The sequence below is a fragment of the Barbus barbus genome, assembly GCF_936440315.1.
Source record: "Barbus barbus genome assembly, chromosome: 48".
Classification (NCBI taxonomy): Eukaryota; Metazoa; Chordata; class Actinopteri; order Cypriniformes; family Cyprinidae; genus Barbus; species Barbus barbus.
In genome coordinates this window covers 6,087,194-6,225,769 of record NC_136726.1, presented here as the reverse complement: position 1 = coordinate 6,225,769, position 138,576 = coordinate 6,087,194, and the positions used below count along the sequence as shown (strand labels likewise).

The window sequence follows — 138,576 nt, the reverse complement described above, 5'->3', positions numbered from 1 at the left end:
CTTAGACCCATGAAAATATTATATTTATGCAATTGGTAACTTCTTAGCTGCTAAAACATCTGTGTGTTGAATCACCCAATAATGAAATGTGACATTCTGTAGTTTTGTCTCATATTCATCTTTTAATCATGTTTGTAAATGTCTTGACTCCACAGCCAACACAGCAATTTTGTCTTTACTGTTCCAATACTTTTGGAGGACAATGTATATTATACCTAAACTTCAACAAAAATTAAAATGGAAAATATACAAATAATTCAAACGAATAAAAACTATTAATATCTCAACGATAGTAAAATAACACTGGTCATATATAAAATAAAAGCATGCAATCTGATTATCTAATTTTGCAATAGAGGCCTATTCAGGGTCAATGTGCCGTACTGAAAGAGATGTCAAAGGGCCTCAGAAGAAGCTGTGGAGGACTTGAAAGGGCTTCTTAGCACTTGGTCCTTGATAAATTGACAGGATGATTTACAAATGGTCGAAATTCAATACTGTCACTACTCTTGTGGGTATTCTACATATGTAGACCAGTTCAAGGACATGCCACAGAGTCTTCAACTCCCTAGGGGGACATCTTAAGGTCTGCTGGCATCTCTTGCACTCTAATGCTCACATTCTTGAATCTACCACAAAAAGGAGTTTATCACAGTATGTATCTGTAATTATAGTCCTGCCTATGCCAGGATTGCTTACAGTTTTTTTTTTTCAACTGCTTACACACATTTCCAAAACTTAGCCACTTTTTTTCAAAACTTTACCCACAAATCCAAGAATTGCACACACAAAATTCAAAATGCCTCACATGCCTCACAAGAAATGGCATTCAAAATATCACAAACACAGCTCAAAAGCAAGTATTTGTCTTATGCAAACACCTTTGCCATAATATTATATGTTTGGATAAATCATATACACACACAGTTATTGAAAACCTAAAGCTCTTCTTTCATGAGCTCCTATGTACATTTCTGTACAAAATTGAAAGTAATTGGCATAGAGAGGTTGAAAAATTCAAAGTAAACACGAAAGCATGATTGAAACCAAAGTTTTTTTTTTTTTTTTTACTGTAAGCATTTGTGGTTGTGTATTACACGGTGCGAACGAAAAGAAATACAGCAACCATGTGTAGTTGTGTAGATGTGTATTTATTGGCTTATTCTACAGCCATGAGTGTTTGCACATGTAAGAAGTTAGTGTGAGGCACTGATGAATTAGTGTGGCATTTTGATCGTTTGTGTTTGAAAAAGGAAATCAAGATAATTCCTGTTAGATTTTTGTGTGTTATATAGAGAAATGTGGGTTGTGTTTTGCTAAAAGTGTTTTATGACATTGAAAACTAAGCCAAATTAGTGTAAGGTTTTGCAGATTTGGTGTGTGGTTTTGGTGTTTGAGTGTCAAGTTTCAGAAATTGTGTGATTTTGTGTGTAAGCAGTTGAAAAAAAACTTCTGGATGGAATCCATTCAGCATGCTCCTATAGCTCAAATAGTAGTGCATGCACATTAAGTCTGTGGGTTTGATTGACAGGTAGTCCATGAATAGATTACATAGATCTATTGTAAACAATGCATGTTGTTTAGGTTAGAAACGTGCTCTAAGAATTGCATATCAACAGCAAAACCACCCTAATCCCAGTTGTAATGAGATATAATGTGGAGGAACTTCTGCCCAAAGCATCTTACAGTGCACTTATTTTAGGGACAATCCAACTGGAGTAACCTGAGTGCCTTATTCAAGGGAACAGTGCAGATAGCTCAAGGATTGCATCTTGCAGGAATCTTCAACCCTTTGTTGACAGCCCAGAACTGAACTCAATACACCAGGAAGTATTATGTTGTGGGACTGTGGGACTGAGGTCTGTAGGACACACAGATTCCCTGGGTGTATCCAAATACAGCATGTCAGGACAGGCCCGTGAACTCAACATGCAAGTGAAATTAAGTTATGCAACATAAGACTTAATAACATAATAACATGGTGATCTAATCAACAAATGGCATTATTGTTGGTACAGATCTGTTGGGACTGAGTCTGTGCACTGTAAAAATTAGCAATTAGCAATTAGCAATTGCAATTAGCAATTTGCAATTAGCTAAACAGCGCTGCCATTATTAGCTCCACAGGGATTAGTCACATATTTATGGCTCACCATTGACTGTAGTTCTGCGTCCAAATTCACATATTGTCAGGGTATGTATTGTACTTGATGAAGAACTTGCTTTGTGGACATACTGCATCTTCCATGTTGACATTGTCATGTGATCTATAAAATCCGTCATCTGTCACTGTTCCATGGTATTTATGAATATGACAACCATGGCTTCATGTCTGGATACACACTTCAGAATATTGGGAGATGTAGTATGAAGGTATTTTTTTATTTTTTAATGCTACCACTAACTATGTTTCCATCACCCGATTTTAATGCGCATTTTGAAGTATTGAGTGTTTGGAATTGCCCTTTTACGCTCACTGGAGGTGTTTTTTGTCTTGTACGAAAAAGTGTTTCAGGCGACTGCATAACCTGACCAACCAGTGGGCCGATCTCATTGCACAGCATCTGAAATGTTGTTATGGTCATTCTGAAATGCCGGGGCAAAGTCTGTCATCAAAGTATTTCTGTATAATTGCCTCCCAGAACTGTTACATGACTGTGTTCCCAAACAGCAGGCATCCACCTCCGAAAGCAATGACCGCATTTATTGTGTTTCGTCTGCTCGCTCTGAGGCACAAGTCATTTTTTTATATATTAAAATTATTATAGTCAGTGGCTTCTCCTACTTTTCTTTGTGATATTTAGTGTCAGTTGATCAGGAAGTGACAATTTTGTTATCTTTGACTCGTCGAATGGAAATGGTGCTTAATCAAAAATGTTTTATGCAACATTCTAACTTTGCGCACAAGTTACATTCGCAACTTTGGATTAAAACCTGGCAACTGACACGAATGGAAATTGTAACCTCTGGCTTTCTGTCCACCATCTCAGACTCTCTTTTGTTGGCGCTGGCTGCACACTGACACATAGCATGGACGTGCTTTGAGAAACCCAAGTCCTGGTTAGTGCTACGTTCTGATCCTCTGACAATGGCTGTTTTGTGATCTAATACATGGTAAGGACGTTGAATTTGTCAAAACCATAAGTGAGAATAAAGGAACTAGTTTTCACTCTTTCATCTTGCTTCCGTCACATTTCGTCCTTCTTGCTACTTCTTGTCTTCTGTTTAATCCTCCGCTTGCAGTTGCCGTCATGGACAGCTGCATTGGGTACGATAAACAAGACCCTGCCGCCTCGGGCACAGCTGTGGGGGTGTAGTATGTACAAAAATGTATGTGCTGGGGGTGGGGATGGTGGACTGAGCTTGTATGTGTTTGTAATTCAATCTTATGCTTTTTCCAAGACCTGAGACATGAGCGGATGGCAGCAGAGAGGTGTTAGAAAGGCAAGACTGACCCTGACATTGCCCAGCCTGTTGAAGTTGATCCCCAACCCTCTCCTGGATCCTCTCAGAGCTCCTCTTGGCTCATTAACACTGTCTTTCGAATGAGGATGAAGATTTGACTTGATCAGCTTGAGTCAACGTGCCAGCAAGTAGATGTCTACCCATCTTGCATACCACTGGTGAAATAAATAATGTAGACTCCAGATAGTGTACACTCATCTAGAACTGACATTGGCTATCAACATATATGAGGATGAAAGTGCGCCTTGATGTAATTCTTAATGTATATTCAATAGAGGCCAGCTAGTAAGTGTTATGCAGGTAAACCTCAAGAGACATACCAGGGACTAATGCTAGAGACTCCCATCTTTTGCATTCTTGTTAGCGCCCACCTCCCATGCTGGCTTTCACTAGTTTGACTAGAACAGGTTGCATTGGTGCCATGACCCAGATGGGGTGAGTGTATTGGAGGCGGACTTGTATTGTTATGAGTTGCTGCGGAAGGAATACATGACGACGAGGGATGAAGAATAAACAGGTTTTTTTAATCATGCAGATTAATTAACAACAGAAATAGCAGCTTAAACATAACTTTACTTTGTAGACTCAACGAAGGCTAGAACCAAACTGAATGCTTATAAAGGAACAGGAACAAAGGAGTAAACGAGATAATTAACACAAAACAGGTGAATAGGGTGAATGTTTAACTAAACTAGGACAGGAACTACCAAATAAGGGCAAAACAGAACTGAAAGGAAACAGACATGTATGAGCTGTGCAGAAAAATATCATTCCCCTGGCCTCTAGAGGTTCATTAGCAACTGTTGCTAGAGGCTGCTGTCTTTAGCATCCTTGTTAGTGCCCATCTCCCATGCTCGCTGTCACTGGTTCGAGTGTAACCTGTTGCACTGGTGCCAAGACCCAGATGGGGTTAAATGGGGTGTAAACGGGGTATACACTGTGCGGTTTCTGTTAAATTTCTGTGTAATTTCAGCAAGGTACTGAGTCACACTGTGCGAGTAGATTGCATGCGATATAAAGCCAAAGCTCACGATGTATGTGCTCGCACTATACTCACAGATGATGACACCGTGTATATGGACCCAGAGATATCTTTAAAAAAAATAACTTGTCCATTCTGCATCGCGAATTGGAGATAAGTAGCAGTTTGCTAAATTGCTACTATTTGATAGCAACTAAAATGATAAAGATCTCTCTTTTTCATTTTCTTGCTTGCTGCATTAAGGATGAAATGGTTTAATTTCTGTTTTTGCTCAGGTACAGTGAGAGAAAAAGCACTGAGTTTAGGGTTATCAGTTCACAGCTCTGCTTCAACTATGCGATACCCCCACGACAGGCAACCAACATTTCTGACATGTTGGTTGGGAGAGGCTAATCGCTTCTGCCCCTGTGCACTGCACAACAAACGACGCACGACAAAAGCTGAAATTCACCCTGACTCAAAAACGAGTTGCACGAGTCAAAATTGGACGAAAATCGCTGTTGCTGTTTTAATATTATTGTTAGTGGAGCAGTGTGACTAGGACCAGATATATATACCTAACCTTTAATGTTCCTTCAGGATCCATGGCACTTTCTTTTCTTGAAAGGACAGAAGAAAGAAAAGACAGGAAATCAAGATACTCAAACCTATAGTATCTCTCTCGGCCCACTAGCGCTGTGGTCTAGTAACCTTAGATTTGTGGTGGGATGGGGTTTGAAAGTAGTGCATGAGAAGTGTAGCTTTCCCATATGTAGCAGTAAAACCTAATTCTAATGCTAACACACCACATGCGTTTGAAACAATATTTACTTCAAATATAGGAAAAAAATGTTAAATGCTACATTTGAGACAACACTACCCTCCAAAATGAATCCACTAGGCTAGGGTTTATTTGGGTTACTTTGACCCTCGAGGTCCACAATCCTGCAGGGTTTAGGTTACACCTGTAGTTAATCAAGATATTCAGGATTACTAGAAAGTTACAGGCCAGGTGAAATTGATCAGGGCTGGAGCTAAACTCTGCAGGACAGTGGAGCTCAAGTTGCACTAGACATAGTACACATACTGTATAAGGAAAGCAAACAGTAGATTTAGAATGCAAGTATTATTACAGGTATTTGCATTTCAAGTTCAAGTTTATTTGTATGTTAATCCCGTGGCAGAAACAGAGAAACAAATAGAGACATAATTAGTGTAGCTGCTGTTCCATCTAAGCAAAACTGATTTGTTCAACCCAAGCTAAATAATAATAATAATGTACATTTGATCAGATATAACTGCAGTACAAGATTATAAGATGCATTATGTGAATGCTTGGCTAAAGAGATGTGTCTTTAATCTAGATTTAAACAGAGATAGTGTGTCTGAACCCCGAACGTTATCAGGAAGGCTATTCCAGAGTCTGGGAGCCAAATGTGAAAAAGCTCTACCTCCTTTAGTGGACTTTGCTATCCTAGGTACTACCAAAAGTCCAGAGTTTTGCGACCTTAGGGAGCGGGTTGGATTGTAGCGTGGTAGAAGACAAGTTAGGTATGCAGGAGCTAAACCATTTAGGGCCTTATAGGCAAGTAATAATATTTTGTAAATGATACGGAACTGAATAGGTAGCCAATGCACAGACTGTAAAATTGGGGTAATATGATCATATTTTCTTGACCTGGTAAGAACTCTAGCCACTGCATTTTGGACTATCTGTAGCTTGTTTATTGAAGATGCAGGACAACCAGCTAGCAGTGCATTACAATAGTCCAGTCTAGAGGTCATGAATGCATGAACTAGCTTTTCTGCATCAGAAACAGGTAGCATGTTTTGAAGCTTGGCAATGTTTCTAAGATGGAAGAATGCTGTTTTTGTAACACGGGAAATATGATTTTCAAAGGACAATTTCAGTTATAATAGTACCTGTTTTGCACAGAAAGACTCACATTTTTAAGTTAAGAGTTGTCAGAGCCTGTCTGTCTCATTTTACTTGTTTGGAGAGCAAATAAGTAAGCAGTTTAGTGTTCGATCTTAAAATTTTGACAGTATCGGTCACGGTGGTGTGTACTCTCAACAAGCTTTTTAGCTTTTCCTCCATTCCTTAAGGTTCACCAGAAAATGTATCCAAGTTGTGTTGGTGTATGTCCTGGATTCCATTGAATCTGGGTGAAATATGAACTTTTAAAAAGCTTGATTTTTCCTGGTTTGATTTTACTATTGACCATGGGAATGATACCATTTCTGTTTCCCATGAAGACTCTTATATCAAATAACAGTCTGTTCTTCAAAACTCTCCCATAAGAGGAATTTCATTGTCTGCAAACTACAGCGATTGCAGCAACAGAACTGCACCAAACATCCCATTACAGTCTCTTTGGGGAGCTTCAAGTGGAAAGGAGACATCGTATAATCCCGAACTTCCATCTGAACTGCATTTAATAACTCTTGAGGTCATATGTATTGATTTACAGATCCAGGATCACTTGGCATTTCAATTTAACAACCTGCCCAGACCTTCATTCATTTTCATTCACATTCATCCCGCCAAAGAATAGAGATAAACAGACAGGCTATTGTATCTCGGATACAATGGAGCACATCCTCTATGGCCGGACCCCTAATGTGCAAATTCCTCCTACGCTTTCACTGTTACAGCCCAGCCGAGCCCAAGTTAAACAGTGGCAACATAAATCATGAATTCATAAGAAAAGGCACAGCTGCTCCTAGCACAGGTGCATGACATTCCCGACCACAGAACAGGACAAAGTGTCGGAAGAGGAAATGAGGTAGCTGCTTGCTTGCTGATTGTGTGTGGGTGCGAGCACATGTGCATTCATCTGCGAAATAGACAATTACTGCCCCAGGTAATAATACATCACCAACATCTGTGCATGACCGACTCTATTTCCTGCAATATCATGGCGTTTTCTCTGGGGGAACAAGACTAGAGACATCAGTCATCAAAATCATGATTATTTGAGTCTTTGTGTCCCATACAATTGATCAGGGGTTTTCCGTGACTAGGTAACACCCAAAGACGCCCCGTTTAAGGTTTGCATTACTTAATTCATGGAAATCAGGACACCGAACTACTGAGTAATGAGAGGGCGATCATATTGAAAAAAGCTTGTGCCAGGGACTTTCCACCCAGAATCATAATACATTTCTCAAAGAACCTGAGCTAGGCTGTAAAAGTGCAAATGTATGTCATTTTACCTAAGAGAGATTTTGTTTTACTTTCTCATTCTCATGTTCTCTCTCTGGCTTTCTAGACAGCTGCAGAATATGATACATTTATGCAAAGTTTTATAACAGATGTTATTAAAATTGAAATTTTTGGAAACAGGTTAGAGTCGCCCAACATATTTGGACACTTAAGCTATATGTACATGGATTGAAATTCAATATAAAATATTGAATCTACTTGGGCCTCCAAGTATTGAGTGAACGGAGGCAATCAGCCTGTGGCACTGCTCAGGTGTAATGGAGGCCCAGGTTGCTTTGATATCAGCCTTCAGGTCATCTGCATTGTTGGGTCTGGTGTCTCTCATCTTCCTCTTGACAATACCCCATAGATTATCTATGGGGTTCAGGTCAGGCGAGTTTGCTGGCCAATCAAGCACAGTAACACCATGGTCATTGAACCAGCTTTTGGTACCTTTGGCAGTGTGGGCAGGTGACAAGTCCTGCTGGAAAATGAAATCAGCATCTCCATAAAGCTTGTCAGCAGAAGGAAGCATGAAGTGCTCTAAAATTTCCTGGTAGATGGCTGCGTTGACTGTGGACTTCAGAAAACACAGTGGACCAACACCAGCAGATGACATGGCAGCCCAAATCATCACTGACTGTGGAAACTTCACACTGGACTTCAAGCAACATGGATTCTGTGCCTCTCCACTCTAGACTGTGGGACCTTGATTTCCAAATGAAATGCAAAATTTACTTTCATCTGAAAAGAGGACTTTGGACCACTGAGCAACAGTCCAGTTATTTTTCTCCACAGCCCAGGTAAGACGCTTCTGACGTTGTCTCTGTTTCAGAAGTGGCTTGGTAGCCCTTTTCCTGAAGACTTCTGAGCGTGGTGATGCACTCTTGATGCACTGACTCCAGCTTCAGTTCAGTCCTTGTGAAGCTCTCCCAAGTGTTTGAATCAGCTTTGCTTGACAGTATTCTCAAGCTTGCGGTCATCCCTGTTGCTTGTGCACCTTTTCCTACCCAATTTCTTCCTTCCAGTCAACTTTGCATTTAATATGCTTTGATACAGCACTCTGTGAACAGCCACAGCTTTCAGTAATGCCCCTCTGTGACTTACCCTCTTTGTGGAGGGCGTCAATGTTCATCTTCTTGCCAAGTCAGCAGTCTTCTCCATTATTGTGGTTTCAAAGAACAAGAGATACCCAGAATTTATACTGTAGGGATGGTCATTAATTGAAACTCAAATGTAAATATTCTAATATTTTGAGATACAAATTTTTGACTTTCATGAGCTGTAAGCTCTAATCATCAAAATTAAAACAAAAAAAAACTTTTGAAATGTTTTACTTTATATGTAATGAATCTGAAATATATGAATGTTTCACTTTTTGAAATAAGTTACAAGAAAAACTAAACTTTGTCACGATATTCAAATTTTTTGAGATGTACCTGTATATTAAACACAATAAAATCCTTAATAATAATAATGATAATAATAATAACAATAAAACATTTAAATGGATTTGAAATGTATTTGAAATTTGTTTTCTCAATATTGTTTACTAAATACATTTCATTAAATTATTAATAAAACAAATATGTCCTAATATTCCTAAATATACTAAACAAAATGATTCATAGAAAAATAATAGTAAAAAGGTGTTCACTTTTTTATTAAATAAGATAAATAAAATGAATAATAAATAAATAAAACATGTATGAAAGAAATATGTGTTCCAAGTTTCCTAACTATACTAAATAAAATGATCCATAGAAAAAAATAACAGAAAAAAGATGTCCACTTTTTATTAAATAAACTAAATAAAATGCATAATATATAAGTAAAACAACATTTAATTATCATGTAATAATCCCAATAAAATTCTTGATTAAAAAAATTATACTTTGAAAAATTATCCAAATTGGTATTGTTTATTAAATACACAAAAACATTGCAATAGTACCTCGTGCCTAAATATCTTTTAATAACCAAATGCTTCATAAAAAATATCTTAATTTCCTTGAAAGTTGATCTCACAGTAAGGAACCTGTCAAGTCTTTGTCAACCGATTTTAATTACCAGGCGGCATCTGAATGTGGCTTTAAATGTTTCAGATGCCTGAAGCCAAACATTCGGGTTATTTATGCACAGACTTGAACGCCCACAAAGAACTGAAGCGCTGCTAAAAAAAAAAACGGACAGGGCGCATTACAACTAAAAGGACACAATACCTCTATACACACAAACATTTCACTTCTATAATAGACGACTGACTCCTTTTGCGAGCGCATTTGAATGCCACTCTAGAGGTCACATTCTTTCACCGGGTCTCTGATTGGCTGTTTATAACTCATACGGTCACAGGTAAAGAATGAGAGGTATGACTCAAGTGAGGGCTCACCTGACTGCGAGGGCAAATCCCCTCCCAAAATACTTTTACCATATACACCTGAAAGAACAAAAACTGATCAAATATGGTAAATATTGACAGTAGCATACAAGTGGGCTCCTAAATGAAAAGCTGTATTTATTTTAATATAGCTGAAGAATGAATCGAGTCATGCTGTGATGACAGTTGTAAAGATAACAGAATAATAATGCCATCATTTTGTAAAAAAATAAAGGGACACACAAACAAGATTGTGCACTTAAAACATTAATACGTTCTAGTGACCGTCTCTGATTAATTTCATAGGGAAAATATTGGTTTGGTCCAAACTAAAGGTAGGTAAGGTTTTCTCAAGAATCCGCGATTCATTATATGATTGAGCACAATGACTTTGGACTGCAGTAACGATTCAGAAGGGTATGTTCATTTTAAGATCAAACAAGTGACTGATGGGTGCACTTATCTTTTAGATATGGGACGGAAGATACATTTCCGCTGTAAACCCAACCCCAAGTTTACAACACTCTCCGGTTCCACCTGCATGACTGCAAAGTTTGATGTTCAAAAGTGTTTGTTTGAGACACGGATCATTGTGTCTCTGTATAATGCCAATAGTGACAATAATTATTTGTATAATGTCATATCATATATATATATATGTGTGTGTGTGTGTATATATATATATATATAAATATAAACTAAATTAAATAAATGTAAAAAAAGTACAAGAAAATGTATGTGTTACAGAGCTGATGAGACGAGAGGGGAGCAGATCCATTTGCAAGGCTTCTATTCAGGGACGTGGTCACAAAACAAGCAAGGTTCATGCAATGGCAAACAGGTACAACACAGGCAAGACAAAGAGTAATCCTAGGGCAAGCGTGGGTCTACGATCGGCGAACAATATCCAACAGGGCAAGGCAAAGAGATAATCCAGGTACACGGGCAATAGTCCAAGCGAGATGCAAACAGAGTCCGAACGGCAAGGCAAAGGATTCATCGAGGAAACACGGGCAAGAATCAAAACACGAGAAAACACACAAGACAAGGCAAGGCAAGGCAAGGCAAGGCTAAGTGGGTCGCTATCGCTAGGAGAGTAATATACGCTATACAATACTCGGCGATCTGACTAAGGGAGTCCATGGTTTAAGTAAAGCCTATGATGGGAATCAGCTGTGTGATCAGTGCAATCAGCTGTGTGTGTGTCGTCAGTGCAATGGATGATGGTAATTGTAGTCCGGGGGTGACGTGCAACAGTTAGTGTAGTGCAAGAGTCAATGTGGTAAGCGAGGGATCTCTGGTGGTGAGTATATTATATGTGGATATTAAAATATAAATATGTACATAATATATAAATAATATAAATTATCTTCATATTTTAATTAAAAAATTAATTTGAAAAATTCTACAAAATTCACTTCATTAAATACTTCATAAAATAAATATGTGTTCCAAGCTTCCTAAAGATACTAAATAATAGAAAAATAACAGAAAAAATGTGTCCACTTTTTATTAAATAAACTAAATAAAATGCATACTAAATAAGTAAAACGACATGTAATTTGTGCCCTGAATATTTTTAAATTAAATAATCCCAATAAAATTATTGTTAATAATAATAATATGAAAAATTGTCCAAATTAGTATATTTTTTATTAAATACACAAAAACACACAAAAATTGTGCCCTAAATATATTTTAATAAATACACAACTAAATACTTCATAAAAATCTTACTTTTCCTAAATATGAAAAATTAAAAGAAAATGTCTAATTTTATTTTAATGTCTCATTTTAATTCAAATTTGTCCCATAAATAGTAAAAGCAATAAAGTACTCAAGTCCAAGCTGTATTTTGAATGTAATTGTAGTTTTATGCTGTTTAGATGTGATTATATTCATAATATGAGCTTTGTGCACCGTTTTGCTTAATTAAGCCATAAAAAAATATATAGGCCTAGTTTAGAAGTGATCTATCCGCTGTATCTGTATTCATCCTCTTTTTTTCAAAAATGAGTCATAACAATAAAACTCAATAAAATGATAGAGGACCTTAAATAGCGATGACATATGCTGGGTTTATGGTCCCGGGTTATAAACGTCTCCATCCAGATATCCGCACACATCCAGACCTCCAGGCCCCAAGAGAGAATACAAAGTGAACCTGAGCCTGGAGTCTGTCAGGAGCCCAGAGCTGAGGGGGCAAATTAGCCAGACATATTTCTTGACTGGACGCTGCTCCTTAGATCAGCGTGTCCCTTTGATCCGTATAGTAGCTGGATACGACTTCAAAGCCGAGCCTCCATAATCTGTAAAGCTGCGTAACTCCACCAAGACCTCTGGCTTTCTCACTTACTCCACTGACACTTCAACAATACAACATATACTGCTAGATCTGCATAACCAAAGACAGTATTTTCAGTTATTATGACCCTTCAATGCATTATATCAAATAAGAAACATCATTTAGATATAGAAAATTAGGAGTTTTAATGCTGTTGGAGCAAATGACACATGATGAGCGGTTTCCTGTAATGACATGACTTATTGGATCTCAGCTTGATAAAACGGCGGCGTTTATTGTAGTTTGGGTGGATCACACATTTTATAATCTTATCTATGCCTACACCTGTTCATAAGGGCAAGTGTGAAGATTACAGCCACAATAAAGCATCAAAAGGACCCGAAGGACCATCGTCCAGCATACTTTTTAAGGATTTTTGGTGGAAATGTTAGTGTGTAATAAACGTTGTCAGTGGGTGGGGCTCACAACACTAGGCTATACAACAGGTCCATTAAGTTATTTATCTGACGCACAATGACGCCACATTTCTGAATGAACAAGTCACTTCCACTACAAGGGACTTTCCACTCCCTTAAAAAAACGGCTGATTGTCTTTCAGAAATAACTGAGGGTGTTGCAACAAAACCGCAAAATATCATGATAAAGGCAAGTAAATCTTCTAGAAACGGAAACGCTGAAATGCTATAATATTTTTTTGGTTTTTAGATATAACTATTGCATAAGGACTACAAGACTATAGTGCAGTCACATTCTGACATTAAATTATTTGTAAAAAAAATATATATATTATAAATTATGATTATTAATAAAAAAAAATTTATAAAAATAATAAAAAATTAATAAAAATTGTCACTTCCACCACAAGAGACTTCTCATTTTCTCAAGAAATGGTTGTGTTTCAGAAACAGCTGAGGATGTTCTGACAAAAGCATTATAACACTTTTGTAAAAAGTACATAGGTAAAATATATAAATGCTAAAATTACATTTAATTGCGATGGTGTAACCAACTGTTTAAGGAATGTGCACAAACGAATTATCACATGAACATATTACAAATGAATTAAATTAAAAACTGTTATTTAATAAACTGGTTGCTCATAAATGAAGTCCAAATACAAACTCAGTTTTATGCAAATTTATTTAAATAAATACATACATCATGAAATAACTTAACACAACTTTGGTATTTGCAGCATTCCTTTGTAAAAAATAAATAGATGCATTTACATGTGCATATCCGCAGCCTTATGGAGGCACTTCAGAACGTTCAAGGATTCAGTCTTGAGGGTTTTTGAGGGTTTTGCTTGTTGAAATCATTGCAGGTTTATTCCAAAGACCTTCAGCTCAACGACAGTCCAGACTCTGAGCACATGGGCTCCTTTCAGACATGCCGACATGCTTCGCTTTGGTCCAAGCTTCAAGATTCAGGTCGTTGTATTTCTAAACGAATCAAAAAAAGGAGAATTTAGTAATTCAGGTTTTCCTCTGTAAAACTACTCATCTGGAACTAGCATCTATTGGATTGCTATCTTGAATATAGGACTAAACCATACCAATTATGTCAAACAAGTACTTCTTTGTTCAATAAATATCCATTTCAATGGTACACTCTTAAAAACAAAGGTTCTAACAGGGGGTTTCACCAGTTTTGGTTCCCCAAAGAACCTTTCAATGAGTTCAGAACATTTGAATAATCTAAAGAACGTTTTGTTGAATGAAAACGTTCCACTGATGGTAAAGGTTCTTTGTGGAACCATTGATGCCAATAAAGAACCTTGATATTTAAGAGTGTATGCAGTTGATTTATTCTCACCATGTTCGGCGTGGATTGGAAACATCTCAAGGTGCTCTAGCCTGGCATCTCTCCTGCTGTCCCAAAGAAGTGTTCTCCGATTCCTGTCGCGTTTTAAAGTCCTGAATGGCTTTTCTGTTCTGAAAATCAATCAGAGCCATTGTAATGACGGCATTCCAGCAGTTCTCCTCGCCTGAGCACCTGAAGTCAATCTCCTTATTGTCTGTGGTCACGATAGTGAAGTACACGAACTTCCCAGTGCGCTCCACACAGTCCACCTTCTTAATGGACTGCAACTTGAGCTCTTTGCTCTTGTTCTTCTTCTGGTTGTCCGTGTAGATGTTTAGGCTGTCCGTGGTGAGGACGCAGGTCTTCCTCTTCCAGAACTGGAGGAGGTTGTCGCTCCTCTTCTCCAGCTCGCCTTCCTTCAGGATGTGGGAGATCTCGGAGCCCGTCATGGTCGCGGCGCTTTTGGTAATGCTCGGGTTATGAGCGAGGAGACAGGAGTACGAATGTCCCAGAGCTGCGTATAATCTCCGCTGAAGCCGCCGACCGACGCTGTTCTTCTTCATGCGTGCGTAAAATCCAGGCAGACGAGAGTGAGCTTCGGCGCAGACCGGCTCCGGATTTAAAGACCGCATGCGCCCGTCCCTCGTGACGTCATGGCAGCTGTTGCGCGTGGGCGACCGAGACCCGGAGAATACTTTATAGCTCTAACATGTTCTAACTTAGATTCTCATGCGATTGAAGTGATTTATGTAGAATCTGAATCGATCACAAAAACTTCATTATTCTAGAATAATATAATACAGCATAATATAATAGCATATGGTCATGCATTTGCGTATTTTCAAACATAATAAATAATATATATTTTTTAATTATTTATTATTTAGTAATAAAATTATACATATATTTAAATATAGAATACTTAAATTTTATTTAATTTTATTAAAAAGCAAGCGTCTAGCAAACACAGGAACTTCAGTCCTGTTTAAAATGCATCCCAGGATGCAGCTAATGAAGTTTGTCCAGTCTGTGCAGAGAATATAAACAAAAAAGCTCAAATATAGCAATATACGTTTTTGTTTTGTTTTTTACACAAGAACTACAACACTAGTGTACAACCATGACATGAAAATACAGATACAAATATTATCAATTACTTCTGAATTAATTATTTTAAATAAAATAAATATCATATAAATAATAAATACATTTACAAAGTAACTTAGTATAAAAGGGATTTTACACTCCTTCAAGAAATATCTGGTTTTATTTCAGAAATTACAAAACCACAAAATATCATTATAACACTTTTGTAAACATTTAAATGGTGAAATGCGATTTTAATTTTAAATTATAACCAGCTTTTTAAGGAAAGTGCACAAGCAAACTGTGATATAAAGAACATGTTTTTTGCTACATTTTTGTTATTTGTAAATAGTAAAGAGTAATTAGTCATTTTTCCTGATTTAAAAAAAAAAAAAAAAGCAGATATACTATAAAATAGACATCATCAAATTAAATATGTAAAGATTTGTATATAATAAATGTGACGGACAAAAACAAGAAAACAGATTTTCTATAATACAAATATTCATATCAAAATTGGCCATGGCTTTTGTTAGCGAAAATGACCTAAGAAGTGTTACTTACAGATAGATAGATAGATAGATAGATAGATAGATAGATAGATAGATAGATAGATAGATAGATAGATAGATAGATAGATAGATAGATAGATAGATAGATAGATAGATAGATAGATATCCCCCGTTCTGTCTCTCATAGTTGAAGTATACCTATGATGAAAATTACAGGCCTCTCTCATCTTTTTAAGTGGGAGAACTTGCACAATCGGTGGCTGACTAAATACTTTTTTGCCCAACTGTAGATAGATATAGATAGATAGTATCATGACCTGATTTCAGTAATGACTCACTTTCTCAAAGTCAGAATATTTCAGTTTTGCTTTTATTCACGTCTCATGTACAGTATGTGGGTGTAAAGTCAGTATTGCTTCATATCAGGATGGTTATAACGATGTATAATATGAGCTTACAAGTGTATGGAGAGGATTTATGGGTGTGATACATTATAAGCTTTTACAACTATTCCTCAAACACAGACTTGAGTAACTTAGTAATGAAGCAATATGACTGTGTATATGTTATATGAAGTCATTTCCTTCGCATACATTTGGTCTTTGAAAGCAGCAGTTCCACAATCCAGACCGGTGTAATGAACTGAGAGTATCATAAATGCTATCAAACATCCTTTGATGAACCATCTTACCCTTTCCTTTCATTTCATTTCCACTCCTCGTCAGTGGGCTGTATTATGGTTACAGCCGGGTGTGTGTGTGTGTGTGTGTGTGTGTAGCGTAATGAAGAGACGAGGCATGTCTGCCGGATGACTCACATCAGTCCCGTTGATTCCTGAGGGAGGAGTCCCGCCAAACAAGACATGCTGGGATTTTGCCACCTCATTCTAGGTCTGGCCAGCGGTCACTTCTGATCCTATCTCAGCCATATCCTAGTATGATCAATCATAACTCATTTAGCATCAGAGGAAAGCGTATTCTTTAGAGGGAGAACTTGTGGCTGTGTTTCTTTTGGTTTGTTGTCTAACCTCACATTCCCATAAAGGTGTTTTGTCTCTATAGCCCAATATGGGTGCCGGTGGGCGTATTTTGATTCCAGGCAGTGACCTCATTATCTGTGGGAAGTTTTATGAAGGTTGTGGGACATCGGTGGGATGAGGGTTGGGATCTGAGAAAGGAAGTTTAGACTGGTTTGGGAGAAATAAGTTTCAGCAAGTTGGATTTTTTGGGTAATTTCCAAACAAATGTGCGAGGGACTTTTGTTTTGTGGCCTTGTAGAATTATTTGGACTTTATACAGAATCTGGTTGAACTAATCAAGTCTGTTCAAGCCCAGTTCATGGCTGCCCTGTTTATGAATAACTACAATGGTGTGATTCATACTGTAATCAGTCTCCACCTTCACTTCACAAAAGCGTCTTAAGTTTAATAGATCAAGCCAATGTTGCATAACTGTGTCACTGCATGTAGTGTGAAAAAAGAATCTATTTTAGTACAGAATATGAAATGTTAGAAATTAGTTATAAAATTAATTTCCTTTTATTAACATTGAGTATTTCATGGAAATAGAGTTTGATTAAAAAAAAAAATATGGAAAAAAATATTGTTTTTGTAATATGGAAAAACGTCATGTTATATATGTAAAATAATGTACATGAATTTTGTTGTTTGATTACCTATATGTAGACATTTCTCTCACGTTGACTGAAACTGATTGAATCGAAAACTGAACTCAATACGGAGGACAGTCCCGGGAGAGAAGTCTGATCATGTGGGAACGATGCACACCATAAAATTAAGTTTGAGTTTTTTTCAGTGTAAGTATATAAAATATTTTACATATAGCCTATTTAAATATAAAATATATAAAATTATAAATATTTAAATTATTTAATATATGCAATATTTAAAATGATAAATATATAATTAAATATTTATATATTTATATATACAAACATATTACAATATTTTCTATCAGATAAATAATCATCACATTTTTTAGGTCCAGCACAGCAATAACACCACTAGACTATACTATTCAAACTGTTTCCGCTGATTGAAATAAAGATACAAGTTCCTTGTTTTATTTTTATTTTTTTCAAATATTTCTATTTAGCTTTATTTTTAGTATTAGTGTATATATATATATATATATATATATATACAGTCATGGCCAAAATATTGGCACCCTTAGTAAATATGAACAAAGGCGGCTGTGAAAATTAATCTGCATTGTTAATCCTTTTGATCTTTTATTTTTAAAAATCACAAAAAATATAACCTTTCATTGGATGATAAGAATTTAAAATGTGGGGAAATATCGTTATGAAATAAATGTTTTTCTCAAATACACGGTGGACACAATTATTGGCGCCCCTAGAAATTCTTATGAGTAAAATATCTCTGAAGTATATTTCCATTCATATTCACAATTTTGAGCACTCCAGGGTGATTATGAACATGAAATTATCCAGCCATGGCTTCCTGTTTCACAGAAATATAAATAGGAGGGAAAACAAAGCCCAAATTCCCTTAATCATCCATCACAATGAGAAAAAACAAAGAATATATTTCTGATGTGAAGCAAAAGATAATTGAGCTTCACAAATTAGTGAAGTGGCTTTAAGAAAAGAGCTAGAGCAGTGAGAATTCCCATTTCCACCATCAGGGCAATAATTAAGAATTTCCAATCAACAGAAAATGTTACAAAACTGCCTGGAAGAGGACGTGTGTCTATATCAGGGATGGGCAACTTCGGTCCTGGAGGGCCGGTGTCCAGCAGAGTTTAGCTCCAACCCTAATCAAACAGACATGCCGGTAGCTTTCTAGTGATCTTAAAGACATTGATTAGCTTCTTCAGGTGTGTTTGATTAGGGTTGGAGCTAAACTCTGCAGGATCAAAAGGATTAACAATGCAAATACATTTTCAAAGCCTTCTTTCTTCATATTTACCAAGGGTGCCAATATTTTTGGCCATGACTGTATATATATATATATATATATATAGATAGAGAGAGAGAGAGAGAGAGAGAGAGAGAGAGAGAGTTCTAGTATCTTGCTATGCAACTGACTAAAATGAATAAGTTGAATGGAAGTAAAATAAGTAAAGAAAAATTATTAAAAATGACAAATTACAACTGTATTATTTATTATTTTATTATTTATATACTATATAACAGTATATAAATAATAAAAAGCAATTACAAGCTAATTTAAAGCAAAATAAAAAAAATATATAAAATCCAAAACCAGAATTATTAAAAATTATTGCATTTACTACATGAGCAAAACATCACTTCAAGAAAATGCCAATTAAATATTTTGGCAAAGGTGATGATTGAAAAAAAAAAAAAAAAGTTTTTACTGATATTTTCCGAAAGTTTAGCAGAAGTTGCAAAAGTTATAAAAAAAAATAAAAATTTAAATAAAAAGCAATGGTATGAAAATGAACTGTGGTTTATATCAGAATGTCATGATATTTATCATGATATTACCATTTGATTCATCACTGTACTACAGTGTCATTGCCATACATTTTTGTAAGAGAACCTATTTGACATCTCCTTTGGAAACGATCTTGCCAAGGTGAATAGGTTGAACCCAATTCTGAGATGCATTATTTCTGATGAAAGCAGGCTGCAGTAAAAGAAAGGCCTGAGCACCACAGTGGCACAACAACACTGCAGCTGTTACCTGACGCTTCTCAAGCAGGATTCCTCGCCTGTCAAAGCCCTATCTCTGTCAAGAGCTCTCCTCTCCAATTGTTTGGGACAACTATTTTTGGCATCTTGATCTCCAAGCTTGATCTCTCACAAAAAGCTTCAGCTCTTTCCTCACACTCATAAACGTATGCAGCCCTCTTGGGCAGAACATACAGCATTGAGTCCCATAGATATTTGAAGCATTGTTCAGATAAGCCAGGTCTGACGAAGCCAGAGCAAGTGCAACCGTATCGTGGGAAAAAGAACAAATGGCACAAACGTCCAAGAGAGGCATGAGAAACTATTGTGAAACAATGCACAGGGATGAGAAGTGCTGACACATACGAGTCAAGAAGCCAAGTGCCATAACAAAGCCTGACAGCTCTTAATATAAACCTAATTCCATACAGGACTCCATAAACAAGTCACTGGGTGACCAAAAAAATCCAGAAAAATGCCTGAATAAATGATAATGGCATTTTTGACAAAGCTATACATTGTTAAGGAGTATTTCATTGCTTGGACCTACTGAACGAATAAGCCCTTTATTGAACATAATAGCTAAATTGTGAATGAATTCGAATAAATGAGGCATCTCGTCGTGGATTTAACGAGAGTGGACGTGTTGTTTGTTTAGCTCAGAGGTGTAAAAAGTACTCAAAAATTTTACTCAAGTGAAAGTACAAGTATCTGGGCAAAAACATACTTGAGTAAAAGTAAAAAAGTACTACTTTAAATTGTACTCAAGTATTAAAAAAGTAGAAGTGCTTGACAGAAGTTTGGTTAAAGGGAGAAAACGACGGCAGCCACAGTACAACGATGTGACGCTCACCACACACCAGCCTTATATATATATTATTTTTATTTATCAGATGAACACAATCTAAATCATCTAAACTAAATCATCTATCTTCTTATAAGACAAGTATTGGACATCCAAAAATGACACTTCAAAAACTACACAAAGTGAATATGACAGTAACTCATACAACCCCTGTTAATGAATCAATATTTTAAACTTGACCATCGTGTTCACTTTGTGTGGTTTCTGAAGTGGTCCTGTCCCCTTGCATTACACGGACTAAAAATCTTTAATTGTGTTCATCTGAAGAAAGAAAGTCATAAACATCTGGGACGACATGAGAATCTTAATTTGTGGGTGAACTATCACTTTTAATAAAAATGTGATGCAGAGGTTGGAAACATATTCCAGACAGAATGCAAAAATGGGTTGAATTAATATGGAGAGTCATAGAACTAAAGCATACAACATTAATGTTTTGAAAGGCCACTTTTTTGTGTTTTCTACGTCACTGTCTAAAAGGATAATTCATCTTTTAACTGTTTATTTGGGGCATTTTTATTTGGGCTTTTTCTCAGAAAATATTGCTACATAATTATTAGTGACTAATTATATGAATTAATGAGCAAATCATGTAATTATTAAGAATAAAACAATATTCATTGAGAGTCCAAATTCCTACTCAATGTGTCATATAATGGCATTATTAAAACAACTTATCCACTACCTGGTAAGAACATCACAACATGAATTACAATTAAGTAAACATACAATGTTCATTTAAACACTTTTTTGGAGATTTGTAACATTTAATAAAAAAATAATAATAATTCCCACAAAAATATTCATTATATTTAACTGTTCTTCACTGATTTTATTTGCACTCAATCTTGTGCATTCAGCCAATATATTGCACAGCTAATGGCTCTATCAAAACAGAAAGAATAATGAATAAACTGTTTTGGGGGAAAACACAACTTTGCTACCTCAACATGCTTCCCAGATTTGATGGTGAACTTCTGAACCCAGATATTTACCTGATGAAAGTCCTAACTGAAGTAGAACTGTGTGCTTGATGCGTGAAAACAATGATCATTGGTTCTCACGTCAAGCATGCACGTTTGAACTGCCGTTTACCATATTTAACGTGCATAAGATAAAATAAAAATCTAATGTACTTTTTAAGTTGAAATAAAATTGTAAGGAGTAAAAAGTACTGTTTTTTCTTCAGAAATGTAACCAAGTAAAAGTACAAGTAGTCAGTTTAAACTGTACTTGAATAAAGTAAAAAATCCCCCAAAATAATACTTAAGTACAGTAATCAAGTAAAATTACTCAAGTATTTTACACCTCTGGTTTAGCTCAGCATGCGAGTCAGTCTCACTATTCAAATTATGTAAGAACATTTAGTAAAATGTTTAATGATATATTTTTTGGTTGATGAACTCATTCTGAGTGGTATATCTGCTTTGTAAGGAAAACATTTATGACGTTAAACACTAGTATTGACATTTTTTAGACTTGTTAAGGTTGTGAATGACACATTGCGAACGAATCAGTTGAGTCACTCTAAAAGACTCACTTGTCACCACAAATCTTTTTGGCGAATGGTTCAGTGATTCAGTGACTCACTTGTCGCCACCTACTGGTCAACTATGATTTAACCTGCACTGGATGAATCTGTGAACAAATCTTTTTGATGAATGGCTTAGTGATTCAATGACTCATTCAACAAAGACTCACTTGTCACCACCAGACCTGAGTAAGTTACTCAAAAAAGTAATCCACTACAAATTACTAATTATTTCTTTAAAATTGTAATTTGATTACATTACAGATTACTGCATTTAAAAAGTAATCAGATTACTCATTACTTTTCTTTCAAGTTACTTTCAAGTTTACGTTACTTTTCAAGTTTTCAAACCTAAAAGATACACTACAAAGTGAAACTCATAGTTCTTTAATTAATTTAATATTGACTGAAAATCTACATAAGTATTAAAACATTAAAACAAATTCCTGATAACAGTGAAAAGAATAAAACATGTTTCATAATTTTTTTATCGTACAGATAAGAGTAATACATGAAAACTGTAATATATTTGAAACGGTAAAGGTCTACTTTTATTTGTATAGTCGCAATATCAACAAAACATTGTGTTTTTGTAAAATAAAGAAAACAAACAGGGTGTGCTTTCTGCATTCTCAGTCTCCGCGAATATATTTCTGAAACGTGTCACTAAAATGAATGAAAACTCAGCGAATACTTGACACACAGACATGAGAATTATATCTAAAGAAAGCTTGAAGTGTCTAATTTTAAATGTCAGAACAAATATTCTCTGATAAAATAATCTGTATGAAACCAACACGAGGTACAGTCTTTCCCATCTGAGCTTACGCCCACACACATCACGCTCTATACGATAATCATCCACGTGAAACCAGGCTTGAGACAATGTAGTCCCTCCGGTCTTCTATCTCCAAGACGAGGCGGAAGTGCAGGGGTGATCGTGTAGTAAATAGTGTTATATAAATAAAATTGCCATTGCCATCTGCATTTTAGCTCACATTCTCCTGTGATTTATTAAAGGGCATACTGATGCACAAAACAAGATTTTTACTTCATATTTTTAACACTGCATTTGTAACTTAAGTAACATATTTTTAATGACATTGTAACTGTAATCAAATTACATAAATGTAAAATGTAACATTACATTACTGCGTAATCAGGAAAAGTTACTGTATAACATGTTATACCCAACTCTGGTCGCCACCTACTGGCCAGTTACAATTAACCTGCACTGAATAAATCCCTGAACAAATGGATTCACAAGATGTAAGTTACTGTAAAACCTGTAAAATCCCAATAAAATGTATGCTGAGAAGTTGACAAAATGGAGAAAGTGAATGCTTTGTGAAGAAAATGTTTATGATGTTGAACACTAGTATGTTTTTAATAAGGAATAATACGTGTTTAGGTTGTGAACGAGTTCAGTTGACTCGCTCAAAAAGACTCACTTGTCGCCACCTACTGGCCAGTTATAATTTAACCTGCATAAAGGTTAAACTTAGAGGGGGCGCTGCACTGTGGCGACCTGTAGAAGCAGTAACGTCGAAGTAGCAACACTGTTGTTTGTTGTTTGTATGTATGAGTTTGCATGAGTATAAGTTCCTGAAGTGTCTATTAAGTTCTTCACTTCGTTGCCCTTATTGAACCGTCATGATGATATATCACACGATTGTGAACTACTTGATTATTTAGCTACTCTTTGGATACCTCGTGAGAGGACAGCGTGGGAATGGAGAGCGGCTTCGTTATAGTCGTGACTTTCTTATGGAGTGTTGGGTCTCTGATTACACTGTGTTGGATCAATCCCATGACTGGCCTTCGGAGATCTTAAGGACTGATCTTTCTCGCACCCACACAGAGATGAACACCAGTAAGAAGGTGAGGAAAAGGGGAAAGAGGGGGGACTGCGTCAGAGACTGCGAAAACAGCAACTACATCGCATTCCACTCCCTTCAATAATTCTAGCTAATGCCCAGTCTCTCCGGAATAAACTGGACGATTTACAAGCAAACGTTCGGTTTCTCTCAGATTACAGGAATGCTTGTGTTATTTCCCTGACGGAGACCTGGCTTAAAGAACATGACCTAGACTCTGATTTGGAAATAGAGGGCTTTGGTGTCCCGTTGAGATTGGACAGGGATGCTGCTGTGACTGGGAAAACCCTGGGTGGAGGTGTATGCATCTACGTTAACCAGCGTTGGTGCAAGTCCGCGATTTTGCGGGAATCTGTATGCAGTCCTGATATTGAACTGTTGTCGATATCACTTCGCCCTTTTTACTTGCCGAGGGAGTTTCCACAAATATTCATTACTGTTGTATATATTCACCCAAAGGCTAATGTGAAAAATGCATCCGACATTTTATGTAAAACGGTGCATCGGTGGCAAAATATTTCTCCTGACGCACCCGATATTGTGATGGGAGACTTTAATCACTGTAAAATGGAGAAATCACTGAGCCATTTTGATCAATATGTGGATTGTCCTACCAGATGTGGGAAATATTTGGATCTCTGTTATGGGTCTATTAAAGGGGCTTATAAGTCATTTTTGAGGGCTCCTTTGGGCCTGTCTGACCATCATGTAGTTTATCTGGCCCCTGCTTATAAACCTGTCCTGAAAAGGGAAAAAACAGAGAAAAGACTAGTTCCTGTGTGGTCGGAAGACTCAATTCAAGAGCTGAGGGGATGCTTTGAATGTACCGATTGGGAACTCTTTAAATCTGTATGTACTGATTTAGATGATCTCACAGAGACTGTGACTAATTATATAGTATTCTGTAAAGATCTGGTTATTAAAAATAAACTTTGTTTAGTATTTCCGAATAACAAACCATGGATTACTAGACAAGTTAAAAATGCGGTTAATCTGAGAAACATTTATTATAAACAAGGTGATAGCATTCGGTACAGAGAGGCCCATAAACTGGTGAGAAATGAGGTGAGATTAGCCAAATTGCAGTATAAGGATAAGGTTGAAACCATGTTTATAAGTGGGGAATCTCATTTAGCTTGGGATGGAGTGAAGTCGATAATTGGAACTAAACAGAAGACAAAAAGTATTACTCTAGGTGGGAAATCTGATCATGAATTAGCAGATGATTTTAATTTATTTTATACACGTTTTGATATTCATGATTTTACATCCGAATTGTTGAAGTATGGTGGGAATATTGTGACTTTGGACACCGCTGTTAAATTTCAAATTAGTGAAGCTGATGTACGTAGCTGCTTTGGTCAGGTTAAAGTAAGGAAAAGTCCAGGTCCTGATCATATTAGTGGAAGATTGTTGAGGAATTGTGCAGAGCAGCTTTCAGGGATTTGTACATTTATTTTTAATAAATCAATGCAACTTTCTAAAGTCCCTCGTTCTTGGAAAGACTCCATAGTAGTGCCAATTGCAAAAAAAACTAATCCTATTTCTCTTAACGATTATAGGCCTGTTGCACTCACTTCCCTGGTTATGAAATCTTTTGAAAAAATAGTTAGGAAGGGGATTTTAGCCTTAACACAGTCAGCACTTGATCCTATGCAGTTTGCGTACAGATCAGGTAGAGGAGTGGAAGATGCCACTTGTACGTTATTAAATATGATTCTAAAACATTTGGAAGGTAAAAATAATTATGTACGTTTGCTTTTTATTGATTTTTCTTCCGCTTTTAATTGTGTTCAACCCCATATTCTGGCGAAGAAACTTGTTGAAAATTTTAATTTAGACTTAAATATTGTGCGTTGGTTGGTAGATTTTTTAACTAGTAGATCCCAAAGAGTACGTGTTAATGGGGTGTTCTCTAATGCATTGTTGTCTTCTACTGGTACCCCACAGGGTTGTGTTCTGTCCCCTCTCTTGTTTTCTTTATATACTGATGACTGTCGGAGTGTTTTTGAGGGGAGACACATTATTAAATTTGCAGATGATTCTGTAATTGTGTCTCTCCTTACTGGGTCAGATGGGAGTTATGGTCCAGTGGTAGACCATTTTATTCAATGGTGTGATGCTTCATTTCTAAACATTAATGCTTCTAAAACAAAAGAGATGTACATTGACTTCCGTAAGAAGAATATTGTACCTGTGTTGCCTGCTGTCATTAAGGGGCATCAGGTAGAACTGGTCAAGGAGTATAAATACTTAGGCACTGTGTTTGATGATAAACTAAAATTTGAGGCAAACACTGATATGATTAGAGGGAAAGCTCTTCAACGTATGTATTTTTTGAGGAAACTTCGAACTTTTTATGTGGATGTCTCTTTTATGAAGATGTTTTATACTTGTTTTATTGAATCTATTGTAAGTTTTTCTGTGATTTGTTGGTATGGAAATTTGAATGTAAAGAGTAGGGGAAAGTTGAACAGTATAGTTAAAATATGCAGTAAGATAGTGGGAACTGAGTTAAGGACTATCGCACAAATTTATGAATATAAGGTGACTAAGAAGGGCCAGTTAGTCTTGTCTGATATCACCCATCCATTGTGTGATGAATTTCAATTGCTTCCTTCTGGTCGGAGACTTAAACTCCCTTTGTGTAAATCAAATAGATATAAGAATTCTTTTGTACCGGCAGCAATAGCGTTCTTAAATAATTTATTATAATTATTATTTTTTTTATTTTTTTTTTTTCTTGTTGGATATTGTGTGTTGTGTGGGTGTTGCATGTTCACTGATGTTTACTGCTGTCTACATAAAGAATTGCCTTTTTAAGGACAATAAAGTTAACCTACCTACCTAAAGAGTCACTGAATGAATAATGTTTTTAGTGAATGGATTCAGAATTTGCTGGATTTAATAAAAAATCTCCACAAATATAACAAATAGCATAGCCTATATTAGCAATTATTGTCAATATTGTAGCAATGTCTGAAGCATAGCTCTAAATCAAAATTGAAATCTTGTAGATTTCAGATGCTAAAGATAAAGGTGCATTAACTGGTTATTAAAGTGTTAACATACCTAACCTGCTTAAAGACTCATGCATGAATCAGATAAAGTCTGCTACACCCTCCACACAAACCTCATTCATTTCATTCACACTCACTGTAACCTTCAGAAAGATTTAAGTGGGTGTGTCTCAGTGTCCTGAGCATAATATGACTATAATATACCTTGCAAAGTCTGTAAAATCACTAACATCGATTAGAGAACTTATCGTTAGCATTAAAAGAGATAATTTGATTAAATTGTGTGCAGCAGTATTAACAGAGTTCACACTAACAACATACAATGTTTAGGTGCATGTTCCTTTTTATCTCTCTCAATCTCAGTTTTACTTTTTCACAATGCAAACAAGCTTTGCATACTTCGCATCTCACAGAGATGAGAAGAGCAGTGACATTGCAGAATGGCTAAATAAACATGAATTGGTGAAAGAGGATCTGAACTGGTGGCCATTTTCATTTTATTCCCAGATGAGAGTGATTTATGAAGTAGATTGTGGAAGACACTTAATCACTGGTTAAGCCTAGAAGGCCTGTTCCTCGAGTTTTATTGTAAGCTGCTTTTTATAGAGCATGTCAAGCAAGTAATACTTCACTATTGTTTTAATATGAGCACATAAGAAGCCCTGACATGAATTAATTAACATTACCAACTGACTGATTTATTTCTGAGATTATTGCTGTGAAAGTCATTCTAGCTTCAGTGGTCATCAATGAAGCGTGTGCAGATATTATGTAAGGCTAATTAATTATATTTGTCCTTTTAATCCATTTAGGGTAAAACAAAAAAATTAACTAAAGAGATGATTCACCCAAGAATGAAAGTTTGGTTATCATTTACTCACCTTCATGTCATTCAAAACCTGCTTGATTTTTTGCAGAACACAAAAGAAGATAATTTGAGGTCACTATGGACCAAAAAAAAAAACAGGACTTGTCAAGTCAAATCAAATCCCCTTTGTTTATATATTATATATATTTTTTTCACAGTAAATAACCTTTTGTACAATGGAAAGATTCTGTGGATGTTAAAGAGTCTACATCAAACAACGAGTTGACAATAAAGAGCCTTCATTAAGATTGCATGGACAAAAAAGCCTAAATTGGCCTCTGTAGCCAATACGCTGTAAACTGTGGTAATCAATCTCAATATGCCATACAGCAGTGGGGACCTTCTTTAGCCTTTGGGCCCTGGGCTTAATCCCAGGTAAGCCTCTGCGTTAATGTAGCCCTGGATGGAGACCAAAAAGCCCTAGAAATAATCAGACAGAGTTGTGCTGTGTTTAAATCTGTGAGAACATACTGTACACAGTAGTAATGTATTTGTATACCCAGTGATGGTAACTGTCAGCAGAGATAAAACAGCATCATCCATGGCAGCTGTGCACGGTAATATGGTGGGATGTGGATTTACGTACCAGAACTACCAGATGGAGACAATATGAATAACTGGTATATCATTTTCCATAACAAAGATCTTAATAACACTTCTTCATTGCTTTCTGTCTTACAGTGAAGTCATTTAGTGCAGTTGGAGATACGGCGCCTCCTTGCATTATCAGACATCTACATGTTACAATAAAGCATTTATTTTAAGGCCGCCCATCCGAGACAGAACACAAATCTCTCTGTTGAGCTCTAAGTGGTGGTTATTTCCGCTGCGGGACATTAAAGGACCTCACACTAGAGTTTCTGTGGTTCCAGTGAGGGCTGGTCAAGCAAACCGGGCAGCCATAAAAGGCAAAGGCAGTAAGACTGCAAGGGCAGCTGGGGAAGAACGTAAGGTCGCCGTCAAGTGTGAGGGAAGGATTTAGGACTTGAAGACTTGAAGCTCTTGAGTTTTGGTGTGAAGTGGTGTTAATCCACTGAGGACAAACACATAAAATTCAAAGACAAACAGAAGGCTTTCTGGGTCTTGATAATGTAAAGGATTCAACTTTTCATGAATAGGGCACACATTGGAGATCCATTACTTTAAAGCAATACAAAAACACAGATCAGTGCAATTTAAAATTAGATGTAAAATAATACTTTAATCACACATTATGAACAAAATAACACATTCCCCGGGTTTCACAGACAAGGCTTAAGCCTAGTCCTATACAAAAATGTAAGTCTGAGCTATTTCAACTGAAAGAAACTTGCACTGATTGATCTTAAAATATATCAGTGCCTTTGTTTTGTCTCAAGATGCACCCCAGTAATGCACGTTTATAAAAATTGCTTAAATGTCTTAATGGAACTATGATCTAATCCTGGCTTAGTCCAAGCCCTGTCTGTGAAACCAGGCCATTATGTGACTTTACATGACTTTCTCCCTTAACAAAAAATAAATAATTCCATAAAATGTATAAACATATTCCATAAAATTACTAGAAGTAACAATTTGGATACACAGTTTAAAAAGTGGCAACATTAATATAGTATTAAACAGTATCAAACCGGTTACCATACCCCATATTTACATAGCATCTAAATGTGGAAACAATATAACTGTTTAAATCAACCCTGTTACCCTGTGACCCCCCTATTTTTTGCGCCCTATTTGTGGAAAGTGCCAGTACAGTGAAAGTGCCATTATAATTTGAGAGAAATTGAGAGGGTGAGAAAGAAAGAGTGTTTACATGTATGCGACGGGAGGGAGCCGAGACCACAATGGACATGACATTTGAAACTGTGGGGGTGTTAGACCTTTCTCCAAGACCGCAGAACACACTGGATAACAGATTCTTTGTTCTGTCGTCATATAAAGTTGTTCGGTCTGTTATAATTTGTAACTATAAAAATTGATGGTACACTGTGTAGTGCAAAGTACTACTTCATTTAGTTTTTGCTGTTGTGTGCTAAAAGCGTCTACCCATAAAATATGATTTCGTATACAACCAGTCACAAAAACAATTCAACATTATTAACCCATAAAAGTGTAATATGCAAATTCGTTTTGGACTCTATACTGACACCTCTTGGTGTGGAGGAAGTAGCCTATCACAAAAGCTAATGTCGTCATAAACATTGCATTACTATAGAGTATTTAATTTGTAACCAACATTTTCTAAAAAAAAATAGTGCGTCACAGGGATAAAAATAAATAGTATTAGGCTGATCATGAGGACCACCCTTATGTAAAATACAGCTTGTATCCTTCTGAAAGGACTTAAATCTTCATCAAATGTGGGTTTATATAATTGAAATACATTTGTAAAATTATTCATTTTTTTAGATGTAATGCATCTTTAAATCAGAGACATTCTGACGTTTGCATATCACACCGTGAGAAGTTTTTCTAATCTCTTTCATGCCTTTAAGCATCACAACATTAGAATGCCGATAACGTCATTCCAACCGTGCCATGATGATAAAAAAAGCAGGAGACAAATTCTCCTCATTCTACTCTGAAGTATAGCAAGATTTCGAGATCATTTTGAACAACATCCCCGAACTCGCGAAAGAAACCAGAGCGGGAGGTGCGAAAGTGGGATTGATCCCACACAGAACCGATCCGGCTTTCTGGAATCTAAACCAGCGGATTACACACTTGAGAAAGTACTAAGAGAATGCCAGCAAGTATTTCACACAAAGCAGCCTCACATTGGTGAAGTAGTCTCAGTGTTGAGATTCCTCACATAGCTGACGCTTTCTGGAATCTGGTTCGGTGGGGATCGGTTTCCCGCTCTAATTTCCGCCTAATTACGCGCACAGAATAATTATAGATTTCCACGGTCATTTCAAGCATTATATTTCTCTTAAACAGGACAAAATAAGGCGTAAAACTAGTTTAACGAGGTGTGGAGAAAAGAAAGGTCACGTTCAACAGATCTTCTAAATGTTTTTACATGTTCTCAATGTGAACTGTGTTTACCTGAGCAAAATCCGACGCCATTATGCTGAAGTGTTTTAGGTGGTCGTCAAAGCATTGATATTTGGATGCTAGGGTGTTCTCGGTGATTGCTTACTGACAGCCTACCTGTGATATTCAGTTCCTTATAAATGGCTCAATTCTTCCAGCTTTATCCACCAGGTGAGAACTGTCAGATTTCACAGTTATGCAACATTATGTTCATGTTCTGCAACAACAACAACAAAAAAGAGCAAGACTTTGCGGCATCATGTCGCACAACATTTAATAGAATCTTTTTGTCTATTTTGTACAAAATGGAAACAATGCTGCATTACAAACCAAAGCAGTTCCAGATAAGGCTACGGCTCGCACACGGTTCAAACGGAGAGTAAACCTGCAATGGCTTTAGGATCTGCTCGTTAACATTTCCAATACTGATGCAATTCTGTGCATGAATGAAAGCAACTTGACACATAACCACATTGTGAAATAAAATACAATTGAAATCCCATGTCAACGTGTATGGCATAAATATGCATTACGTCACGCAGGAATGGGGAATTCGATGACACCCAACCCTGGAGATGAATCAGAACTATTCTATAACCACAATCCACATCGTTCGGCTACCACTGAGCTGGACGATCCACATCAAAACACTTTCGTAACTACAATGTAACAGCTATATCGGAAATTTAAGTTATGTCAGATTCGTGAAGACAGCAGGTTCATTTTGTTGGCAAACAAACCCTGAGTAATGCTACACTAGACGACGCCTGGGAGCTCATATCATCTGGGGAGTGTCCAAAAACCTGCTATGTGGCAAAAATGGCCATGGTTGCATTCGGACATTAAGAATTCAAAACACATGCACCCTCTTGCATACCAGATCTAACGTTTCGAATATAGAAAATAAAAGAAATCATTCGTCTTTATACATTATCCATTTTGAGGGTTAAATTTTGGAGTGCGAAATCACACAACTTATGAGAACAATGAGGTCATCGCTGTAAAAGTAAACAGTAGAGAAATAAACAAAAGAACAAACATGCATTTCCTAAACAGCGTTTGGTTTCCTATTGCATTAGTGTGGCGAGTCCAAGAGGAAATGAGGCCTGCGTCCACATCGTCTAATTGTCTGACAGACAGCTGAGTTGTGCCGTGGCTGTCTGTTCACCAGTCTTACTGCTGTTTGCACTCAGCAGGAGGAGGGTCTTTCTGCAGAAACAACAAGACAGAGATAAAAGATAGGAGTTATGAATATTTCAGGCACTGCCCAACAGAAAGTAATGATTTGGTTTATAAATACATGCTTTGTTTGATAAAAGTGAAGTGTGTAATTTCTGCACCAGTAGTTGCATAATCCGTAATAGCAATACTAATGTTTTCGAACAGGTTTTGGCTCCGCCCCCATCTGCCATTGGTTGCAAATTGGCCTCGCCCCAAAACCACACTATAGTGTATAAGTGCCTGCCCACTTTTTTAGTGGCGCTAGTTCCGGAAGTATTTTTGTTCATTTTTCCCCATATGGATTTAAAAATAATGCTTGAAAAAGCATTATGAGCCATGAAAACCAACCAGCTACTTCAAACTTTTATTTGAAGCAAAAAAGTATTTGAAAATCCGACAAAAAGTATAAGATCTGCTCATTGGGAGTCTCTGATTGGTGGAATTTTCTGCACAGCAGTAGTGTATTTTTCACCAAGGACTCCACTGTTAAACACTTATTTAAAACAGGAGTTGAAATAATGTAAACCAATGGATTAAACAAAATTGGAAAAATCGGTAAAAATTTTTAATAAAAACGTTATCTGCAAAAATAAATTTTCCCATGGAGAAAATTAATGGCATTTTTACTTCCAGAACCAGACTTCTGCACACTATTAAGCCAGAAATTGATATGTCTGACCACTTAATATGTATTTTGACATTAAAATAATTACACACTTCACCTGTAAGATTAATTTAGTGAGTGGGAGTTGAGAAGTTTAGTCTTAAATGTCATTTTCACACTTTCATTCGTTTCTTCAATTCCAAATTCGAATGTTGCATCCTCCTGGCTGATCTGCTTTCACACTTTTTAGGTCGTTTCAAACTGCAGTTCACCATAGTAAACACTCTCTAGTAGTATTGAGCTGAACTATGTTCAGTTGGCAGGTATTGTTGATGTTCGGCAATGGTAAATACTTTGTATTTATCATTGAAGAAAGTATTTCACTTCAATTACATTTATTTGTATTACTATTTTCAATTAGCATCTATTTGCGAACAAAAATGCAAATTATACATTATAGTTGCGTGCTCCTGGCTGATCGATTTTCACTTTTTCAAGTTGTTTCAAACCACGGTATGTTTGCAAAATACTTTTACCATCAAAGTGTTTAGCACCTATATGTGAACAAAACATGCAAATCATACGTAATTAATAGTAGTTACATAGTTTCGCCGTGTTCACACGAAACAAAATCCGCCATTTTCAAGCCAAACTTAATGTGCACACAAACCTTTCATGTGAAAGTGACATAAGAGTAAAAGCAGAGGAGAAAGACTATATCAATTAAGGGAAGACGGATCAAAAGATAGATTGGAAATAGCGCCACGTCCCTTCAGGTGTCTCTTACCTAGAAATGCATGAAGTGAGAAATGAATTATGCCTGTAAAGGGGAAGTGGAGGGACAAACACACAGGTTTACACATCAGGCATGCAGCTGATCATGAAGCACTATACAAGTTAATGCTTTCAATCCAGACCACCTCAATCAAACCCAGATCAGCAATAAGGATGTATTCAATGCAGTGATTCAGAGACGACTATGTTTGGAATACAATACTACAACTGTGAAGTATGCAGTATGTACACGGTGCACAGCACACAACATGTGCAGTATACAACCGAGCACACAGCGGGAATATTGTATCCCAGAATGCAACGTACTGGAATATCTGCCAAATGTGGAAACCTATTTACATAAAATTGTACATAATATACACAGTAACCAGTAAGTTGTGTGTGGCATACTAATTTGTTGCTGCATATTTTATACAGTTTCATATAAGTATATAGAAAAAAATAGCAAGCAGCACACAGTATCTACTAGCATGCCGGTATTTTATTTCAAAAACAATCTACAATCCCAGCAGAACTTCTCAAATTTGTGATGAATTTGAATGTATAACCCCAGCTAATTACATGCTGCTTTTTGATAATGATAGTCGAACATTATTTGAAGCTCACCGTGGGATCAAAATCTCCCTCATCCTCTTCTTCACCTTCGTCATCCAGATCCTGAATGACACATAATAATCTGCTGTTACACTGCAATTGCCCATAAATTTGGACTATTATTAAATAATAAATGTGTCTATAAAAGGATTCTCACCTCCTCCTCTCGCTCTTCAAGATCCTCCTCTTCATACTGCAAATCAGCATAGAATTACATTTATTTTATAATGTATATGTAATATTTTATTTTACAGAGGGTCTGGGCGATACATTAAACATTTTCAATATTATTTCGGTGCCAATATAAAATTAAACGACATCACACATAGATGTTAATGCTCTTTTTGTCCATTATTTTTTATTTAAAATTGTGAAAATCTATTAAAAAGTGACCAGTTCCAGGAGTCTTAGCACAAAATTAAATCCAATAAAATAACTCTTTTATTATAATTTAAGCCAATGTAAAGCATACATACATCAAAATATATATTAAATATTTTCAGATTTATTTATTTTTGTTGTTGAATCAATAGTCAGTCACAGATTTCCTTGTGATAGTAATAATAAAAAGAGCAGACGTACACTCTCGTCGTCCTCTAAGGCCTCTCCAGTGAAATAAAGCACCGCTTTGGGAATGACCCTCTCTCGGAAAAAGTGTCCGATCTCAAAATCTGTACCTAGAGTGAAGTCCAAGTCTTCATCCTGGACACAAACAGACACAATGAGCATCCGATGGAAGTTTTTCCAGTAAATTATTGAATTAAAAACTTACTGACTGAAAATAGCATCTACTAATGCCATACTTTCAATATTGTGACCTAGAGATGTTATTGAGCACTAACTGAGAAGTCACTGTGCAATGATTGTGCTTGTGTTTTTTTAAGCTGCCATGTTACTATACGACGAGTTAACCGTTACTGACGCAGGAACTCTTTAGATGTTTCTTGTTGGTGGCGTGTTTTCTAAACTCGCAGAGGAGGATTGAGCTGTATGTGTTTGTGTAGGCAGCTAAAAGACGTGTGCTGCATACGGCCCTGATTCAGATGTTAACAAACATGACAAAACACAGAGCGCAGAACGTCACTCACCATTCCATCAGGCAAATCTAGAAAAGAAAAGAAAAAATTATTCATTTTGCCACAAATTCCACCATAAAAAGAAAATATAATTAACTACATTTTCAATTGAATTCACATTGCAATATATCATGATGGTTTTTTGTAATTATGTAATACGTTGGTTTTTTTATATATTAAAATAATATACATTTTACATATGCAAACATAGCATGCATGCATATAGTAGTCAACATTTGAAGTGGATCAAAAACGTTAATCAAAGTTGTCCTAAGACAAGAACGGGCATCGTTTTGGTTTTAGGACAACTTTTATGAAAGGTTTTGATCCACTTCAAATATATATACATATACACATACACACGTATTTATGTATGTGTACACACACACACACACACACACACACACACACATAGTCCTAAAACAGGCTTCATTTTCTTTCCATTTAAGGTGAAATATGACCCAGACTTGTCCCTGACAGGTTTTGTGAGATTCAGACATGCAAATGAAAGTCTTTTTTTTTTTAAAGGAGCTGATCAAAGTCTGGCCTGAAGGAGACGTCTTTTCGGAAATCCATCAAGCCCTGAAAGCATTACATCAGTTACAGCCAGACTGCTGCCATTTCAGTGTAAGTGCCGCACCTCAGACGGGAATGTTGTGGAAATCACCTCAGTAACAGATAAATTACACACATCCGGTGACACGGTGAGACGGTGAGAGCGTCTCTTTCCCACAGTCTGTGTGCAGGACGGGCGGCATTCTTTACCTGTCGCTCCATCAGAGGGAGCTGATGGGAAAAATCCCGCTTAAAATGCAAAGCATTCAATTCTTAGCATTTTTGGAAAGGGTGATTGAGCTGAAGGAGAAGCAACAATGTCATGGTGGTTGAAGATACAAATTCAACTGGCATTCCTTTGCTGGGAGACAGGAGGAGGGAGGAAAAAAAAAACAGGTGGGCGGGATAAGTTTATATGACACGGTGTTTGGTTATTAAACTGAAGAAGCTATTACAGGAAGAAGCAAAATCCCTGCTTTTCTGGTGACCTGCATGAATGAGACACTCTCAAAAAAAAATTAAAAAAGGCGGCTTAAAGTGAATTGCATATCTAATTTTTTAGCATTGATTAATAAACTTAATGTAATGCATATTTGCCAGTCATGCATAAATGAAACGATTTCTGCACATTTAAAAAATCGTGGTAAAGTAACTTATGTACTACTATGTTAACAATTTGCATTTATTTGATTTGATTTCAATAATTATATTTTCAAAATGCATGTATTCAAACTGCTTAGAATTAGCCTTTAAATATTTAGTGTGTATTAAAAACACCTTTAGTTTATTAGTGCTATTTCAGAAATCTTAGCTTTTTCCTTTATGTACACTACTGTTCAAAAGTTTGGGATCAGTAAGATTTTAAATGTTCTTGAAAGAAGTCTCTTATGGTCATTTATTTGATCTAAAATACAGTAAAATCGTGAAATATTGCAATTTCATTTTTTTTTTCTTTTAATATAATTTAAAATGTAATTTATTCCTGTGATGCAGAGCTGAAATTTCAGCATCATTACTCTTCAGTCTTCAGTGTCACATGATCCTTCAGAAATCATGCTAATATGCTGTATTATTATTACTAATGTTGAAAACAATTGTGCTGCTTAATATTTTTTGGAACCTGTGATACTTTTTTTTTTTTTTAGGAGTCTTTGATGAATAAAATGTTAAGAACAGCATTTATTCAAAATAGTAGTGACTAAAATAGTTACACAAATTTTTACTTTTTATCAATTTAACATATCTTTGCTGAAAATACTAATTTCTTTCAAAAAAGAAAAAAGAAATACTGACCCCAAACATTTGAACAGTAGTGTATAAATGTTACAAAAGACTATTCTGATTTTTCCTGAACCACACTCCTTCTAAAATCAGCCAATCACAACGCACTGAACCTTATTTGTTCTCCTCTGTCACTTCCTGAGTTTCCTATTTTCATTCTTTGTTTAAGACATATGCAAACCTACACCTTGTTGACAGTTCAACAAGCAAACATTGTCTTCACTAAAATACATCAGTTTAAATCAACATTAAATTATGAAGAAAGAATAATTTGACAACCAATTAAATGTTTGAGAAAATTACTGTGACACTATACGGTTTGTCCTTAATTGGTCAAATAATAGATGCTTCAATGCAATAACTATTAAAAATGTCATATCCAGATGCATCGCAGCTGAAGATGCACAGAGATGCTGTAGTAACATTGTACCTGATACTTTTCTCAGGACATTGATTTTTAAAAATCAGTGTATAAAAACTGCTCAGATGGATTTCCATTTGTTTGCCGATTAAAATCTGTCAAATTAATCGATTCAAATGATCATGCATTTCACGGTCTCCAATAAGTCAGATTTGAATGGAGCTCAATGGGAGATTCAGTTATCAAGCGGCCCCTGGAGGAAGACCGTTCGCATTACAAACAAAACAGTTCTGAGGAAGAAAGATTTGCCACCAAGTGGATGCTTGTCCCATCTATTCAGACAAAATACCTATCACATACTTGTGATGCCCCCTGCTGTCCAGAAGACACTAAAAAAGTACATTTGCACACAAATATACTACAATTAAACACTTATCCCACAAAAAAAAGAATTCCAAAGGAATTTAAGTGTTTGATATTGTTGATATTTCTCATGCCAGATAGTTCTCACACTTCAAGTCAGGAAACGCGCTCAATTATATTAATCCCAAGATTTCAGTCTAACTGATTCATACAAAGAGGATGGCATAACTCAGTCTGTGTCACACTTGCATAATAGTAAACGATTAGGTTTATTTGACAAACTGGATGAGGCTTAGTCTTTTGTTGCGCTGTTAATGGTGATTCTCTGTTCTTCTGTCTGGGAAACCGCATTTTCTCTTACCTTTAACCGGATTGAAGAAGTTGAAGAATGAATCCTGTGGCACCTCTTTGGTGACCGTCCGAACCGTCCCTCTGCCTTTGTGTTTCTGCTTCTTCTTAATAATTTTGATGGTCACGTCTTTGCCTTTGTGCCAGTCAATCTTACAACTAAAAAAAAAAAAACAATGAAAAATGCAGCAATTAGAAACACTGGTAATCCAGATTTATGTAAAGAACTGAATCAAGGTGCCATTTATGCAAAATCCGAGTAGGACATATTTTTGGAAAAATGACACTGCTGGTCTAAGGTTTGCAATAATTTTTCATGTTTTTGAAGGACGTCTCTTTATATTCACCAAGGCTGCATTTATTTGAACAAAAATGCAATAAAAACCCTTTTCTATTGGAATAGATTTTAAAATGTAGGCTAATTTATTCCTGTGATCAAAGCTGCTTTTTCAGTCTTCAGTGTCACATGATCCTTCAGAAATCATTCTAATATGCTGATTTGCTACTTAATTATCAATTATTATGGTGCTCAATTATTAATAATAGTTATTGTTGATGAAAACAGATTTTGCTGCTTAATATATTTGATTTTCAGGATTCTTTGTTGAATAGAAAGTTTAAAAGAATAGCATTTATTTGAAATATAAATATTATAAATTATACATTTCTTTACTGATTTAATGCATTCTTGCTGAATAAAAGTATTAATTATAATTCTTATTTATTTTTTAAGTACCCTAAACTTTTACATGGTAGTATATCATGATTTAAAATAAAATATTAAGCAGCACAAGATGTTTCTTGAGCAGCAATTCAGCATATCAGAATGATTTCTGAAGGATCATGTGACACTGAAGACAGAAAATTCAGCTTTGCATCACAGGAATAAATTCCATTTTAACATACATCCCAATAATAAAAAAATTAAAAATTTGAAACCCTAATAATATTTCACAAAGAGTTTTTTTGCTTAATAAATGCAGCCTTTTCACCTCTTGTATGCATGTATATATACAGGTCATTTCTCCATCTTACCCTTCACAGTCTATGATCTCCGGCCCCTCGAATGAGAATGGATCTGCTGCGTCCGGCTCGGATTTCATCTTGTAGACTTTAGTGAGGATCGTGTTACTGAAGTAGCTGTTGGGCTCGAAGTGGAACTCTAACGTGAAACTCTGTTTTGACAAACAATTGAACCGTATTAAAAACCTGTATCTATTTGTTAAAAAACGTCAGTAGTAAACAGAAGCTTGTTTAGCTGTTTGACAAACCATCGGCTGTCCAGGCTCAGAAAACTTCACAGTGATGTCCTGCAAGTGTTTCAGGATTGGCTCATCATGTTCCTACAGGAAACAAAAAGATCCCAGAATGGTTAAACCAAGGCAGCATGGATTCAGCACTGGGGAAGGTGCTGAATCACAGGGAGAGAGAGAGAGGGAGAGAGAGAGAGAGAGCGAGAGAGAGAGAGAGAGAGAGGGAAAAGTCTGTGAGCCGGGACTCGAATTCGCGATGCCCGAAGCGCAATGGCGCTACATGTCAACGGGCTGCCCACTAGGCTACCAGCGCCAACAGGAAAATTATTTTTTCTTTCTAATAAATTTGATAAATTTTTATTTTATGAAAATTCTAATTAAAACCCAAATTTGAGATTGTTATTATTATTATTATAAAATGTATAATAATAATAATTTATAATTATTGGTCAATGGTTCATATTTGAGCATAATAACAGCCATAAACCATGGCAAATTCACTATAATGCAAGGTTACGGTTTTATTACTTATATAATTAAACACCAAATTCTGGAAATGTTGGGATGTTTTTTTACATTTGAATAAAAAGGAAAGCTAAAAGACTTTCAAATCACATGAGCCAATATTTTATTCACAATAGAACATAGATAACAAATGTTTAAACTGAGAAATTTTAAAATTTTATGCACAAAATGAGCTCATTTCAAATTTGATGCCTGCTACAGGTCTCAAAATAGCTGGGACGGGGGCATGTTTACCATGGTATAGCATCTTCTCTTCTTTTCAAAAGAGTTTGAAGACGTCTGGACATCGAGGTTATGGGTTTCTGGAGTTTTGGTGAATTTGGTCCCATTCTTGCCTGATATAGGTTTCCACCTGCTGAAGAGTTTGTGGTTGTCTTTGACGTATTTTTCATTTAATTATGCGCCAAATGTTCTCTATAGGTGAAAGATCTGGACTGCAGGCAGGCCAATTCAGCACCCGGACTCTTCTACTACGAAGCCATGTTGTTGTATTAGCTGCAGTATGTGGTTTTGCATTGTCCTGCTGAAATACACAAGGCCTTCCCTGAAATAGACGTCGTCTGGAGGGGAGCATATGTTGCTCTAAAACCTTTATATACCTTTCAGCATTCATAGTGCCTTCCAAAACATGCAAGCTGCCCATACCGTATGCACTTATGCACTCTCATACCATCAGAGATGCTGGCTTTTGAACTGAATGCTGATAATACACTGGAAGGTCTCCCTCCTCTTTAGCCCGGAGGACACGGTGTCCGTGATTTCCAACAAGAATGTTCGATGGCCAGACGAGTCCAATGATGGTGCTGATGGACCATTTTCACATATGACTTCCTTTTTGCATGATAGAGCTTTAGTTGGCATCTGCAGATGGCATGGTGGATTGTGTTTACCGACAGTGGTTTCTGGAAGTATTCCTGGGCCCATTTAGACAGAATCATGCCGATGAGTGATGCGGTGTCGTCTGAGGGCCCGAAGACCATGGGCATCCAACATAGGTCTTCGGCCTTGTCCCTTACACAAAGAGGTTTCTCCGGTTTCTCTGAATCTTTTGATGATGCACTGTAGATGATGAGCTTTGCCAAGCCTTTGCAATTTGACGTTGAGGAACGTGGTTTTTAAAGTATTCCAAAATCTTTTTACGCACTCTTTCACAGATTGGAGAGCCTCTGCCCATCTTTACTTCTGAGAGACTCTCCCTCTCTAAGACATCCCTTTTATAGCTAATCATGTTACAGACCTGATGTCAATTAACTTAATTAGTTGCTAGATGTTCTCCCAACTGAATCTTTTCAAAATGTCTTGCTTTTTCAGCCCTTTGTTGCCCCCGTGCCAACTTTTTTGAGACCTGTACCAGGCATCAAATTGTAAATGAGCTCATTTAGTATATAAAAGTGTAAAGTTTGTCCGTTTAAACATTTGTTATGTTCTCTATGTTCTATTGTGAATTAAATATTGGCTCATGTGATTTGAAAGTCTTTTAGTTTTAATTTTATTCAAATTTAAAAACGTCCCAACATTTCCGGAATTGTAGAAAAATGACCCCAAATCTAAAAACAGGTCCAAAACGTTAATATGACTGCAATATAAACGTATTACTTGCAAACGTTACTTTGTGAAGATATTAAAGAGAAGTAATGCGACCTGCAGCATTTCTCCCAGCATATCCACACGTTTGAAGATGGTGAGCCAGAACTCCGGGACTCCTTTCGGATCATCGGCCCCGGCTGAATCTACCTGCTTCTCCTCCAGAGCAGCTTTTTTCAGCAAATCTTCCTGTGGGTGAAAATAATTTTGTTAAATAGACCATTATCACTTCATCCTCAAATTGGACTTTCAATAGCTCAGGGCTTCCAGCAAAATAAGCCTTGCCAAGAAAGCAGATATGATATATTTTTTCAGTATTCTCACAAATATCCACTTACAGCAAGATCCTCTTCCTCCTTGTCACTTTGCCATTCGCATTCCTCATCTATGGGTTCAACGGCGCCAGCCACAATGTCCCGTCTCTGAATAAAGGAGCATTGTGCTGCGTAACATCATCATTTCATATGCATGACATAATTTCAAGGGCAAAACACTTGTAGCATTCATTTCGTACACAAGTGTGTAACACAAAACCAAAGCAATTAATTCTGTTGGTTTTGAAACTCTCTCTTTGAACAGGCCTGTAACAAGAAGGCTGGTTTCCCTTTATATGCAGTGTGGGTAAAAGTTGAACTACCAGCTTGTCTCCAGACAAGGAAATGGCCAGGCTTGAATGAGAGCAGTTGGACATTCGTTCTATTGGACTGACTTTAGCACTCATGTGACCCTGGACCACAAAACCAGTCTTAAGTCGCTGGGGTATATTTGTAGCAATAGCCAACAATACATTGTATGGGTCAAAATTATTGATTTTTATTGAGGGTAACAGTTGCAATAGAATTCGGTATTTATAGCATATACCATTTAACTGTAAATTGTTTTATTTAGACTGTCAATTCACAAAATTCACAAATTACCTCAAACTCCATGGCATTTCCTTTACACAGTGTCTACACAGGACGCAAGAGGCGCTGCGCGGCACGACAAGATACAATAGTCAATAGAACACAATACATTATAATCAGTGATGCGGTCTACACTGGATGGGGTGCGGCACAACAAATCCCGACAGTAAACTGATGCCTCGTTTTATTCATGACGTACTGACACGAAGTTAAAATGATTTTTAACGGTCGCTTTGTCACATCCAGTGTAGACAGACTTTAGCTGTTGCGGTGCGTTAAGTGTTAAATGGGCGAGCACTTAAAATCTCAAGAGCCGTTTCCAGGTGCTATTTGCGAGAGGACCCACTTGCTTGGTGGTGGAATATTGAGGCAAGATACCTGGCCACGGTTGCTTAAAATGCATTTGCGCAACAAGCACACCATCTGAACGCATGTTCAGTGCAGCTGGAAGCATTGTAACACCAATGAGGTCCTCCCTTAAACCGGATAATATCAACATGTTTGTTTTTCTGTCAAGGAATTTTAACACAGCATCACCACCAGTATTTGGTCCATTACCACCGCGGTGGTAAAAATCTGCCACCGTCACAGCCCTAATATGCATTGATAAGAACTTCATTTCATCATGCGATTTTCACAATATTTCGATTTTTTTTTTACACCCTCAGATTTTCAAATAGTTGTATCTCAGCCAAATATTGTCCTATCCTAACAAAGCTATTTATTCAGCTTTCAGATGATGTATAAATCTCAATTTCAAAACATTGACCCTTATGACTGGCTTTGTGGTCCAGGGTCACACATTGGTATTGTACAGGCAAACAGCAAGGCCAGAAGGTCAACGTTCATGCTGGAGAAAGTGTTCCAGGTTTGTGAGGGGTTAAATACTTCAATGAACCAGCTCCGACCAAACACAGAGCGTGTTTAAACAGAATGCTTGCTATTACAGAGAGTCATTTGCATACCTTGTCAAAGATAGGCTGGTAGAGGCCAGCATACTTCCTCTCGAGCTCATGGACTTCTTCATAGAACTTGGCCTCTATGTTGGCGCTCTGGAGCTGGAGCCTCTTCAAGGCATAAACTCTTCTCTTTACAGTCTTGGGCAGAAGGTGGAAATTCAGTGTTCTAGATAGTCAAAAGTCAGATAACTCAGTTTTACACAACATTACTACAAGTTAAAAAAAACTTAACAGTTGTTTATGAAACACATTATAGAAATCTTACAGATGTTTACAGAGCTTAACAGATTAAACTCTTTACAGATGAAAAATTTACAGACGTTTACAAAACAAATGTTTGTTAAATTTGACATTCATGAAACTTTACGGAAGTTTCCTAAAACAACAAGCTACAGAACTTTACAGATGAAACTCGTGTTTTGAAAACATCTGTAAAGTGTCATAAACTTGTTTCATCTGTTAAATGTTATAATTTTAATAATTTAATAATTCTTGTTTCATCTGTTAAATGTTGTACATTTTTTAGTAAACTTCACATTTAGCTTACTTAAGTTTATGACACTTTACAGATGTTTACAAAATGCAAGTTTGTTAAATTTACAAATATTTCGTAAAACAATTTTCAGAACTTAACAGATGAAACTCACCTGTAAAGTGTCATAAACTTGATGTCCATCAGTCATTAGTAAATGACTGTAGTTTCATAATCATCGATCAATTTTAGCAAACTTAAGTTTCTGACACTTTACAGATGCTTGTTAAATTTGACATGTTTATGAAACTTGGCAGACATTTACTAAAAAACAAAGTTACAGAACTTAACAGAAGAAACGCAAGTTTATAAAACAATGACATTTTTTAGATGTTCACAAAACATAACTACATTTTACAGGTGTTTACGAATCAAATTGATTAAATATATGCTTATTAAAACAAGTTATAGAGCTTAACGGCTGAAAGGCAAGTTTATGACACTTCATAGATGTTTACAAAACAAGACTTTAACAGCATTATGACACTTTACAGATGTTTGCAAAACAAGACTTTAACAGCATTATGACACTTTACAGATGTTTGCAAAACACAAGTTTAGTAAACTTCACAAATGTTTACAAATAACACGATTTGAAACTTCAAAGCAATTGTACAAAACTTTACAGATATGAAGTTTGTGACTTTCTTTATCATCTTGGTTTTCTAAAGTCATGCATATAAATTTGTGTCGTACCTTTCTACTTGTAAAAAGCCCTCTGGTTTGTCGGATTGAAAAGGTTTATTTCCTCCTTTGCCTTGGGGAAAAATGAAAGCAATTACTTTTGAAAGTCCCAATGTTATTTTTAGCATATATGTCACCAAGTGGGTTTACATCTCTCAGAGACAGATGTATAATTTCTTGACATTACTGTTTAAATCCCTATTAAATTGCAATTTTTTTTTTGTAAATAAACTATAATGAAATATATATTTCTTTTTTAAAAGATAAAATAACGGAGCTCTTTATAACAATCACATAATTCTATTCAATGTATATCATATGCAAATAAATGACACAAAAACATACCTTTGGCTTCACTCTTTTCATCTTTTTTATCCATTTCCACACCTCAGCTATTTTGCAAAGAAACAAAAACAGGACAAGTTAATGTCATGCTCAAATTAAAAAGCGTCATACTTTATCCTGATTAAAAATTTCATTTTTAACAGGTATTTTCTGTATTTATAAGCTGACAAAGTAGGACTAACACCAGTGTAGCTTTAATTATTAAATAAGTGATGAGGATGATACTGAAATGAGTAGTTTGTAAAACAAATGGACCTGTCAGTCCTAGCTATTAATCATCTGACACAGTGTGCATCACAGCAAAACACAGCTTATGAATTATTGATTAATTTAATAATCACTTACATGTCTCTTTTCCATTTCTCATTAAAACGTGAATATTATATTATGACATTACATTATTATATTAAATTGTGCCCTTTTTTTTGTTCATTGATGTGTTTTTTTTTCAGTGAAACTCTGATAATAGAAGCCTGGTCAGCAGTAAGACACTAGACTGCATGTCTTATTGCTGTCATGCATGTGTCCATGGCTGTTAAATGTCCCATCATGCACATGTGCAGCATATGTCTCTGTCAACACATTAACTATTACAGCTCGAAATCTCACAAAACATTGCGATTAAGTCATTAAAGCCTTATAAACCATATATATCATTTCCAAACCACGACATAAAAGCCCCCCGCTTTTATCTCAACAAAAGAAATATGTTTTTCTTTGACTTACCCCCACGTTACGCTCCAGACCGTCCTCACGCTTCTATCAGACGGAGACGTGCGATTTCATGTCGCATCATCCTCAACTCTCATTGGACGACTGGCTGTCACGGGTCACGTGGACTGACCAATCAGAGTCGCGCCTCTGTATTGTGAAACTTCATTGGTTGCGACACTCTCGTTCGTGAAGCGTACTAGTATCGCATTAGAGTACATTATAACTACTGAGAATTTTTTTTAATTTTTATTATTTTTTTTATACTAAGTCTATGGCTTAAATGGGATTTTATAAACTCTTTAGCTTTAAATTAATGATTTATGCATTAAAAAAATGCTAATACAATGATTATGCAGTTAGTGGAGGCCTACTGATGCCATGTAAAGCGGTGCACTAATTCTTTACTAATGAGAACGGCATGGTTCTCTAGAACTGCGGCATCTTGAATCCTGTTCTTTGGCGTCTGTAGGGACAGGCTGCTTGCTTTCCCCCGAAGTAAAAACACTCCATAGCGACCTTCATGTTTTCAGAACGCATTTTATATTGTAAGATATATATATATATATAGAGAGAGAGAGAGAGAGAGAGAGAGCTTGCAATATGCTATATATATATATATATATACACACACACACACACACACATATATACACATATACATATATCTTACAATGAATAGCGTAATTGTACGTAAAAAAAGAAAGTTATATTTACAATAGAAGAAATCTAGAAGTTCTAGGAGTCACAAATCTAAAATCCCAAGTTATACTCACTGGCCACTTTATTAGGTACACCTTGCTAGTACCGGGTTGGACCCCCTTTTGCCTTCAGAACTGCCTTAATTCTTCGTGGCATAGATTCAACAATTTGCTAGAAACATTCCTCAGAGATTTTGGTCCATATTGACATGATAGCATCACGCAGTTGCTGCAGATTTGTCGGCTACACATCCATGATGCGAATCTCCCGTTCCACCACATCCCAAAGGTGCTCTGTTGGATTGAGATCTGGTGACTGTGGAGGCCATTTGAGTAAAGTGAACTCATTGTCATGTTCAAGAAACCAGTCTGAGATGATTTGAGCTTTGTGACATGGTGCATTATCCTGCTGGAGGTAGCCATCAGAAGTACACTGTAGTCATAAAGGGATGGACATGGTCAGCAACAATACTCAGGTAGGCTGTGGCGTTTAAATGATGCTCAATTGGTAGTAAGGGGCCCAAAGTGTGCCAAGAAAATATCCCCCACACCATTACACCACCACCACCAGCCTGAACCGTTGAGACAAGGAGAGATGGATCCATGCTTTCATGTTCTTTACGCCAAATTCTGACCATCTACCATCTGAAGGTCACAGCAGAAATCGACACTCATCAGACCAGGCAACATTTTTCCAATCTTCTATTGTCCAATTTTGGTGAGCCTGTGCGAATTGTAGCCTCCGTTTCCTGTTCTTAGCTGACAGGAGCGCCACCCGGTGTGGTCTTTTGCTTCTGTAGCCCATCTGCTTCAGGGTTCGACGTATTGTGCGTTCAGAGATGGTATTCTGCATACCTTGGTTGTAACGAGTGGTTATTTGAGTTACTGTTGCCTTTCTATCATCTCTAACCAGTCTGCCCAGTCTCCTCTGACCTTTGAACTTCATCAAGTCGTCTTCACCACATCTAGATGCCTAAATGCACTGAGTTGCTGCCATGTGATTGGCTGATTAGCAATTTGTGTTACCAAGCAATTGAACAAGTGTACCTAATAAAGTGCCCAGTGAGTGTATATGCAAGAGAGAGAGAAAAAAAGACAAAATTTGATTTCACATTTATAATTATATTTACACTAGCTATAAATTCTAAACTATAAATAGAGATATAAATATACTAAAAATTATTAATTAAAAATGCATCTATCTATCTATCTATCTATCTATCTATCTATCTATCTATCTATCTATCTATCTATCTATCTATCTATCTATCTATCTATCTATCTATCTATTGATATACATAAGCTGTAAGTATACTGTAATATTTATATCTATCTCTCTCTCTCTCTCTATATATATATATATATTATATATTTGATGTCACATACACAGTCCTACAAGGCGCCGCTATCTCTGCGGCGTGACGTCACGGCGAGGGGCGGGGTCTCGTGAATTATTCTTATTACATTCATTCATATCTTACACTAAAAAGAGCAGGCGGCGGCAGAGCGGTGCGTCTCCTGAAGTCAAGCAGTAATCCACACCGTCCATATCTCAGGAAGAGACGTAGAGGTAAGAATCCAGATTGAATCAACTGTGTTTGAAGCAGCTGAAGTAGGTGAAAGTGCACGAGCCTGGTATATTCTTGTCCTTATGGTGTGACAGAAAACACAAGGTGATCCCGGACGGCAACGCAGTTTTTCTCTGAATAAAACTCTAATGGATGTCATTTATGTTTTTTATGAATATAAATGCATGCATGTGTGCTTACATTGTGACATGTTGTTCAGCGAGGTCAATGAAAGCACTTCACTTATAGTTTCTGTTGATTTTAGTTTTAGTATTTGTAGTTATTGATTGCAGTATTATCAGGCAAAGTGTGGCAAAGTGTTTTCCTCTTGCTGCATAATTTCGATTTGTTTCGGTGCCAAGTAAGATTGACGCAATGCAACAAATCAAATAGCTTCGCTCACGTCCTAATTGGTTACATTTAGAGATATTAATAACGCATATGTGTATGTTATAAATCAGGAATAGGTACAATTCTATTATTATTTACTAACCCTCATGTTAAAGGAGATAGTATGCAGTCACTTTCACTGTAAGAGGGAAATAAATGCAGTAAAAGTTAAAGTAATTCCCTAAATTCTGGCTAACGTCTCATTTTGTGTTCTACAGAATAAAAATAGTCGTACAGGCTTAATATGAGCAAATGATGAATTTTCATATTTGGTGAGCTGTCCCTTTAATTTAATAGAAACTATGCAAATAGATATACAAACGTGTTCCTTTTTTTGTATTGCATGATCAAATAACTCGCTACACGTTGCGGAATATTTAATTCCAGCTTATTAAAACACATTGAGCCATAATGGCGATGAGCAGCGTGTAACATCAACACAGTCCCGTGACCTTTCGCCTAGTTTCCATCTGCACCGGCGCGTGACGTCATCGCCGCTGGGGGGCTTGCTAATGCATAACATAACCTTTCACAAAACATGACCTTCATAGTAATTTCACAGTTATATGCATATTTTACAACCACAAAAGTTATAACTTGTTTATACATTTTTTTTTATAATATTGGATGTTTTTAAGGCCTTTTTATTAGAGATTCTTTGAAGTGATGAGTAAATCAGAGGAGAAAACTTTACAATTAGGTTTAAAGTTAAGGCATCGCGCTTTGTGAATGTGGAATTTTCCCATCATACAAATAAAATCATCCTCTTGGCAAAAAGAGCAGAGTGGAGAAAGATTTACTGCAGGGGTAATAATGATGGATAATTTTAAAATTAACTTCTTTTAAACAAAAATTAGTTTGGCACTGTCCATACTTTCTGAAAATTAACATTTGGATGAAGTGCCAACCACTTTCTATAAGCTTTAAAAGATGAAGCATTATTAGCAGTAACAAAGTTTCTCAAAAAATAGTTTGTACACTTATTATCCATAATATTAACCCCTTGAATAAATAATCGAGGGATAGTTAAACAAAGATTACAATATATTTTATAAGACTTAATTAAAAATAACATGGTATACTAGTATGGTAGTGTTTGTAGTAAATCAGTGGTTTGTAGCTTAAGCATTGTTCGTGTAATTCAGCGAATGAATGAAGTTGTCTAGCTGGTTCAGAGACGAGTTTGGTCTGTCTGTTTCTTGTACAAACCAGTTTATCATCTTTTATCATAAGAGAGGTGAATACACCTTTGTTTTGAAAAAGTGACAAGGACATTGTAGCGGGCTGAAGAATCACACGAGGGGTTGAGGGTTAACAGAAACCCCGGAGGGTGTATTTTATTGGTGTTTCCTTGTGTGGGGAAGTGCCAACGTGTCTTTAGTGCTGCAGTCGGTGCTCTGTGATCGTTCCTCTCCCCGGTGTGGGTGCTCCGTGCGTCGTGCTCGTGCTCCAATCCCGGGGCTGGTCGGTCAGGCGCTGGTGTCTGCTTGGCACAGGAAAAAGAGACAAAGGTTAGTTGGCTTCGCTCAGGAGTCATGGCTCCACTGTCCTTCGGCGTGGCGGCTTTTGTATCCCTCGCCGAAGTGGCGTCAGCTGTGCCCGACCAGCCCGCGGTGATTGGGAACAGGTGTTTCTCCTCTGTTTCCAGGGCGACGCTGATAGGTGCTGGGGACTCATGTCACAACATGAACCCTAAATACACACTTTATAATACCATTTAAGCATTATATCTGAAGTTGTCAATGATCTCAGACCTGTTATATTTATTATATAAATATATTACATTGTTTGAACTTTCATGTTATGATTGCTTCAAGCCAGACTTGTGACCCATCAAACACTCATGCGGCTTTATTTATATCAGAGCGATGTTTACAATACAAGCGCTCATGTGAAAGGTCACCGAGGTCATGAATAAAGCACATTCTGTAATCCGCTCTGTTATGTCATGTAGTTAAATGATTGAGGACATAATGAACAGCAGAACAAATGTGATTAGATTACAGCTAATGTTTTATTACAACAATATATTGTGAAATTCACATTGAGTGGCTTTGTGTTACGTATTACAATGTTTGTTCATGTACTTTTTTAAAGGAATAGTTCACCCAATCCAATTTTTTCCCAAAAAAAAAAAAGTTGAGCCAACTTAAAATTTTAAGGCAACCAGCTTCAGCAGATTTTTGAGTTCTCTCAACTTATTTTTGTAGGAGATTCTCACTTTTTTGTTGTATAACTCAAATATCTGCTGAAGCTGGTTGCATTAAAATTTTAAGTTGGCTCAACTTTTTTTTTTTTTACAGTGTGGGAACAGATTTGGAGAAATTTGGCATTGCATCACTTGTTCACCAATGCATCCTCTGCAGTGAATGGGTGCCGTCAGAATGAGAGTCCAAACAGCTGATAAAAACATCACAATAATCCACAAGTAATCCACACCAGTCCAGTCCATCAATGAACAGGAAGCTGCATATTTGTAAGAAACAAATATGTCATTAAGAGGCTTTTAACTTCAAACCAGTAAAATATTATTAATACGATATGTACCGCAATATTGTTTCTCCAGTGAAAAAGTTATTTGGTCTAAATCAGAAGAGGAATGTGCACAGATCAAGAAAAAAAAAAACACCCTAAAGATGGATTTGTTTCTTACAAACATGCATCTTTTCTATTTACAAGGTGTTAACTGATGGACTGGAGTGGTGTGGATTACTTGTAGACTATTGTGATGTTTTTATCAGCTGTTTGGACTCTCATTCTGACGGCACCCATTCACTGCAGAGCATCCATTGGTGATCAAGTGATGTAATGCTACATTTCTCCAAACATTTCTCCAAATGTGTTCTGATGAAGAAACAAACTCATCTATAACTTGGATGGCCTGAGGGCGAGTAGATTTTCTGCAAAATTGTTGGTGATTTATTCCTTTATTTCATTTGACTTCTTCCATTCAAATTGTGAAAAACGTATATGCTGATATAATTTGTAATGAAAATGTTGTATTAAATAAATAGCTAGTGGTCTCGAATATTACTACATGATACCATCACTGTATCACGGAGCAGATACAGTTTTTTTTTCACTATCATAGTAACCATTTAGAAAGTTCCGGCACAGTCCTCCGAACTGTGAGTTATGTATCTGTGTACTTTGTACCTATGTTGATTATGACTCTTGTCTAACTGCTGTTTTACTCTTCTATGTCACAGTGTGAGTGTGCAGTCAGCATGGCAGAAGCACATCAGGCCGTGGCTTTCCAGTTCACCGTCACTCCTGATGGGATTGACCTGCACCTGTGTCATGAGGCCCTGCGCCAGATCTACCTGTCGGGCCTCCACTCCTGGAAGAAGAGGTTCATCAGGTTCAAGGTGACCTCACAACTGACTTCCTTATCCAACTGATTACAGAGTTATAGTACACGAGTAACATTATCTAATCAGCTCTGAGTGTCACTTTGAAAAATCAATGTTTTATTGATATTTTTTTCAGGATAATTTATGCTTTGAAAAATGATTGCAAGGTCCATTTGAATAGAACTAAGTTTCATTCTATTAATATTTGTTTAATATTACATTGTTTTGTGTTGACGTAGAATGGTGTCATGACTGGAGTCTATCCAGGAAGTCCCTCGGGGCTCCTGGTTGTATTGGTGGGTTACATGTCCACCACCAAATATGCCAAAATTGACCCTTCCCTTGGGATGTTCACTAAACTGTCAAAACACCTACCAATCAGGTAAACCACTGAACAACAGTCACCTTTTTGTCATTAGTTATTAGCAATTTATTATGATACATTTGGAAGATAAATAAGTCAATAACATGAAGATAACCAGAAGTTGTTAATAGGAAAAAGTATAGCTGTCTGAAATTCAGTCAAATGCAAACATGAAGGTCTGATTCTTTGCTTTGTAGTTTTATCTTGTTTTGTTTTGCTTTTTGTTTTGTTAAAAAAAGTATAGCTTTTCAAAGTACAAAAACATATACAAAGTTCTGATTCTTTGCTTTGTAGTTTAGTACTTTTGTTGATTTGTTTTGCCATTGTTTGTTTTCGGAACTTTGTTTTGTAACTTTAGCAGGAGACTTTATAGAAACCCGTTGCTAATGAAAAGTTCAAGCATCGGATGTTTCCGTTTGTAATTCTTTTAATCTAGTATCTTCAAAACAGATTGCAATGTTATACAAGAAATGTGTTTTATTACCACTGTATTTCACACGCAGTTCACCAGCTTATATTATGAGTAGTCATAACAAACAATCCCATGTCTCTGATCTTATTACACCTTTTAATCATGTACTCAGTACTTACAGTGTAGCTACAGTGCTGATAATAACAAATCATTACTTAGTATTCATTACAAATCATGAATACTTAGCATTCATAGTGTTGACGTAGTGATCTATGCTGATTGAATATTTTATAATTTTAATGTTTAAAAAAATTATAATAATTAGTAAACTAAAAGTAAATAATAATTACAGTGTTTTTGAAAGGGCACTGCAGTTAATTTCTAACCTAACAGCTGTGTTTCCCTGCAGTAAGTACGTAACAGAAGAAGGGCAGCGTGTTGTTGGTGGTGTGCTGATTGGGACCGGATTGTGGATTGCTGTGATTTTCGTAATGAGGAATGTCCTCAAGTACTTGCTGTCCTGGCATGGCTGGATGTTCAATCGCCATGGATCTTTGAACTTAAAAACAAAAATTTGGTTGGTGAGTGTGGCCTAGATGGAGAATCGATCACTTAAAAGAACAATTATCCCAAATAATATGCTATATTATGCAAATATTGGCCATTTTTGTAGTCCACATGACCCAGAGTTTTGGTTTTTATGTAAACTATACCTTTAACACCCAGCTTTGTAAATATTTCCCTAGAGTATATTAAGAGAGAGTCCAAAGTCTAATAAGTTTGTTTTATAACATCATTTAATCACTGTTCTGGTAATTGCATGTTTCTTTAGAAGTTTTCTTTGCGTCATTGTGTCAGCTTTTGATATATAGCTGTTCACTAGAACTTGTCTAGTTTTATTATTGGAAGAGTCATGCTTGTCTCATGTTTGACTCTTGACCCAGTATTAACGCTATTCACACAGGTGTTGGTGAAGTTATTTTCGGGGCCAAAGCCAATGCTGTACAGCTTCCAGAGTTCACTACCACGGTTACCAGTGCCTCCTGTAAAAGACACCGTTAGAAGAGTAAGCAAAGCATTTTTATTGCATTTTAAAAAGATCTAATTTATTAATAGGTCAATGACAGAATTTTTTGTAACCCTCACTTCTTCACATCTTTATTGTTTTTTTTTTTTTTGTTTTTTCAGTATCTTGAGTCAGCTCGTCCTCTGATGGATGATGAACAGTACAAACGTATGGAGGGGTTGGCAAAGGACTTTGAGAAAAACTTGGGCCCTAGACTGCAATGGTACCTGAAGCTCAAATCCTGGTGGACCTCCAATTATGCAAGTTTGCTCTTTTTCTACTATTCAGAATCACTCTCAACAGCTTTTCTTGAGGGTTTTTGGGAACTTTTTTTTAAGTCTTATTATATCTCATTATAAAAATGCCTCAACCTTTTTCAAGTCTGTCTTTCTCTCAAAATAGCTTCTTAAATAATGAATGAACCTTAAGTTACCTTTATTTGAGATTTTTGTCATACCTTGTATTATGACTATTTGAATTTGTTGTACTGTAATCCTCTCAGGTCAGCGACTGGTGGGAGGAGTATATTTACCTCAGAGGTCGAGGACCAATCATGGTCAACAGCAACTACTATGCAATGGTAAGACTGAAATGCAATGGCTAATCTGGATTTTGTTAAAAAGAAAGTCAAATTGTCAAAAAAATAAAAATCAAGACAGTGAAATTTAAAAAGGAATTCATCAAAATATGAAATGAACTAATTTACATTACGTAACAGGTAATTATTCATTAACACTTAACTCACACTACTAAGGAAGACACACTACCTGTGTCTGAAGCATGCATAGTTAACTACTAAGGAAGATGTGTTAACTAATCAGTATGTAATACAATTTTATGATTGTGTTAAGTAACAGTTAGCTAATCAATAACTAATGTATTCTGTCATACCTCCTGAAGAACTACTATTAATTATCTACTAGTTAAGGTTCAAGATATGTAACTATGAAATAACTACTACTGAACAGTTATACGCAAATAATCACTATAATAATCAGGTTGTGGCCCACAAATCAAGTACTTGAGTAAAAGTACAGATACCCCAGTAAAATTATAAGTAGACCTATTCATTTTCAAAATTACTTGAGTAAAAGGACAAGTACAAATTACTACTATAGCAAATTTGTTACAGTCCATTACAACTATTATTAGCCTATAATAGAGCCAGCAGCCATATCACCCTGTAGCCCAAGACCGGTTGCCCACTGAAGCTAAGCAGGGTTGAGCCTGGTCAGTACCTGGATGGGAGACCTCCTGGGAAAAACTAGGTTGCTGCTGGAAGAGGTGTTAGTGAGCCCAGCAGGGGGTGCTCACCATGTGGTCTGTGTGGGTTCTAACGCCCCAGTATAGTGACGGGGACACTATACTGTAAAAAGCACCGTCCTTCGGATGAGACATTAAACCAAGGTCCTGACTCTCTGTGGTCATTAAAAACACCAGGATGTGGGGTTGACCATCATGGCCTCCTAATCATCCCCATACACTGATTGGCTTCATCACTCTGGATGCTGCACACTGGTGGTGGTTGAGGAGATTCCCCCCTTGTATATAAAGCGCTTTGAGTGCCTAGAAAAGTGCTATATAAATGTAACAAATTATTATTATTATAATGGAAATGAAATATGCATTCCCTTTCGAGGGAACTTTGAACTGCGTCCTCTAGGGGTCGCTATGGGGAACTCCGTCAGCGTGACCTGTGTCTGAAGCATGCATACAAAAACACCACGGCTGTGTCCAAATTCAGGGTCTGCATCCTTCGGAGTACTCATTTGAAGGATGTTACGTCACAGCGCCGCGACGAAGGCTGTCCAAATTCGTAGGATCCTTCAAATGCGGCCCACAAATACGTCCTCCTTTTCCCCGAATTGGAAGGATGGGTGTGGTGGATCCTTTCCCGTCCTACCTATCCCATAATTCTTTTCGGCAGAGCGTAATGGCGGACGAAGCGAGCGGTAGCGGAGTGGGAGAGGAGTTTCTCTGACAAAACAAGCTAAAGTTTATGCTTCGGCTCAATGAATTTGTAGGAGAAATTAGTAGAATACTTAAAAACAAATACAAATAGGCTATAATGGCTTACCTGGATGTGACTGTCTTGTAGTCTGATATAAAAACTCTCCGACAACGAGCAAAGAAAGTATTTAATTTATTTAATTGCTTTATTTCTTCCAAAAGAATTAAAATGAGGAGAATAACTCTTTGTTTGTCCATTTTCCCGCTTCTTGCTTGGCGCTGTCACGGTTGCTAGGCGACAGGATATGAGCAACGGGTAAGGGAGGGAACTGAAAGAAGGGTAGGCTGTCCAAATTCACAAACACCGACTTCCGGGTTTTGCGGACGTCGGAGGATCCCTCCTCCTTCAACCGGGTAGGAAGGATCCTAAGGAGGATGCAGACCCTGAATTTGGACACAGCCCACGTGTTGGCCGGCGACAGCCTATGACATCACTACAGGCGCGACCACAGTATAAGGGGCACCGGGAAAATACGTCATTCTCTTGTTTTGTTTGAAGTGTGCATTCCACTGGTAAGAACGATTTTCTGCTACTACTATGGCGAGCACTAGCAAGGCACTTAAGAGATGTGTGCATCCGTGTCCTCGTTATTTGACACCTGATGACAGACACGATCTTTGCGTTTTTTGTTTGGGCGAGGAGCACGCACGCAATGTCCTCGAGGGGGCAATCTGTGTGCACTGTGAGCTTTTTTCTATGAGAAAGCTTCGCTCTCGTCTGTCTCTCTTTTCGAGGAAGGAGGGACAACCGTCTGCTTCCCGCAGTTCAAGACCCACTGATGCCGAGGCACGGAGGAGAATGAACTTGTGGGGTTAGCAGGCGGATCTGGCTGATGAGTTAGAGAAGAGGCTTTCCTTCTCGTGCTCGTCAGCCGCGAGCCGCGGGATGATGATGACGCGATCTCGCTGACATCATCTGATCCAGCGGCTAGTGCTCTGCTGGGTTATGTTAGGAAGAGCAGGAGATGTCTGAGGGCGAAGAAGTTGAGACTGAGCCTTCTCAATCCTCCTGCCCTGCGTATGACGAACTGTTGGAGGTTATGGAACGCGCCATGGTGAGGCTTGACTTGCCGTGGAAGCGGGCCAGGATGGTGGTGCCGCGGGGTCGTCTCGATGAGCGTTATCTTTCTGGTCATAACCCCCTAGCTCGAATGGGCCTCCCATTTCTTCCTGATCTCCATGCGGAGGTTGAGAGGGAATGGAAAAAGCCGTTTTCCTCTTGCATTCATAGGTTTCAGCATACCAGTTATGCTAACATCGAGGGGATGCGTGAAAACGGCTATGAGAGGATGCCCCCTGTGGAAGAGACGCTAGCCAGCTATCTCTCTGAGGGTGAGACATCCTCTCTCAAGGCTCCCTCCTTGCCATCTAGGCCCCTTCAGGAAACATCTCGCTTAAATGGCAGGGCATACGAAGCAGCAGGTCAGGCTGTCGCTTCGTTGCACACGATGGCGTTGCTTCAGGCATACCAGGCTGATCTGCTGAAAGACCTGGATAAAGGTCAGGGCTTGTCACCTGACGAAGTAGCTGAGCTGCGCTGCACCATGGATTTGGCTCTCCGTGCCACTAAGCAGTCCGCCACTGCTATGGGCAGGTCTATGGCGGCCATGGTGGTAACGGAGAGACATCTGTGGGTGAATCTGGCAGATATTGGGAAGAAAGAGAAGGGCTTTATTCTTGATGCTCCACTGTCGCATTCCAAGCTTTTCGGTACCTCCGTCGAGACGGTGGTCGAGAAGTTTAGGGAGGTGAGGGCGTGCTCAGCGGCCTTCAAAACCTTTATTCCAAGAAGGTCTGAGCCCGAACAACGCAGGGGTCCTGGCCCATCTCCGTCTGGGCATCAGAGATGGGCACAGAAGGCTAGTGTCGCGACTCGTGCCCCTCCCCCACCTGCGGGTAGGGCTAGAGGGAGGCGCGGGTCAAAGAGAGGTAGGCAAGACCTGAGGGAGGTGACCCAGACGAGGAGTTCTCAATGCTCTCGTCCGGACCAGGGTAAGACTTGAACATCTACTCCCTTTCCTCGGGGTGCCTGTCATCTGCCCTCATCTTCCCCTCTTTACTTCCCCTGCAACCACCATTAATTCCACCTGACCGAGGTTAGGTGGGAACCTAGGAACCTGCATTTAAAAACATTGCAGTCTCTATGCTGGACTTATGATGTTTTGGTTAAGTTCTATGTTTCATAGAAACTACCTAACTGATGGTCCGGACCCGACTCTTCGGATTTCGCCTCGGTGACTGATCACATGCGCAGGAACCATGGATGGGTGAGTATGATCCAGTTCTACGGTTCACTGGTATTGTGTAGCCTTTCTTTGCAGTATTTCTGGACCTGTCGTTTTGTGTGTTTTCACCTTGACTTTGACTCAGTGCAGTGATGACCTCACTCATCGTTACTAGATCCAGGCTAGGATGAGAGCCCCGTTCCCGGCCTAAATACCCCTGGATCATGTGGCCCAGTCGTAGGTTTCTGTGGGAGCCTCTTTGGTCTTCAGGTCTCCAGCACTGCAATGCCTGGACCTGCGGGTCTTTTTACCATCAGTTCTTGGAATAGGGACGCCTTCTTTGAGAAAGGTGCATGGCTATCTGAGGATATCTATGTGCTAGCTCAGGGACTGCTCCCCTTCCGGGGGTTTTTAAGTAGCAATCTCCCTGAGCCCCTGTGCTAGGGTGGAAGTAAACACTATTGTGGCAGCTTCTCTGGAGTTTTCAGGCAAGTGGTCGAGCTAGCTTTGCTCCCCTCACCATAGAGGGTCACCTTTGAGCATGCCGCTCCCTTCTGAGTGTCCGAGTTCCCTCTCATGCTGAGAGTTAAGTTCTCCGCTCTCCAGAGTCTGTCATGGTAGAGCTAGCATTGCTCCCCTCACTATAGAGGGTCAGCTATGAGCATGCTGCTCCCTCCCGAGCATCTGGAAAGAATTCAGCTCTGTGAGTCAGCAACTTCAGGTTGTTAGGCATCTCTCTGCCTCCCTGTTAAGTTGGTCGAGCTAGCATTGCTCCCCTCACAATAGAGAGTCACCTATGAGCATGCCTCTCCCTTCTGAGCGTCTGAGTTCCCTCTCATGCTGAGAGTTAAGTTATCCGCTCTCTAGAGCTCTGTCATTCAGCAGCCTCAGGTTGTTAGGCCTCTCTATGCCTCCCTGTTAGGTTGCTCTCCTTGTGGTAGGGCTAGCTTTGCTCTAGTCTCTGTGCACTTTCTGAAAGCCACGTTGTGGTAAGATCGCGCACCAAGTGTTTTGCGGTCTTTCTAAAATCCTGTACGTATGGGTTACGCGCAGCAGCTTCATGCCCATTCTTTGAGTTGGTCAGGTCCCGGTTTCACCTTGGGCCCCACCCTACCTATGTAGCCATGGCAGATGGTCTTTGGGGCCTTGGCCTCGGACCCCTCGGCCCGGCCCCTACAGCCGGATCCCTTTTACCCCCCCCCCAAAAAAAAAACATTCCCTGGGGAAGTTAAGGGGGAATCACACAAAACAGTACATGACAGGACAGGAACAGGACAACCCACAGGAACAGGTAGCCCTCCTGGGCTAGCTCGGAAGCTGAGGCTTCTCCTGGGCATGACAAGGAGTCAGGGGCCCTCAGCAACCGCCTCCACTTCCACGACAAGGGGGCAGGCGGCTGGAAATGGCCTCCGTGGCCACTACAAGAAGAGCAGCCCCAGACGAGTCTCCGTGGACAAGACCGACCGACATGACATGATTAAAACTGTTCCTGTGGACACAACACAAAACCGGCACTCCTGGCCGGAACTAGGAACCCGGCGGGCTTGACTCAGCGGCGATCTGGCGGGCATTGACTCAGCGGCGATCCGGCGGGCATTGACTCAGCGGAGATCCGGCGGGCTTGACTCAGCGGCGATCCGGTGGGCTTGACTTGGGGGAGCCACCGACGGTGGGTTGGCTTTCCCCACGGACGGCAGCGTCGATCTCCCGCGAACGGCGGGCTGGAGTGAGCTGCAGGCTTGGGATAGCCGCGGGCAGCGGCGTGATCTCCCACGATCGGCGGGCTGGAGGGCTCGCGGCCAGTCGGACGGACAGACACAGGAACAAAAATAAAAACTAGAAAAAACGAACAAAACAAAACAAGGTGAAGGGGCGCCGCTTACTGTTATGTTCTGGTCTTCTGTCACGGTGCACACACGAGGGAGGACACATGAACACGCAGACGAGGATGTAAACTCAAATATGTCTTTAATGAAGACATCAGGGCAGGACAGGGCAGGACAAGGCAAGGCAGACATCAAACACCGGGGAGTAACGAGTAGACCAGACGAAGTCAAGCTGAACAGACTATAAATACACAGGTTAATCATAGATAATGAGACATACACGGCTGGACAAGAATTAACTAATGATTACATATAACAAGGACAGGAAACAAACCAAATATGGACACAAGAGGCAGGAACACAGAGGACTGACAACTACTACTACTGCTAATAACATGTATATGAGAGGGTCACAACTCAATGTAATTGTGTATAACTGTTCATTAGTAGTTACTTCATAGTTATTTTTCTTGAACCTTAACTAGTAGATAATTAATAGTAGTTCTTCAGGAGGTATGATGATTAGCTAACTGTAACTTAACACAATCATAAAATTGTATTACATACTGATTAGTTAACACATTTTCCTTAGTAGTTAACAGTAGTGAGTTAAGTGTTAATGAATAATTACCTGTTAGTTCCAATAGTTTCAATAGATCCTTATTAGTTATGCAGTATTAAGAAACATTATTCTAAAGTGTTACCCAATTTTTTAATAAATCTTCCACCTGGGCCATGGCACCAATTTTGTAGTGTAGAAATGAACAGATTTACATTAAGTTTTGCTTGTAGCACAAACTATTGTTATAAATTTACCATCTGAGTCATGACACCAATTTGTGTGGTGTAGAAATGAACAAATTTATATTAAATTTTGCTTGTAGCACAAACTTTTATATCTCTAAGTCCTTTTATAATCCAAGTCACTGCACCAATTAACATGACATTTTTTTTCTTGTAGCACAAGTTTTACTTGTAGAGCAAACTGTATTGTGATAGCACCAATATTGTGATGTAGAAATGAACTAATTTACATTATATTTTGCTTGTTTAAAAACTATTTTCATAAATCTTTCACCTAGGTCATGGCACCAGTTTTTTGGAGGTAAAAAGTAACAAATTTACATTACGTTTTGCTTGTTTAACTGTTAATTTTAAATTTAAAATTAAATAAATTTACCATCTGGGTCTCAACACCAATTTCTGTGGTGTAGAAATTAACAAATGTACATTACATTTTGCTTATGGCACAAACTATGTTTAGAAATCTACCATCCAGGTCATGGCACCAGTTTTTGTGGGGTAGAAATAAACTAATTTACATTATATTTTGTTTGTAGCACAAACTATTTATATAAAATTACCATCTGGTCTACAACACCAATTTGTGTGGCGTAGAAATGAACAAATTTACATTAAGTTTTGCTTGTAGCACAAACTATTTTTTTTTATAATTCTGCCACCTGGGTCACGGCACCAAAATTTTGGAAAGTTGTTTTTACTCCAGGTTGCTCGTTGGAGATTGTTTGTATGATAAGTTCATAGCACTGTTCAATAGCAGTATCTCAGGAGAGTGACAGTCACTTTCTTTGTCTTTATCAGGACTTCCTCTATGTGATCCCCACTACACGTCAAGCCGCCCGTGCTGGTAATTCCATCCACGCCATCATGATGTACAGAAGAAAACTGGACCGAGCGCAGATCAAACCAGTGAGTGTAGATTCCACAACAAACATATTCATCAATATTCCCTTAATTGAATGCGATTAATGATTTTTATACCTTCGTTCTATGCAAGGATAATGTATTCGTTTTACCACTGATGAAGAAAATCAAACACTTTAAAGTGTCTTCTTGAAATTAAGCCTACATAATATATCTTAGGCTCAAAGGAATAAGTTGCCCTAAATGTAAAATGTTTTGTTTTCATGTCACCTGCATGGTTTGCTCTTTTTTAGGGAAGATATTTTGCAGGATGTCAAGCAGCTCCTTTCCATACAACAAATTGGCAAGATTCTAAAACAACCAAAACAAATAACATAATAGTAGCCAGTATAGCTTATGACTTGTATGTATACAAAGTCTTCTGAAATAATACGATAGCTTTCTGTGAGGAACAATGCCAACAAATGCTTTCAGATGGCATTAAATAACCTTATTTCTATATAAGCAGCATCATGCAAAATATCTCCTTCTGTGTTACACAAGATAATGTCACAGAGGTTTGAAAATGACACAAAGGTAAGTAAAAGGTAATGAAATGCACTTTTGGGTGAACTATTCCCTTAAGTGTAATTATTAATGTTTCATAGGTCTAGGTAATGTATGGGTCAGTGGCGGTAAGAACTACTCAGAAATTCAGATGAAACATTAACTACTTCTGAAAACTGAGCTTTAACTATCACAAGGTGTTTATTATATATTATATGACTATGTACATAAACATATACATAGTATATATATATATATATATATATATATATATATATATATATATATATATATATATATATATATATATATATATATATATACAGTCATGGCCAAAAATATCAGCACCCTTGGTAAATATGATCAAAGAAGGCTGTGAAAATTAATCTGCATTGTTAATCCTTTTGATCTTTTATTTAAAAACAAATAAAAAAATCTAACCTTTCATTGTATAATAAGAATTAAAAATGGGGGGAAATATCATTATGAAATAAATGTTTTTCTCAAATACACGGTGGACACAATTATTGGCACCCCTAGAAATTCTTATGAGTAAAATATCTCTGAAGTATATTCCCATTCATATTCACAATTTTGAGCACTCCAGGGTGATCATGAACATGAAATTATCCAGCCATGGCTTCTTGTTTCACAGAAATATAAATAGGAGGGAAAACAAAGCCCAATTTCCCTTAATCATCCATCACAATGAGAAAAACCAAATAATATATTTCTGATGTGCAGCTGGAGGTCCTGGACATCTTGTTTAGACGCATGGCATCATGGATTCTATCAAATACCAACAGAAAAAAATCAATAAGTGACTGACTCTTATAAATCTTATAATGGGCCATGTTTGGATCTTCCAACCATACAATAATCCAAACACAAACCTCAAAAACAACACAAAAATGGGTCACTGAGCACAAAACCAAGCTTCTGCTGGCCATTCCAGTCCTCTGACCTGAACTCTGTAGAAAATGAGTGAGGTGAACTGAAGAGAAGAAGCACCGTCATGGAGCTGTGAATCTAAAGGATCTGGAGTGATTCTGGATGAAGGAATGGTCTCTGATCTCTTGTCAGGTGTTCTCTAACCTCATCAGGCATTATAGGAGAAAATTTAGAGCTGTTAAACTGGCAAATGGAGGTTTCAAAAAGTATTGAATAAAAGGGTGCCGTTAATTGTGGCCAATGTGTATTAGAGAAAAACATTTATTTCATAATGATATTTCCCCCCATTTTAAATTCTTATTTTTCAATAAAAGGTTAGATTTTTGTGAATTTTTAAAATAAAAGATCAAAAGGATTAACAATGCATATTAATTTTCCACAGCCTTCTTTGTTCATATTTACCAAGGGTGCCGATATTTTTGGCCATGACTATATATATATATGTGTGTGTGTGTGTTTGTTCTCTTCTGGTCTCTCTTACCTCCTACTTCATATCAAATGTCTTTTAGTGCATGTTTGTGTCTGGTTTTTTTTGTTAGATTTTTAAAAAAAAATATTAAATCATTAGACACATGTTGAAAATGGCTGTTTGTCATGTCATACTCTCTCTCTAACCCCCCAAACTCTGTGTGCATGACTGTGAAAGCATACCCCTCATAAACAATCTTGTGTTTTGTTCCTCACTCCCGGACGTATCTGTGTTTGCAATGTGCGCTCACACACCACACGCACAGTTATACTTGCTGGAGAAGCGAGTGCCACTGTGCTCGGCGCAATGGGAGCGGATGTTTAACACGTCTCGTATTCCCGGGCTGGAGACAGGTAAGAGGAGGGGCTCATCTGTCCTGACCCGCACCTGACCCACACCCTTCATCAGCTCCAGCAGCAGCCGCCTCAGTCTCAGCCTCAGGACAACAGCACAGCGGACAGGAGAATACAGAGCTAATTGACTCAGTGGTCGACTGATAAGGGCTTTTTATTGGCTGATTTCTAGAGAGCAGGGTGGGTGATGGTGGATATAATTATAATTTATATGATATTATACAATTGAATGATAGCAGGCGACACTAAATCTCTCTTGGACACAACTAGCAGTAGCATATAACTATAATATCCAATACCGATAATAGTGATACACCAATATATCAGTCAATTATAGAAACAGGTAAATAGTTGACAAAAATCCTGATAATTAATTATATATTATTATAATAAATAATATAATATTTTATATGTTATTATTATTATTATTAGAATTTATAATTCATATTATTGTTGTTTTTTATATTAATCATAATAATATTTTAGAATATTTATAATAACATTATTTATGTGTATGAAGTCATATAATTTATATATAATTTTTAAATAATATAATTACAATTTTATTATAATTTCATTTTAGTCACCCTAATGCCATTAACAAACCTGCATGACTTCCTTTATTTGAAAGTTGGTTTGAATGAAGATTTTCTATATATATATATATATCTCATAACTGTTTTTCATACTATAAGAACACTTCTGGATTCCTTCTCCTTATCCACTTATATATATTTATATACAGATTTCAATAGTATTCAATAGTGATACAACAATATATTGGCCAAATATAGAAATAGTTAAATAGTTAAAAAATAATACATAGTTAAAAATAAAATACATAATATTTTAGCTGTCAGTTGATAAAAAATTATAATTAATTATATTTTTTTATAATATAATTAATTATAATTAATTACATTACATGATGTGTCGATTAATTAATCAAATTAATTGCAAATTAGATTTGGTTGTGAAATTACCCACAAAGATCATTTAAAGCCATTATTGTGTTAAATGAGAAAGTATCAAGTAGATATAACAAATAGTAGCTTTAGAAAGAAATATTTTTTATTTGATTTAACATCAAATTTATTACACATGATCGTTTAGGCTACAACGGCCAAACACAAACTATGGAACATAAACGAAGATCATTTGAGAAACATCTCAGTATTTTTTGTTCATGCAATGACAGTCACTGGTAACTAAAACAGTCTAGTTACCAACAGTCTTCAAAATACTTTCTTTTATGTTGTGCAAAAGAAAGTCATACAGGTTTGAAACGACATAAGGGTAACTGATGACAGAATTACATTTTTTTGGTGATCTATCTCTTTAATGTTTTGTAATCAAATGATAAGAAATAAGAAACTAAAACTGCCAGCAGGTTGCGGTAAATGTCTTTATGAGTCATTCATTCATCATTCAGAAATAAATCACTGCTGTGTTGCTCGAAGACGCACAATTCTGCTGTGGCTTTAAAGGTAATTTCTCAGCAAAACAGACAACATTGTGTTTCAAATATAACATAATATCAACTTCTTATTTACTGAACATTTAAATTTGTGATATTCAGGACGAAAACAGCACTCGTGTGATATAGCTCTCTCTGCCCGTGTAATAAAAAAAGACAAAAACTCATACAGGGGCAGTTTCTTGTCCTAATATCTTGAAGTTTAGGGCATAATTGCATTTATGGAGTTGTTGCCCTGCATTTTCAGCCCGGGCCCGACGGGTCCTAACTTTTTTTACGCCCCTAGGGCCGGGCTTCGGGCCAATTTTCACATCATAGTTCAGACGCGGGCCGGGCCTCGGGCCTGTTCTAGGATTCTCCGTATTTTTATATTTTAGAAATCCATCAATTAGTGATAAAAAAAAAAAATCGCCGCGCTGGTTGAAACAACACGAGACCATGCTACCACGACTGAGAGCGGCTCGACGGTGTTTAGTGTCCAGCAGCAGCAACGTGTGCCGTCAGCGCAGATGAAGAGTTCTGCGTTCAAACGCACGCAATAGACTAAAGCTTGCCGCAAAGCCCCAGCAAAAGTAATTACCATGAATGTGTCAGGGGGAAATAGTAAGGAGATATTTCAATTATTTACTAATAAACTAGTATTTTCTGAGTCCGTTTCGCAAGGATGAAGTTGCCGATCCTGACTCGTCGCCTCCTCATTAGAAGCGCCTTTAGAGAGTCTTTATGGATTATGATTATTTGTTTTATTTTATTTCGTTAAGTAGTTATTTAAAGCTTTCTATAAATATATTTATCATGTCTGTGAGGCATGTATTCACTGAGTTTCGGTTCATTTTTGTGAAGTGCCCCTGTTCAAGACGAGACGGCAGAAAGTGCATCATGTTTGTTTTCTTTATTTTATAAAAGCACGATTTGTTGATATTGGGCCGGTAATTCTGATAAACTGTCGGTCACGGCCCAGAGCGTCTCGGGCCAGGGCTAGAGCCTAAATTTGACGTCCGTGTAAGGCTCTTATCATATTTGTCAACTGTATGAAATGTAAGATGACGTACAGGTCTGGGGGCGGGGCTAGTGCATTAATTGCGTTAAAATATTTTAATCGCTTTATTTTTTCATAACTAATTTATCTTTTCATAACTTTTTTTTTTTTAAACTGACAGCCCTAATAATAATTCATTATAATAATAATAATAATCATCATAATATTAATATAATACAATGTTATAATAATATTTTAGTATTATTATATATTATTTATATCTTATTTTAATTGTATATTATTCATATAATAAATGTTATTTATAATCACTTTCATGCCATTTACAGCACGAGGGCATTTTTTTTCTGTATGTTGTTCATCAGTTACCCCACACTGTACAAATTTGCCTGAACCATTGGAAAACGCATATCAGACGACCACTATCAGATAATCCTAAAATATCAAATATCATATATTGAATCTGCCTGGCTGTTATATCGTTATATAATTGTTTTTAGAAGGTATTAATGTAGGCTGTTTTGTCATTTGGCAGCTGTGCTGTTATCCGCGGCTGGTCATCATGTCGAATTCATCTCTCCTGATGATCCTTCACTCCTTCCACTTTTTCCTTTTTAGTTTCTGGTTTTCCATGACTGTTTTCCTCTACAGGTATTTTGGGTTTCTTCCTTGTTTTCGTGTTTGACCTTCCGTTCTGCTTCACAGCTCATGGTGTTAAACACAATCCCCATGTGCTCCTCTCAGTACGAGCATATGTTCAACACCAGTCGAGTTCCCGGTGTAGAGACAGGTAGAGCTTCCCTCTCGCCTGCTTCACTTCGCAAACCAATCCACTTTTAGATGCTAGCGAGCGACCGCTGTGGGCCTGAACTGCATGAGGGTTTGTGATTTGGATTTGCGCTCTATACGGCTGGCGTTTCTGGAGGAAGCAGATGGCGAGGAATTAGTTCTGTTTGCTTAACTGATTCTTAACTTGATAACCTGTTTGTGTGATTTAATGTTTGACCTGTTATCTGGAACAGGATGAATGGAGAACAGGAAATAGCATGTTTTTACACCCGTCTGGTCGTATAGTGGTGCCAGTCAAAGATGACTGTTGTTTTTATTGCTACTAATTTATAACCTACTGTAATAAATTCAAGAGGTTATAAACACTGAATTAATTCCAGTTTAGTAGCTGATAAATATACTTTATATATTTAATCTACAGCAATACCATTTAGAAGATTTATATAACATGATAATGTAATAATGATAATGTGCTGTCACGGCAAAGTGCAAGTTTAGTTTCTAATTCTTACTAAATTATAGTAAAATAAATTATTACTGAATAAAAATATAGATAAAAATAATTTAGAATAACTTAACTCGTTTAGAGTGTGTAAATATTAATGAAAAAAAAAACAATTATAGTCATCAATCTAATAATAATAATGATGATGATGATGATGATGATGATGATTAAGATTAAACTGTAATTTAGAGTGCATGTATACTATTAATGCAGAAAACCAAAAACAATAAAATACATTCAATATTCAATGATGTGTTATAATATGTAATCAACACACTTAATCATTAATAATAACAACAACAACAATAATATTTGTATTAATGATGATCATTATTATCATTACAACTAGAACTAATCATATTATTATTATTAATAATAGTAATAATATTAAACTATACTTGTATTATTATTAATACCAATAATAACAACAACAATAATATTTTTATTAATGATGATTTATTATTTTATAATACCAATAATATTAATAATAATAAACTATAATTTAGAATGCATGTATACTATTAATGCAAAAAAAGAATAACAAAATAATAATAATAAGAAGAAAGTTGATAAATGATGATGATGATAAAATCATCAATAAAACAATAAAAAATAAAATAATAATAATCAATAATATATAATTAACAGGCTTAATCAGTAGTAATAATAATTATAATAATTATATCTACATTATGATGATCATTAAAATAATAAAAAACAATAATATAATAATCAATAATAATATAATCAATGCACTTAATTAATAATAATAATAATAATAGTAATATATATGGTTATACATGTGTTATATATATTATAGTATATTTGAATCATGTTGCAGGCAGACAATTTCCTACATAAATACATAAATCTATTGGTTAATAGTAATAAGTGTATTTAATTGTAATGTGTTTATGCAAATCCAGTGCAGGAAAACAAGCATTTCTTCTCATCATCTACTTTGCCTTTCTCAACTCACCTTTTGCTTTACTCATCATTGTCCACTGACCACCATTAATCATTTAACCCTTAACAAACACAGCCTGAATATGACACATTTTGCCTAATTTAAACTGTACAAATAATTGTTCAATTATTTTAAGCTATTGTTTTCATGCACATTGACACACCTCCATCCTCACGTCCATATTCTTCATCAGACGTCCTCCAGCACATGAACGAGAGCAGACACATCGCCGTGTTTCACAAGGGACGCTTTTACAAACTGTGGATGTTTTATGACGGACGGCTGCTGTTGCCTCGAGAAATTGAGCAGCAGATGGAAAGGATCTTGGAAGACAAGTCTGAGCCTCAGCCAGGAGAGGAGCTGCTGGCCGCATTAACAGCGGGCGACAGGTGAGTTATTTTTTTTATTATTATGTTTAACACTTATTTTTAATTAAATTAATTTTTTATTAATTTGAAAAAATATTTGCTAGTTAATAATACAAAATGATATTGTAAAATAGTAATAAAAATATACATAGTCAATGAGATTGCAGTAATAAATGATATAAGGTTTCTTTTAACTGTGGACTTGAGCTGGAAAAATTCTGTGCCTGCGAAATCTACAAATTGCAGCTTTCATTCATAAAACAAGACGTTGTTTCTTCTCTTTCTGTTCACTAAAATGTGATCAAAGCCCATTGAGCCAAGTGATTTTATCTCTGCTTTTGTTCCTCGTTACCCAGAGTTCCCTGGGCCAAAGCCCGCTCACAGTTCTTCAGTCGAGGGAAGAACAAGCAGTCTCTGGATGCCGTGGAGAAGGCTGCTTTCTTTGTTACTCTGGATGACACCGAACAGCGTTATGATCCAGAGAATCCGGTGCAGTCGCTGGACAGCTACGGAAAATCTCTACTCCACGGAAAATGCTATGACAGGTGACTACGACCTCGCTTGATTATAATTAAATCGGATTATTGTGTAACTTATTGTGAAACATAATATATTTCTGTTCATTTAATGTCATTTTCAAAAGTTTGGGGTCGGTAAGATTTCTTTAAAGAAATGACTACAAACATATTCTTTAATACAAACAATTCAATTCATTTATTTGATTTAGACTTAATATTTTTTCTTTAATAAACAGAATAAATATAAAGTCGCAAAAACAGTTTTCAACATTGACAATAATAAGAAATGTTTCTAAGAAATGATGCTGAAGACTGGAGTAATGATGCTGAAAATTCAGCTTTGCATCACAGGAATAAATCATATTTTACAATATATTTGAATAGAAAATAGCTATTTTAGATTGTAATAATATTTCACATTTGTACAGTTTTTACTGTAGTTTTCAAATAAATACAGCCTTGATAAGCAGAAGAGATGTCTTTATTAAAACCTTACAGACCCCAACATTTTGAAAGGCAGTTTATGTTTTAATTTTTTTTTTTGTCTCCAGGTGGTTTGATAAGTCTTTCAATCTGATTGTGTTCAAGAACGGCACTATGGGATTGAATGCAGAACACTCCTGGGCCGATGCGCCCGTCGTTGGCCATTTGTGGGAGGTGAATAAACCAATTTATTGAGATGTATGAACTGTTTTGGCAAGAAAGAAAATTCACATCATGTACACACCCTCAGGTTGTTCCAAACCTGTACGAGTTTCTTTCTTCTGTTAACACTAAAGAAGATATTTTAAAGAAAGTTGGTAACAAATCCGTAACCATTTACTTACATAGCATTCTTTTTTCTTCCATATTATGGAAGTCAATGGCTACCGTCAGCTATTTTGTTACCAACTTTCTTCAAAATATTTAGAGCTGTAATCGCAATACTGTGAATCCGTGATATTTTTATCTAAGGTTATCATACCGTGAGAATCTCATACCGGCCCATGCCTACTATATATCATGTGGTGTTTATGAATGTTTCTGTTTGTATTGTGGCAGAATGTCTTGTCGTCAGATCCAGTGAGACTGGGCTATACTGAGGACGGACACTGCAAAGGAAACCCCCATCCCAACCTGCCGGGACCCCAGAGACTACAGTGGGACATCCCAGAGGAGGTCACTTAAAATCTTTTGTCCATTTGAAACATGCTTTGCTTTCATCTGATTCATAATTTAACAAGGAGTGGCCTCTTTCCTTCACAGTGCCAGGAAGTGATCAGCAGCTCTCTGAAAGTGGCCAACGCTCTGGCGGACGACGTGGACATGCACATCATCCCCTTCAATAACTTTGGCAAAGGCCTGATCAAGAAATGCAAGACGAGTCCCGATGGCTTCATTCAGCTCGCTCTCCAGCTGGCGCACTTCAGGGTACGAGTGATTATTTGGCGATTCTTTGGATTTTTCTTCAGGTTTCTGTGTTATATGTTCAGATTTTCCTCCCACAGGATAAAGGCAAGTTCTGCCTGACGTACGAAGCCTCCATGACGCGTCTGTTCAGAGAGGGCCGCACTGAGACCGTGCGCTCCTGCACCACTCAAACCTGTGATTTTGTCCATGCCATGATGAATGACAAAGCAACGGTGGGACTTAGATTAATAACTAGCTCATTTCAGTGTGTTTGCTTATTCCTGATAATTCCACCATGTTTTTTTTTCTTAGAGAGAAGAGAAGTTGAAGCTGTTGAAGGTGGCGGCAGAAAAGCATCAGGATTTATACAGACTGGCCATGACGGGAAATGGCATCGACCGCCATCTTTTCTGCCTCTACCTGGTGTCAAAATACCTCGGGGAAGATTCGGCTTTCCTCAAAGAGGTGTGAGATGGAACATGAGCTAAAATGCAATCCATTTCATAGATTTCGCTGGCTAAAAACATTGGGTTTGTTGCAGGTGTTGTCCGAGCCCTGGAGATTGTCCACCAGTCAGACTCCTCTCCAACAGGCCGAACTGTTTGATTTAAAGAGGCATCCAGAATTCGTCACCAGCGGAGGTGGATTTGGACCGGTAAGTTCAACATTCAGTGAAAACTCAACTCTTGGTTTACAGTGCTGTAAAACTTTAAAGGGGGGGGTAAGATTCTGTTAATGTTTTTCAAAGAAGTCTCTTCTGCTCACCAAGGCTGCATTTGTTTAATCAAAAATACAGTAAAAACAGTAATATTTTAAAATATTATTACAATCTAAAGGAACTGTTTTCTATTGAAATATATTTTAAAATATAATTTATTCCTGTGATGTAAAGCTGAATTTTCAGCATCATTCCTCCAGTCTTCAGCGTCACATAATCCTTCAGAAATCATTCTAATACGCTGATATGCTGCTCAAGAAACATTTCTGATTATATGTTAAAAACAGTAAATTTTTTGGAATAAAAAATATTAATTTCTTTCTTACTTTCCTCAAACTTTTGAATAGTGGGACATATATACATATATATATATATTAGTGCTGTCAAACGATTAATCGCATCCAAAATAAAAGTTTTTGTTTACATAATAAATGAGTGTGTACTGTGCATATTTATTATATATATATATATATGAATACACACACATACTGTATATATTTTGAAAATGTTTACATATACATTGATATATTATAGAATTATATATATAGCATAGCACATTTTTCTTAAATATATACATGCATGTGTATTTATATATATATATATTTTTTGGCCAATATATAACCAATATGTGTGTTGTTTAGGTTGCTGATGACGGTTATGGGGTATCATATATTATTCTTGGAGAAGATTTCATCAACTTCCACATATCCAGCAAACACTCCAGCCCAGAGACCGTGAGTGCACTTTATTACATTTAAAATGTCATATAAAATATGATACATAATTATAGTTGTTATTATTTTTTATACAATTAATAATTGTATATAAAGTAGTTTTAAGATGTTTTTAAGAAACTAATATAATATGTTAAATTATTACACGGCTCTCTGGAATGCTTGATTCTGATTGGTCAGTTGAGACATTTGCAGGTTCGTTCTTTTCAAATAATAACCGCTCCAAAGTAATAACGCATAGCCGGTACTACTTGTATGTTTAAAATCCCTCCGCGCCAACAAAGATTACCGTTTGGCGCCATCTTGTGACAAACAGATGTTAGTCACGTGGTACTATATCGTTTCGCGGAAGGATACAAATGTTAATTGTGAGTGAGTGAGTGAGTGAGTGAGTGAGTGAAGTGACATTCAGCCAAGTATGGTGACCCATACTCGGAATTCGTGCTCTGCATTTAACCCATCACGCGTGCACACACACAGCAGTGAACACACACACCGTGAACATACACCCGGAGCAGTGGGCAGCCATTTTTATGCTGCAGCGCCCGGGGAGCAGTTGGGGGTTCGGTGCCTTGCTCGTGGTATTGAGGGTGGAGAGAGCGCTGGACATTCACTCCCCCCACCTACAATTCCTGCCGGCCGGAGACTCGAACCCGCAACCTTTGGATCACGAGTCCAACTCTCTAACCATTAGGCCACGACTTCCCCGTGGCCTAATGGTTAGAGGCCATATTTGTTAAAACAAATATGCCAATAAAATGTTTCAAATTCATATTCATGTCCAGTTTTTTTCCTTATGTGGCAAGTAGCCGTGTAATAAGCGGGATAATGTACAGGCAGCCTGTAGTTATCGCGAAATAAGCCCCTTCAGTGTGATACAAGACGGGTCCTGATCACACTGTCGGGGCTTATTATGCGATAACTACCGGCTGCCTGTACATTATCCCTTACTTAATATTATTAATATAATATAAAAATGATGTAATAATTCTGTACATAGGTAAAATAAAAATGTTCCCTTGTTCTTGTGATTTATAGGACTCTCACCGCTTTGGAAGTAATATTAAACAGGCAATGCTGGATATCCTGGATCTTTTCCACCTTGACAACAAAACTAACAACAAGTGATCTTTCTCTTCTTGTTTTCTCATTTCTCAAAAGGGAAATCATTTGAAAATATTTTAAACAGAGGGCTGATCTTCCTTAGGCATGTACAGAGTATTTGTTGGTTTTAATTACAATTAATATTCAAAGAATGGTCATCTAAACAGGACGGAGCATGCTATCTGTGCATCTGATTAAATTGCATTGTTCAGAGAAGATATTCTTTTTTGGGTTGGTAATATATCACATATTGTATATCACAGAGATTTGTTTTTGATTGTGTTGGGATGTATTCATGCACTGTTGCCTTAATCTTCGGAACGGATGTGAATGGGCTAGAAATGTTCTTCAGAAGATCCAGGAAAACCTGTTGCCTTTTTGTGCTGCTGTACATTGACTTTCACTTTTTCTGCTTTTGATTTGTTTTTTAGATTAATATCTCAGACTCAGGTTTTCAACATATATTCACTTTATTGTGACTTGAATTGTTTCTGAAGTAATACTGTGGTAGATTACAGGGAAGCTATACAGGGAAGACAAGATAAATATTTCAAACACATAGAGCAATGATACATATTTTTCTTTCACTTGTGTTTTAGTATTTAAGCATGATCAAAGATTTGCAGCAGTGTGTCAACATTATCATATAAATGGTTATTTTAATTTATTTAATAACTCACCAACACTCAGAATAATGTAATAATTTAGCTGTATGTTCATACTAGGACCTTTCGTCATGCTGAGTGCACTAACAACAAAACCAAAAATAGAAGAAACTGGGATATCATTCACAGTTATAATGGACAAAAAGATTTATTTCTGTATATGTTGTTTCTCAGTGACATAAAAGTGTGCTATTTAATAATCAGTTCTTCGTCCAACATTTCTGAAAGTGTGCTTATGGATTTAATGAATAATAATTATTCTTGATTGTAAACATGAATGCAAATTAATATAATTTAAAGGTGTTGTGTGTTGTGCAATGTATCAAATATATTTGTATCATTTTCCACAGTAGACCTCATTTTTGCAGCAAAGGTGTGATATAGGAACTATTTGGCATTGTTACTGTAAACACATTTCAACACAATAAAAGTTCACTTTTAAAATTGATCTGATCTGTATACTTAACATTTTCTGTTTATGTCAAATGGGCACTGAAAGTACATTATTTTACTATATTTCAAGTTTTTTTTTTTTTTTGGGGGGGGTTTACATTGTTTCACTGAAATTTAATTTTTCACATTGTGGCGTGTGTTTATGGAGTATAGTCATGAAATAAAGCAAGTTCATATGAATATATCACTATCCAAGTAATATTACAAATACTCAATCAGCTCCTGGACGGCCACTATCCTGCAGAGTTTACTTCCAAACCTAATTAAACAAACCTTATGCAGCTAATCAAGGATTTCTGGGGCCTGTTTCATAAAACAAGTTTACCAAATAAGCCAGTTTTATTTAAGTTAGTCTGACTTATGGTCAGCTGATTTAGTTCAAAACAAGTCAGACTTACTAAAATAAGCCCGGCTTATTTGGTAAACTTGTTTAATGAAACAGGTCCCTGGATTATTGTAAACTTCCAGAAAAGTGTTTGGAGCTGTCTGAAGCTAAACTCTCCTCTAACACTAGACACTCCTTTACTAACTTGTTAAGCTTAATCTTATGCCACCAGTAGATGGCGATATATATTACTGATATTAAATAACAGTCTGAAAATTATAAAGACACTAATATGACACATCTTTGAAGTATATTTTTTTTTATTGAGGAATTGTCTTAAAACAAAGGTATAGTGTAAGTTCAGCCCATGAACAAGAACTGTGGCAGAAATCACTGGGGTAACTGTGACAGGGAGTAGCCTACTGGCATCGATGCAGCTGAGACAGAGCTCTGAGCAGCCATGACAAGAACCTTTGGGCTGGCAGTGGCAGGAATCTCTTCGGAGTTCAAGACAGGATCAACTGGGACTGAGCTGACATTGCAAGAAGCTTGGAGTTGGGAGCAACCATGACAGCACCCCTTGTAGCGCCAGGATGACCAAGATCTGGCTTTTGAATGAATGGATGCAGATGCAGAGTTTGGGACAGCAATACCTCAGCTTCTTTAACAACTGTGACTAGCACCGAGGTGACCAAAGAAGAGAGCTCCTGACATTAGGGAGGCAGAAAGCTCTGGCATTCAGAGGGCTGTGGCAGGAACCCCTTGGACTCAGGATTGAGTAAACCAAAACCCAAACGTGGCAACCAAAAGAGCTATGTACAAATACAATAATGTAGAAATCCCTCCAGAAGCAGTTTCTCCATGTGCAAATACTGCTCCCACAAGCCAAGTCCCAAGACACTGCACAAGGCTTGCTCGCCCCGCAAAAGCAAGAGAAGGGATGGAAGTGTCTCCTATTGCAGCCTACAAGATGCTAAGCTGCATTAGAGAGCAACTAGTGTGGTCTTATGTGATGATCTGAAACAAAACAGAAACAAAATGAGAACAGATTTGATTTGGGGATTTCCATGCAATCTTTGATCTTAGGTAGAGAACCTGCAACCAGTTGTGGTACAGGATATGCCCCAGACCAAGCCACTGGTTTGACTTTTCCTGCAGGAGATGCCAAGGCACACAAGGTGCTTCAAAAGGCTTGCTCGCCAAATGCAAAGATGCAAGATGCAAGACGCAAAGGCGAGAGTAGGAATGGAAGCGTCTCCAATTGCAGCCCGCAAGACGCTAAGCTGCATGAGAGATGGCAACTGGTGTGGTCTTATGCAAGCCAGTTCTGCGACAGGATTTGCCCCAGACCAAGCTGCTGACTTGGGTTTTCCTGCAGGAGAGCCCTGAGCAAATGGCAGCATTCTGTAAAGAAAGATGCGAGGAACATCTGATTTTCACCTTAAACCAGGGTTCTTCAATTCTGGTCCTCAACGTCTACTTTCCTGCAGAGTTTTGCTCCTGCTCTGAAACTCATCTGCCTGTAATATTCTAGTAATCATGAAGACCTTGATCAGTTGTTCAGGTGTGTCTGATTAGAGTTGGCTCTATACCAGGGCTGTCCAAACTCGGTCCTGGAGGGCTGGTGTCCTGCAGAGTTTAGCTCCAACCCTAATTTGTGACTGCGTGTTCTGAGTTTGAGCTCCATCAAGTTGATTCTTTATCATCTATTTTCTATCTTAAAAACAATCTTATACGCTATCATTTTCGTTTCTATAACGTGTGAATATATCCCCTATAGCATTCTAAAACAAAACCAATCAGAGTGCCTTGTTATCAGTAGTTTTATCAAGATCTCAGTATTGCATCAGTAGTTTTGCAAGATCTCGCCTCGTGGAGTATCAATGATCCTGAGAAAGGTGAGGGATCAGCCTAGAACTACACGGGAGGACCTGGTCAATGACCTGAAGAGAGCTGGGACCACAGTCTCAACGGTTACCATTAGTAACACACTACACCGTCATGGATTAAAATCCTGCAGCACGCGCAAGGTCCCCCCGCTCAAGCCAGCACATGTCCAGGCCCGTCTGAAGTTTGCCAAAGACCACCTGGATGATCCAGAGGAGGCATGGGAGAAGGTCATGTGGTCAGATGAGACCAAAATAGAACTTTTTGGTATATAAACTCCACTCGCCATGTTTGGAGGAAGAAGGATGAGTACAATCCCAAGAACACCATCCCAACCGTGAAGCATGGGGGTGGAAACATCATGCTTTGGGGGTGCTTTTCTGCAAAAGGGACAGGACGAGTGCACCGTATTGAAGGGAGGATGGATGGGGCCATATATCGTGAGATTTTGGGCAACAACCTCCTTCCCTCAGTAAGAGCATTGAAGATGGGTCGTGGCTGGGTCTTCCAGCATGACAATGACCCCAAACACACAGCAAGGGCAACTAAGGAGTGGCTCCGTAAGAAGCATTTCAAGGTCCTGGAGTGGCCTAGCCAGTCTCCAGACCTGAACCCAATAGAAAATCTATGGAGGGAGCTGAAACTCCATGTTGCCCAGCGACAGCCCCAAAACCTGAAAGATCTGGAGAAGACCTGTATGGAGGAGTGGGCCAAAATCCCTGCTGCAGTGTGTGCAAACCTGGTCAAGAACTACAGGAAACGTCTGACCTCTGTTATTGTAAACAAAGTTTTCTGTACCAAATATTAAGCTCTATTTTTCTATTGTATCAAATACTTATTTCATGCAATAAAATGGAAATTAATTATTAAAAAATCATACAATGTGATTTTCTGGATTTAAACAAATATTCTGTCTCTCACAGTTGAGGTGTACCTACGAGGACAATTACAGATCTCTCCATTCTTTGTAAGTGGGAAAACTTGAAAAATCGGCAGTGTATCAAATACTTATTTGCCCCATTGTATATATATATATATATATATATATATAAAGGGGAAAAGCATTACAGACTTGAGAATCATAAGTTCTCTATTATTATGTATTAATTAATATGTATTAATCTAACTGATTAATACATTTTCCCAGAAGTGGAAACTTAAAGAATCAGAATGAGCTTTATTGGCCAGGTATGTTTACACATACGAGGAATTTGTTATAGTGACAGAAGCTCCACAGTGCAACAGAAAGACAGCAACAGGACACAGATAATAAAGAATAATATACAAATATCCAAAAAGGCAATGTACAAAACAGCAAAAACACAATATATAATATAGACAATTATGTGTGTACAGGTCTGATATGTGCAAATTGTATTATTACACATTTTATTTTTAACAGGAGTTGATGGTTTTGTCTATATTAAAATGAAAAAAAAAAAATCTAATTTGAATTGAGTGGTGCCCACTCAAAGTGTAGATACAAAATGTATTTAAGCACATAGTGTATTTCTCCAGTAGAGGGCGTCTATTTAGCATGTAATATGTTCATATTTGATTGCAGTCTGTGGTTTTTGTGGAAAGTGTGTTGGTGTCAGTCTCTTCTCTATCATACAAAATGTATGATAAGCATGTTTTTACTTTTTTAAATTTCTGCAGTGCCCCATATTTAACTCTATTTGCCAAAAGAAACCCATAAATCACTTCTACTCTCCCAAATTCCCATTTTTTTGACTATAAAGTTAGTAGGCGGTAATATATTGATAGTGATATTTTTCACACATTACATTTCAACTCAAACTTTGACTATTAAACTGTACGCTAACCTTTGGAAACATTTTAAGAGCAAAATGTTTGGTCGTGCTAGAAATGACATCACAACTACAGAAAAGTCGCAAACATTTGTTTTTTGTTTTTATTTTTATTCAAGTTGAATCAAGATAGTAAAACTTATATTGAGCCCAGAACATCATTTAAACACTAAAAAGTTAAGACTGAAGTATACAATAATAGGCCTCCATAAAATGTGCAATTCTCATTTGTCAATAAACATTCGGAACTTTACAAAAGGCCAAAAGTGTACAAGTAGTCCTACTATGGTACATCCTAAACCATAGACAGTTACACAAGTGACTCTGTTTGGTCCTCAGATATATCAGGCAGACCCTTTAAACCACTGCAAGGTGACAAATATCTCAGAAGGGCAAAACAGTGGATTCTTTACAGTGGTATTCCCAATGAAGACATGGATTCACTAACTCATTTCCGCTGCATCTTGGATTTCCAAGACCCCCATCAACACTTTCAGCTTGGGGAGAGAGACGGGGGGGGGGGGGGGGGGGGGGGGTGTTCTACATTTATATATTCACACACACACACACGTCTGGTTTACTATCCTTGTGGGGACTCTCCATAGGTCAAATGTTTTTATACTGTACAAACCACAGTATATTCTATCGCCCCACTCTTTAAAAAGTATTACACATTAAGACATAAATAGCGTTTTGTGAAGAGTCATGACATGAAATGAAGATAACAGTTCTCTATCCACATTATTTTTAACATAAAAGCAGCTGCAGTCATCTGGACAGGCCTGTTCGCTCCAAGAACAATAACTATAATGATAACAACAGAGCAGAGTCCACACCAATAACTGAACAGACAAATTATAAGGTTGGAATCACAACATGATTTTTATTTTTTCTCGGCTGTTGAACAGTAAAAACACTGACAGCCAATCAGAATCCATCCTTCTTTGAATATCTCAAAAATTTAAAGTGTGGCAAATGATCAGCGCATGCTTATAACGTTACTGTTATTAGATATATTATTATCTTTAGTTATCGTTCTTGGTGGAGCCTATCGTTCATTGGATAGTTCACCCAAAAATGAATGGGGGCATGTGATGATAGGGAAAATCCATCGTAGTGACGCCCAAGTTACTTCTTTTTTGGACAGGGAAGTGTTGACCACTCTCTGATACTAGTATCCATGCAGTCGAGTTTACAACCTTAATGTGAGTAGTACTGTTCCCTCGAATAATCTTTGGTCTATTGCATGCTGTTTTTCAAAACACAACCAACGTTTTTCCAAACCACATCTCGATTATTATCAGATACCACTTCCACACTAAAACTTTTCACTTTAACAGACACGTTAAACGTTTCTAAAATAAGCCTGAACCCTTCATTTCAGAACTAGTGTGGTTTGTCCAAAGTCCAAAGACATTTGTATTGAGCTGGCAGTATATGAATCTGGCTCACTGAGCTTCATGTAAAACTCTAGCAGATTGAATTTGAGTGTTGTTCGTTAACATTACTTAAAGGTGAAATAGTTTTTCCTGTAATAACTATTATCCATTCATAGGTTGATTGATCTCCCAATGGTGTGAGTTTGGGGACAGGGCTACCTGGTTCACTGACCAATAGAGTGCATTAGTGTCCGCCCACTTTTTTTGGTGGCACTGGTTCCAGGGGTATTTTTCCCCATTTATTTTTCCTATAGGGTTTTTCAAAAAGGATTTTAAAAGAACTGTGAACAAGAACCAAATCAGCCAGCTACGAGTTGAATCAGAACATGAAAAGACTGTGTACTTAATGCTTTATTTTGGGAAAGAACTACAACCCCATGAAGCATTTAAACGGAAAATTCCATTTAAAGTTGTTGGTTTTATCTATTAACACAAACAGATGATTGCAAAATATTCATGTACATATTCAAATATTTAAGTAGTTTGAGAGCATGGGGGTGTTTCATGGGAATGGTGGGTGCAAAAGCTTCACTCACTGTGACTCTCTGATTGGTGGAATTTTCTACAGCATCATGGGTAATGTAGTTTTTACCACTAATTCTGCTATTAAACACAATAATTAAATAAATAAGTTGAAATAATGCAAACAAATGGGTTCAACAAAAGGCAATTAACAAGCTACATGCTCACAACATGTCTGTTTTTAAAGGTTTTTTAGGTTATTGTTAAAAATCAATTTCCTTATGGATCATTTTTTTTTATTTTTTCTGGAACCTGCCTGTTGCACTCTATGGCAAAGCATTTCAGAAGCCAGATTTATATTTACAATGTTTGAGTAAATATAAAATATATGCAATGACATTAGTGGCTCAGAATTTTTATTTTTTTTTGCAATTTACGCACATTTATTTTCTTTATGCAACTGAATGAGGCCAATATCCATCTTTATTTTCTAAAAAAAAAATTAAGGACATAATTGCATTCAATACTATGATAATCAAACAATGCTATTTTATAAAATAAATAATTAGTATAACCTTTTTGTGTGTGTGTGTGGCTGCATGGTTCCAGAAAAGCCTGTAATGGAATAAGGCCAATGTAAAGTAAGGTTGGGGCCCCTGAATGTGTTTTCCATATGATTCCATTTACATGCTTTCTGCTACTATAAATAATTCTTATTGGGTTTAAGTGGAATTAGTGCAGGTTTTCACCGTCAGCAGAGCCACTGATACTGTGAGAGCACGGATGCTCGCTTACATATCCCAGTGCATACAAGCAATGAAACTATATAGGCTTACACTTTATTGAAGGGTCTTAGATGGTGGCTAATTCTACAATGACAAAGGTGGGAATTCTAACACCCTGTCAAACAGCTCACATATATAGATTAATGTATTTCCATTTTCATGCAGCACTACACATACTGTATGCCTATATTATGCAAACAGTAAGAAAGTATTTGAGATTCAAGTTACTTTTCAGCCCAATTAAGAAATGATGTTTGATTCAGCAATGTAGCCTATTTTAGGGCTGTATTGTGACATTTTCAGAACATTGAAGCCCATTATCAGTACCATAATTAATCTAAATGTTATTAATATCCCATAATTCTATGTGTAAAAATATTTTTATATAATCTTTAATAATTTGATAAAAGTTTACAGTTATTTTTTTCTTCAACTAAATGTAATATTTTTCATAAAATTTGAATCCTCCCAAATTTATAGCATCTGTCCTTCCCTTATTTAAATGAACAAGAATTTTCAACAACATGAAAGTTTTTTCCCCCTCCAAATTTGGTCCTAAAATCGGTTTAGATTTATTTATTTTAGTCTGCAAGCAAGATTTCAAACAATGTGTTCCTACAGTAACAAAATGTAAACTTTATTGAAGATTGACATTTCTATTTTTCAGATGGACAGAAGACAGAAAATGGCACAGTTATATGATATATGCATATTGCTGATTGGCTTGTGGCACCTGATTCCTACAAAAAAGTCGAAGATTGCTCAGCAGGGAACATTTCAGCATATTGTGTTCATAGCGCAGCATTTTAATATAAAATACAAGCAAAAAAGGCTCCCGAAACATCACTCTGTATAAGATCATCACAATTAGCCTCTCTGTAAATGCACAAATGAAAAGAGCATCAAGAGATTAAGACATCAACAGTGTGCTGGGGCGTAAGACATTTTCTTTCTCTTGGATTTGATATCTTTGACCTGAGAATCCTGCAGATACAGTAAACATTCAAAATCACAGTGAGGATTAAGAGGACATTCCCAGTAGGCCACACGTATCAGGTGATACTGATCAAGTTCTCATTCTCTCTCTGCACTGTAGATTCACACGGCGGTGATTGTGATTTAGTGTTTTAGCACGGGGACCGATGCTCCAAGTTTGGATCTTGTCAAGGCATGAGAGTGAAAGTAGCAGCACCTAGGGCAAGCCATCTTAAAATTTAACCCCTAAAACACATCTATTTTAATGCTACTAGTACTTATTCATTAGCTACTAGTGCTTTTTCTTCAGTTACTAGTAGCTACTTATTTTTCAGCTACTAGTGCTTATTTAGTCACTAGTGCCTATTCATAAACTACTAGTGATTATTAATTAGTTACTAGTGCTTATTCTTCAGTTGCTAGTATTTACTTGTCAGCTACTAGTGCTTATTTAGTCACTAGTGACTATTCATAAACTACTAGTGATTACTCATAAGCTACTAGTGCTTATTCATTAGTTACTAGTGCTTATTCTTCAGTTGCTAGTACTTATTTTTCAGCTACTAGTGCTTATTTAGTTACTAGCGCTTATTCATAAGCTACTAGTGCTTATTCATTAGTTACTAGTGCTTATTCTTCAGTTGCTAGTACTTATTTTTCAGCTACTAGTGCTTATTTAGTTACTAGCGCTTATTCATAAGCTACTAGTGCTTATTCATTAGCAACTAGAGCTTATTCATTAGTTACTAGTGTTTATTCTTTAGTTACTAGTGCTTATTATTTAGGTGCTAGTATTTATTAGATACTAGCACTTATTTCAGTCGTAACTTGTAACTATTCTACCGTTACCGGTAACGCATTTTAAATCTTTACTATTGACTAGTGCTTATTCATTTGGTACTATAACTTATGAATAAGAACTAGTATCTTTAAAAAGTTACTATAGGAACTTTTTAAATATACTAGTTCGTAATCATAAGTTACTAGTACTTATTCTTTAGGTACTAGTAACTTTTTAAAGATACTATTTCTCTTTCATTAGATACTAGTACTTGTTTTAATCATTACTAGTAACTATTCTACTGTTGCTAGTAATGCCCTTTTCAAATTTTTACCATTGACTAGTGCTTATTCATTAGATACTAGTTCTTATTTCAGTCGTAACTAGCATGTATTCTACTGTTACTAGTAACACAATTCAAACTTTTACCATTGACTAGTGCTTATTCATTAGATACTAGTTCTTATTTCAGTCGTAACTAGCATGTATTCTACTGTTACTAGTAACACAATTCAAACTTTTACCATTGACTAGTGCTTATTAGGCAGTAGTAACTGTTTAAAGATACTAGTTCTTATTCATTAGAAACTAGTACGTATTTTAGTAGTAACTAGTGACTATTCTACAGTTACTAGAAACACATTTCAAAATTGTACCAATCTGTTATTCAGATATCAACTATTTAGTTCTGAGTAGTATGCATTCTGTAACACTATTTTACGGTTACACCTATTAGTTGCTTATTAGCATGCATATTACTAGAACATTAGCCATGTATTAGTGCTAATTAAGCACATATCAATGCCTTATTCTACATCCCTAATCCTACCCAATACCTAAATTTAACAACTACTTTACTAACTATTAATAAGCAGCGAATTAAGAATTTATTGAGGGAAAAGTCGTAGTTAATAGTTAACAAGTGTTGCCTATTCTAAAGTGTTACCATGTATTCTAGTACTAGTATCTTTTTACATTTTGACTAGTATCTTTTTACATTTTACTAGTAGGTATTCATTGGATACTAGCAGTTAAGTCATTAGGTACTAGTATATATTATATATATTATATTAGGTATGGTATATATTAGACACTAGTATAGTGTCTAGTAACAAATCTTATACTAGTCACAACTGCTTTTTTACTCATCATGTTATGACTAGTCAGAATGGCCACTGTAGAGTTCAATTAAAAATATTACTAGTAAAATAAAACTTTTACTACTCTTAAACTCTACTTTTAATTGATACTATAATCTAATGAATAAGCACTAGAAGCCAAAAAGTGCATATTAGTACCTAATGGAATAGATACTAGCAGCTAAATAAATAAGCACTTGTAGCATGAAACTAGACACTAATGTTTTAGATTAAGGTTAAAACAGCTTGCCATACATCACAACTAGTAAATTGATATAAAATGCATCTGTATTTTGCCAAGACTCATTAAACCACCATTCTACAGGACAATTGTTGTCCTCGGGCTGTGAAAAATCTACATCCGTTATCCCAAATCATTTGTAATGGCAGAATTCAGCTTTATAACAATTAGCAACTACATTTAATGGGACAAAATATACAAATGTCGCTATAGTCATCAGAGTATTTCCAAAGTTAAGAATGATCAAGTTTAGTCTGAACTGATATAAATACAAAACTCTAATTCTACCTTGAATAATGTCCCATGAATTATTAAGATCTAGAAATACCATATTGGTTCATCTGGTCATTTGTAAGAAGCTAAACAAATAATGATTAAAATCAGCATAATATCAAAATCTCTTAAAAACAACCATTATGAAATAACGAAAACAACTTTTGTTGTGTGTTGCATTTCAACTAAGACTGTACAGCGATGAAAATTTAGTTTGTCATTGGCTCATATTCTACTACTAATGACTGATCTTCAATATTCTTGTTTTGTAGACAAAATAATTGTGCTATTCACTCTAAAAGCCCTTAATTTCAGTTTTCTCTATCAGTAAGTGCTTCTCTCACAGTTCATGTCGAAAAATATACGTCAAAAACACCATGAGAGCTTGAGGTACAGGTAAAACATTACTAAACTACAGCAAATATTCAGAAAAGTTCAAGTAAAAACCCCGCTGGGATGAGATGAGTGATATTTAGCATATTTTCATCTTCATCCATTTAGCGCATTGGTTTTTCCTTGTAGAGTCTTTCTCAATTTTGCGATTTGTTTTTTATTGTTTGGTCTTCATAAAATTCCAATGATTGTTCTTAAGCAAAGGGTTTGATTTCTAGCTCCATATCATGACAACAATTTAAGAGGCTGTAAGAATCTATCAAATGTAAACTGCGTTCTGAAGAAAAAAAAAGTGAATTAATTAATAAAACAAGTAGCGGAGAAAATAAGAGGGATCTAAAAATCATGAGAAAATATAAACCACTTTGATTTTTAAAGTGCAAATTATCTTCTACCTAATCTCAAGATTCCTTGAGACACAGATAATGGTCTTTATGGAAAGTGCAATTTGAGATCAGCACAAGTGAAAATTTCAAAAATAGAAAAAAGTGGTAAATAAGCCTCAGGATCTCCATTGTACAAAAACCGCCACGTCCCCAAGGCCGACCAGGTAACTTTCCAGAAACGTCCCTCCATCAAACACTTGAGCATTGTTAGTGTCCTGCCACTGAAAGTCACTCTCCGGGAGGTATATGTCTCTTTGTAAAGCTCCTTTTTCAGTAACCGGCGCAACAAGGACCTACAAAAGCAGAAAAACACTTCAAACTTCAAGTATACAATAACAGGGATCACCTTGAAAGCCTAGTTTTGAATATGTAGCCTAGATAGACTGGAAATCGAAAGGCTGTAGGTTCAAACCCACAGGGATGATCTATTAACTACCACTATTGTGCCATTTGGTGATCACAAATAGGACTTCATCGGCATCTTTGTTGATCCTTGAAGGTTAGGATGTGAATTTGGTTTCAGTAACTATAAGGCGACACTTACTATTTAAGAAATATATTACATGAGGTGCTTAATCACATTTATATTCTGATACCTGCAAAAATGCCTAATGAAAATTTTGTTACCAGAATAGTACATGCATACTACGTGCACCACTACTTTGTATGCACAGGTCGCACATTTGCTTTGAATTTGTTTTGGACTAATCAGTAGTTCCACAAGGTGGCAACATGGGCTGTGGTTTCACAGGAAAATACGAAACTAAAGAAATGGAACAACAACAGACTCCTGCATTGACAAGCGCTTGTGTGAGGGGATTATGAGAGAGCTGCAACTTTAGTTTAGAAGAGCACAAAGACATATTTTCGGTCATAACTTCTGAAGTTTTCTAGAGCGCATGTGTTGACTGCCTGCGTTCATGCAATAAAGTGAAATATACTATCAAAGGCTACTCGTCAACTGTATGTATACGCCAAGGTTGCCAGGTCTTTGTAACAAAACCAGCTCCATTGTGTTCCAGGAGAAATTAGCTATCAACCCCCCCCCCCCCCCCAAAAAAAAAAAAAAAAAAAACAAGTATACTTTGGGCTTTAGATGCTAGGTGGTGCTATGTTGTCATTTTAGTTGCACAATAGCTTACCGTACACACAACGGCATAAGAAACAAACTGCATGAGAGAGATTTCAAATCATTGACCCACATTGCTATAGTGAGTGAATGTTTGTGGGAATTTCCTCATTATAAGCACAGAGTTTGCGGGAAAGAGTAAAATTATGTGCACTGAAATTCTGGCTTTGAAAACCCTTCATTAACTAACATCTCGTCAGAACTTTAATCGTCGAAATCAACACTGAAAACATATAATCTACTGATTTCAGGTTAGGGCTGGAGGTTTGGGCTATATTGTTCCAAAACCAACAAATGATTCAGGAATATGTCCTACTTGGTAAAATCACAGTCCCCATGTCTTCGAGCAGGACACTAAAGTCCTAAGTATACTTTGTTTTTGTACACGGAAGCTAGCGTATGCATACAGTCGGCCCGGGACAGTGTTGCCACCATGTGGAAAACCTGATTAATGCAAAATAACTTAAGTGTGCATGTGCGACCTGAGCATGTAGTATGCGCGGTTACAAAAATCGGGTGGTGCGCGTACAGTACGCGTGTACTCTTCTGATAGCGCAATTCGCGTCGCGCGCACTGTATGCTGTCCCTCGCATATGTATAAAAAGTGAAGTATACTTTGGGCTATAAGCTCAGGGCTAAAAGCGACTTGCACATCTTCCCTTTCTATAAGCAACTTACCTCATTTCCAATGAGGAACTCATCATCAATGGTAAACGTGATCGGGTCATTTGGACTGAGCCACCACAGCGGCCTGTAGATGGGGTTTCCGGTATCTTGCCATTCCTCTGCGTATTTCAGTATCAAAGGAACGACAAAGTCATGGTGCTTGGCTATGTAGAATCTGGTGAGGTTTAGGACCTAGGAAGAAGGTGAAACTGTCAGTGAACACTTAATAAAACTTATATGAAAGAGGATGTGAGTTTTTGATCAACAACGTTCCCGTCTAGTTCTGCTGTGGTTCGTTTCTAACATTCCTTGAGAGGTCATATCCTTCAGTTAACATCCTAGCCAGCCTCTGGTGACGGAAACAAAGCAAAACCACGTTCATAAAAAATGTATTCTTCAGATGAAAAAAAGTTTCATGAGATGAATTTTGAATAACTGCCTGAGTTCGGCCTAATTTTAAATGGAGAAAACAGGCCTGCGGCTTCCATTCCCTTTTTCCTCCTATTTAGACCCAACATAGTCATTGGGTCTCTAGTGGGTGTTGGGTAATCGCACAAAAGCTAGTACATGCACACACACACACAGCCTGCAGAAGGCAATAATCCAAAGAGAATGGAAAATAACGGCAAGTAAATACTTTCAGTATGATCAACACATTTAATATTAATACTAATGAACTATGATTTAAGAGGGTTAAGACTGTCCAGCTGATATCCATGAGCCAAGATCAAAACCAACGAATGATCCAATACCATTGTCTCACTGTTCAAATAGACGTACTAGAGTTATTAAAGGGATAATTCACCCACAAATTCTGTCATCATTTATTCACCGTCGTGTCATTCCAAATCCATCAGACTTTTTAAAATCAGGTTATGGTAACCGCACTGACATAAATTCCATGCAGTGTGTATGGAAACGAACTGAACAACTAGCTGTTAATGATGTATCTTTTCTGTATGTGCAGTGCAAGAAATCACAGGGAATGCCTGACTCATTAGTGTTGCCAGATCTAACTAACAAACAGACAGATAAGAACAAGCCCACAATAAACTCAAATCCAAACACGTTATGTTGGAAATAAGCCACATATGAAAATATCGCGACCTCCCAGGAGAAAAAAAAGTTCACTTCCTTAATGTATTTAAAGTGCTCTATTTTCACACACAAATTTGTAATTAATATAATAAGATAATCTTAAGAATATCTAAGTGTACTCATCTTTCATACACTAGTGGGTTGAAGTGTACAACAAGTGGTCTCTAAATAATTTTTTTTTTTACTACAGGGAAAGTATTTTAAAAGCACATTTTAGTTAAAAAAAAAATAAATAAAAAAATATTCATGGCGTCCCAAAATACCACAGTTGAGTACACTTAGATATTCTTAAGATCATCTTAAGAAGTACTAAAGAATATTTTTTTTATATTAAGTACAAAATTAGTGTGTGAAAATAGAGCACTGTACATTATGGAAGTGCACTTTTTTTTCTCTCTTGGGCTTCATCTGCCTACTTTATTAACTCCATAAAATGGATTGCTTTATGTGCTGTGCGCCAAACAACAAGCCAAATGTGCTAAAAAAGCATAATTTATATTAAATTAACATGCCAACCCTTCAACACCGCACACTGCAAAGTAGGCTTCCAAACATAAATAAAACATGATGGCTCTGTTAGCGGTGGTTTAGTTAAAATCATCAAACTTATTGAGTCTTTGGTTACTGTAATATTATTTTAATTAAAAACAGTAGATACCAAATGCATCATAGTTTCGAGAGTGAGTTATGGTTCATACACACACAAAACTGTAATTCGGGGGATCCACTCCTACATTTAAGTGAAGTCGTCGCAGTTTGTACATGGCCTTTGTATTCAAAAGAAGGACAGGGTGAGGGTGAATAATACATTTTCTGAATTTTAATTTTAAGTCAGCTGTCCCTTTACTCCCTGCTATTTGACCATTTCTAGCAACAAAATCCATGGAAAGATCTACTCCTACCAGGGATTAGAAAACAAAAAACAAAAAAATCAAAAACAATGACCACTCTTATTCTAGTCTGTAAAGTCAAATCACTAACAAAACCTGTAATTGTCTCTGGAAATTTTATTTTCCTCTTATCCAGCGATCCATTATCATTCCTGGTGCAGTGGTTCTCATTACAGTTGAGATTGAGAGTCATAAATTTGAAAGAGACACTAATGCAGACCAGATGGACCCTTAACCACAGGTGATGTTGGGGAAAGGCCAAGCAAATACACCATGAAATACAAGAAAAACGGCCACCTGGAGGATGCTCTGTGCCGGTCCTAAACTCAAACTGGGCTCTTAGGGCTCAAATATATCATTGCTTGGGACTGGATATTCTGGCGTGTATTTAGGTAGTATTTTGAGGAGGACATTCTCATGGTACACCATGGAGTAAATGAGTATTATGTTTCCAATGTTATGTTAGGAGTGTAAAAGAAACCGTCTTTGATTCTGAGGCATTTAACTCTCAATGGCCAACATATTGCACCCAGTTTTGTTTCCTGAAATCTCTTTCTTATTGTTTGACCCACTTGGCTCCATATTATTCTTTTTTTTCTGACCACAACGGGAAAGGAACTGAAGAGAAAGCTAAAACCCGGATGGGGCCGAGGACCCGTCCTTGTGGCACTCACCCATTGCTTCTCAAAGACCCATGGAGGTGTCTGGAAGCTAATGACGGGAAGAAAGGCTGCGATTCCCAGCCAGCGAACGAAGAGCTCGTCATCGGCAACCAGTTCGGCAGAGAGAGAGCCTCCTGCAATTGATAATCCCACAAATGCATTCACATGTCAAGAAATTCCAATTTTTTTGTGGACAATCACGATTTTCTTGCATTGTGATATGTGATATTTTAAGTAGAATTTGGTAGCAAAATATGCTTAACCCTATAAAGCCTAATGTAACATATTTGATACACAAATTTCTAAGGCCTCTAAATGGTCAACGTGATCAAAACTTGCTGAAAAGCCTGTTATACACAATCTACTACATGCCTTCTGTCATCAGATTGATAGTTTAAACTTTTTTATAAGTAAAAGTTTTTTTTTCCTGTAATTGTAAATACTGTACATCCCTCTTCAATTCATGGTATGTGGTAATCAGTATTTTATAAAGTAAATGTAAGAATAGCTTTGATATTTTTAGCAATATTTCAAGATGAACACTTAATGGACTGAAGCAACTTCTCATTGATTTATATTACAAACTATCAGAATAACCACTGCTCCAGGAGTGTGTTCACGGTGTGTGTGTTCACTACTGAGTGTGTGTGTGTGTGTATGTATGCGCACTTGGATGGGTTAAATGCAGGGCACAAATTCCGAGTATGGGTCACCATACTTTGCCACACGTCACTTCACTCACTTTTTTTTTTTATTTTCTTTTTTATTTAATTTTATGTTTTGGCCATAGATCAGCATCTTCACCAAATTGCACATTTTTGCTCAGTTTGGGCCTCTGAATAAATATGAGCTCCATATTTTCTCTTTCTTACTATATGAGCCATAAAAGCCCGATTTATCAAATATGATACACATATGCAAACTTTTTTTTTTTTGATTTTGGCAAAAGGATCAATAAACTGTTCACAAAGATGTTTCTAAAAAAAATGCAACTGTAATTCATTTTTAAAATTTAAGTTAATATATATGTAATACATATAAAATATTTAATGTAAAATATGATGTATTATTACAGTACTTTGAGAATATGTGAGGAAAATGTGTCAAAGTAACAAATCTAATAGAGCAAAAAACAGGCTTAATTTTCTTGATGCAAAATGTAATAATTCCCCACCCACCCCTTCTGATTAACTGGCCAAATTTGACCTGGGGATATTCTGGACATATTTTTTTAGATGTGTTCATATCATACTGTGTACTGTACAACTGTGTGCCAGTAGTCTTTTGTTTTTTTAAAGGATTAAAGAAGACAGTTGATGAAATTTTATTCTTTATCTATGGTATGCATTTTCACAAGTACATGTGTATTTATGTATGTGTGGGCAGGTATTACCTACTGCATCAGGAATGAGGAAATTATATCCCAGAAGACTGTGATGCAGCAAGGATGGAATGATGCCCTTCAGGCCGGAGTAACTCCAGTCTGACTGCAGTGCACTCATACGGATGAAGAGCGCTTTGTGGCTAGACCTGTGCAGACAAAAATCGGCCAGTTCAAAAACAATTTGAATCACCTTCAACACAATTCCAATTTGTTTTCCAAATCCAATATTTTGTCTTATGTTTTTCAAACGAGTTTGGATCTAATTGTTCAAACCATAATCGATATCAGTATCTTGCCATGGAAATGACAAACTGTAAAGAGTCTTCTACCACAACAAGTAACTTATCATTGTGGAAAGAGAAGATGGGAAACTGGAAATTGTGCTGTAAAATATCCACAGTGCTGATAACATGATACATCATTCATAAAAACTTCCAAAAATCCATTTAAACTCTTTCCCCACCAAGTGGCCAGCAACCATTAACATTTTTTATTATTTTTACAAAACTTTTATGGCCCCTAGAACTTGCAAAATGTTAATGTGTCAATGCATTCATGCATTCTTCTTTTAATCAACACTTGAATGTTTTTTCCATTAAAAAAAGCAACATTTAAACAAAAAGCTGAGAAAATCGTGTCTATGTCTGGATTGGATTTGATCATTTTCATTAACACCCCCAAAATTTCACAATCCTAAACCACTTCCTGGGTCTACATTTTTTATTTATATGCTGTTTAATGCTTGATGATCACATTATTTTACATATGCATCTGTTTACACATGTAATCGATTGTTTCTGCATCTTCTTCTTGTTTTGATCCAGACGTCAGCACTCATCAGAAGATGTGTAATAGCGCCTCCTACCATACAACAGTGAAAACATGGAAAGATCCTGTAAATGGCGGGGAAAGAGTTAAATAGATTTCAAATCACATGTATGCATGTGGTTCGGATCAGGCTTGTAAAAAAATAATAATAATCAGATTTGGTGTATTTTTTTGGAGGTTCAGATGACAGATTTGAGTCGGACACGCCAAGAATGGATTTTGGATTTTGGTTCCCTCTCTGAACAAAGTCTGTCAGTTGTTCCCAAAGTTGTAGGTTGGTCATGATTTTGCCAAATGGGGTAAATTCTTGGATTGTCATCTTTAGTTGATCCTTGAACAACATTCCGCTCAAACAAATTGAACCAAACTACCTGAAAATCCCAATCCCAGCCCTGACTCTAACCTAAAACCTCACAAGGATGTTGATCCATGTGCTACTTGGCAAAATCACAGTAACTGATTGGGATTATTTAAAACATTCAACCAAATACCTTGTTCCTGAGGTCACAATGGTATTTTCCCCTATCCTCTCAGCCAGGTCAGCCAGGAGTCTGATGTATTCATCCCCAACCCATGCCAGAGGGGGGCGCAGGGCCTGTTCCTCAAAAGGGTTTCCCTCACCGCCTTCCAGGATGACATACTCCATGCCCAAATGGCTATGTAAGCTGTCCACTTTGTCCAGAAACCAATTCGTGGTTTCTGGGTTGGTGATGTTGAGCTTCACACTGTACTTTCCTTTCCACTGAGTCAACAGAGGCACCTTATGAAAGAGAAATCATGTAAAAATTAAAAGTAAACAATAATAATGCGCAGGTAAGCATATGGGTCAAGAACAAAGAGTATTAATGAAAAAAGAATAGGAAAAATCTTTAGTTCAAAACGTGAAAATTCTTTAAAAAGATCATGTTGGTTTCATATGGCTTTGAAGAAACTTTTATACAATTTTCAAGAAAAATTTAGATAAATGTTATGTACTGTAACTATCAAGTAATAACAGTACTTTCCTTACACCTTTAATACATATGAATGTGCACATCTTTCATATTTTCATATAAAAATATTTAACGGTAATAAAGAATTTTGTGACAGATACCATGAATTTAAATCATAACAATAATCATAAATCAAGTCAAAGTGTCTGGGGAGTTGCACCACATGACATATAACCTGATAAAATGGTTTAATAATTTATTTTCAAGAATTTCATTCTTTTAATGAGACCCCCCCCCCCCCCCCCCCCCGCCCTTTAATATAATATCAGGACAGTTGTACCACCCTGACCATTTTTACTTTATGCCCCAAAAGATCAACATTTAAATTTTTCATTTACATTAAGAAATGTAGAACGTCTTCATAGGAGACTTCAAGTCACTGTATGTCTGTATTGCTTTTATTATTTTTTTAATAAATTAATAGGTCCAGACAAAAAATGGCATCAAGCAGGATTATTATTGTTAAGTAAAACTAAAACCATAAAAAAGTAATATATTAAGTGATATAAAATAAAATAAATCTAAAATGTAAATGTTCCCTTTAAGTTGAAGTACTAAAATAACTAAAACTAAGCAAATTAAAACTAGAACTTTTAAATTAGACAGACGCGGTGACAAGCAATCAGTCAGTGTTACCGGTCGGCCCTGTGGTCCTGAGGGCAGACTCAGCCAGTAGTCTTCAATGCCTTCTTGAATGGAGGTCTGGAACTGCTGTGAGTCCACGCTCAGGTATGGGGACAGGGTGATGGAAATGTTTAGAAGCTTTACAAAAGGGAGGTCCCTCGTCTGTCTCTTAGACGTTCTTTTCTTGCTATTGAGGTAGCTGTGGTCCTAGAAAGGAAAAAAAATAATTAGCAATGATAACAAACAGTCTGTTTGTCTGTCTAATGGCACATGTGTAAAAAGTGTCATACATTTTGGTGCAGAAATTATACATTTAACCTTGCATATCAAGCTTGTTACTGTGTTGAAAAACATATTTCTGACCTACACAGGAAAAGAAAAATTTGATGTTTAAGAACTTTCATTGTTATAACCTAGTTTAGGCTAATTCATTCAAATAAAATAATATTTTGGACTGCAACATATTCTTTAGGCCAGGGGTTTTTGATACGAATGACACCCAGATATGAAATATGAATGAATTCAGCTGTATATTTTCAAGTACAAAAAATAAAAAACTTTTTTAATATAAATTTTCTGTATAAAAATACCTTATGTATGAAGAAATGTTTTCTCAAATCTCTTATAAGGTTTATAATTTAATTCAGCAGTGTTTCTAAATCACACTTAACAAATGAACCACATGACATATAAAACAGGTTTTTATTAGATCTGTGGTCCTTAAAAACGAGACAAGTGGCATAACAAAAGTCTTTATTATCAATTTGAGAAGTCTTAAATTTGAAGAAAGAAAAACAGACTAATATGATAATAAATCTCAAATGGCTACGAATTCATTAAATAAATGTGAGCGCTATGCATTTCGAAGTCAAAACACGGCAGTTCACAATCAATGAATATTGCATGTGTATGATTTCTTATGATCTACGGTTGACGAATTATGGTAATGTTTACTTAATTGTATTTATATTGTAATATGTTATAGGTGATTGTACGAGTGCATATTTTATGTCCCTCGCCTTTTTAATGCGCAGCTGGAAGTAGTAAAGCATATACATTTCAAAATCAGAGTCCTGTTGTATTTCAGGATGGTTTATAATTCAAAGTTCTGCATTATGCATAAAATCTTTCTTTACTATTGGTATTTTGGTTACATGAAAAACTGTAAAATCTTTCTGGTTTTGGTGGACACATCACTGGAAGAAAAGACTAAAAATGTTATTTAAAGGCCACCTCAGGCCATCTGAGATATAGATGAGAGATTTGGATCAGAATGAAATACAATAAATGCAATATTAAGACGTTAAAACTTCAAACCATGACTTCTGGTCAAAAAACAAGGCCATAATCCATAATAACTAATAATTCTTCCTCCAGTAAAAAAGCCAATCTCATGTTGTCTCTCACATCAAAATCCACCAACATATTTGTTTAGAGCTGTTTTGGATTTTACTTGTAAGCAATGCTTGATCTTGTGCATATTTCTCTCCTGATTCAGACGAGATGACTTTTTCACTGGAGAAAGCAATATTGTGCATGGAGGAGTCATATTTTAGCTGAAAGCAATGGTTTTTGAAGTTAAAAACAGCGTTAACGTCTCAGTATTCTTATTTTGTTGATTATTTTAACAGTATGGAAAATATTATCGTTTTACCATCACTGAAAATAATACCTCAGCTCCTATTAATGTTTTTACCATGACAGTTGTTAACAGAGTCACGGCGTCTGAGAAAATATAACAATAATGTCATTAATATTAATCATATTGTACAGGCATGCCGAACGCTGTGCTTATGCGGAATCTGTGCAATAAATAGCTAATACTGGCAAGTCTGTTTATAACCAAATCCATTCCAAGTCAAGCTGTTGGTTCCGCTTATGACTGTGTTATTTCAAGCTAAAATGGAAACTAGCAAAGAAAAAAAAAAACTCTGCATTGGGATTTTTTCCCAATTGGAGTTTCGTATAACTGTCACACAAGGGAAGGTTTTCCACTGCAATTTAGTGCTATGATTTGTATTCAGGTTGGGATATGGGAAAGTTTGGTGCATGTATCAGATAGCACACACAATTATGCTTCATGGTGGGTGATCTGACATTTTTGTTATAAAGTCCCCAGTTTTTGTTATTTTAGGTCATAATCAAATATTACAATTTTTAATTTGAGACTATAGCCTATTTTTCAATACATATAGTTATTTCAATATAGCAAAATATAAGTGCAATGGAAGGGAAAATGTGTTGTATGAGAAAAAAAATCATAATTAAAAAGAGTAAAATCAAAGTCATGAGTTATTGTAATAGGAGGGCTGTAGTCAGTATTACATTGACATTAATGTTCTGATAAGCCTTTTAAGTATTTTAGACATTCTTTTCTTGGCAGAAAGTTAGCTTTTTTCCTCTTTCACCTGCCTCTGATCTTTCTAGAGGAATTCAGCTGTGAAACGAACCGCTCAGTGTTATTTATACTGCTTTGAGATCAATCAAGCATGCATGCCTAAGAACAATGTCCTGATTAGTCAAAAAATTTAAAACAGCCCGTGTAACATAAAACATAATGAGTTAATATAAACAATAAATCGTATTGGAAATTCTTAGATATGCAGAGATTGTATTTTTTTCTGGCCGAAACAGATGTCTGTTTTTATTTTATATCCAAAAAACAATATGAAGGGCATATGTAAAGGGCATATGTTTATATATATATATATATATATATATATATATATATATATATATATATATATATATATATATAAATTATTATCTCAATAGCATTTCTGAATTTAAATGTATTTTGGGGGCATGAAGTCAGAAATATCAGTGTGAAGACTGTCCTAATATCATATTAACCTATAATAATTATTATTAATTAATTAATAATATTAATAATTATATATTACATTAATGATTATTCTTTCTTAGAAAAAACATATTCGCAAAAAAGTCATGTGGTGCAACCCTGCAGACGTTCAGCGTCACGTTTCGGGGCGTGGAAATGTCACCACAATAACAGATCGGTGTGTAAAACTCTCGGACGTATTTTAAAGATTCTATGCCACAAACTTTAAATATTTCACACACTTTTGAAAATTCAGCGTTTAGTTGATCCTGATAAGCTCTCGTCGTCACAGTTGTAAACACGACAGCTTTCTTCTTTCGTGAGGGGGATTGACACCACGCCATCTTTGTTTCCAGGCGGAACGTTAAAGAACGCGACAGGAAATCCTGTATAATCTAACCAATCTGACGACGACTTCGACACTCCTGAAGTGTTTCCACTTTTGTGTGCCGTATGCATCAGACGTATGCATCAGCCAATGTTCCGTCTGAGACTAATCATGTGTTAATAAGTCTCTTATAATATCAGAAAACATGAATTTTTATGGCAAAGCACAGTTGTTTGGGTTGTAAAATGTAATGCGGTGTAACTTACCAAAAACTAATGATATTTATGAATTAATAATAATTTTTTTAAATACCTTGAAAACATATTTAATACATCTGGAGGAAAAAAAATACTCCGGGTGTAAGGATAATATGTTATTACTTTTTATTTCATGGTTACACCACATGACAGTTTTAGACCGTTTTTAAAATGATTAAAAAGGAGATATTAAAGTTTTTCAAAACCATGTGAAACCATATAAACATAAATCTGACATTGCTATGAATGCCTTTAGCATGATATCAATAAGTCTCAGGTTGTAAAATGTCATGTGGTGCCACACTCCAAAAAACAAGTAATATTTATGAATTAATACTATATTTTATTTGTAAAACAAATAAATAAATTAATTACTTAAAAATATATTTTAAAACATTCTTGAAAATAAAGATATATTCAGGGTGTAAGGAAAATGTTATTACTTTTTATTTGATGGTTACACCATATGACATTTTTAGACTCATTAAAATGAAACTTTTGTTGAAAGAGGTATACAAAACCAGCATTAGCACTCTTATTTGTCACTGACCCAACTATATAGTGATATTACCCATTAGCATGAATAAAGAAGTGTTGTTGGGGTCTTGGTTTTGTGGTTACAGCAAATGCTCCAGAGATGTTAAGCTGTGGTGCTCATGTGGGGAATTCAGGTACAAGCCTTGAGGTTTTCAGTCTGTTCATAGTTCAGCCGCTAAAACACAACCTAAATATGCATTACGATAAAATATACAACTTGAATGCACTATAAACCTTGGATAAAAGCATTGAGAAATGCATAAAAAAGAGGTAAAAAGACAAAGCTAACATAACACAGATGGCCCACACTGGTACAACATATCAGTCTCCATAACACAGCAAGTATCACCTAACCAGTTCCCTGCTGCCATTTCAGTGAACCAGAGATGTGTGTCTTTCTCTCAGGGGATCAGATCCTGACCCCTCCTCACCGGCTGCAGATCCGTTTAGAAAAATGAAGCCTTTCATGTCCACTGAGCAGCTCGGACTGTTTTGTTCTGTCAGAATGAACTTAATAGGCCAGCTGGTGGCTTTTAACGTGAGACGTTTTTACTTGAACACAGTGTTCCCACGGTAACTCTGCCTGCTATGTACCTCCGTATTGAAACGAAACGCGTCCTGCCAGACCCTGGCCTGTGTTCGTGATTATAATGAGTCCTTCAGAAACCTCACCATCAACCGCATGAAAATTAACAGCGAAGTCTGTCATTTATGCACCACTAGTGGTCACTTGTTTTGAAAGTCATACAGGTTTGGTACAAAATGAGGGTGAGTAACTGACGACTGAAACAATGGTTTTCTTCTTTTGGGTTAACTGTTCGTTTAAACTGGGTTTTCCACCTAGTGTATGGCTCAAAATAGTTTGGCGAATTATGTTTTATAATTCTGATGAAGGCTAATTACAGTTCACAATCTGATTAAACAAAGATTTTTTAGTACAAAATGTTACATATGCACACTGCTCAATGCCTAAGAAGGATCTAAATCAGATTTCAATATACTTTATATAATTACTCATGGTTATGCACATTAGCTGACACTGATGCTGCTTGAATGCTGAAGTGAATTGTAAAATTTGTAAAATTGATTTTAGCCTCTTCATTTCTTTTTAGAAAAACACTGTCATTCTGCCATTTATTTAAACCAAATATCCACTCTGGTATTTTTCTGTGGAAAACAAAAAGGTGACACTTTGAAATCTCTTCATATAGTTCTCTATACATTTTTAATGTACATACATTATATTTTACACTTTTAATACATAGTTAATTATTTTAGTATAATTTATAAACAATTATAGTTTTTGTTGATATTTTAAATTAGATTTTTATTTATATATTATTTTCTGTTTCCATTTTTCAAGTTCAATTATATATTTAGATTTATTCATGTTTGTACTTAGAAAAAAATTGAAATGTTGGCTTGGCAGCTAGCAGAAATAAAATGTTATTTTCTCTTCTTTTTTAATATTTTATTTTTAATAATTTTATTTTTAATATTTATTTCAAATAATGTAGTTGTTTTTGTTTTATTGACCAAAAATACAAAAAAAAAATTTTTGTTTTAAATAAATGTTTTTTAATAAATGACAAGATCTGGAAAAAGAAGCGTCACACAGGGTTGACTAAAACCAAAACCATGACGTTTTAGTTGATGATAACCCTGCATGATGCAATTTTTTTTTTGGATCTTTTAATTGACTTAAAAATGAATACATTTGTTTATTATGTCTATAGGATTTATTCATTTTTATTTATTAGTTTTAGTTTATTTAGTTATTTTAGTACTTTAGCTTGACGAGAAATGTTGCCTTGTCGACTGGCTGAAATAAAATATGCTTTTTTGTATTTTATTTCAGTATACGTTTATTTTATTTTATTTTAATCAATGAACATGCTTTTTTTAATGGTTATAGTTAACCATAATAACCCTGTTACTGAGTGGTTGCACTTAATTGTACACAGCCATACATAAATATAAACATAAACCGTAAACAAATCAATTGATAGATGATAATTTTCAACATGTACATGCAGAAGAAGCAGCCCAGTTGGCTCTGTGGGCTGTGCGAGCCGGAGGGGTGTTGAGGCGGAAAATGAAGGCCTGAAGGCCTGGAGCTACAACAGGTGCAGAGGCCGAGCTGCTGACGGCTGGAGATTAAACAGCACACTGAAGGTCAGAGACGGGGAATATACTACAGATCACCACAGCCACTCTGACACTGAATGACTTCAGCTTTCTCACAACCTATTTATTACATGGGGTTCATTGTTCATTGTTTGTATTATTATTTATACAACAACAAGCTACTTGATTTGATGCTTTTATATTATTGTTGTTATTATTATTATTGGAGTAATGATGCTAAAAATTCAGCTTTGCATCAAAGGTATAAATTACATTTGAACATATATTCAATTTGAAATTGTGATAATATTTTACACTATCAGTTTTTGTGTATTTCTTTTTAAATAAATGCAGCCTTGATGAGCATAAAAATACTTATTTTAAAAGCACATATCTATCATTTGATATACCGAACAGTCAGACGTTATTGTGTTGCAGGAAGCAGGCAGAGGGTGATTTAGAGTGCGTGACCCACCATGTTGGCGAGGAGATCAGTGGAATGTTCGTCGAGGCTGATGACTCCCTCCCCCAGGTGATGCCGCTTCAGCCGGTTTGAGAAGGTTCTCAGCTCACGCTCTAGCTTGGCCCCTGAGTCCACGTTTGCTAGAAGCTTCCAGAAAGGCAGCCTTCAGAGAAATATTGTATTTGTTAGAGTAGAGTCTTCAAATTAATGTACACCAACACATCAGGTAATATTAACTAAAAGTAGGGATGCACGATATTATCGGACTGATATCGAAATCGGCCGATAATGACTTTAAATGTAAATATCGGCATCGGCCTGATATGCAAAATTATGCCGATATGTCTTGCCGATTAGGGGAAGGGGTTAACTCGCATGTGCTCAGGGTGTGCTAGCGATTAGATCACGTCAGCAATGTGGCTCATTCTTGAAGCAAAGTTTTGTCTGAATGATGAATAGATTGACCGTTTTGGATCGCTGCATTTAATGTGTGAACGCATGTACAGAATGACGCGTTCGGTGTGGGATAGAGTAAACAGTTATTATAGCACAAGCAGGGGCAGCAGTGACAGCCTCCCCCAGGTCCTAATGCCCGTTCGGTAAGTAGTTTTAATAGTAGGGGCGCAGTTGGCCTACTTCTAATTAAATTAAAAGTAAAATAGCCTACACAAATAACATTTAGACTGTGTTTCTGATTAAATAAAGCAGTAATTGATGTAATAACATAAGTATGTTTTGATTTAATGGTCAGAAGCTATAGCTTACATGAAAAAAAAATCACAAACATGACACTTGTAAATTAAATAATTTTATATATACTGATTTATTCATTAATGTGTAACGTTTTATTTTTTAAACAAATCATGAGCTCTAAAAGATTTTCAGAATTTTTACAACTCTTTTGTTTTAGACCATCTACAAATGTTAAATCTTAAAATAAAATATTAGGGTTAACACTGCATCTTTCTGGGGGAAAAAATGCAGCGATTGATTATAGTTTATTTATATTTATTTTCAAAGCTTCAATGTACTGTTAAAAAACCTTTATTATTTTTTATTTAATTCTAATAAATAAGTTAACCAAAATGAATAATATTTTGCTTATAATTTCTGCACAGGAGAGACTTGGTGTTGTTTCCAAACAAAAGGAAATATATCGGTATCGGCATCGATATCGGCCAAAATGAGTTGAAAAATATCGGCATATCGAATATCGGCAGAATTCCAATATCGTGCATCCCTAACTAAAAGCTTTAAAAAATTATTAACAAAATACAAATAAAATACAAATAATATTGAATTTATTATATCTCAGCTAGTCGCTGAGAAAATATTTCTAATTTTCATTAAAAATTTTATTAAGTACCAAAATAACTAAACTAAATACGCTAACACTTTATTTTAAGGTGTCCTTGTTACACGTTACATGTACTTAGTATTATAATAAAAATAAATTATGCATAATTACATGCAAGTAACCCTAAGCCAAACTCTAATCTTAACCCCAACCATATACTGCAAGTACATGTAGATAATTAATGTTACTCAGTACTTAAATGCATAATTACACTGTAACAAGGACACCTTCAAATAAAGTGTAACCCTAAAAACTAATATATAGTATATGTAATAGCTAAACAAACTATATGGACTAACAATGACAAAAACAACAACAACAACAAAATTACTAAAAATGTAACTAAAATTGAAATGGAAACAAAAAATATAAAAATAAAAATCTAATTCAAAATATTAACAAAAACTATAAAAGCATATCACTGATACTAAAATAACATTGCACTACGCAATAGTAAGGAATACAAATCTCTCTCTCTCTCTCTAGCAGTATTTATAAAACTTGTTTATTTATTCATTTTAATTTATTAGTTAATTTATTTCCATAAAAAACATATTATTTCAGGGGGCATTTACACAACGCTGTTTTCAACTAAAAATGGAAAACCGTTTAATGTGTTTTGGCCGTTCAGTTTCAAGATAACAGCGTTTTGGGGGCCTGAAAATGCAAACTTTTCAAAACAGTACTGTATTTGTAAAACATGAACATTAAAATGATAATGTCTTGCATATGCGTATAATACAGTGTTTTTAGTCATTTTTGTGTGTCTGTGTGTTTTGACAGTTGTATGTAAAAAAAAAAGGTACTCTCATTCACATGAATCTACAATTAAAAGAGAATCAGAAATCTGTTTAATGCACATTCAAATTGATGAAGCACTTTTTAAAGGGTTATTTCACCCCAAAATTTTAATTAGCCTGTGATTTACTCACCCCCGAGGCATCCTAGGTGTATATGACTTTCTTCTTTCAGACAAATCCAATCAGAGTTATATTAAAAATTGTCCTTGCTCTTCTATGCTCTGTCATTGTAGTCTGCGGGTGTTTCAACAGTCCAAAACACGTGAAATAAAGTGTGTGCACCCGTAATAAAATGTGCCTCACACAGCTCCAGGTGTGAATAAAGGTCTCCAGTAGCGAATCTATGCGTTTTTGTAAGAAAAATATCCGTAATTCAAACGTAATAAGCTCTTTATTCTCACTTCCGCTGACTGCCGTATGCGGAAGCCATTCCGGCGGATGACTTCGGACGTCGGCGTTGCATGATTAGTGACGAACACGGAGAGAGAACAAAACAAAATGCCGGTCATGAATTACAAGCACAAAACAAGAATTTGTAAAGAAAAATGTCAGAGGATTTCAATATAAGCCAAGAGGAGACTGGTTTTCCTTTGCTAAAGTAAGGAAACTTTGCTTCCTTTTCTCCCGTAAACAAATTCGTGAGACCAGCATATCTCAGAGGCACGCGATGCATTCGTCCTACGTCATCCGCCGGAATGGCTTCCGCGTACGACAAATAGCGGAAGTGAGAGAAAAGTGTTTATTACGTTTGAAATATGGATATTTTTTTTACAAAAACACATGGATTCGCTATAATTCACCGCCCGCCCCTCTCTTCCGTTGAGTGACCGTTCTCATGAGCACAGTAGCTAAGTCCGCGTATTATACGCAACTTTGGGCTTCTTTTTTTTGTAAAGTTGCGTGAAAAAATTCCTGGTCGCGGGTTGCCTTTTTTGGGCTTATTTCGAAAAATATGGTTTCTTGTTAGGGAAAAATCTGACAAGCAACTTAATTTCTTTATTTATATTCGCCGTATTTTCCAATGCATTGATTGACACTCTGTCTGCTCGCAGTTAATAGCTAACCAGTGCAATAATATAAGTGCCGTAGCGTAATTTGCCAAATGTTCCGCCCCCTCATAACCAAGTGTTTTTCAAGTGTAATATTTCTGTACAGGCTCGGGGGACAGAAAATTGAACATTTCAATAGAATGACCTCTATATATTTTAGGCTATAACTATGTGTACAGCTCCACTTTGAAGCTAATCCTATTCTGCTTACACGTGATTGGAGATGACTTTTGTTCCCACTTTTGTTGCAGTTTGCTGATTTTTGTAAAATAGCGTCTGTTTTTGCTTTTCAGATAAAAGAGTGGTTTCAGTTTAATATGTTGCAGGCACATTTTTTGGTAATAAATAATTGATAATAAATAATATTGATGATAATAAATAATAATAAAAAAAAAATAGAGTTGGCAACAGTGCTCATGAGACTATTTACTTTATAACTTCAATTGGATTCGTCTGAAATAAGAAAGTCATATACACCTAGGATGCCTCGTGGGTGAGTAAATCACAGGCTAATTTTCATTTTTGGGCGAGCTAACCCTTTAATGCTTTTGACACTTAGAAAAAGTGATGCATAAAAAGGTGTGCCTCTGCTTCTAATATTGGACAGGTACTGTTAATCATAAAGCGCTAAAAATTGTGCCCCCGATAAATGCAAAGTTAAAGATAACAATGAAAGATAACAATGTAAAAGGGTTTGTAAAGTTGTAGTACCGTAAGACATCCATGTTTGGCAGCTCTCGTCTGGCTGTGGAGAGCTGCTGCATTGACTCCTGATGGACGGCTCGAATGTTGTGTCCAACACACACGGTGTACTGCAGCGGCATGCGCTCCATACTCGGTGGCGTCTGCAAACAGAACTGCTGTCTGCTCTCCATTCCTACATGAAGCGGGATGTTCGGGGCGACTAGAACTGACACACCTTTGAAAAAAACACAGCAACATTGGGTTACTAATGGTCAGCTTTGCACATTTTAAATCCCCAAATAAATCAAGACTGAAGTTTTGTGGTTTTTAGTCCATGTCCGCTAACTGTGAGGTCGTTTATATATTCGATTGGTACATTTATGGGAGGAGATTATTTAAATGAATCACGCAATGCGATTTACTAAGATTTGCACTCATCAATTCACTAGAATTTGTCTTAGAAAGCATGTCTTAAAGCGCTCTAACGCGAATTTGCCCTGTTTAGTAAATCTGGCCCTAAATGTCTTTAATGTCACTTTTGATCAATTTAATCCAGCCTTGCTGAATAAGAGTAAAAAAATTTAATAAAATTGAATGGTATACCGCATGTCTTCTTGTTTCAATAGGAAATACGAAATAGCTGTAATCGGAAATAACATGGTGAACAGTTCAGTCAATGATGCTGACATGCAAGTCTTGGACACTGCTGAGCCATCAGGTGACTTCAGATCACACGTTAACTCCTGTAACTGCATTCGTGACTATGTGTGAATGGCAGACACAGCATGAACGAAACCAAATACCATCTTTTGACCTGCCACAGTAAAGCAGCCTTTACAGCAGCCTGATGTATCATGGAAATTCCAAGACTGGGATGTTTGGAACAGAAAAACACTGGGATTTATAATTGAATCTTTATATTTTCAAAGTTTCTTTTTTTAATCTTTATATTTTCAAAGCTTCTTGAGAAGGTGGGTGGTATATGAGGGCCGCTTCTGATGTCTTTCTGCACCTGAAAAGTTGAGATTATGTGAAGCAGATAATGGTGAGTGCAGATGTAGCTGCCCTCCCTGGAATTCCTCCTGCTTCTCCGATTTCACCACCATGTCAATGTACCCCACTGTAGACGCACATAGCACCGTCCGTCCAACTGCTCCTCATCTCACCCAAACTCACACCACGACTTTAAAATGAGATTTTAAAATGAAACAATACATCTTTGGAAATATTTTCCAGCACTGAGCAGTGCATCATTTTAGAAGTTACTCTAGGTCAGTTTTTGTTATTCAGATGTAATGTAGTTCACAAGAAATAGACTGTCTTTAAACTCAATGATGGTGCAATGATAATTGACCCCGTTCCGTGGTTCTGTAGAACAGCACCAGCAATGATGACATTAAAGGGATAGTTCACCCAAAAATGAAAATTATGTCATTAATTACTCCCCCTCATGTCGTTCCAAACCTGTAAGTCCTTCGTTTATCTTCGGAACAAAAATTAAGATATTTTTAATGAAATCAGAGAACTTTCTGACCCTACATAGACCGCATCGCAACTGACATGTTCAAAACCCAGAAACGTAGTAAGGACATCATTAAAATAGTCCATGTGACATCAGTGGTTCAACCTTAATTTTATGAAGCTACAAAGAAAACAACAATAATTACTTTATTCAACAATTTCTTCTCTTCTGTGTCACTCTTCCATACGCATTCATGAGAGTACCACGACACGTGTGGCACTATTTTAACGATGTCCTTACTACCTTTCTGAGTCTTGAACGTAGTAGTTGCATTGCTGTCTATGGAGGGTCAGAAAGCTCTCGGATTTCATCAAAAATATCTTAATTTGTGTTCTGAAGATGAATGAAGGTCTTATGGGTTTGGAACGACATGAGGGGGAATAATTAATGACAGAAGTTTCTTGTTTGGGTGAACTATACCTATACGAGCTATACGAAATAACAGACCAAAAAATTGAGCAGTTTTAGCCAGAATATAACAAAAGAAGCTTGCATACAGTATGTGTTTTTGTTGAGTATCATATTTGATACATCAGGCTTTTATGGCTCATATAGCATGATATAGTGAGAATATGGAGCTCAAACTTGAAGAGAAAAAACAAACAAATAGAGGTCCAAACAGAACAAAAAGGCAATTTGGTGCAGATGCTGATATTTACAGCGCCAAAAAGTAAGATGAAATTCTTGTAATTCAATGAAATCTTCTGTCTTCGTACGATTATATTTAAATGCTCAGTTTTATGATCAAAATATTTAATTCAATGCATTACATTGATGATTGAGAGATGAACAAATAAATGTCTGATGGATCTTATTTGATACTCACATTTGAACATGATTTTCATAAAAAATTAATGTATGTATAATCACGTAAACCTTACTTCAAAGGTGCTTCAATCCAGTAAGTGTTCATCTTGCAATATTCCACAATATAAAAGCTCTTACTTCCTTTCAGAGTTGAGATTTTACAGCTTTTTACAGCACAAAGACAAAACATGACCTGAAGGGGGATGTTTTTACAGTTACAGTAAATAAAAAGCTATTTTATTTTCTAGAAACAGTATAAACTATCCTTCATACGACAGAAGGCATGTAGTAGATTGTGCACAATAAGTTTTTCAGCAAAGTTTTGAGCATGTTGACAAATTAGAGGCCTCATCTTAACAGTTAGACACAGCATGTAAAATTGCGCATTATGTAAAACACATTTTTGACCATTTAGATTTGAAACAAATTTGCATGTAAAAAAAAAAAAATTATACATTTGTAATTATTTGGGTGGTGGGGGAGGGGGGGTTCTGCATTACATTAGAAAAAGATGTTTTTGCTCTGCACTTATTGTGAACAGACAGTGACAACTCATAACCTGTAAACCTTCTCTCCCAGACTGGGCATAACTAACCCTTATCTAACATGCCACCCCACACACATGCCAAAATATTCAATTATCTAACAATAAACATTATCCCCCAGTTTCAAGGCTTAAACCTAATCCCACACTAAAATGTAAGTATGAGCTGTTTCAACTGAAATAAACTTGCACTGACTGATCTTAAAATATATCAGTGCCTTAGTTTTGTCTCAAGATGCACCCCAGTAATGTTATCTCTAAGGGCACATTTATAAAAAAATTACTTAAATGTCCTAATTGAACTATGGCCTAATCTTGGCTCAGTCGACAAAACAATGATATGTTATTCTCGTTAGTTTCCTTTTCCCTTTTATTTTGAGAAACTTCTCTTAAAGGGTCAGTTCATGCCAAAAATAAAAAAATTCTGTCATGGTTTTCCAAACCTGTATGACTTTCTATCTTCTGTTTTTTGAATTGACAAAAAAAAAAAAAAAAAAAAAGAAACGTAGAAACACTGCGTTTGGAATGACATGAGGGTGAGTAATGATAACAGAATTATCATGACTATCACTTTAAGTACAAAAATTAGAGTATCAGTTTAACTAATCCCATCCAAACATACAAAACATGTCTTTGAATGCACAAATAGGAGAGAGTTCACAACGCTGACAAGCCATTTGGAAGACAAAGTAAAGAATGAAACCTCTTTTCAGTTGTTTTCTCCTTTGCGTATTTTCCCTTATATCAAGTTATACAGTACTCTGTTATTATTGATATGAAATAGCACTAAGCATTTCTGCAAATCATTCATTTATTGTTCGAAAATTGTTCCACTCTCTGCTCTCATCCAGTCCATATTAGGTGAAAAAAGTGAGATGGGATGCTGTTATTCATCTTTGCTTTAAAGACAGAGTGGAAAATATTTCAGGAAAGCTGGTAGTAGTTACTGTGGGGAATTATTCTAAAAATAATAGACGCTCCCCCTCTTTTTCAGCTTCTGTAGAACCCACCTTGCTCATAACTCAAGCTGAAAGTCTCTTAAACGTCAGCAAATGACAGTTATGTATTCGCCTCTGTGCAGAACCCATGTTATACACACCTTAAGAATGGGGCCCCGTTTGAAGGGTAAAACTCAAAGCGTCCAACACTGGACACGTACAAAAAAATGAACTTTGATTGCCAATATACATGACTTCAGGCTCACGTGTCACACAACTGTTCATTAGTGGTGTTTTTCAGGTCATGCATCACTATTACTATTGCTTATACTGAAGGTTAGTGATACGGCATTGGCTTGGCAGAAAATAAATGAGATTCAAATTCCCATTGACTTACATTAAAGCAATATCTAAAGACTTGAACTGGTGTCTTTTGACTTTTGTTAGAAACGGTCTACAGTAGCAACCACCCACAAAACTCTAGATTCAAATTGAGATTCAAGCACTATTTTGTTCCATTTTCAAACTAAAAATTGCATGTGTTTTTTGTAATGATAGACTCAGTGTGATTTTATTGAGCAGTGTGGTCAAGATTTAAACACTGAGGCAGGCCAAGGTTTTATTGTATCATTTGCAAATGTCTGATTTCTCAAATACAAATTCCAAAATTACAGATAATCGCCTCACTCACGTAATGTTGTTATATAGCTATGGTTTTAAAGATATAGTATGCCATTGTAATGGGTAAAACATATTTTATGACATAATATGTCATTAGAAGAATATATATTGTTTTAATGACATACCATCTCTTTATTATGACATTATTGTGCAGAAAGAAATATGTATATGGCAACAATGCACCATTGTACAAAATGTAAACATAAGAGTGTAATTTTGGTTCACTGTGTACTATTCAGACTGCTTTCATAGAGGATTGCATTAAAAATGTATCATTACAAAATAGATGTACTAGAACTGTTGATCTATCAATCTTAATTTTGGTATTTTTGGTCAAATTTGGTTGCATGGAAATGTTTCTCTGTATTTTGACATTAGATTTTAATATTTTGGCATTAGTTTAGGTGGATAGTTGTTTTCTAAATAATTGACCAGAAGCATAAATCCCATTCAACTAGTTTTTTAGAGCCATCATGACAACACGACACCACAAAAACACACATTTTCAGACCCGTTGCTACTGAAACACAACTGACAAGGAAATAAACAAACCAAAAATATAAATAAAAAATTCATTCACACTTTTTATGTGTTCACACTCCTGTGAAAAGGATCATATTTTTTCATTATATTTTGGTATATGTTTGCTGCACATAAAATTCGAACAACCAAATTTATTACGTCAAAAATTAATTTTGATTGCAACTGTTTTGGAAAGCCACAATAATTGACAGACAGAATGAAATTGAAATTTGTTGATGCTTTGATGGTGTCAGTGTCTATTTACAATTTTGGTCATTAAATACATTTGATCAATCAATTAATTATTAAATAAACGTTATTTATTTATCTTGCTAAATGAAAACATTAATCGTTTTGTTGTTATTGTTGTTGTTGTTGTTGTTGTTGTTGGTGCATCCAATTAGCATAGCCAAAGGGGGACATCATTACTTGGAAACCATCGAAATCTAAATACGTCTCAGTCTCTTTCATTTTCTTTCGGTCATCATGTTGGACCAGACACAACTGTCAGCGAACCCAGTAAAGGACACAACTTGCCTGGACACTTCAATAATGTCTCTCATCAACAAAGTGGACAAAGCTATTTGACAGACGTCGCATGACTGAAGCTCCACATAACTAACCTGTTTAAAACCCCTATCCGATTTCAAGGCCTACATGTAAATATACAGTGCTGAAAAGTTTACCTTTGGGTTTGCCCCGGTTCGCCGGGGGCTCGTTTTACAGGCCTGAGCAACAACATGCCATTTGGCTGCACAGCGGCGACTCAGGAAAAACAATTATGTCCATTATCAACACACCGCTGACCAATAACAGCCGAGAGCCGTGGCCAAAGGCAGCTGCTGGGTCACCTTACAAATCTGAGCCAACATGATTTTCATTGTTATGCCACTGAGCATTATATACCACGATATGTCTGCGGTTACTTGGCAACCTGGGACAGCTGCATTGGCAGGAAGCTCAACATTTCTGTCTTAAAAGTGAGCCAATTAGAGACGGGTTTGAGAGGTCTCTACAAAATCAAGGCCGCCCTTTAGCGAGGTGGAAAAGGGATTAAAATCATGCGATTGTTTCGGTTAAACTGCTCACGGAGTTACATAACACTCAGTGGGACTAACAATGATCTAGGAAATCATAAAAGGCCTTTGTTTATGTCACATGACGAATATTATGTCCTTAGCTGATGGCATGCCCTTTCGCTTTAATCTAATTCTGTTCAGCTGTCTGGGACGCAGATTACCGCTTTCACCTTTGAGCTGCTGAAAGCTCACACGCAAACTTGGAAGACACCAATAATGCGGTGGTACGAAAAAAGCAGCATGACTGTGTTGAGTAAATAGGGTTATTAATTGCTGGACTGAGTGAGGGTGACGAGGTGCTGTGAGAGTGTCTCGGCTCTGAGTGGTAACCATGTTTAGAGACCAGCTGCCCACCCACACAAGCTTCGCATGGCACGCCTGCTGGTCCGAAGCACGAGGGGTCATCACAACACCCCTTTGGTGAACATATTAACCATTTACTTAACATATAAAATAAAGTTGGTCCAACACACTTTTGGGGCCTAAAAACATACTACGTTTGCACTTTGAGTGTGAGTACTAGTGGCAGCTTAATGTCAACTGTGTTAAGAAATTAATAACTAAAAGTAAATAGTAAATAGTACTGGTAACACCCTAAAATAAGGTGTTACCAGTACTATTACTAAAACTTATTCACACAATTGAGGTGTGGATTTTTTTATTTGATAAGAAAACATGCAAAAACTATGATGGAAACTCATCTACCAAATAAATTCCTTGATGCGCATCAAAAAAGTCACTTGACTTTGCATAAGGGGACGGCATAACTGGACTAACCAGTGGACTGATCTTGCTGCACATCATCTGAAATGTTTTGGTCATTATGAAATACCTGAGCCAAATTCTGTTGTCAAAGTGGTTGGGTATAATTACCTCGCAGAACTGTCTTGCATGACTGCATTCCCAAACAGCAGGCATCAGCCTCCAAAAGCAAGATAACATGAACAAATTTGTTACATTTAATTTGCGTGCCCTAAGGTGCAAAAAAAAAATTATATACGAAAAACTGGATTATTCTACTGCAGAAAATTACCTTTTTCTTAGTGATATTTGGTAGCTGTTTATCAGGAATTTTGCTTACACATAATACAACACTTCGTACAATGCCTGTGCAATTTTTAAACATTATAATATTAAAAAATTACAGACCAGGTTAGACTGCTGTTTATTTCACTGAAATGAAGTAGACATTATTACTTTTGGCTAATTAACCTAAATAAGTGAATCAAATAATGAATTGTTCAAAGCTGGTTAATTAATCAACTCACTGTTGAAATTTTTTGTCAATCAGAATTGTTAGATTTAGTTTTTTGTTCAACTCATGGACTAAAGCACTTCTCGGACCAGTGATTGATGAAGTGCTGTAGTGATGGATTGTGACAGGACCTCCCATCTTTACACAGGTAATCTGAAGGTCTTCTGAGTACCTCTTCGTCACCTCCCTGACCTTTCAGATTCTTAGAATACCACATCTAGCCAGATGGTCAGTTCTAGGAAGAGTCTCGGTGGTTTCAAACTTCCTTCACATGTCAATAATGATGCATGCATCTGGGAAGCTTGAATTTTATAGCTTTTTCCAGCTAAAGGGATTGACACATTGCTATACTGGAGGTCGATGGCGGTTCTGGTTTCTGCTGTGTGGTTGAATCGGTCTGGAAGTAAATTTACATATCAATAACCACTGCTTTAAGTTTCATTAAATACTTAAATACGTCACGTAAATACTCAAAATATGCTGCATTTCAAGACAGATTCACTCTTTGCCAGATTCAGTGAGTTCATTCAGTGAAGGATTTGTTAAACTGATTCAAACTAGTTTTTGAACAATTCTTCAATAGTCATATCATCATGAATTGAAAATTATACAATAAAATATACTGTTGACTAGATAAAAAAAAATTCACGTAAAATCACACTATGAAAAAAAAAAGGGTAAAATAGCAAACCTTTAACAGAAAACATTTAACATTCAAATAAGGAAACAAATACAAATTTTCATCAATTATTTTTAAGCACGTTTTTCACAAAATGCATTCAACACAGTGTACATTTCTTTGAATAAAAAGGTCTGCCATATCAAAATATATTTTTGTAACTAGGTTAACCAGTATTTCTGACAACTCAAAAATGTTTTTGGGTCAAACTGACCCAGAACACATATAAAAGGTTAAAAACATGCTCAGTAAATTTGTCAAATAAAGATCTCAAAAATGATTAAATATACTGAGTGAATATGAATATTTAGTTAATTAATATTATAAATCTGGTGTGGGGGTAAAATTTGATAGCACATATTTCCATGTTGTAGACTTATTTCACAATAACTACTGCAAGTCTAAACTGTTTAACATTTGGAGAGGTTTGGATAATGTTTGAATCCACTACGCATCTGTCCGTAAACATCTCCCACCGTGCCTCGAATCAAACTAACAGCCAGACATAAACGCAATGGTTATTTAAATCTGCCTGAGATTGTTTGCTTAATTAACTCTCGATATAAACATCAGGCATCTGCTGACAAATACCAATGGGTTCAGACTCAAGTCCGATGTCCTTTGTTTTGCAATCTTTCAGCAAGCAGAAGCAACCATCCGTATTGTTACATGCTCTCTATGTACAGTAGAGCCCCGTGATCTCAGACCCGAGGCAGTTTAGAATTGTGTACATAGTCACAAGTGAATGTATGTTTGGACTGGTCAACAAAATGTGAAAGGGCAGGGTGGCCAAATTTGGCTATGGGGGTGACAGTTACTGACATGGAGTTCCTGTCTGCTTACCTGAGGATCCCAGGAAGTAGCGTTCTAAAACGGATCCGAAGCCAGAAGGGTTGTTCCTAAGGTCACTGACTGTGAAGGGCTGCATGGAAATGTTGGCATCATTTATTGGCCAGTTGGGCGCATGGACACTGGCACCTCCGTACCACGAAATATTCACCATGGAGAAACAGTCCTGAGAGAGAAAGAGGGTGACTATCCGCAAACTGTATTATTGTGGTCCATCTATGCCATAGATAGATCCTTTATTGCTAGTTGAAGTACTAATTATACAGTCAATGATTTAGTTTCTTCATATAGATTGTATAAAGTTTCCATTAGTGACCAAAATCTGGACATCCAGCTAAGAAGCTTATGGATCTCATAACACATGAAAACAGGTGCAGAATACTTATAAGTAAAAGGATTGAACTGAGCAAAGCTTTCTTAGGCTTAAATCGAAAATAACACACAACAGAGCATTACTGAGGTAGGAAATGTGGGCAATGAAGGGATTAAACTCGAAAACTTCCGAACTGCATTAGGTGCTTGCTGAACAAAGAAGACCTTGTCTTATCGGAAATCTGTCAAATGTATCTGTGTGGCCTTTTTAGTCTGGTGAACTTTAAACCTTGCTTTAAAAACTTTTTTGGCAGGTACGAATGCCTATTCGACACCTATTTAAAGTCAAATAAAAGCCACTAATTAAATAATGAAACAACATGTTAAAGTTAAATGCAATCAATGAGCCATTCAGATGTTAAAATGTTTATCCTTAAGGATATCTTCTGAAACAAGAAACTTTTAAATAAGCATTTTAATTAGGACTCGAAGGCCACAAAGGAGGCCAAAAAAAGAAATATTTATTTTATAGGGCTATGTTTCAGTTAGGATTTCAAACATTTCAGTAACCCAAAAAAAAAAAAAAAAAAAGTCGAGTATTTTCATCAAACCATAAATAAACCGTAGCGAACAAAAATCACGTTAGCTTAGCGGTAACCATGGCAACTATAGCGATCACCATTAGGATCGTCGCTGGCAAAACAAACACATTAACATGGTCACTTATTGATTTATATATTATAAATATTAGTTAATGTTTAGCTAATTGTGCTAGCTGTAACTATTTGGTTTCTGTGCGAGAAATTTTCACACCATACACGTTTTGTTGGTTCTTGAATAAAAGTTCTACATGTTTCTTGAAACAAATGATTTGTTATTTTAAAGACAGAACAATTGATTTTTGTGGAACTTTTTCAATGACGTAAGGCTATACAAAATTATTCGTGTTCTATTTGGAACATTTCAAAAGTGTTTAAAAAAAGTTCGAATGACATTTTACCTTCAGGTCCACGTGACAGTGAATTGGAGTCCAGGTTACACTGTAACACTCGGTATCTGAGTCCTCCTCTGATTCCAAAGATATCTTCACCTCTGCGACCGAATCCCAAGTGTAGCAGAACTCGGTTTTGTTAAGCCAGCACATGTTCCTCACGAACGGAACCTCAATATCAGTGTTCCCCACGTTCTCCACGTCTATCTCCGCAAAAGTCTTGTCCTCATTCAGTGTCTGTATGACAAGAGTTTGCGTCCGTCTCTCCCAAATAAGCCCACTAAAGCTCCCCTTCAGGATCCAGTTCTTGTTGGGTTGATCCACAACTTGCCAATAAATGATCCCAATTGTCATGACAAAAAAGATAGCAACTCCCAAGCAAGCAATAGCCCCCTTCCAGGTCTCGTTCATCTCTTTCAACCCAGTGTCCCATGTCACCTCTGGGATTGGACTTGGGTTCCTGTTGCGAGTGTGCGGCATGATGATTTCACCAAGAAGAAGACGACTAAAAAGATCTAATCAAAAGTGATGATAAATAGTAACAATCTGTCTGCTAAAACATGCATAATCGTCATCATGTCGCGCTCCTTCACGCTTTGGATTGTCTGTGAACGTGAAGTTTTGAATTGGATCTAATTGCGTTGTTGCGCGCACCGGCCGCCGGTCATCAACGGATCCAGGTCAAGTTCTCCAAACACAATCATTCCAGAATAAATCGAAAAAAATAATGCATGCTGCTCCCAGTGCTATAGCAGGTTTAAAGCATTGATCGCAGAAGAGTGAGCAGCCTTACCCGGGTTTGGCAGCAATGCCTACAAATAGCTCCTCAGCAGCTTATTTGCTTGGCCTGCATTTTTACGCGCTGCTGTGATGTAACTCCATACTGCTTCTTCAGAAAGGTACGAGAGAAGGTGATTAGACGAGCTTTGCGATTACCGGGGGCCCCGGTCAGGATCCGGACAAGGCGCAGTGTACGGTGAATCACCCATTCTCACTGAGTGCACGCGCATTTGGAGACGCGCGTGCAGAGCGATCGACTAGCATACATGCATCAACCCTGCGCACAATGTTTTAGCGTCCTGTAACTGCTTAAGCAGGTGTGGGAATCCTTCACCCTTAAAAATAAAGGTTCTTTATTGGCATCAATGGTTAAGATCATGGAACCTTTCAAACGCAGAAAAGGTTTTTTAGAGTAGAAAAAGTTTATTTAGATTTTTAAATGTTCTTCAAAATGGTTCTTTTAGGAACTGTTCACTAAAAGGTTCTTGGGTAACCAAATATGGTTCTTCTATGGCATCACTGCAAAAACAGCCTTTTGGAAACTTTATTTTTAAAGAGTGTTATTAGCAAACTATACTTTTTGATCTCCTTTTGATCTAATATTCGAAGCAAAGTTGCACATTGCACTTGTGCTAACTATCTAAATCATACTTCTGCATTGCGTCGTTTGTGTATTGTACAATTGTATACCTAAACTGTGTTGTACTATATCACGTATATTATATTGTGTGTGTTTATTGTATTTTGTACATCTTTGTTTGGGTCAATAACAAATAAAATGTGCGGGATGATAGGGAAAAATATTTTAGTTTAAAACAGACAAGCTTAGCCTACTCTTTGTGTTTAATTAAAAACAATTTATGCAGTTCTTGACAATGTTTAAATTTAGCATAAGGAAAACAATTTTTTTAAATAAAAATATAAAGATATAAAGATATATAATTAAATAAAAAAACTTTTTTTTGGACTATTTTATGGAGTCATATTTTTTGTCTGCTACGTGCATACTGGTTTCACCCCATAGCTTTGGTGGACACATGTTTTTCAAATACAAACAGACAAAACTGCTTTTCTGAATATTTTCTAAAATAAATATTAATAACATGTTGCACACTTACTGGCACAGTAACTGTACATCAACATTTTTACAAGTTCTATAATCAAAATGGATTTTTATTCAAAAAAATGTAAACTGGTGTGCATCATGTGTGTTTAAGTCTAATTGTCTATATGAATTGCATTTTTTAATGTAATTTTGAACAGTTTAATAGATCCAGATAAAATGAGTGTTACTACCTCATTTACATCTTGTATCATGTATTGCTTGGTAGATTACTTACAAATTGTAGTATATTGCTGATTTCAGATTACATTATAATTGTAGTACTGTACAGTGCCCTCCAAAAGTATTGGAACAGTGAGGCCAATTCCTTTAGTTTTGCTGTAGACTGTAAACATTTGGGTTTAACATCAAAAGATGAATATGAGATGAGAGATTAACATTTAATCTTTTATTTACAGGTATTTTCATCTGGATACACAACTTAAAAGATAGCACCTTTTGTTTGAACCCACCCATTTTTCATGTTACCAAAAGTATTGGAACATGTGACTGACAGGTGTGTTTTGTTGCCCTGGTGTGCCCTATTAATTGATTATTCAAACAATAAATAGCACTGAATGTCTGCGCTCAGTTTCAGATCCGTGCAGACTGCATTTATAGTTAGTTAGACGTGTAACCAACATGAAAACCAGAGAGGTGTCTGTGGGTGAAAAACGAGCAATTGTGAAGCTGAGAGAAGATGAAAAATCAATCAAACCATTGCACAAACACTGGCAATAGCAAGTACAACCATTTGGAATCTCCTGAGGAAGAAAGAAACCACTGGTGTACTAAGTAACACACCTCAAACGGGTAGATCAAGGAAAACATCTGCAGTTGATGACAGAAACATTGTGACAGCTGTAAAGAAAGACCCTAAAACAACTGTTAGTGACATCAGCAACAACCTCCAGAGGGCAGGAGTGAAGGGATCACAATCTACTGTTCGCAGAAGACTTCATGAACAAAAGTACAGAGGCTACACCAGAAGATGCAAATCACTCATTAGCAAGAAGAATAGGAGACGAGCCTCAGAAATTCTGGGACAAGGTTTTATGGACTGATTTTATGGACCAAAGTGATGGAAAGGCTAAAGTTTGGAGAAAGAAAGGATCTGCTCATGACCCCAACCATACAAGCTCATCTGAAACACAGTGTACACAGGTGTACATTATAGTACATATTACACAAGTAATGTAATGGCTTGGGCTTTCATCGCTTCTTCTGGGACAGGCTCATTAATCTTCATTAATGATGTAACACATGATGGCAGCAGCAAAATTAACTCAGAAGTCTACAGAAATATTTTGTCTGACAATTTACAGAAAGATGCAACCAAACTGATTGGGAGATCCTTCATCATGCAGCAAGATAATGACCCAAAACATAGTGCCAAAAGTTCATCAGGGGCAAGAAGTGGAAGGTTTTAGACTGGCCAAGTCAATCTCCAGACTTAAACCCTGTAGGGTATGCATTTTACCTGCTAAAGAAGAGACTGAAGGGAGTAACCCCCCAAAACTGAAAGAGGCTGCGGTGAAAGCCTGGAAAAGCATCACAAAAGAAGAATGCAAAAGTTTGGTGATGGCAATGGGTCACAGGCTTGATGCAGTTATTGAAAGCAAAGGATTTGCAACTAAATATTAAGTCTTTTTCACTTTAATCTGTTAATTCTATCTGCTCCAATACTTTTGGTAACATGAAAAATGGGTGGGTTCAAACAAAAGGTGCTATCTTCTAAGCTGTGTATCAGATCCAGATGAAAATACCTGTAAATAAAAGCTGAAATGTTAATCTCTCATCTCATATTCATCTTTTAATGTCAACCCCAAATGTTTTCAGTCTACAGCAAAAATAAAGGAATTGGCCTCACTGCTCCAATACTTTTGGAGGGCACTGCAGGTTATTCATTTTGGGTAATGTATTCTGACTACCATTTAGTAGATTGATTTTAGATTACATTTTACCTAACTTGTTTTAAAGTTTCTAGTGCATTATTTTAGGGGTTTGGCTAGGGGTTTGACACACACACACACACACACACACACACACAGAAATGTCAGCATGAACAAACATTAATAAACATGAAATAAACAATAACATTACATGCCCAAAGTCTTCCAGGTTTGAAATATTTTTGTCCTGTACATCACCTGTGTTTAGTGACGTGTATAAGTATGGTTTCATATAGTATAGCATGGTTGGCAAATTTATATACACATTTGTGAATACAGTTAATGCTAAATTGCACGACACAGTAATATTGTTGTGACGGAAACTTTAGAAAATATTAAAAAAGAATTAAAAAAGTATGAATCAATAATTGATGACTAATTCACTGCCATTTTATGAATAATATGTAATCCATAAAAGTAACATTAATCTGATTATGAGCATTTTAAAATGTAATATAATCCAATTAGGTGTACTCAGTTTTTGGAATCGGAGTACACAATCCAGATTAAATGAAATCAGTTACGTCTTCACTATCAAAATATTGCAAAACAAAAATACATTAACTGAGAATTTCAACAAAAATCTTTATGTTTAACATCACAAGACACATAACTTCAGTAGTCTGTATATTTTTTTTTTGACATTGAACATGGAGAATGTGTCAAGGCATGATTCTTTGGAGCAGAAGATATGAAGCAGGAGCAGCGGGAATCCCCCCATGACTTATGACATGATTAATGACATGACAACATGGATGACTGGAGATGCCACCTATGGAATTTCATCTGTCAACAGCCATTGTGTTGGGCTTTCCATGTGCTGCATCTTTCTGTCTGTCTATCTATCTATCTATCTATCTATCTATCTATCTATCTATCTATCTATCTATCTATCTATCTATCTATCTATCTATCTATCTATCTATCTATCTATCTGTCTGTCTGTCTGTCTGTCTATCTATCTATCTCAGAAAACTCCTGAGAAAGGGCTTCTGATAGTGAAGCACTAATGTGTTGAAGCGGCCGATAGCCTAAATGCCTTGAAGATTAGTTGTGACTGGCTCAGATTCTGTAAGTCAGCCCTTTTGCACCTCAGGATTCTGCTGGCAGGGCTGTGGTCATTGGATAAGGCTGTGGGAACCTCACCTTGGCTGTTCACTCTTCTCCAATAATCACATAACCACTACGTAGCTTCACCTATCAGCTGACTACTGACTGCCCCCATTTTCCTGCTTTAATTTTGATTCATGTTCAGGTTTGGACATAGAAATCTTTTCCAGAGTGGCAGTTAAGGGTTGCAAGTTGCATCTTCTGCACTTGTCTGTGAATGTGTGTGTGTGGGTTATGTGTGTGTGACTAAGCCAAGTTCAACTTTACAGTGGCCTTGGCTCAGGGTCAGAGTTGAGCGTGCTTTGGGGCCTTGTCCAAAGGAAGAGTCTCAATTTACACATCAACTATATGACTCAGTTGAGAAGTGCTATAAATAACAGCTTGAATGATTGGTGGCTGGCTCTGCTTTCCACAGACTATGAGTATGCTGTGTGAAAAACAAATTGTAGTATATACAGTGAAAAAAAACAGCGAATGACTCTAAACTTTGATATTGTTTTTTACATATGTAATTATTCATATGTATATCCATTCAGTGTGGCACAAAGGACAGAGACCAGGGGTGGCGAAAGCCGCAGCCCTGCAGAGTTTTGCTTCAACCCTAATCAAACACACCTCGACAAGCTAATCAAGGTCTGAAGGGTTACTGGAAAGCTACATGCATGTGAGTTTTAATTAGGCTTTTAGCTGAACTCTGCAGGGCTGCAGCTCTCCAGGCCCGGAGTCCCCCACCCCTGACAGAGACCAGCAGCAAAAATGCTTCTATTTCTCATTTTACCAGCAGAATAATTATTTTATTTTATATGATTTTTTTATATTTATTTATTTCCATCTGTTGCACCTAAATAAAATAAATAAATAAACAACACTTTTCATTTTAAACTGTATTATCAGCAGTTCAATTATTTTATTTATTTTTATTTGTGTATTTATTTCCTTTTTTCCAATTGAATATAAATACACAATTGAATAAATAAAATTAATGTTTAATTGTTGTTTATTTATTTTCATCTGTTGCACTTCAAAAACAATAAAATAATAATAATAATAATAATAATAATTATTATTATTATTATTGTCACAGCCCACTCACCAGCTCAGTCACTAAACCACCTTAAGGATTCCATTTCCCAGCATCCCACCTGCTTCACACCTGCGCCTGATCTCTCATCACAGTCAGAAACGCCATTCCCCTCATTGAGAGATTCAACCCCTTTGTCACGACCAGGAAAACCATTCTCTACACGGATCGATTCAGCTCCCTCAACAGGCCAGGATGGCGTTCCTTCCACTAATCGATTCAGCTCCGTTGTCACGACCAAGAGTACCCTTGCCATTGCTGAGAAGTTCCACAAGGCCATAGATGAAACTTCCTACATGGATAATTTTGGTTTGTTCGGTATGGCTAAGACCTTCTCAAACCGGCTCCGGTGGATGTCAGTACCGTCATGGAAACCTCCTGCTTCTGTACTCTGGTGGTCGTCCGCTCCGCCCTGGTTCCTCCTGTCGCCACCTTGGAAATTCCCACCATACTGTATCCACTAAGGATCCTTCCTCCACCTGCACCACCCTGGACTCTACTATATCCATTCTGGATTTACCCTCTGTCTGCTCTGCCCTGGTTTTCCCCGTCTCTGCCAAAGTCCCACTATGGCGTGAGGACACGCCTTCAAGGAGGGGGAGTACTGTCACAGCTCAGTCACTACACCACATTAAGGACTCCATTTCCCAGCATCCTGTCTGCTTCACACCTGCACCTGATCCCCAATCAACACACCTGCCACCATTCACCTCATTACCTACGATATAAAAGCAGTCACCTTTCGCTCCCTTTTTGTCTGGTCTCGTTGTTGGTATTCCCTACACGTTGTGGGATACACTTCTCTTACTCCTTACCAGCTCTACTCATCTGAATCATCGTGTCCCGATCCAACTTCCAGTGAATTCTCCGTCTGTCCGCTCTCAGAACCCTCAAACCTGAGTTTGTGCCTGATGTCTAAAAAGCCTATTTTAGTTTAATCTACCTGTGGATAAAGAAAGACCGTTTACTTTCCCAGTTCCTTCGTTAAGTTATGATGTTATGTTGAATTCTGAATCTGAACTTACCTGATTTCCTGTTCTGATCACGGCTTATAATAAACCTGCTGCACTCACTTACCTGTGATCTCTGTTATCTGTTTCATGACAAATATTAGCAGTGAAATTATTATTATTTTTTTTTTACATTTATTTCCCTTTTTGCACTTAAACAAATAAAAAATAATGTAAATAAATAATAAATATAGTTGGTCATGTTTATTTGTCGTTTATTTCCATTTGTTGCTCTTAAATAAAATGGAAATAAAACATTTGTCATTGCAAATTATACAACTTTTTTCATTTGAAATTATATTATCAGCAGCAAAATTATTTAATAAAATTTTTGCATTTATTTATAACCCAGTTTTGCACTTAAACAAACCCATATTGTCAGCAGATAGACACAGGACACAGATGTAAGTGCAATACAATCAACATGTTTATTGAGTAGTAGCAGAGGGGAATGAGATGAGCAGAATGTCCAGGTAAGCAGTCGGGGAATGGGAATGTCTCTAGGGGCTTATCTGAGTGTGAATGTCCTTTTTCCTTTTCCAGGGAATCCGGAGGTAACAGTGGAGCGTGGAGACGGTGGAGAACTGGAGCGGTGGAGAACAGGGATAGGAACACTGGAGCAACTGGTAAGTAGAAAAAAGGTAAGTGAGGTGGTCAGGTTAGTCAACATGGAAAGTTTGAGACCAGACAGTGAGTGAATTTACTTCATTGTTGTGAGTCTGTATTTATGTAGCACCGTGGTCCTGCGAGGCACGACATTTCGTTCCACTGTATGTCCCCACATGTAGCGGAATGACAATAAAGCTCAACTTGACTTGACTTGAACAGGAGGAGTGCAGGGATATAGTGCTGCTGATTAGTGCTGACAGGTGGCGGTGATCAGAAATCAGGGGATTGGGATCTGGTGAGTGTCGTTGGTGGAGACTGCGGTGACTGTGGTGACTCTCTGACAGTACCCCCCTCCTCCAGGGACGGCTCCTGATGCCCTATTACGGCGACGGGGTCGGCCACGGCCTCTGGTTGCGGGACAGTCAGGGTGGTTCTGGTGAAACTCGGCCAGGAGAGAGGGATCCAGCACATCGTCCCGGGCCACCCAGGATCTTTCCTCCAGCCCGTATCCCTCCCAGTCAATAAGATATTCCAGGCAACCACCCCGTCGCTGAGAGTCCAATATGTCCTGCACCCTGTAGACTAGGGGCTCCTCGATGATCTCTGGAGGAGGAGGTACTGCAGACTCGTCGGGTTCTGTGACAGAGGGAGAGACATGTTTGAGGAGTGAGACATGGGATGCTGGATGGATACGATACCGTGCAGGGAGTTGGAGACGGAAGGTGACCTCATTTATCTGCCTCGCGATGGAAAAGCGACCGATATAGTGGGGACTCAGCTTCCGGCAGGGCAGGCGGAGACGCAGATCTCGGGTGGAGAGCCAGACCTTATCTCCAGGACGATAGACGGGGGTGGCAGATCGATGCGCATCTGCATAGATTTTGTGTCTCTGCACTGCCTGCTGGAGTTGGACATGAGCTGAGTCCCAAACTGTCTTGGTCGCTCAGAACCAGTGGTCGACAGCTGGAAAGTCGGAGGGCTCTTCTGTCCAGGGAAACCGAGTTTCCAGTGCATAGCCGAGTATGCACTGGAAAGGGGTGAGGCCAGTGGTGGTTTGCTTGAGGGAAATTTGTGCATACTCAGCCCACGTAGGTTTTGCCCTCTGGGCCTCCCAGTGGAGCGGGTTCGGTGATGGAGGCGATGCGGATATGTTCAACCAGGGCCCATCGGATGAGGCTCACAAGGACGGCTGGAGGGAGTATGGGTTCAAGTGTGGAGGGTTCGTCGGGGGCATGGATGTGTGAGAGGGAATCTGCCTCAACATTCTTATCTCTGGGTCGATACGTAATGGAAAACTAGAACTAGGTGAAGAAGAGGGCCCAGCGAGCCTGTCGGGGGTTTAACCTCTTAGCAATTCGGAGATATTCCAGGTTTTTGTGGTCAGTGATGACTGTAAAGGGGTGTTGAGCTCCTTCCAGCCAGTGTCTCCATTCCTCCAGCGCCAGTTTAATGGCGAGCAGCTCCCGATTTCCAATATCGTAGTTCCGCTCCGCTGGGGAAAGCTTCCTGGAGAAGTAAGCGCAAGGTTGGAATCGGGGAGGCTCTCCGTGGTATTGAGACAGCACTGCCCCCACGCCGGTGGTGGAGGCATCCACTTCCATTATGAATGGGAGTTGGGGTTCGGGATGTGAGCAGTGCAGAAGGCCTCCTGGAGCTTCTTGTAGGCGGCTCGAGCTTCGGAGTTCCAGGACAGAGACTTGGGTTTCTGATGGAGCATGGAAGTGAGGGGGGCTGAGAGGAGACTGAAGTTCAGAATAAAACTCCTTTACTGACTGAGGCTGGGGCCAGTCCCAGATGGCTTGGACCTTCCTGGTCCATCTGGATCCCATCCGCACTGAGGATGTAGTCGAGGAACTGGACCGTGGGGCGGTGGAACTCCCACTTCTCGAGTTTCAGGTAGAGGTGGTGTTTTCTGAGTTGGCGTTGGACCTGCATCACATGATGGCGATGTTCGGCCAGATTCCGGGAGTAGATCAGGATATCGTCTATGTACATGATGACAAACCGGTGGAGGAACTCCTGGAACACCTCGTTCATAAACCCCTGGAAGACGGACGGAGAGTTGGAAGGGCCATACGGCATGACCCAATATTTATAGTGGCCTGAGGGGGTAATGAACGCCATCTTCCATTCGTCGGCTTCCCGGATATGAACAAGGTTATAGGCGCTCCGCAGGTCCAGCTTCGAGAAGATGCGGGCCCCACGGAGTTCCTCAAGGGCGGCCGGGACCAGGGGAAGAGGATAAGGGAGCTTGACAGTGTGATCATTGAGGGTCTGGTAGTCGATGCAGGGCCACAAGCCTCCATCCTTCTTGCCCACGAAAAAGAAGCTCGAGGCCGCCGGAGAGGTGGAAGGGTGAATGAACTGTTGGTGGAGAGACTCCGTGATGTAATCCTCCATCGCCTTGCGCTCCGGGATGGACAGGGTGTATACTCGACCCTTGGGGAGTATAGCTCCAGGTAGCAGGTCGATGGCACAATCCCATGGCCAGTGCGGTGGTAAATTCGTGGCTGCCTGTTTGCTGAACATATCCTGGAACGCCAGGTAGTCAGATGGGATCATCGGAACCTCACAAGGTTCGGGGCTCTCCACTAGGGTGGAATGAACTTGGAGCTTCAGGTTACTAACCAAGGGCACAGGGATGTTGGAGAGACAGTTTTGGATGCAGGTTTTACTCCATCGGAGGATCTCGCTGGTATCCCATCTGACTTCGGGGAAATGTTGAGATAGCCAGGGGCATCCCAGGATGATATCGACGGTGGGTCCCTCCAGTACCAGAAAGGAAATCCTCTCCTGATGAAGACAGCCTACTTGCAGAGTGATCGGCGGAGACCGGAACTTGATGTGTCCATGCCCGAGCGGTTTTCCATGTATGGTCTCGATCTTCAACTTGGCCGGTCTCTGGCGGGGTGAATCAAGCTGTTTTAGGAGGGCTTGTGAGATGAAATTGCCTGAGGATCCCGAGTCCACAAGGGCGGTTACTGAAATTAAATGACATGGGGTGAGCAGTTGTACCGTTAGCAGTGGTTGGGTAGAGATAGCAGGCTCCAATTGGAGGGTACTCACCGCTGGGCGTGGGGGGCGAGAGGGGCACACCCAAATGAAGTGCCCTGGAACTCCGCAGTAGAGGCACAGCCCCGTGGCGAGACGTCGAGCACGCTCAGTGCGTGAGAGGCGATTAGTATCCGTGTGCATAGGTTCTGGTACCGGAGGACAGACAGCTGGTGAGGACGGAGAATGAGTGGTTATGTCCGGCTGACAAGCCGTGAGACGTTGGGAGATCTTAACGGCCTTCTGCATAAAGCTCTCCAGACCAACAGTATCATCATAGATCGCCATCTGGGCTCTGATCTGTGGATCCAAGCCCTGACGGTAAGCAGTGAGTAGTAATCCGAAACAACAGAGGACAAAATAATTGTTGCTGTATGTGGATACCCGGAGCTGTACGATAGACCAAAGATTACCTGTTAGAATTACCCAAAACAAATTATATCTTATATTTATCCACTACAGAGACATCAGAGCCAGGCAGTGTGGTGTGAACGCACCGTTTCACCTACATATCACACTATAGAGACTGTGTCTCTTCCCCAAACTAGAAAACACAAAAAAACCCGTCCAAACCAATTTATGAGTAACAACTTAATTGATGTTCAACAAATGAAAAATGTATATAACACAGAGAAAACAAATGATAAAGCTTGGCTTATTGAATATCAGGTCCATTTCTACTAAAGCACTTTTTGTAAATGATATGACCACTGATCATAAATTAGAGGTGTTCTGTTTGACAGAAACCTGGCTAAATCAAGATGAATACATTATTTTAAATGAGTCTACCCCCCAAGATTACTGTTATAAAAACGAGCCGTGCCGAAAAGGCAAAGGGGGAGGTGTTGCTACAATTTATAACAATATTTTCAGTATTTCTCAGAAGACAGGCTTTAAGTATAACTCCTTTGAAGTAATAGTGCTTCATATAACATTATCTAGAGAAAAAAGTATTAATGATAAATCCCCCGTGATGTTTGTACTGGCTCCTGTTTACAGGCCACCAGGGCACCATACAGACTTTATTAAAGAATTTGTTGATTTTCTATCAGAGTTAGTGCTGGCTGCAGATACAGTCCTAATTGTTGGTGATTTTAATATCCACATCGACAATGAAAAATATGCATTAGGATCAGCATTCATAGACATTCTGAAGTCTTGTGTAAACTCCATAGCTATAGCTAAAGCTGTAACTTCAACTCCTTCTTACAAATATGGTAGAACCATCACTTCTACCACAAAGGACTGCTTTGTAAGTAATCTTCCTGATTTATCTCAATTCCTCAGCATATCCAACAGAGCAGAAAAACTTGATGATGTAACAGAAAGTATGGACTCTCTCTTTTCTAGCACTTTAGATACGGTTGCTCCTTTACGCTTAAGGAAGATTAAGGAAAAGAGTCCAACACCGTGGTATAATGAGCACACTCGTGCCCTAAAGAAAGCAGCCCGGAAAATGGAGCGCAGCTGGAGGAAAACTAAACTAGTTATTTCATATTGGTTGGCGGGAAAGTACCCTATCCTACAGAAAAGCATTAAAAACTGCTAGATCTGATTACTTTTCGTCTCTTCTAGAAGAAAACAAACACAACCCCAGGTATTTATTCAATACAGTGGCAAAATTAACAAAAAATAAAGCATCAATAGGTGTTGACATTTCCCAACAGCACAGCAGTAATGACTTTATGAACTATTTTACTTCCAGAATCGATACTATTAGAGATCAAATTGTAACCATGCAGCCATCAGCTACATTATCACTTCAGATAGTGCACTATAGATCCCCTGAGGAACAGGTCCACTCATTCTCTACTACAGGAGAGGAAGAATTGTATTAACTTGTTAAATCATTCCAGCCTATTCCAGCTAAACTACTAAAAGAGATGCTTCCAGAAGTCATAGATCCTCTTTTGGCTATTATTAATTCATCATTGTCATTAGAATATGTCCCCAAAACCTTTAAATTGGCTGTTATTAAGCCTCTCATTAAAAAAACACAACTTGACCCCAAAGATCTAGTTAATTACAGACCGATCTCGAATCTCCCTTTTCTGTCAAAGATACTAGAAAAAGTAGTATCCTCACAATTATATTCCTTCTTGATATCTGTGAGGATTTCCAATCAGGATTTAGATCATCCCATAGTACTGAGACTGCTCTCATTAGTTACAAATGACCTGCTCTAATCATCTGATCGTGGTTGTATCTCTCTATTAGTGCTACTCGATCTTAGCGCTGCGTTCGACACTATCGATCACAACATTATTTTGAATAGACTAGAAAACTTTGTAGGCATTAGTGGAAGTGCATTAGCATAGTTCAAATCGTACTTATCTGACCGCCGTATGCAGTATCCTCAAGACTCAGTACTAGGGCCGTTACTTTTCACGCTTTACATGTTACCCTTGGGAAATATCATCAGGAAACACGGGGTTAGCTTTCACTGTTATGCTGATGATACTCAGCTCTATATTTCTTTGCGGCCCCGTGAAACACAACAATTTGAGAAACTTATGGAATGCATAGTCGATATAAAATACTGTATGACGAGTAAGTTCTTACTGCTAAATTCTGAAAAAACAGAGGTGTTAATTATCGGACCTAAAGCCCCCAAAAGTAATGACCTAGAACACTATCTAACACTTGATGGCTGCTCTGTAAATTCTTTGTCATCAGCCAGGAACCTAGGTGTGCTATTTGATAACAATCTCTCCTTTGACAGCCACGTTTCTAGCATTTTTAAACGGCTTTTTTTCATTTTAAAAATATATCTAAATTGAGACCTATGCTCTCAATGTCAAATGCAGAAATGTTAATTCATGAATTTATGACCTCAAGGTTTGATTATTGTAATGCTTTATTTGGCGGTTGTTCTGCACGCTTAATAAACAAACTACAGATGGTTCAAACTGCAGCAGCTAGAGTTATTACTAGAACCAGGAAGTATGACCACATTAGCCCGGTTCTGTCAACACTGCACTAGCTCCCTATTAAACATTGTATATATTTTAAAATCTTGTTAATTACTTATAAAGCCCTGAATGGTTTAGCTCCTCAGTACTTGAGCGAGCTCTTATAACATTATAGTCCTCTACATCCATTACATTCTCAAAACTCTGGCCATTTGATAATACCTAGAATATCAAAATCAACTGCGGGGGGGCCCCTAATTCTAAAGTCTATGAATTATGCCATTGATTACGGTACACTTCACAGAGATCAAAATGTAGCCATCATTACTCTGTTGCTTAAAAAAGACAAAGATCCACTGAGTTGTTCTAGCTATCGTTCAATATCTCTGATATCAGCTGACGTCAAGATCCTAGCCAAGGCATTGGTTTTACGATTGGAAGCATATATTGACAATCTGATTCATTATGACCAGACTGGCTTCTTGAAGGGCCGTTTAGCATCAGATAACATACACCGATTATCACACATTATTGATCACGCTCAGACTACTAATGCTAATTCCGCTATTTTTTCTTTGGACGCTCTCAAAGCGTTTGATAGACTTGAATGGGACTATTTATGGTCTGTTCTGGAGCGATTTGGATTTGGTCCCAAGTTCCTAAATATTATACGATTGTTATATAAAGGTCCTTCTGCTTCCGTAACAACAGGTTTCTGTCAATCGCAACCTTTCCCACTTCAAAGAGGTTGCCGGCAAGGTTGTCCCTTATCACCAATTTTATTTGCACTCTCACTAGAGCCTCTCGCACAAGCTCTTATACAAAGCCAAACAATAACACCTATAACTATCAACAACTCGCATCATCACATCTCATTGTATGCTGATGCTTTATCTTTCAGACTTAAATACCTCTCTACCAGAGGTCTTGCATTTGTTCAACTCCTTTAGCACTATGTCTGGTGTGACGAGTCGGCTGCCTCCCCCCTGTCCATCATCACCACCCCGTCCCATATTCGCCGCCCTTCACCAGGCTCCCGACAGGAGTGGGTGTGTGAGAGAGGAGGGGCGCTGAAACAGCCAGGGCTGGCGGCGTGTGATGAGGCGCACCTGACGTGAATAGAGCCTCATCACCGCCGCCGCTAAATGCCGAACGCGCCTCTCCTCGGGAGACCGGTCTCTCCCCCGTGCATGCACGCTGGTGTCCTCGTGGGTCCAGGAAGGGAGCGTCGAGGAGGACTGCCGCACCCGTTAGGCGGCTGACGGGCCAGGATGCCGGGCCGCCGAATCCCCCAGAAGCGCCGGGATTTCTGAAGATGGACGAAGCCGCGCAAGAGACGCCGCCGCCACTCGCTCCCGGCCCCGAGAGGGGAGCGCGTGCGGCCACCGGACTCCGCCCCTTCCCTGGACCCTTCCCTCCTGAACACTGCCCTCCTACACAGCCCTGCAGCACGACGAGGACACCAGATCCCTGTTTATTTTGGACACTTTTCCCCCTCTGGACACTTTATTTTGATATATTGTTTAATAAAAACCTCTCCGAGGCTTGACGCCACGCCCACTGTGTCTGTCGTTGGCTCCTCCCGCCACAGTGGTGGAGAATGCGGGCCGGCGGAGCCTAGACAGCGCAGTTGGGCAACATCTGATGACGTCATCCCCTCTCGCTCGCATGAAGCCGTAGAGCCCGTACGGGGACGGAGGAAGGACGGGGACAGCCTCCCAGCCACCAGTGGGGTAAGTGACGTTTTGTCTTTGTCATCATTACCCCGTGGTTGGTTGAGGCTGTCAACTAAAACCCGCTTTCTCTGTCCCGGTTCCGGCGCGGTGCGAGAGAGAGCGTTGCCCGGAGAGGAATCCCTGCCCCGCCCACTCCGACCGCTGGAGCCTGGTTGAGGAAGGTAGCACTCCTGCGTGGGCGGCGACCCTTGGACGGGGATGTCGCTTGGGGGGGGGAATGTGACGAGTCGGCTGCCTCCCCCCTGTCCATCATCACCACCCCGTCCCATATTCGCCGCCCTTCACCAGGCTCCCGACAGGAGTGGGTGTGTGAGAGAGGAGGGGCGCTGAAACAGCCAGGGCTGGCGGCGTGTGATGAGGCGCACCTGACGTGAATAGAGCCTCATCACCGCCGCTGTTAAATGCCGAACGCGCCTCTCCTCGGGAGACCGGTCTCTCCCCCGTGCATGCACGCTGGTGTCCTCGTGGGTCCAGGAAGGGAGCGTCGAGGAGGACTGCCGCACCCGTTAGGCGGCTGACGGGCCAGGATGCCGGGCCGCCGAATCCCCCAGAAGCGCCGGGATTTCTGAAGATGGACGAAGCCGCGCAAGAGACGCCGCCGCCACTCGCTCCCGGCCCCGAGAGGGGAGCGCGTGCGGCCACCGGACTCCGCCCCTTCCCTGGACCCTTCCCTCCTGAACACTGCCCTCCTACACAGCCCTGCAGCACGACGAGGACACCAGATCCCTGTTTATTTTGGACACTTTTCCCCCTCTGGACACTTTATTTTGATATATTGTTTAATAAAAACCTCTCCGAGGCTTGACGCCACGCCCACTGTGTCTGTCGTTGGCTCCTCCCGCCACACTGGTTATAAAATAAACGGGGATAAGTCATCCTTAATGGCACTTAATAGTATTACTAAAGCAGCCTCTCTACCTAGTGGTCTTGTCTTTGCTAATTCATGTACATATCTTGGTATTAAAATAGCTGATTCTCTGTCTAGGATTGCTCAGACTAATTTTTCCTAAGTCAATCAGAAAATTAAACGGGACATACAGAGGTGAGACAACTTAAAAATGTCAATGCAAGCTAGAATTAGCACGGTTAAAATGAACATTTTACCCAGAGTTAACTTTTTATTTTTCATGCTCCCTTTTTTTCCTTCCCCAAAATGTTTTTAAAGAAATTAATTCATTAATCTCTAAATTCATCTGGGGTGGAAAGCGTCCGAGAGTCAGTCTTTCAGTATTACAGCGTGCAAAACCACATGGAAGTCTTGCTCTTCCTAATTTAATGCTTTACTACCTTGCTTTCCAAACTAGGGCCATGCGTGTCTGGGTGGACACTCACTCCAAAGTACCCTGGAGAAGCATTGAGTCTGACCGTGTTCTTCCCCATACACTTCAAGACCTACCTTTTACTGGTGTAGGCTCAAGAAGTTTACAGCAGAAGTTTGGAAATATTATTTCAACTACTTTAAAAGCTTGGTTTAATGCAGAAAAGATTACCGGTCACGTTAAAAAAATATTGCGTCAGTCTCCTCTCTGGAATAATACCCGCCTATTATCTGGTAATCAGTCTTTCGTTTACCCCCCTTGGTCCTCAAAAGGTGTGCTCACATTTGGTGATATATTCAATGGTAGTGGACTGCGCACATTTCAGGATATTCAAGCAGATTATTCCTTGCCAGGTACCTCCTTTTTTATGTACTTGAAGTTAAGTTCTGCAATGAAAGCATATGGGGTACCTTGGAATTCTATTCTAGATAATCACCCATTGTTAAAGTGGTTCAAAACTACTGGAAAAATTCAGGGCACAGTCTCCTTGATTTATAAGCAACTACTTGAATGTTCATATAAGACCCTGGAGATATTAGCTGTGTGGGAGAGATAACTCACATGGTTGGGCTATAGTCCTGATTGGAATAGAGTTTGGTCAAATCTCTGTTTTACCTCCAAAAACCCCTCGCACTTTCTTATTAATTTCAAAACAGTACACAAAATGTATTCTACCCCATATAAGCGATACGTGATGAAACTCATCAAATCCTAATTGCAGTCTGTGTAACAATAACTCCAAAGGTACTTTTTTGCATATGTTTTGGGACTGTTCAGTCATATCCAATTTTTGGAAATATGTAGTTCAAGTACTAAAACACATCACAAAGTTGCAGCTTAACCTTGATCCTTGTCTTATGTTGTTAAATGACGATTCTTCCTATAACTTTACAACAGTTCAGAGAAGATTGTTAATGTCCGGTTTTACTGCTGCTAAAAAAACAATTACACAGCAACGGTTCACACCTGACATGGATCCTAGAAGATTCTGGTTGCTGTCTTTTCATTATATTGTTTGTTTAGAATGCAGCACTGCTAGGATCAATGGGGCTAGAATACAAATTGTCACTTATTGGAGTAGTATAGCCCAAGCTCTAAAGGAATTGTTTTAAATTAATGATGCATTATCCGGTGTGGTAATTTGCTGCCGGTGTTTATTTGTATGTTCCTTTTCAGTTATTCTGAAGTATTAATCACTTACTGTACTTGTGTGTTTTGTTCCCTGTAATTTTTATTTATTTTTTTATTTCTTGGTACTTATGCTGTCATCCAACATTTGTAATGTTATTATTTCAAATAAAAATACAATCACAAAAAAAATCAACTGCGGGGGGCAGATCATTTTTCTATTCAGCGCCCAAACTCTGGAACAATCTATCTAACACTGTTCGGGAGGCAGACACACTCGGTCAGTTTAAATCTAGATTAAAGACCCATCTCTTTAACCTGGCGTACACATAACACACTAATACGTTTCTAACATTCAAATCCGCATTAACTAGGTCAACCGTAACCGGGAACACTTCCCATAACACACAATGTACTTGTTACATTGTAAGAAGATTGACATCTATGCTAATATTAGTCTGTTTCTCTCTTATTCTGAGGTCACCGTAGCCACCCGATCTGGTACGTATCCAGCCCAGATGGTCACTGCAGTCACCAGATCCAGTTCGTATCCAGATCAGATGGTGGATCAGCACCCAGAGACGACCTCTACAGCCCTGAACGTCAGCGGAGACCAGGACACCCAGATGAGCCCCAGAGATAGATCCCCAGTGAGGACCCTGCCACTTAGACAGCCATTGGGAAAAGACCACTGGAACCAGTTGAGCCCTTACAATCGGACTTTGCTGCAGTTGGAATTTAACTGCTGGTTCGTTTGGCCAGAGGAGAACTGGCCCCCCGACTGAGCCTAGTTTCTCCCAAGGTTTTTTTCTCCATTCTGTCACCGATGGAGTTTTGGTTCCTTGCCACTGTCGCCTCTGGCTTGCTTAGTTGGGGACACCTCATTTCCAGCGATATCGTCGACCTGATTGCAAAGACACTATTTAAACTGAACTGAGCTGGATGATGACATCACTGAATTCAATAATGAAATGCCTTTAACTGAAAATTGAGTGTTTCACACTATTTTGTAATTAGTTGCTTTGACACAATTTGCATTGTTAAAAGCGCTATATAAAGGTGATTTTATTTTGATTTGAATTAATAAAGATTGATAGATTATTTTCAAAGCGATAACTGATTTTAGATGTACTTTGAGTCTGCACATGCATCCATCTCCTTTATTCTCATGGAGCAAGTTTTCTGAAATGTTTTGGACCACCTTGATTTTTACATTTGCAGATCTTTTTCATGTACACTCATGTAACATAATATCCCAGTCAATGCAATAACGGAAAATTTGAGTGGCATGGCAGTCCCTCAAGGAAATATAAAATGCTTTGACAAAAGTAAAAAAAAAAAAAAAAACCTGCAGACCTTTACAAGCACAAGTATTCACTTCAAGCAAACAGACTTTTCCATCTTCCTGTCTGGATCTTCAATTTACAATTTCCCCTTCCCTTTGGATATTTAATATAACCCGAGCTGGGAAAGTTTCCATGGCTTTTCTCGCGCCTGCACTCCTGGCGTCTCCGCCGCAGTTAACCCCAATCTTTATTTTTTAATACATTTTTCTGGTGTATATATTTCATCTCATGAACACTCAATAATAAACGTGGAACACACAACTAATACATTATCCATTCACCACACTCACTTATTTTATTTTTCTCATTTCTAATTTGCACATACTTGACCTGTACATACATAGTTGTCTATATTATATATTATACATAGTGTTTTTTTTTTTTTTGCTGCTTTGTACATTGGTTATTGGCTATTTCTTGTTATTTGTTTCATTACCTGTGTCCTGTCCTGTTGCTGTCTTTCTGTTGCACTGTGGAGCTTCTGTCACTACTACAAATTCCTTGTATGTGTAAACATACTTGGCCAATAAAGCTCATTCTGATTCTGATCTAGCTAAACAAATTTTCATCCTGATTGCCCTGCTGACCGATTTTCCATGAAAATAAAATATTTGTTTAATTGAATTAGGTGATGATAGCAGTGCACTTGTAGCAGAACTTAACATTATTTTTGTAACTTACTAATTAATTGATTAAAGTTTTACACTTTTCATTAATTATTACTCTCAAAAAAGGAATACCGAATACATTAATTAATCACTTAAAACTCAGAGCAGACTAACAGTGAGTCTAACATTATAAGCAATATGGTTTCTAATCTACTGAATAAGTATGAATACTAAAGCTAATTAATATGTATTTTGTGAGAAGTAATATTGATCATTTCATATTTTACCCCACAGCAGAACAGGCATCAGTTTCAGTCACAAACAAACTGCATGGGCCAATCTATAAATGGCAGCATTGGAAAACAGTGTGTGAACAGACCTTTGCTTGAAGGTTGAGAGGAGTCGAGTTGCATGAGTGCGTTTCTTCTAACCCACCCGAACCCACCCTTTGCTAAACATTGGCACATAGTCAAGGAGCTCTCGCGCTGTGATTCAATTACAAGAGCCTCGGCCAACTGTCCAAACCCCAAGAGCTCTTTCTAATCCGACTCAGGTACCTGATAAACAATTACACTCATGATCAGGTACCGCTTGTCTCTGCTGAAAATAATTATCGTAAGATTTTTTGATTAATTAAAGTGACATAAAATATGAAAGAACCGTTCTGGACACTCATTTCCAAATTGACAATTATGACACGTTTCTTGGCAGTGGCAAATATCGCAAAAGTCACACTCATTTACTATGAATAAAAGATGCAGAGCTGAAATTGCAGGTCCTGCAGTAACAATAGTGAAGAATTTTAGGCTTGTCCTTGTTAGGAGACGGTTATTTTAACACCCTGAAAATGCGAGTCAATGTTGGTTTAGGTTTGCGGATCAGTGGACAAGGTTTCCCTCTTCTGTTGGGAAAGAGCTTTACAACACTGACACTCAAAGAGCTACTCAGTTTACAATGGGTGCTTCTCATTTCTTATTTGTGCATCCTCGTTTCCTTTTCTCACGCCTTAGCTCCACCCCCTTAGGATATGAGGGAAGGGTGCAAGGAAAGGAGATGGGGACGGAGGAATCAAAGGATGAACATTGTAATATTCTTGACCATTTAAGCATCACTTAAAATCGTCATCAGCTGCGCTAAAAGGGATTTGCCCTTTTGTTGTTAAAGTTCGTTAAGGCATTCATAATAAATATTAAAAAAGAAAGATCTTGTATCCTCGCCACCTGTGTATCCTCGCTCATGACTCCTCAGGAAGCCTCCTCACTCCTCGATCCTTGCGGTGCAATTAGAGAACTGAGATGTCCTTCAAGATGGCTGAGCTCGACCGGTTTCTGGGTCATAGGACGGAGGACAGAGGAGCGAGGAAACTAATAGGGATATTGAGAATTACCCAATGACCTGTTGGAGAAGAAGTCTTCAGCTGTAATGCCTGCTCTGATAATGTACATATTACTAACTTTTAATGGACAAATTTGTTGCATTTTAATGTAAGGTGACCAGGTTTCAAATGAAAACAAATGGCATATTTCCTAGTTTATTGACTAAAATATCATTAAATCTCAATTATTTGGTATAAGGTTTTTTTTTTTTTTTTTTTAATTGTTGCACATTCCCCACATATTAAAATTATTAATAATTTTTATGATGTTTGTGAGTCAAACTGACTAACTGGTTTTAATACAATTCACCACAAATCACACTGAATATAGGCTACTGTATACAGGAATTACAAAATTAACTTTTCAAATGTTATTTTAAGTTTGTAACTAGATTTGTAACATCCCTATAGAGAATGTGATAAGCTGACTTCACGCCAAGTTGAGTCCTGGGAAACTGCTTTGTTTATCTGCCTTCCGCCATACTGAGAGGATCGCGCTGCTGTTCTGCTTCTGAGTTTAGGGTAGTATTTTAATTTTCTATCATGATTGTGAAAAAAGTCACCATTTTATTGCACACTGAGTCCGAAATTCTCGTCCGAAAGTTTTGCATGATAAAAAATAAATTCAACCTCATGTTGTGTCAATCATGTTTACACACTGCCTCCGAAACTTTCATCTGTCATAAAAAAATTCGGATCAGGTTCAGTTTTCTGCATTTTTGCATCCGTAATTTTTGTTAGGAAAGGAAGACGAATACGAAAAAATAAAAAAAACGCGTACGAAAATTTCGGACAAAGACCTTTACTCAGATCATCGTTCTGAGAGACAACTGGACAATGCAATATGTTTTTTCTCCTATTCTTTGTGTAACAGGCGGCACACCGCTGAAGACGGGATGAGGAGAAGAAGAATTTTTGAATAAAGTCATTATTTTTGTTTTCTTTGAACATAAAAAGTATTTTCGTAGCTTCATAAAATTACGGTTGAACCCCTGATGTCACATGGATTATTTTACCGATGTCCTTGCTATGTTTCTGGAAACTGGGAACAATGCAGTTGTGTTGCTGTCTAAGGAGGGTCAGAGAGCTCTCGGATTTAATCAATCATATCTTAATTTGCGCTCTGAAGATGAACAAAGGTCTTACAGGTTTGGAACGACATGAGGGTGAGTAGTTAATGACAGAATTTTCATTTTTGGGTGAACTATCCCTTTAATTTCAGCATTTGTAGCAGTGGGTGATCCCATAGATATGTATAGATGCCCCATTAGACAGCTCCAAGCATAGACATATAGACGCCCCATTCGACCGCTCCAAGCATAGACATATAGACGCCCCATTAGACCGCTCCAAGCATAGACATATAAACGCCCCATTAGACCGCTCCAAGCATAGACATATAGACGCCCCATTCGACCGCTCCAAGCATAGCCATATAGACGCCCCATTCGACCGCTCCAAGCATAGACATATAGACGCCCCATTCGACCGCTCCAAGCATAGCCATATAGACGCCCCATTCGACCGCTCCAAGCATATTCGACCGCTCCAAGCATAGCCATACAGACGCCCCATTCGACCGCTCCAAGCATAGACATATAGACGCCCCATTAGACCGCTCCAAGCATAGACATATAAACGCCCCATTAGACCGCTCCAAGCATAGACATATAGACACCCCATTCAACTTGACGTCATTCACCATACTGTAGGTTCGCACAGAGCCGTTCTGTGCAGGATTGTGTCATCTTTCGAATATTCAGTGATTACTATGGTGAATGACGTCAAATTGACCATTACAATATGGCGGACGGCTTACGTATAGCGGCCCATAGAAACAGTCGCTACACGCTAATGGAGCATCTACGTATGGCTCCAAGCACGTAGACACGTCCGCCATCTTGGAGCAGACAATCTGACGTCATTCACTATACTATGGGTTCGCAAACCATCGGCTGTGCAGGACTGAGACATCTTCAAATATTCATTGGTTACTATGGTGAATGACTTCAAGTTGACCATTAAAATATGGTGGACAGCTTACATATAGCGGCCCATAGAAACAGTCGCTAATGGGACATCTATATACATATCTATGAGGAGATCCTCCCAGAATGGGGCAGCGCCCCAGCATGCAACGCAGTGTGACCTAGCTTCACATTCTCTATAGCCTTATTATTTCTGCATGTTAGGCTCATTTTGAGCACAAAGTGTTTCAGCAATATAATTGTTGCATTTTGCAGATTTAGTTTATCTTTTTTTAATTATTTATTCCTATTAAGGTGCACTTCAATCCGTGTATCATTCGTCCTTTCCATTTTCAATTGATAAATGAAAATCAAAAAATGAAAATTTGATTGTTTTTTTTGTTATTTGATTTTAAATCAGAAACGAAAAATGAAAATTGTCTTGTATTTCATATTTTAAAATTTCGTTTTGGATCAAAAATACAAAATTGAAAAGGGTCCACACAACAGAATCTGTTTTTAATATTTAATTGCTGGGCCTGGGTTGTGCGTCACCCGGAAATTTTTCTGCGAGCAAATAGGCGGGCTTGTGTACCCCCTGGCAGTTTTTCTGTTATTGTATTACACTATAATTGTTAATAAAGCTTAAAAAAAAGAAGAAAAAAAAAGCGACACTATGGCAGCGCTGGAGCCACACTCCACATTAATCATGGAGTTGTTCAAAACCGGTATGACACACGCTGAAATTTCCTGCACACTGAAGCAGATGAATATCGTAGACTGCTCGGAAAGAAGCGTCAGAAGTTTTGTGTATCAAAACCATAGACTGTAAAAAAAAAAAATGGACGTAGTGTCCGTGACGTCACTCGTAGGTTTCTGAAGAGCGTTTTTGAAGCCTAAAGTGGGCGGAGCCGACTGCCGCCATCTTGGCAACGCGTCACCGCGCGTCACTCCCGGATGATCCAAAATGGGCAATGAGGCGGGACGTGGGCAGAACTGAGGTGCCTGGTTGTCTGTATATAGTATGCTTTATTAATCATGTTCTCACTGAGTTTCGTCTTTTAAAAACAGTTTTAATCGGTTTTAATTCTTTAAGCCACAGAGTTTGTATTATAGCCTAACAGTTTTCTATTGGAGGAAAACGCTCAACCAGTAACGTTAATTACAGGCCTAACGTTACAGCTAATCAGTCTGTCGGATTCTGGAGTGTAGTTAAGTTTTAAATAAAATTATAAAGAATAAATACATTAATAAATAAAATTACATTACAATATCACTCACCGGAAAAAAATGGAGCCTAGACTTGGACGGTCTGTTAGTACAATTAACCGCACAACAAGCCATTTTATTAGATAATTTTAAGAAATAATAACGAAAAAAGCCATAGACTGTATAAAACAAAAGCAGAAACACGGCAGAGATGCCAAGTTCAGCGGCTGAGGTAACGTGACGGCTAACAGACAGCAGATAGAGACAGCAACGTCAATCAACCTGTCACTCAAGTGGCCACGCCCTTAATTATGCAGAAGTTTAAGGCTTAATATAATTTAAATGGATGAGTTATAAAAAAATTCACCCCCTCTCACAGTTGTCACGAAGGGCAAAATTAGCTATATAGACCAAAATAATTTTTTGTACCAGGCTGTAAACATGTTTTTTTCTACTGTAAAGTTGGGCATTTTAACATGGAGAGTCAATGTGATTGACTCCCTTTTGGAGCCAGCCTCCAGCGGCTAGTCGATGAATTGCAGTTTTAATCACTTCCGTGTTGGTTTCACTAGAGGGAGCGGGAGGTTGCCGCTTGGTCAAAACGCGCGTCTTCTTCTTCTTCTTCATGTGATTTTATT

At 37.5% G+C, this 138,576-nt stretch overlaps 4 protein-coding genes across 8 annotated transcripts; 1 reads left to right on the top strand and 3 right to left on the bottom strand.

The window, feature by feature from the left end:
• Nucleotides 1-13,195: 13,195 nt before the first annotated feature.
• LOC306866951 (pleckstrin homology-like domain family A member 2) lies at nt 13,196-14,705 on the bottom strand. The gene is made up of 2 exons (XM_079412405.1): nt 14,132-14,705; nt 13,196-13,758 (listed from the first exon to the last, which is right to left on the bottom strand). The coding sequence occupies exon 1, from the start codon at nt 14,680-14,682 to the stop codon at nt 14,158-14,160; it is 525 nt and encodes a 174-aa protein (XP_079268531.1). The 5' UTR covers nt 14,683-14,705; the 3' UTR covers nt 13,196-13,758; nt 14,132-14,157.
• Nucleotides 14,706-28,740: 14,035 nt separating this feature from the next.
• On the bottom strand, nt 28,741-45,356 carry LOC306866436 (nucleosome assembly protein 1-like 4). Of its 2 annotated transcripts, XM_079411652.1 has the most exons (15): nt 45,283-45,356; nt 44,557-44,603; nt 44,224-44,284; nt 43,002-43,161; nt 41,470-41,553; nt 41,189-41,320; nt 39,041-39,112; nt 38,805-38,944; nt 37,783-37,928; nt 34,874-34,890; nt 34,368-34,487; nt 33,943-33,978; nt 33,798-33,848; nt 33,184-33,216; nt 28,741-31,780 (listed from the first exon to the last, which is right to left on the bottom strand). In XM_079411652.1, exons 2-14 carry the CDS (start codon nt 44,588-44,590, stop codon nt 33,211-33,213), a joined length of 1,059 nt encoding a protein of 352 aa, XP_079267778.1. In that variant the 5' UTR covers nt 44,591-44,603; nt 45,283-45,356; the 3' UTR covers nt 28,741-31,780; nt 33,184-33,210. The 2 variants fall into 2 exon arrangements, with proteins under 2 accessions (XP_079267778.1, XP_079267777.1); XM_079411651.1 differs by lacking the exon at nt 33,184-33,216 and having other exon boundaries at nt 30,816-31,780.
• A 2,074-nt stretch (nt 45,357-47,430) lies between these two features.
• Nucleotides 47,431-73,845, top strand: LOC306866790 (carnitine O-palmitoyltransferase 1, liver isoform-like). 4 transcript variants are annotated; one of them, XM_079412149.1, is made up of 19 exons: nt 47,431-47,538; nt 51,136-51,294; nt 51,519-51,661; nt 52,465-52,636; nt 53,020-53,121; nt 53,244-53,381; nt 53,624-53,701; nt 60,785-60,892; nt 66,346-66,430; nt 68,095-68,290; nt 68,626-68,814; nt 69,339-69,444; nt 69,829-69,945; nt 70,033-70,197; nt 70,275-70,409; nt 70,489-70,641; nt 70,718-70,831; nt 71,536-71,628; nt 72,667-73,845. In XM_079412149.1, the coding sequence occupies exons 2-19, from the start codon at nt 51,154-51,156 to the stop codon at nt 72,754-72,756; spliced, it is 2,325 nt and encodes a 774-aa protein (XP_079268275.1). In that variant the 5' UTR covers nt 47,431-47,538; nt 51,136-51,153; the 3' UTR covers nt 72,757-73,845. The 4 variants fall into 4 exon arrangements, with proteins under 4 accessions (XP_079268275.1, XP_079268273.1, XP_079268274.1 ...); XM_079412147.1 differs by lacking the exon at nt 66,346-66,430 and adding an exon at nt 63,079-63,166 and having other exon boundaries at nt 47,437-47,538; XM_079412148.1 differs by lacking the exons at nt 47,431-47,538; nt 66,346-66,430 and adding exons at nt 49,153-49,437; nt 63,079-63,166.
• A 7,328-nt stretch (nt 73,846-81,173) lies between these two features.
• Nucleotides 81,174-114,126, bottom strand: LOC306866457 (SITS-binding protein-like). The gene is made up of 12 exons (XM_079411683.1): nt 113,653-114,126; nt 112,335-112,506; nt 103,492-103,699; nt 99,587-99,737; nt 93,033-93,227; nt 91,896-92,164; nt 90,586-90,722; nt 89,205-89,326; nt 86,555-86,734; nt 82,721-85,040; nt 82,015-82,622; nt 81,174-81,911 (listed from the first exon to the last, which is right to left on the bottom strand). Exons 1-10 carry the CDS (start codon nt 114,121-114,123, stop codon nt 84,864-84,866), a joined length of 2,082 nt encoding a protein of 693 aa, XP_079267809.1. The 5' UTR covers nt 114,124-114,126; the 3' UTR covers nt 81,174-81,911; nt 82,015-82,622; nt 82,721-84,863.
• Nucleotides 114,127-138,576: the final 24,450 nt, after the last annotated feature.

What these genes read in the sequence shown, in the direction of transcription:
- LOC306866951 (XM_079412405.1), bottom strand. Translation starts at nt 14,682, where the DNA reads ATGAAGAAGAACAGCGTCGGTCGGCGGCTTCAGCGGAGATTATACGCA.
- LOC306866436 (XM_079411651.1), bottom strand. Translation starts at nt 44,590, where the DNA reads ATGGATAAAAAAGATGAAAAGAGTGAAGCCAAAG. An exon ending in AGGAGGAAGAGGATCTTGCT is followed by an intron (nt 41,321 to 41,469) that starts GTAAGTGGATAT and finishes TTTCACCCACAG; the next exon opens with GAAGATTTGCTGAAAAAAGC. An exon ending in TTGAAGAGCGAGAGGAGGAG is followed by an intron (nt 33,849 to 33,942) that starts GTGAGAATCCTT and finishes TGTGTCATTCAG; the next exon opens with GATCTGGATGACGAAGGTGA.
- LOC306866790 (XM_079412147.1), top strand. Translation starts at nt 51,154, where the DNA reads ATGGCAGAAGCACATCAGGCCGTGGCTTTCCAGTTCACCGTCACTCCT. An exon ending in ACCGAGCGCAGATCAAACCA is followed by an intron (nt 60,893 to 63,078) that starts GTGAGTGTAGAT and finishes CCACACGCACAG; the next exon opens with TTATACTTGCTGGAGAAGCG. An exon ending in TGATGAATGACAAAGCAACG is followed by an intron (nt 70,410 to 70,488) that starts GTGGGACTTAGA and finishes TTTTTTTCTTAG; the next exon opens with AGAGAAGAGAAGTTGAAGCT.
- LOC306866457 (XM_079411683.1), bottom strand. Translation starts at nt 114,123, where the DNA reads ATGCCGCACACTCGCAACAGGAACCCAAGTCCAATCCCAGAGGTGACA. An exon ending in ACTGTCACGTGGACCTGAAG is followed by an intron (nt 112,507 to 113,652) that starts GTAAAATGTCAT and finishes TTTCTCTCTCAG; the next exon opens with GACTGTTTCTCCATGGTGAA. An exon ending in CTACTTCCTGGGATCCTCAG is followed by an intron (nt 103,700 to 112,334) that starts GTAAGCAGACAG and finishes TTTTTTTCAAAG; the next exon opens with GTGTGTCAGTTCTAGTCGCC.